This window comes from Salmo salar, chromosome 26, assembly GCF_965601325.2.
Source record: "Salmo salar chromosome 26, fSalSal1, whole genome shotgun sequence".
Lineage (NCBI taxonomy): Eukaryota > Metazoa > Chordata > Actinopteri > Salmoniformes > Salmonidae > Salmo > Salmo salar.
Window position 1 is genome coordinate 27,613,916 of NC_138316.1, and position 135,897 is coordinate 27,749,812.

General features: G+C 42.9%; 2 protein-coding genes and 1 long non-coding RNA gene across 5 annotated transcripts; 1 reads left to right on the forward strand and 2 right to left on the reverse strand.

Annotated features, from left to right (window-relative positions):
• The first annotated feature begins 865 nt into the window (after nucleotides 1–865).
• LOC106587562 (thrombospondin type-1 domain-containing protein 4) lies at nucleotides 866–53,008 on the forward strand. 3 transcript variants are annotated; one of them, XM_082969593.1, is made up of 18 exons: nucleotides 866–1,161; nucleotides 2,198–2,254; nucleotides 2,469–2,538; nucleotides 3,870–4,246; nucleotides 4,796–5,669; nucleotides 5,954–6,056; nucleotides 7,056–7,192; nucleotides 42,660–42,867; nucleotides 45,226–45,401; nucleotides 45,532–45,622; nucleotides 45,785–45,982; nucleotides 46,154–46,283; nucleotides 46,553–46,757; nucleotides 47,170–47,343; nucleotides 47,756–47,929; nucleotides 48,379–48,558; nucleotides 48,720–48,864; nucleotides 49,121–53,008. In XM_082969593.1, the coding sequence occupies exons 2-18, from the start codon at nucleotides 2,226–2,228 to the stop codon at nucleotides 49,261–49,263; spliced, it is 3,414 nt and encodes a 1,137-aa protein (XP_082825719.1). In that variant the 5' UTR covers nucleotides 866–1,161; nucleotides 2,198–2,225; the 3' UTR covers nucleotides 49,264–53,008. The 3 variants fall into 3 exon arrangements, with proteins under 3 accessions (XP_082825719.1, XP_082825718.1, XP_014031543.2); XM_082969592.1 differs by having other exon boundaries at nucleotides 866–2,254; XM_014176068.3 differs by lacking the exons at nucleotides 866–1,161; nucleotides 2,198–2,254; nucleotides 2,469–2,538; ... (2 more) ...; nucleotides 5,954–6,056; nucleotides 7,056–7,192 and adding an exon at nucleotides 33,386–33,633.
• Nucleotides 53,009–53,221: 213 nt separating this feature from the next.
• Nucleotides 53,222–63,716, reverse strand: LOC106587563 (xaa-Pro dipeptidase). Its single transcript, XM_014176069.3, has 15 exons — nucleotides 63,469–63,716; nucleotides 60,707–60,890; nucleotides 60,345–60,472; nucleotides 60,129–60,192; nucleotides 59,916–59,963; nucleotides 59,733–59,794; nucleotides 59,578–59,622; nucleotides 58,401–58,476; nucleotides 57,508–57,554; nucleotides 55,952–56,020; nucleotides 55,696–55,773; nucleotides 54,861–55,009; nucleotides 54,421–54,605; nucleotides 54,085–54,276; nucleotides 53,222–53,827 (listed from the first exon to the last, which is right to left on the reverse strand). The coding sequence occupies exons 1-15, from the start codon at nucleotides 63,507–63,509 to the stop codon at nucleotides 53,711–53,713; spliced, it is 1,485 nt and encodes a 494-aa protein (XP_014031544.2). The 5' UTR covers nucleotides 63,510–63,716; the 3' UTR covers nucleotides 53,222–53,710.
• Nucleotides 63,717–86,144: 22,428 nt separating this feature from the next.
• LOC106587524 (uncharacterized) lies at nucleotides 86,145–103,013 on the reverse strand. The gene is made up of 3 exons (XR_014382835.1): nucleotides 101,396–103,013; nucleotides 99,142–99,217; nucleotides 86,145–86,560 (listed from the first exon to the last, which is right to left on the reverse strand). It is a non-coding gene; the product is annotated as an uncharacterized LOC106587524 (long non-coding RNA).
• Nucleotides 103,014–135,897: the final 32,884 nt, after the last annotated feature.

Below are 135,897 nucleotides of genomic sequence, written 5' to 3' on the forward strand. Positions count from 1 at the left end.
GGCACTTTGTGTTGGCTTAAAGGGTGACAAATTATTATCCTGTGTACCAATGAATTGATTGCGGTTGTCAAGGCTATGGCACTTGCAGTAATGACAGCGATAGCCCTTACCTAGTCTGGTCTCTACACTCTGGGCGCATGTTACAGCATGCTTCCTCTGTAGGAATGGAGAATTGTCATGGTCCATATTTCAGCAGTGAGAGGATGGTTGTGGCCACCCAGTAGAGAAAGACTCCCAGAGACTATACAGGAGGAGGAGAACATATCTTATAGATGATGATGAAAGTCTGACAAACCTTAGGAACTAGGACAGATTTATGAGTTAATAAAGCATTTACAAAAATATATACACTTAGTGTACAAAACATTTAGGGCACCTGCTATTTCCATTACATAAACTGGCCAGGTGAATCCAGGTGATGTCACCTGGATTCACCTGGTCAGTGTAGTCAGTGTAGATGAAGGGGAGGAGACAGGTTAAAGAAGGATTTTTAAGCCTTGAGACAATTGAGACATGGATGATGTATGTGTGCCATTCAAATGGTGAATGGGCAAGACAAAATATTTAAATACCTTTGAATGGGATATGGTAGTAGGTGCCAGGCGCACCGTTTTGTGTCAAGAACTGCAACATGGGCCAACATCCCTGTGGAACGCTTTCAACAGCTTGTAGAGACCATGCCCCAACAAACTGAGGCTGTGGGGTTGTACACTCAGTTTGTCTGTCTGTCTGTCTGTCTGTCTCTCTCTCTCTCTCTCTCTCTCTCTCTCTCTCTCTCTCTCTCTCTCTCTCTCTCTCTCTCTCTCTCTCTCTCTCTCTCTCTCTGAGAGAGGCAGCAGGGGGCGCAACAAGTTGTTTTCTTCTCTCTCTGAGTAGAATTGTGTTTCAGGACGCCAGAGATAGAGAGAGCGTGAGAGAGAAAGTGAACGGAATAAAGTCATGTTGACCAGTGACCAGCACATCTACAGAACGTTTGGCTATTTGGAGCGGTTTTAAAATTGATTAATTGATTCGGTGGTAGTAACTCTTTTACACCTGGATGGAACTCTGGCCATGCTCTTGGATTATGAGGATAACTGGCGCCACAATTTACCATTGAGAAGACGCAATACTGCACTGGAGAAAGCAACAAGGTAGAAAACACAAGCACAGTTATCCAAGGTAGGAATAGACAATTTACGTTTTATGAAAGTGTAATAATATAGGCCTAATAATAATCATAATACCCTAATCATAATCATATAATATATTAGGAAACATTATAATGCAATTGATGAAATGATTGACATGTTAGTAATTTACACATAATTATGCGTATAATGTTTTTGTTTGTCGACTCATTTCTTTCAAAGAAAATTCAAATGGTAGCCTACATGCTATGCCTCTCATAAATCGCTAAGGATTTCAGATTTTGAAAGAGTAATTTCATTTGGCTCGCTACTGCGCGCTCACACTTTAAATCCAAATCCCTCAGCCTGGACGAGAGCCTCCTTTCCCGTCGCTGTCGGGTTTGACAGAATGTCGATCTTTTTGCGCAGGGTGTAGCCAGATTTCTGTTTGTTGATAGCACAGATATATATACATGCCTGCAATTGTGATGTTGTTTACCATAACTAAATCATATTTGTAATAGCCCAGCCTCATAATACGTTTTAAAGAAGTTTGAAGTAATAGGCCTAGCCTACATGTTTTTGGATAAATTACAATTCTAGGCTATTGTGCAAATAAAGTAAATAGATATTGTGAATATTATTTATTTAATGACATTGGAACTTTCCAAACTTCACATGGAGTGGAATTGCACCAGTGTGAGACAAACAAAACAGATAGGTCTATGTTTAAGTTGAAGTGATCTTTATACCCCCACATTCATCATACCAAGTGTGGTTTATTTTGAGAGATGCATCACAGATTCGTTTTTACTATGAGCACAGTGATAAGTGTCACTGCAGTCCAGCCATCTCAAAGTGGAGTTCTGTGCCTGTGGGTGGGCACTCATTAGGACCAGGGTTAGGGTCAAGGGTCAACACACATGGTCAAGTGGGCAGAACCTTCAGACAATCTGAGACACTAAAGAGCAGACCTGACACTGCATGTGGCCTTGAGGAGAAAGCTTTGTGTTAAATAGGATATTACTGCTTTATTGCTGTGTTATTAATGTCATTATGTCTGCAAGTACAACATATCCTTTTTGTAGGTACTGTAGCCCTCAAAATCTAGGAGATATGAGGGAACTTTGTATCTGGATTCTGAGGTGAGATATCACTTGTCACTTATTACAGTCTAATCATGTTGGTGTACTGTACACTGAACAGACTCATCATAAACATGTATCACACTGCAGCTGCTGATCATGCACTATGCATGATAGTTTTGTTTTAATTGTCTCCATTTCAGATAACAATAATTTTTCTCTGTAAAAAAACGTTAAATGTGTTATAGCTCAGTATGCTATCTGTCACACACAGAGTTTCCATGCTTCTGCTGCTGCTCAGGCCAAATCCCCTGGATTGCCAGCTCACTACAGACCACAGGAAGGTCAGTAGAGTGGCTGGGGGTCAGCAGAGGGGAGAAGGAGAGCAGGGAGGGGGTTGTGCTGAGTGGAGAGCACAGAATCTGTTTTAACGTGTGTGTGGTCTGTTTGACATCCCCAAGCCCAGGTTGATAGACCTCCCTCGTGTGTTTGCAGCCTGAGAATCAATTTATCACTCGCCTTTATCATCATCTCACGCCGGTTGGCACAGACTCACGGAATCTGAACTGCCAAAGAAGGCATGATCTTGTCTTCCGATCGTAACCCTAGCCAATTAGCACCCTCCAGTCCCTTTCAACTGTACAGGGGAAGTTTAAAGTGTCTGCTGCCGTGATGCTATTCTTCAACCACAAAGCCATTAAATACAACACTAGTCTATCCCGGCCCATGTTAACATGCAATCAGTCATTGAGGAAGGAAGAGAGAGAGAGAGAGAGAGAGAGAGAGAGAGAGAGAGAGAGAGAGCAAATTAATGATGGACCAATATATTTATAACTGTACTTTGTGGAGAGTGTTGATGGACAGGCTAACTATCCAATCACAGACAACTGTCTGACAGGGCATTCCTCTCTGGGAGAGAGTTTGTCTCTGTTGGCCCTCTGCGTTTCCAGGAGTCCAGCTGTTTGACCCATGGCTGACCCTGGAGATGACAGTGGAGTAGAGTTACAAAGGCTGCAGCGAGGAGGGGGCCATGGTCTGAGTGATCTCTGAATAGCCCCATGTCGGTGACTGACAGAAGGATAGCTATCTGCCTACTATCCCTACCGTTTGGGTATTCTCTTACAGTCTTCTCAACGCCAATGGGAGGCTGAGCCTTTACCATGTGCATGTGTAAGCTCACAGAGGACAGGATGAATGTAGACAAAGTGGCTCTTAAAGAGCAGGATTTCCTTCTTTGCGGCTCCTCGGGCAAAGCTGGCTGGCACAGGGCAGGGTTGGCTGGCGCAGGGTCCTGAGACAGAGAGTGCAGTGATAGCCACTAAGGCGCTAATACGTCTCTGGCAGCGTTACACAGAGGGCTAGAGTCAACAGAGGGATATGCAGGTAGTCAGTAGGGGATGGGAAAGTAACAGACAACCTCTAATCAGACAAATCTGGGCTTTATCTGACATGAACAGAAGCTCATCTCATACAGAGCGAGGTAGAGAGAAAACCGTTGTCTCATTGGTTTCAAGTCTTTCATGAGAATGATTTCTGGGAAGCGCTCTAATGTAATGACGTTATTCTTTTACTTCTCTACTCTACTTTGCTTCTCTACTCTGCTCTGCTCTCATGTCTGTTTCATGTTATCCATGCTGTGGGTGGTGTAGGGCTTTAACTCAGGATGTTCCTGCAGGTCCCTCAAAGGGCAGAGCCCCAGCAGCAGGAGGCTGGAGGAGTGCAGGGTGGTGGCCCAGGCTCCTGGGGCTCCTGGGGGCCTTGGTCCTCCTGCTCCCGCTCCTGTGGGGGAGGGGTTCAGGAACAGAACCGACCCTGCTTACCCTCCTACACCCCCTCCATGGGTGCAGCTGCCTACCCCTCCAGGCCAGGTGGCCACCACCCCCAGCACCCCAACCAGAACCCAGGCCATGTAGTGTCTGCCCTAAGACCCACTGTCCCGCTGCACCGCACCAACCCTGGGAGAACCCCACCCTCCAACAGCAACACCAGCTTGGCCCGCCGAGGTGAGCTGAGGGACCAGCAGAGAGACAGAGTGGCCCATGCTGGACGCAGGTACAGTATCTATCACACCATACAGACAGGGGCCTGTCTCTGTCTTTCAGTCTGGCCTGTGTTTAATGCCCAGTCTAAAAGTGTCTCTGTGGAGCTCCAGCTCACCCCATGGTCCATTGGACTCCCCTCCAGTATAAAGCTATTCTTTTATGGATGGAGTCAATGGCTCGGCTTGTGCTTGGCGGGTTTATGGCCTCCTTCCTGTGAGCTTGAGTTAAAAAGCTTTTAAATAAATAGAGCTGACAGTTGAGTAATGGGGGGTTGTTGACGTAGGAATCCAAGCCTCCAGACAAAAGCGCTCTCCGCTCGGTGCTTGCTTGCTGACACTAATATCCATCCGCTTCTCAGAAGTAATTTGCACTTGTGATGTGTATCTTTTACATTTTGTTTGACAGTCTTTGATAGTCCAGTGAACACATTTTGAACGTAAACAAGTGCCGTAAATGGAGGCTATTTTACACAGACAATTGTCTTTGTGTGTGTGTGTGTGTGTGTGTGTGTGTGTGTGTGTGTGTGTGTGTGGGGGGGGGGGGGGGGGGGTGTTTTCAGGAGGGGCAGTGACAGTCCCATCATTCCAGGGAAGTATGGCTATGGGAGGATGCCTTATGTTGTGTCTCTCCAGACAGACACAGGCCAGACGTCTGGGACAGAGACAGGGGCTGGCCGCTCCCACAGACAGAGACACTCCCCGCTCTCTGACCCCAGCCCGTCAGCCACCAGGCACGGAGGCCACAGGCCAAACCCCTACCGTCCGCCCTACAACAACCCCCATCTCCACAGCTACAGCCCAGTCTATCACCAGCCCCCAGCCCCCCAACCCAGGTCTAACCCTAACCCAGCGTCCCCTCCCAGGGCTAACCCTAACTCTAGCCCTAACCCAGCCTCCCAGCCCAGGTCTAACCCTAACTCTAACCCTAACCCAGCCCCCCAGCCCAGGGCTAACCCTAACCCAGCCCCCCAGCATAGGTCTAACCCTAACCCAGCCTCCCAGCCCAGGTCTAACTCTAACCCAGCCTCCCAGCCCAGGGCTAACCCTAACTCTAACCCAGCCCCCCAGCCCAGGGCTAACCCAGCCCCCCAGCATAGGTCTAACCCTAACCCAGCCTCCCAGCCCAGGGCTAATCCTAACTCCAACCCTAACCCAGCCCCCCAGCATAGGTCTAACCCTAACCTAGCCTCCCAGCCCAGGGCTAACACTAACTCTAACCCTAACCCAGCCCCCCAGCCCAGGTCTAACCCTAATTCTAACCCACCCTGGTCCTCCTCACTCTACCAGCCCAGCCAGGGGCACCAACCTAGGCAGGAGCAGCAGCACTCATCCAGCCAGGCCTCAGCGGCTCAGCAACCCTTTGGACGGCCCTACAACCCCCTGCCCACCTCCTGTGTGGGAGAGCACAACCAGTACAAGATTTGCAACACTGATGTAAGAACGGTTCAGCCATCACTTATGATCCTTTATGAATTAATCCCTCACTGTAACCCACAGCTAAACAGCTAAATCAATCATGAAGGGTAAAACATGGAGGTTATTAAGGAAGATGAGGTCTGATAAGACAGATATAGTGGAGATGTTGCGATGGTTGACTTTGCTAGGCACCGATTGTAAAGACTGGAATTTACCTTGTGGGGGAATGTGGCCATGTCTTGACTTAGTAGGCCGGGGGACACATATTCACTCTCTTTCTATCTGTCTATATGTCTGTCCAGGCCTGTCCTCCAGCCAGTAGACACATCAGAGCGGTGCAGTGTTCTTCCTACAACAGCTATCCCTTCATGGGTCGACTGTACGAGTGGGAGCCTTTCAATGAAGGTATGGGTGGATCTCGTCATGTTTTTCACATTGCCTTGGTGTTGGACAATATTATCCAAGGTTTGAGGTGATGTAAGCACCACAGTATGTCACCTGTCTCGGCCATTTTGATGAATGTCCTGAGCTGTTTGGAGATCTAGGTGTCTTAAGTATCCAAGCAACAGTCAAAACACCTCAAGGATAGACAATTACTTTTAGGATACTGATTAACATGTTATGTTTTGTCTTCTCTCTGTTGGAGTGAATGGCATTTACTGCAGCCGTATAACTAGATTAAAGCTCAAATAACTTCAGTTTAGTTGAAGAGGATAAGTCAAGTACGCTTGATACTTATCTCAAACACATGAACATGCAATTACAACATTTTTAGCAATAGCTGTCCTTGTAACCTCATGAGCTAATACACAAAACATCTGAGTGAAGTCCAAGTGCAGGTGGATTACAAACCTGACGTTACATTCACCCCACTGCCTGCCAACTCCCAGTGGTTTCCAGGCCTGGAGGGCATCTGCCACCCTCCCACACAAGAGACACCACCCAGAGATCTGTGGTTCTAATTAGCACTAATGGATCATCAGAGAGGAGAAAATAACCTGTTAACTTCCCTTGATCCCTTGGATTTATTAGGAATTTGGTTAGCTTTCCTTGAATCCCTCGTTGTTGCTTGGCATTACCTTTCACCACACAGCATTACTGTAGAAGGCACACCGCAAACATTGATTTACTTATCACTTGTAATCACGGGATAATTGTGAGGACGTGCCAGGATTTAGACCTCTCCTCGCATCAGTTGCTAGATGGCAGCATGGCTCAATGGAAGAAAACAACAACTCTTTACTGCACTACATCACAATTCTAATGCAGCAGTCTACCCAGCTTGTCCACCTACATTGAACAATGTACATTTACAGCCCTGCCAGGCACCCTACTAGAGAGAGATAATGTTTTGTACTCATAAATCATATCAAATAATTCGTTTCTGTGTCTCCTCTGTCACAGTTTCAGGGGACCAGCGTTGTGAACTCAACTGTCGTGCGACCGGTTTCCGCTTCTACGTGCGTCAGTCGGATAGGGTCATCGATGGGACGCCGTGCGGCCAGAACGAGACTTCCATCTGTGTGGCAGGGAGGTGTCAGGTAGGACACTTAACTCATTTACCAGTGGCCTGGCCAGGCCTGTGGACTCCTGCCGAACCACTCAGAATAGAACAGAACAGTGACAGGATGGATGGAATCAGAGGAAAGAAAAGCTAAGTTTAATTCATTGAGATGAAATGTTGACATCATTTCACACAAACTTTCAAACATGGAAAAACACAGCCCCAATAGAATTCTCAAGATCAACTGCATCCAAACACAAGATACAGTATTTTTTATTAAAGACATTTAATCAATTATACATAACCAGCAGAGGGCAGCAGAGTATAACACTGTTATCTGTCCATAAGGAGTGAAACAGAGGTCAGGTTGGGGTGACTGGGTTGACTGGGTTCTGAGTCCAGGATCTGGGATCTCAATGGAGGATCATGATGGACATATTTGTTCCTTTAACTTGATTTTTTATATGCATCTCTAAAATACACCTGTGGCCAGAAATTGGAGAGACATAAGTCCCTGTGTAAACCTGTCCTATTGACTGGCTGTGTCCAGTCAGTGTGCAGCTGGATACATTTTACTTCTTATTTCATCAGGATTTAACTCTTAGAAATGTTTTTCCAATATGATTTTAAGCCATAATTCTGAGTGAACCCTTTCCAAGTCGCGCTCTAGGAACTTGTGCTTGCCTCTGAGTCTCCCTTCAACCCAATTTGCTGCGCTCTCAACCACATTTTTCCCCCCATGCACTGTAATCCAGTGGAGATCTTTACTATATTAAGATTTAATCAAGATAAAGAGTCCCTCTGATCTCATATTAGCTTTGACTAATTTCCACTTTTAATACCAGTGAAATTGTGATTTATCACAGGGGCCAGTGTTCTCACCAGACCTCCAGCCCTCCAGCCGATAGATCTCTGGGCAGTGTGGGGACTAGCTGACCCCATGGAGGGAGTGGTCTGCTTTTATGTGGCTGGGGTGGGATCTCACTCACTATTCATGCAGCTGGTCTGTGGTATGCGGGTGTGGTATGGACTGCAGTGTGCACTGTACTGTACTCTACTATACTGTACTGCGCTGTACTGGACTGGACTGTACTGAAGCTTATACTGTTGTGGTATGGACAGTAGTCTGGACTAGATTTTCTGGACTGGACTGCTCTACTGTACTCTACTGTATTGGACTGTACTCTACTGTACTCTACTTTACTGTAGCTTATACTGCTGTGGTCTGTGGGTGTGGTATGAACTGCAGTATGTACTGTACTCTACTCTATGTGTCTGGGTCCTTTTTGTCTCTCTGTCTCTGATACCCTGCAGTGAGTTGCCCAGTGAGTTTACTTCTGTATAACACGGTCCATCTCTGTCCAAGGTGGACCCTGGATTTGAACCGACGCCAACATCAGCACCACTTACCCAGAAAGGCATTTCCGACAGTAACTTCGCCTTCTGCAACACATTGTGAGCTAAACCAACCAGGGACCATTCTGTACTCTCTCTCTCTCTCACTACTAGGGAACATATTGAGGCCTGATTTCTGTGTATACTCACCTAGGGAATATATTCAGCAGGTCAGGGCACATCCCATAGTAGCAGTGAGATGCTGTCATAAATTATATTGAGGAGACCAAAGTAGACTGATGACATAGACACAGAAACATCTGCTTTTCCTGCCTTGGCCCTTTTTGCTTGCGTACAATAAAACCACATCTCCTACTGTAGCTGTAACCCAAGGCTCTGTTTATTCTGCCCTCTGTGTGGAGCTGGAGTCAGTTTGCAGCAGGCATCTCTTTACTTTGTATGGTTAAACTTTGACTCTGTTATTTGGCAAGGTGTCTGCAGAGGCTTATGGCTGCAGTCTCTTTGAGCTCAATCAGATTTAGCCTATAGATATGTTGCATAGAGTAGAGTCCAGGTCTGTTTCTGCCTTGTCTGTTTCCTGTGGTCCTGCTCTACAGAAAGCACTGTGTGCTGAACTCTGTGTTGCTGTTTTTAATAAGCACAGGGTGTGTGTGAGTGTGTGTGTGTGTGTGCGGGTGGGTGGGGGGGATTTCCGAGTGTGATGAGAGGTGGTGCTGGGGCGTATAATGCAGGGGTATGTGTGTTTATTTATATGTACCACACACAACAATAGATAAGTCGATGTTCCCACTGCAGATCCTGGAGAGCTTGGCATCCTGCCCACTCACACCCCTATAGCTCTACAATCCTAAATACACACTGTAGACACAGACAGGTTTGACCTAAATTAGGCTCAGTGACAAACCCTGTATTATTGCAGTAGATAATTAGTTCTCAATGATTTACCTGGCTAAATACAGGTTGAATAAATAAATATTGATCCCCAACTAGTCGGGCTAAACACATGTGTTTTGTGTGGTCCATCCCGGATCAATATGATAAACAACCTAGCTCTCAATCTGACCTCTGACCTAAGGAGACCCTGCATGCTTCTGGCTCATGTTCCTGACCCACTTTGATGATATATCAGTCAGACTTTATATCTCAGTAAACATGGTGACATTTCCTTTAGGTCCATGTCTCAGAGCTCATACTGTTAGTCAGGCAGTGAGTTGAGTATCAGAATATTAGAGAATGTCAGAAAAACTGAACATCTTCTTTCTTCAAAATGGCCCTAGATAGTTGAAAAAAGGATTTGGCAGATATCCAGTAGTCATATGTTAAAAATGTCAGTAAAGCCTGCTTGTATTGGTCCCTATTAAGTCCCTGTGCTTACTGTGAGACAGGCAGGCTGCATGCTGAATGTAGGAGAGCTTAGTTGGCTAAACACTTGGTCTGTTCTGTGGTCTCTTTGTGCGCAGAGTCTTGCTTTGTATTAAGATTGGTCTTCCTACAGCTGTGATGCCTTGGCTTCAATGATTCACCTCAGGGCTGTGGAACTGGGTTATATGCAATGCACTCTTGGTTAAAAAGCTCAACATAACTGTGGAATTGCACTACACACTTGATTAGATAGCTCAACATAAACTGTGAAAGGAATGACGTTGAATGACTCTTGGCATGTGGCCCACTGTGCTCTCTTACGGCTCGTAAGAAAATTAACGGAATGGTGCCAGGTTTCATAGCAGCACTAGAACCATCCGGCATGAAGGTATTCTCAGAGCTAGAGAGACATCTATCTCTGTCAGTGAGAGAGTAGTAAAACCATATTCTACTACTACAGTCCCTTTAGCTCAGTTGGTAGAGCATGGCGATTGCAACGCCAGGACGGTGGGTTTGATTCCCGGGGCCACCCATACGTAACATTGTATGTACGCATGACTGTAAGTCAATTTGGATAAAAGGCTTTGCTAAATGGTATAGATGTATTACATACAGTGGGCTCCAAAATTACTGCCACCTCTGACTGGCAATGCACAAAAAATATAAACAATATGATTATAGAGAGAAACTGAAAATACCAACATGAGAAATACTCTACTTTATTAATGTTTCAATGGAACCCACCAAAATCATGTATTTATTTAATTAAAAATCAATGTCCTCCAAATTAAGGTTTCACCATTAATGGCACCCTTAAAGATTATTGTAAATAACATCTACCAAAATTAAACCAGGAATTAAATTCCACTTATTTAAGTTGATCTAAGTCTTAAAACTTCTTAGAGATCAAATCCCTTTAGCGGGATCGATTTGACAACAGCCAGTGAAAGTGCAGGGTGCCAAATTCAAACAACAGAAATCTCATAATTAAAATTTCTCAAACATGGTATTATACACCATTTTAAAGATACATTTGTTGTTAATCCAACCACACTGTCCGATTTCAAAAAGGCTTTACGGCGAAAGCATACCTTGTGATTATGTTAGGTCAGCGACCTAGTCACAAGAAAACATAGCCATTTTCCAGCCAAAGAGAGGAGTCACAAAAAGCAGAAGTAGCGATAAAAATTAATCACTAACCTTTGATGATCTTCATCAGATGGCAGTCATAGGACTTCATGTTACACAATACATGTATGTTTTGTTCGATAAAGTTCATATTTATATCCAAAAATCTCAGTTTACATTGGTGCGTTATGTTCAGTAATGTTTTGCCTCCAAAATCCGGTGATTTTGCAGAGAGCCACATCAATTTACAGAAATACTCATCATAAACGTTGATATAAGATACAAGTGTTTTACATAGAATTAAAGATACACTTCTCCTTATTAATGTAACCGCTGTGTCAGATTTCAAAAAAGCTTTACTGCAAAAGCACACCATGCTATAATCTGAGTACAGCGCTCAGGCACCAAAACAAACCATACAGATACCCGCCATGTTGTGGAGTCCACAGAAGTCAGAAATTGCATTATAAATATTCACTTACCTTTGATGATCTTCATCGGAATGCACTCCCAGGAATCCCAGTTCCACAATAATTGTTTGTTTTGTTCGATAAAGTCCATATTTATGTCCAAATACCTCCCTTTTGTTCGCGCGTTGTCCAAATGCAAAATGCGTGAGCACTAAGTTGAGACAAAAAGTCAAAAAAGTTAAATTACAGTTCGTAGAAACATGTCAAACGATGTATAGAATCAATCTTTAGGATGTTTTTATCATAACTCTTCAATAATATTCCAACCGGACAATTCCTATGTCTTAAGAAATAAAAAAAATAAAAAAGCCGTAGGAAGTGCAATATGACCCCATTTACACTGTATATTGGATAGGCAATCACTTGAAAAACTACAAACCTCAGATTTCCCACTTCCTGGTTGGATTTTTCTCAGATTTTCGCCTGCCATATGAGTTCTGTTATACTCACAGACATCATTCAAACAGTTTTAGAAACTTCAGAGTGTTTTCTATCCAAATCTACTAATAATATGCATATATTAGCTTCTGGGCCTGAGTAGCAGGCAGTTTACTCTGGGCACGCTTTTCATCCGGACGTCAAAATACTGCCCCCTAGCCCAAAGAGGTTTTAAGAAACTATATTGAGCCATTACATCACTTCCTGTTTCACTAAGGTATAAAAATTAGGCAACACGCATGCAATATCCCTTTGCCATCCAACCATGAAGAAAACAAAATAACTGCCTTCCCTGTGGCTCAGTTGGTAGAGCATGGTGTTTGCAACGCCAGCATGGCGTGTGCAACGCCAGGGATGTGGGTTCGATTCCCACGGGGGGCCAGTACAATTTTATTTTTTTTAAATGCATGAAATGAAAATCAAATGTATGAAATGTATGTATTCACTACTGTAAGTCGCTCTGGATAAGAGTGTCTGCTAAATGACTAAAATGTAACTGGCAGTTTAAAAGAGACAGATGGTCATAGACCTTCATAAATCTGGTAATGGCTACAAGAAGATCCACAAACGATTGAATATACCATTGAGCACTGTCAGGGCAATTATTAAAAAATTCAAAAGATATGGAGCCGTTGAAAACCTCACGGGTTGAGGACGCAAATGCATTTTGCCCCCCAGTATAGGGAGGAGGATGGTGAGAGAATCAACAAAATCCCCAAGAATCACTGTGAAAGAATTGCAGGCCTTGGTGGCGTCTTGGAGTCACCAGGTTCAAACGCCACCTCCACAACCACAGGCTCTTTGGAAGGGTTGCCCGAAGAAAGCCCTTTCTGACCCCAAGACACAGATGCAAGCGCTTGGAGTTTGCCAAACGTAATTTAAATTATGAATGGAAGAAGGTGGTCAGATCAGACCAAAATGTAACGTTTTGGTCAGATACAGCATCGGCATGTTTGGCATCGAAACAGAGATGCATACAAGGAGAGGCACCTCATACCCAGGGTGAAATATGGTGGTGAGTGATGTTTTGGGGCTGTTTTAATTCCAGAGATCCAGGGGCACTGGTTAAGATTTTTTGGCATAATGAATTCCACCAAGTATCAGGCAATTTTGGCTGACAATCTGGTTGCCTCTGCCAGAAGGCTGGGACTTGGCCGTAGGTGGACTTTCCAACAAGACAATGACCCAAAACATACCTCGAGATCCACACAGAAATGGTTCTGTGACAACAAAATCAATGTTCTGCCATGGCCATCTCAGCCGCCGGACCTTAATCCAATAGAAAACCTGTGGCATGGGTTGAAGAGGGCAGTTGATAAGCGCAAACCCAAGAATGTGAAGGATGTTGAAAGGATCTGCATAGAGGAATGCTTCAAAATCCCTCCAAATGTGTTTCTTAACCTTGTCAAACATTACAGGAAAAGACTCCATACTGTTTTCCTTGCCAGAGGTGGATGCTCTATGTACTAAATGAGGAGTGCCAATAATGATGAAACCTTGATTTTGGTGAAATGTGTTTTGTATTAAATAATTGTATGATTTTGTTTGGTTCCATTGAAACATTAATAAAGTACAATATTTCTCACATGTTGTTATTTTGAGTTTATCTCTATAATTATATTGTTTATATTTCCGATTATTTAAAGTATTGTTTGTGCATTGCCAGTCAGGAGTGGCAGTAATTTTGGAGCCCACAGTACATTACTTTAGCAGACTGAGAACACTGCTATGTTCTTCTCTCTACATAGGTGCTTTAGTTGATACTTTCCATGGGTTGCCTTAAATTCCACGGTTCTCACACACATCTCACTCAGATCCATGGGACAAATCCTCAAATCCACCCTTCTTGTCGAATGGCTTTTTTTTACTGGACACGGTACCCATATGCTACTGTCTACTCTGGTTGAGTTGATGTGGTATTTCTACAGTACATACAGTACAGTAGAGGAAAATCTTACATAGGGTGTAGGGATATCTCTATAGGTATTGTAAAGTGACAAATGTGTTATGTGGGGTCTTTGACATAAGGAAGCAAAGAGTAAACAAAGAAAAGAGAGAATGAGCTGGAAGCTGCTCTTTTGATCAATATTACTGCTAAAGATGGCTACTGTATCTTGCCTATGCCGTTCGGCCACCACTCATTTATATATTTTTATGTACATATTTGTACTCATTCCTTTATACTTGTGTGTATAAGGTAGTTGTTGTGAAATTGTTAGATTACTTGTTAGATATTACTGCATGATCGGAACTAGAAGCACAAGCATTTCGCTACACTTGCATTAACACCTGCTAACCATGTGTATGTGACAAATACATTTGATTTGATTTGATTTTTGATTTGAAAAACTTTGTGGCTTCTTCTATGGCTTCCTGTATTTTCCTTGAAACAGAAAAATTTGGTCGGAACTGTTTGAACTTGTCATGATCCTCAGCGCATGTGCTACTGACTCTACCTACCAAGAAATGCATTATTTCAGGTGCTGTTTCTCCCCTCTGTATAACACAAAGAGGAAAAGCCTGTCCTCTGTAGAGGACTGTTACATATTCCTACATATATTATAGTCAGGATATCTCTACTTTTTAACAGATTTATGTCTTCATAAAGAGCCTTCATCATGAGAGTGAGTACAACAGTATTAGTGTAGTGTGCACTGTAAACTGTGTTTGACCGATGCATAGAGGCTAAACGAGGTCTCTTTAGGATACCCCTTTGTCTCTTAACAGTGGAAAGACTGAGCCCTACCTATGAATCATGAGCTTAATGTGAAAGGCTTGGACCTTGTCACTGAATACGGTGCGCCTCATACACGATCCAGGTTTTATGGTGAAAGAAGGAAAACCCAGATTTAAGCCATAGAAAACATTGAATGTGGTTACACATTTCAGATGGATGCCAAAATAAAGCTGCTTTTATGGCTGGAATTCCATTGAGCTGCTCTTTCTCTTTATATGACAAGGATAGGCACTTGAGAAGGGTGTGTGTATTTTTAAATGGCAACTTTTCTGCTGGCGGGTGATGGTGGGGCTGAAGATAGGGTGAAATATATCCGGGCTGGAGAGTTGTATTATTCCACCTCAGTATCTGGAGGGTGTGTTCTGAGTGCTTTGTGGATATTTAGGAGATAAAACTTTTACCACGTCCACCGTAACAGTAACTTAATGACACCCCCCCCCCCCCCCCCCCCCCCAAAATCCTCAACATCCACTGATGGTCATTCTGGTCAATACTTTCGCATGCGTTATACCTCTCTTTTTATTTTACATTTACTGTGTTTTTATTGAACACTGAGGATAGAGTGCTAGCCTAGGCCCTATACCCTTTACATAACAGATGGCCCTTCTGTTCCTTCCTTTAAACTTTCTTCACACCAGTTAAAGAAACATTTCCCTGTGAATGTATTCAATAGTACCGTATGGTTTCAAATGGTTTCAAGCAAGGAGAGTATAAGGGTAAAATTACCTCTTAAAGGCTGAAAATAGTGTAGGCTAACACAGGTCCCTGTTCTGACAGGGTAAAACCATAGACTCCTACTACAGCGGTCTCTTCCCCAGAGCCTTGTCTTGGCTGTCGAAGTCAGCTCTGCTGATCTAGATCCCCCACTGGTGTCTTTGCCAGTGCTCTGTCTCTGTTCCATATCTCATTTTCATTATGTGTGTGATGCCAGGTTTTGTGCCTGTGTGAGTCTATGAGTCCTCCCTGCCCTGGGTCCTGGGTCAGGAGCTTGGCTGCCTGGCTGCCTGGCCGTTGCAGTGGCTCCCTCTCCTCTCCACCCCAGTGCTGCTGTGGCTGGCCTGCATCCCACTGCATCCCTCTCTGCCAGGCTCACCCTAACACAGCCAAGCCTCCCCTCGCTCCCTGCAAAAACTCCTCCACCGACCAACAGACACCTGCATCTGTTTTAGGCATTCCCCGGGCGGGGAGCGACTGACTTGTTAAAATGGGGATGAGAGGTTCTGAAACACGGCCGGCACAGACTGGTGGAGAGATCACAACCCTGTCTCTCTCACGACAGGCCCCAGCTGCAGGCCCCAGCATGTTATCCACCATTTTCTGGGTATGAAGAGGCACTTTAGTCAAAAGAGCCTGGTCTTACATTTACATTGACATTTTAGTAATTTAGCAGATGCTTTAATCCAGTTAGTGCATTCATCTTGAGATAGCTAGGTGGGACAACCACATCTCAGTCATAGTAACTACATATTAACATGGATTAGGACCTGCACCGCTTCCTGTGTGAGGTAGGGTCGTACTCTACGAATGTTTTAGAGCATGAACCTGCAGGTGCTAGTCACTGCTTTGATGTTTGCAGAGAACGACACAGTGTTATCCAGGGTCATGCCAAGGTTCTTTGCACTCTGGGAGGGGGACACCGTGGCATTGCCAACCGTGATGGAGAGGTCTTTGAGTGGGCAGGCCTTCCCCGGGTGGAAGAGCAGCTCTGCCTTGTTGAGGTTGAGCTTGAGGTGGTGGGCTGACATCCAAGCAAAGATATCTGCCAGGCACACAGAGATGCGTGTCTCCACCTGGGTGTCAGAAGTGGGGAAGGTGAAAAGTCGTTGAGTGTCATCCGCATAGCAATGATAGAAGAGACCATGTCAGGATATGACAGAGTCGAGTGACTTGTTGTACAGAGAGAAGAGGAAGGGGTCTAGAACCGAGCCCTGGGGGACACCAGTATTTAAAAAATATATATATATTTCACCTTTATTTAACCAGGTAGGCTAGTTGATAACAAGTTCTCATTTACAACTGCGACCTGGCCAAGAATAAAGCAAAGCAGTTCGACACATACAACAACACAGAGTTACACATGGAATAAACAAACATACAGTCAATAATACAGTAGAAAAAATCTATATACAATGTGTGCAAATTAGGTAAGATAAGGGAGGTAAGGCAATAAATAGGCCATGGTGGCGAAATAATTACAATATACAAATTAAATACTGGAGTGATTGATGTGCAGAAGATTTGGGGGTGACTAGTGAGATATACCTGCTGGAGCGCGTGCTACGGGTGGGTGCTGCTATGGTGACCAGTGAGCTGAGATAAGACGGGGCTTTACCTAGCAGAGACTTGTAGATGACCAGGAGCCAGTGGGTTTGGCGACGAGTATGAAGCGAGGGCCAGCCAACGAAAGCGTACAGGTCGCAATGGTAGGTAGTATATGGGGCTTTGGTGTCAAAACGGATGGCACTGTGATAGACTGCATCCAATTTGTTGAGTTGAGTGTTGGAGGATATTTTGTAAATGACATCACCGAAATCGAGGATCGGTAGGATGGTCAGTTTTACAAGGGTATGTTTGGCAGCATGAGTGAAGGATGCTTTGTTGCGAAATAGGAAGCCGATTCTAGATTTAATTTTGGATTGGAGATGCTTAATGTGAGTCTGGAAGGAGAGTTTACAGTCTAATCAGACACCTATGTATTAGTAGTTGTCCACATATTCTAAGTCAGAACCGTCCAGAGTAGTGATGCTGAACAGGCGGGCAGGTGAGGGCAGCGATCGGTTGAAGAGCATGCATTTAGTTTTACTTGCATTTAAGAGCAGTTGGAGGCAACGGAAGGAGAGTTGTATGGCATTGAAGCTCGTCTGGAGGTTAGTTAACCTCTATGGGCTAGGTGGGACGCTAGCGTGCCACCCGTGGTGCACTCCATCAACAGCAGGTGCATTTCAAGAGCGGCAAATTTGAATCCAAATAAATGTCAAAATTCAAATTTTTCAAAAATACAACTATTTTACACCATTTGAAAGATAAACATCTCCTTAATCTAACCACGTTTTACGATTTCAAAAAGGTTTTACGGCGAAAGCATAAATTTAGAGTATGTTAGGACAGTACATTTACAAGAGTTGTGTGTAATGTTTTGTCAAGTCAAAGACAGGGTCACCAAAACCATAAAACCAGCTAAAATGATGCACTAACCTTTTACAATCTCCATCAGATGACACTCCTAGGACATTATGTTAGACAATGCATGCATTTTTAGTTCTATCAAGTTCATATTTATATCCAAAAACAGCGTTTTACTATGGCATTGATGTTGAGGAAATCGTTTCCCTCCAATAACCGGCAGTCAAGTCAGCGTCACAAATTAAATAATTAAAATTAGAAAACATTGGTAAAATATTATATTGTCATTTAAAGAATTATAGATTTACATCTCTTGAACGCAATCAACTTGCCAGATTTAAAAATAACCTTACTGGGAAATCACACTTTGCAATAATCTGAGCACTGCGCCCAGAAAAATACGCGTTGCGATACAGACTAGACGTCATGTTGGGGAGATCTAAAATCGAAAATACTATGTAAATAATCCATTACCTTTGATTCTCTTCATCAGATGTCACTTCCAGGTATCACAGGTCCATAACGAATGTAGTTTTGTTCAAAAAAGCTCATCATTTATGTCCAAAAATCTCCGTCTTGTTAGCACATGATCTAAGCCAGCCGGACTTCTCGTCATGAACGAGGGGAAAAAATATATTTCCGTTCGTTCAAACATGTCAAACGTTGTATAGCATAAATCATTAGGGCCTTTTTTAACCAGAACATGAATAATATTCAAGGTGGACGAATGCATACTCTTTTATAACGTATTGGAACGAGGGTACCCAACATGAACTCGCGCGCCAGGTGTCTAATGGGACATCATCGTTCCATGGCTCTTGTTCGGTCAGATCTCCCTCCAGAAGACTCAAAACACTTTGTAAAGGCTGGTGACATCTAGTGGAAGCAATAGGAAGTGCCAAAATATTCCTCAGCCCCTGTGTTTTTCAATGGGATAGGTTTAAAGTCAATACAACACATCAGGTATCCACTTCCTGTCAGAAAATGTCTCAGGGTTTTGCCTGCCAAATGAGTTCTGTTATACTCACAGACACCATTCAAACAGTTTTAGAAACTTTAGAGTGTTTTCTATCCATATATAATAAGTATATGCATATTCTAGTTACTGGGTAGGATTAGTAACCAGATTAAATCGGGTACATTTTTTTTATCCAGACGTGCAAATGCTGCCCCCTAGCCCTAACAGGTTAACACAGTGTCCAAAGAAGGGCCAGAAGTATACAGAATGGTGCCGTCTGCGTAGAGGTGGATCAGAGAATCACCAGCAGCAAGAGCGACATCATTGCTGTATACAGAGAAGAGAGTCGGCCAGAGAATTGAACCCTGTGGCACCCCCATAGAGACTGCCAGTGGTCCATACAAGAGGCCCTCCGATTTGACACAATGAACTCTATCAGAGAAGTAGTTGGTGAACCAGGCGAGGCAGCCATTAGAGAAACCAAGGCTGTTTAATCTGCCGATAAGAATACGGGGATTGACAGAGTTGAAAGCCATGACCAGCTCTGAAACCAGATTGCATAGCGGAGAAGGTACTGTGGGATTCGAAATGGTCGGTAATCTGTTTGTTAACTTGGCTTTCGAAGACCTTAGAAAGGAAGGGTAGGATAGATATAGGTCTGTAGCAGTTTGGGTGTAGAGTGTCTCCCCCTTTGAAGAGGGGGATGATCGCGGCAGCTTTCCAATCTTTGGGAATCTCAGACGATAGGAAAGAGAGGTTGAACAGGCTAGTAATAGGGGTTGCAACAATTTCGGCAGATAATTTTATAAAGAGAGGGTCCAGAATGTCTAGCCCAGCTGATTTGTAGGGGTCCAGATTTTGCAGCTCTTTCAGAACATCAGCTATCTGGATTTGGGTGAAGGAGAAATGGGGGAGGCTTGGGCGAGTTGCTGTGGGGGGTGCCGGGCAGTTGACCGGGGTAGGGGTAGCCAGGTGGAAAGCATGGCCAGCCGTAGAAAAATGCTTATTGAAATTCTCAATTATAGTGGATTTATTGGTGGTGACAGTGTTTCCTAGCCTCAGTGCAGTGGGCAGCTGGGAGGAGGTGCTCTTATTCTCCATTGACTTTACAGTGTCCCAGAACATTTTTGAGTATGTGCTACAGGATGCAAATTTCTGTTTGAAAAAGCTAGCCTTAGCTTTCCTAACTGCCTGTGTATATTGGTTCCTGACTTCCCTGAAAAGTTGCATATCACGGGGGCTATTCGATGCTAATGCAGTACGCCACAGGATGTTTTTGTGCTGGTCAAGGGCAGTCAGGTCTGGAGTGAACCAAGGGCTATATCTGTTCCTGGTTCTAAATTCTTTGACTGCAGCATGCTTATTTAAGATGGTGAGAAAGGCATCCTCTACTGACGGGCTGAGGTCAATATCATTCCAGGATACCCCGGCCAGGTCGATTAGAAAGGTCTGCTTGCTGAAGTGTTTTAGGGAGCGTTTGACAGTGATGAGGGGTGGTCGTTTGACCGCAGACCCATTACGGATGCAGGCAATGAGGCATTGATCACTAAGATCTTGGTTGAAAACAGCAGAGGTGTATTTGGAGGGAAGGTTGGTTAGGATGATATCTATGAGGGTGCCCGTGTTTACGGATTTGGGGTTGTACCTGGTAGGTTCATTGATAATTTGTGTGCGATTGAGGGCATCAAGCTTAGATTGTAGGATGGCCAGGGTGTTAAGCATGTCCCAGTTTAGTTCACCTAGCAGCACGAGCAGTGAAGATAGATGGGGGGCAATCAATTCACATATGGTGTCCAGGGCACACACCATGCTGGCGTTGCAAACACCATGCTCTACCATCTGAGCCACAGGGAAGAGACGTTAGCCAGGAGTAGACACTCGGATTGCAGCTAGCTAGGTGCAATGATCCAGGTGAGAAGGTTCAGAGCTTGCAGTAGGAATCTGTGGATATGGAGAGAAAATAGGTCCGTTATGTTCCGGTTTGAATCGCGTTGTACAAACTAGTGAGAGCTCTCCGAGCTAAAGGTAGCTGATGACCGCTAGCAGTGGTTAGCTGACTACTAGCTAGTAGCTAGTTAGCTGGCTAGCTTCTGTTGGGGGATTCCGATTCAGTGGTAAAGAAAAATACTTTAGAAAAAAAGCAGATCCACACCACATTGGGTGAGGCGGGTAGCAGGAGAGTATTTTGAAGTTGAAGTGTAGAAAAATATTTTTAAAAGATATGCGAAGAAAAATATATAAAAAGATATATACATGGGACACGACAAGATGAAGGACAAAGACGTCTGACTGCTACCCCATTTCGGAAGAGGAAGTGAGAATACGTGGTGCAGACACAGATTCTCTCCACCTCACCTGGTAGGAGCGACCTGCCAGGTAGCATGCAATCCAAGACTGTGCAGAGCCTGAGATGCCCAGCCCTGAGAGGGTGGAGAGGAGGATCTGATGGTTCACGGTGTCGAAGGCAGCGGATAGATCTAGGAGAATGTGACACAGAGAAGAGCAGTCTCGGTTGAGTGACCCATCTTGAAGCCTGACTGGTTAGGGTCAAGAAGATCGTTCTGAGAGAGCGAGAGAGATGGTCAGAGACCGCACGCTCAAGTGTTTTGGAAAGAAAAGAAAGAAGGGATACCGGTCTGTAGTTTTTTACGTCAGAGGAGTTGAGTGTTGGTTTCTTTAGGATGGGAGCGACTCCGGCCATTTTGAAGTCAGAGGGGATGCAGCCAGTTGTCAGGGATGAGTTGATGATGGAAGTGAGAAATGGGAGAAGGCCTCCAGAGATGGTCTGGAGAGGGGAGGAGGGGATCGGTTCAACGGGCAGGTTGTCAGGCGGCCAGACCTTACTAGTCGCAGGATTTCATCTGGAGAGAGAGAGTAGAAAGAGGTCAAGGCATAGGGGTAGTTCTGTGTGGGACCAGTGGACTCAATAGGCTAAGAAAATGAGGAGCTGATTTCGTCAACCTGGAGGTGGTGGAGGATTAAGGAGGGAGGAGAAGGTGGAAAAGAGTTTCCTAGGGTTAGAGGCAGAAGCTTGGAATTTAGAATAATAGAAAGTGGCTTTAGCAGTGGATACAGAGGAAGAGAAGGTAGAAAGGAGGGAGTGAAAGGATGATAGCTGCCCGCCGCCCTGTTCTATAAGCTAGCAATGAGTCACGGAGCAGGAGGGTAGGACCGAGCTGGCTGGGAGGAGAGGGGACAGTGCGAGTCATAGGATGTGGAAAGGGAGGAGAGTAGGGTCAAATATGCAGAATCAGGAGACAGGAGGGAGAAGGATTTAGCTGAAGGGAGAGATGATAGAATAGAAGAGGAAAGAATAGTGGGAGAGAGAGAGTGAAGATTGCAAGGGCACATTACCATTTTGGGTAGGGGAGACAGAAAAGGAAACAAAGTAGTGATCAGAGACCTGGAGGGGGGTTGCAGTGAGGTTAGTAGCCGAACAGCCTCTAGTAAAGATGAGGTCAAGCGTATTGCCTGTCTTGTGAGTGGGAGGCGACTGGGAAAAGGTAAGGTCAAAAGAGGCTAGGAGAGGAAAAGAGAGTTGCAAAGAAATTAATTGAAAGGCAGACATTGGGAGGTTGAAGTCACCAGGTACGAAGACCGGTGAACCATCCTCAGAAAATAAGCTTATTCAGGACCTCTCCAAGGGTATCTGGTGGGTGATAGATGACTACAATGTTGAGTTTGAGTGGAGAAGTGACAGTGACAGCATGGAATTCAAATGAGGAGATGAACAGGTGAGAGAGAAAATCTCGACTTAGGAGAAATTAGTAGCCCTGTGCCACCACCGCGATGACCAGATGCTCTATGAGAGAAAACGTAGTCCGATGAAGAGAGAGCAGCTGGAGTGGCAGTGTTCTCTGGTGTGATCCAAGTCTCCGTCAGGGCCAAAAAGTCAAGGGACTGAAGGGCAGCATAGGCTGAGATGAACTTGGCATTCTTGACCACAGATCGGCAGTTCCAAACAGTGCCAGAGACCAGGAATTCCACACGTGTTGTGCGCGCAGGATACACTAAATTAGAAGGGTTGCAGCGAAGGGGTGTGGAGCGTCTGTAAAGCCTACAGGGAGAGGAGCGAACAGGTATGGAAAACACACACATAGTTGCAAGAGCAAAAGGAGATCATCTGAAAATAACTAGGTAAGATACTCAACTGAGCCTAGTGATGTGGAGCCTTCCTCTCTTTCCTTTCTCAAATAACTCGGCAGAACAACTCCGCAAAACCGTCTTTGTTTCGGTGACGGCCTTAGTTTTGCAACGAGACTGCCTCTGACACGCCGCTTAGAGCTGGCGCTGAGAAAACAGGGGAGACTGAAGTACTAATTGCCAATTGCATATTTATTTATTATGGATCCCCATTCTCTTCCTGGGGTGCAGCACAATGAAGGCAGTTTATACCATTTTAAAAACATTACAATACATTCACAGATTTCACAACACACTGTGTGCCTTCAGCCCCCTACTCCACAACTACCACATATCTACAGTGCTAAATCCGTGTGTGTGTGTGTGTGTGTGTGTGTGTATGCATGTTTCTCAGCCAATGATTGTGTTGCTTCACAGTCTCCACTGTTCCATAAGGTTTTTTATATGTTTTTTAAATCTAATTTTACTGCTTGCATCAGTTACTTGATGTGGAATAGAGTTCCATGTAGTCATGGCTCTATGTAGTACTGTGTGCCTCCCATAGTCTTTTCTGGGGGGACTGTGAAGAGACCTCTTGTGGCATGTCTTGTGGGGTATGCATGGGTGTCCGAGCTGTTTGCCAGTAGTTTAGACAGACAGCTCGGTGCATTCAACATGTCAATACCTCTCATAAATAAAAGTACTGATGAAGTCAATCTCTCCTCCACTTTCAGCCAGGAGAGATTGAAATGCATATTATTAATATTAGCTCTCTGTGTACATCCAAGGGCCAGCCGTGCTGCCCTGTTCAGAGCCAATTGCAATTGCAAAGTCCTTTTTTGCGGCACCTGACCATACGACTGAAGAGTAGTCAATGTGCGACAAAAATAGGGCCTGTAGGACCTGCCTTGTTGATAGTGTTGTTAAAAAAGGCAAAGCATCGCTTTATTATAGACAGACTTTTCCCCATCTTAGCTACTACTGCATCAATATGTTTTGACCATGACAGTTTACAATCTAGGGTTACTCCAAGCAGTTTAGTCATCTGAACTTCAATTTCCACATTATTTACTACAAGATTTAGTTGAGGTTTAGGATTTGTTCCTAATACAATGCTTTTAGTTTTAGAAATATTTAGGGCTAACTTATTCCTTGCCACCCACTCTGAAACTAACTGCAGCTCTTTGTTGAGTGTTGCAGTCATTTCAGTCACTGTAGTAGCTGACATGTATACATAGACACTCTGGCTTTACTCAAAGTCAGTGGCATGTCGTTAGTAAAAATTGAAAAAGCAAGGGGCCTAAACAGCTACCCTGGGGAATTCCTGATTCTAACTGGATTATATTTGAGAGGCTTCCATTAAAGAACACCCACTGTGTTCTGTTAGACAAGTAACTCTTTATCCACATTATAGCAGGGGGTGTAAAGCCATAACACATACGTTTTTCCAGCAGCAGACTATGATCGATCATGTCAAAAGCTGCACTGAAGTCTAACAAGACAGCCCCCACAATATTTTTATCATCAATTTCTCTCAGCCAATCATCAGTCATTTGTGTAAGTGCTGTGCTTGTTGAGTGTCCTTCCCCATAAGAGTGCTGAAATTCTGTTGTCAATTTGTTTACTGTGAAATAGCATTGTATCTGGTCAAACACAATTTTTTTCCAGAAGTTTACTAAAGGTTGGTAACAGGCTGATTGGTCGGCTATTTGAGCCAGTACAGGGGCCTTTACTATTCTTGGGTAGCGGAATGACTTTAGCTTCCCTCCAGGCCTGAGGGCACACGCTCTCTAGTAGGCTTAAATTGAAGATGTGGCAAATAGGAGTGCCGATATTGTCTGCTATTATCCTTAGTAATTTTCCATCCAGATTGTTAGACCCCGGTGGCTTGTCATTGTTGATAGACAACAATAATTTTTTCACCTTTTCCACACTGACTTTATGGAATTCAAAAGTACAATTCTTGTCTTTCATAATTTGGTCCGATATACTTGCATGTGTAGTGTCAGCGTTTGTTGCTGGCATGTCATCCCTAACTTTGCTTATCTTGCCAATGAAAAAATCATTCAAGTAGTTTGCAATATCAGTGGGCTTTGTGATGAATGAGCCATCTAATTCAATGAATGAAGGAGCCGAGTTGGTTTTTTTCCCCCAAAATGTCATTTAAGGTGCCCCAAAGCTTTTTATTATCATTCTTTATACAATTGATCTTTGTTTCATAGTGTAGTTTATTTTTTTTTAAATTTAGTTTAGTCACATGATTTCTTAATTTGCAGTACATTTGCCAATCAGTTGGGCTGCCAGAATTAATTGCCATACCTTTTGCCTCATTCCTCTCAACCATACAATTTTTCAATTCCTCATCAATCCAATGGGATTTAACAGTTTTTACAGTAATTTTCTTAATGTGTACGTGCTTATTAGTAACATAAATGCGTCAAGTGCAGCATCTGGTTGCTCCTCATTACACACCACAGACCAGCAAATATTCTTTACATCATCAACATACAGTGGGGCAAAGAAGTATTTAGTCAGCCACCAATTGTGCAAGTTCTCCCACTTAAAAAGATGAGAGAGGCCTGTAATTTTCATCATAGGTACACGTCAACTATGACAGACAAAATGAGAAGAAGAAAAAATCCAGAAAATCACATTGTAGGATTTTTTATGAATTTATTTGCAAATTATGGTGGAAAATAAGTATTTGGTCACCTACAAACAAGCAAGATTTCTGGCTCTCACAGACCTGTAACTTCTTCTTTAAGAGGCTCCTCTGTCCTCCACTCGTTACCTGTATTAATGGCACCTGTTTGAACTTGTTATCAGTATAAAAGACACCTGTCCACAACCTCAAACAGTCACACTCCAAACTCCACTATGGCCAAGACCAAAGAGCTGTCAAAGGACACCAGAAACAAAATTGTAGACCTGCACCAGGCTGGGAAGACTGAATCTGCAATAGGTAAGCAGCTTGGTTTGAAGAAATCAACTGTGGGAGCAATTATTAGGAAATGGAAGACATACAAGACCACTGATAATCTCCCTCGATCTGGGGCTCCATGCAAGATCTCACCCCGTGGGGTCAAAATGATCACAAGAACGGTGAACAAAAATCCCAGAACCACACGGGGGGGACCTAGTGAATGACCTGCAGAGAGCTGGGACCAAAGTAACAAAGCCTACCATCAGCAAGGGCATTGAAGATGAAACGTGGCTGGGTCTTTCAGCATGACAATGATCCCAAACACACCGCCCGGGCAACGAAGGAGTGGCTTCGTAAGAAGCATTTCAAGGTCCTGGAGTGGCCTAGCCAGTCTCCAGATCTCAACCCCATAGAAAATCTTTGGAGGGAGTTGAAAGTCCGTGTTGCACAGCGACAGCCCCAAAACATCACTGCTCTAGAGGAGATCTGCATGGAGGAATGAGCCAAAATACCAGCAACAGTGTGTGAAAACCTTGTGAAGACTTACAGAAAACGTTTGACCTGTGTCATTGCCAACAAAGGGTATATAACAAAGTATTGAGATAAACTTTTGTTATTGACGAAATACTTATTTTCCACCATAATTTGCAAATAAATTCATTAAAAATCCTACAATGTGATTTTCAGGATTTTTTTTTCTCATTTTGTCTGTCATAGTTGAAGTGTACCTATGATGAAAATTACAGGCCTCTCTCATCTTTTTAAGTGGGAGAACTTGCACAATTGGTGGCTGACTAAATACTTTTTTGCCCCACATTATGAATCACAACAAAACTTCTTGTATGACCTCTTATACATTATATTAGGCCCAGCCTTTGGAACTTTGGTTTTCCTAGATATGGCTATTACAGTTGTAACTATTTATCATAATCATGAGAAGAATAATACAAACAGTGATGGGTTATTCAATCTATAATCCCCGTTAGTTTGATATCAGAATCGATCAGTTCAGCAAACAATGACGTTTCATATTTCACCCTTTCAAGTGTCTCATGTGTACATGTAATTTCATGACATATTAACCATATATCGTTGGCCTAATTGGCCTGTGATGATCCATAGGGCCGTGATCATTGACCATTCACATTACACAATAGATTTGAAGGGTGCGCTCCAAGCCGCGCTCCGGGGTAATAACTTTAAACAATAACTGATGGCCCACTCTCCCGATCGCAACAGATAGTTCAGCTGAAATGTAACGGATTCGGTGGATTTACGTGGATTCATTGGATTTACGGATTTATGGATTTACATGGAAACACACACACATACACGCACACACACACGCACGCACACACACCCGTCTTTCCTGAAAGCCTTTTTTTCTTAGACATCCTGGGAGAGAGGGAGCGTGATATTCCAGGCGTTAAAGGTGAGATACAATTTTAAAACCCTTTATTTAATTCTAAATATTTAGTACAGACCTTTTAAAACAGGCTATAATTAGTACATACAATTTTACAGCGCAATATATAACAAAGCCAGAATGTTTTTATACACATACAAAAAAAAAATTGTTATACATCCGGTATATATATATATTATTACAGCGCAGTACTACACTTTAATACCCTTTAAATGCTTATATTTATAACTGTCGGTTATAGGAAAGATTGTATTCATATAAAAAACATTGTTTTAAAACAATTGCAGACACACCCCCTCCGAAAAGCCCAATGTTTTGAAACGCACACACGCGTCTTTCCTGAATCATTTTCTCTGAGAAAAGATAGATTCCTTTCGTTAAAATGTGAGATACAATTTTAAAACCCTTTACTTAATTCTAAATATTTAGTACAGACCTTTTAAAACATGCTATATTTAGTACAAACAATTTTACTATTCCTTTCTTACAGATAAAGGGGCCGGCTATAGGGTTAGCCCTGACATCCATCCGTTTCCAATTCACCGTCGTCAAGACAGGCTCTCTTGCTCGCTAGATATCCCTCACACTCCACGTTCCGTAAGTTTTCATTCCATGGATAGATCAAACGTCGTGCATGTAGACCCCGGGTATGTCTTAAGGATAGAAGCGCCCAGCTGCGTAATTGTTCACGATTTTGGAAAAGATTGTCCAGCTTTTTCATCATGGCCAGCAATATATGATAATCGGCCCACTTAAAGCTAAAGACCGGCATAAAATAGTCCACATCCTTGCAGGCTTTGGAAAATACACATGAACTAATTGATTTTGTAGCATTTGAACTATCATAATGTTCACAGGCTAAAATTGTCACTTTGGAGTCGGGGGTATATGCCATTGAAAAGATTCTTATGGCTTTCAAATCATCGCGCCCGCACACCTCCTCTTCCAACGCATAGCCAGGCAGGGATGTACCACTCAGGGCTTGTTCGATCTGACATAGCGCTAGCTGTATCTTAAGCCATTCTCTCATACGCAGCGCAGGAGAAAAACTCTAGGATTTTGCTTGATAAAGGGGGCTGGGGCCGCTGTCTGTGAAAATCTTCACAGTTGAATCCTCAGGTTGGAATATGTAAGCCATATGTCCATCACTCATATCCAAAACTCCTTTAAAACATTCAGGGGCCTCACACAAAATGTCCTCGATGCTTTTGTCATTGGGTTCTTGACACGAGGCACAAAGTACACCCAGAATTGGCCTTAGGAGACATGTTTAATTTCCCGTTTAATGTTCTGGGTATATTTTTAATTTCTTTAGTGGCTTATCGTGGGCTCTTGTGGTGTTCTGGGGCTTATTTATAATGTGTCTGCCCCCCCAATACCCCCGGACATTCCTGTTTCATAGACAACAGCCCTAAGGTCACTAAAACAGGGTGGGGGCCATACTCTTTGAAATGTTCAAACACATCCCCCAGTTCAACAAGGTCCCTACACATCAATCATCATGACAGCTTCAAAGGAACAGATGAAATATATGCATAAATTAACACTCACTCTAACGCGTGAGAACAGGAACGACAGGATGCCCATATATGGGCACGCCCTAGAGCACGTGATGACTTCCCGCCAGGATGTCCTGACAGGATGCCCATATATGGGCATACACACGTGACCCATGACATAGGGTCATAAATCACACGTTTGACGTGTGCCGTCTACTGTATTCTCTCTGCCCTAGCTAGTAAAAAGACAGTACTAGACAACAGCAGTTAAAGACAAAAATGATACTTATCACTCCTGGAGAGATCAGGAGTCCTCTAGTTATAGAATGATGCGCATTGAGAGGGAGCCTGAGAAGCTGGTTATATACTCAGAAAAGTGGTGAAATCACTCCCCCCTCCAATACAGTCACTGATTACCAAAACAACAACAGTCAGTGATTGGGTGAGTTAGTATACATGCTGTAAATAATTCCCAATAGGACAGACAACATGTGTGAATCAGTGCAATACAGCATGCAGCTTGTTTTTTCACTGTAGAATGCCATGCATGTTAAAGTAGAGGTGTTACTGTACAGTATATGGTTTAGGCCAGCCGGATGAGAAGGAGATGATAGTTGAAGGGGCGAAACCTAACTTCCACTTAAATCACATTTCAGTCATGCATTGATGTCAATGGGAGACTAAGTGAACATTTGATTTAAGCAACAGTTAGGATTCTCAGAAGTTAGTGTGTCCTCTCAGCCTCCCTGGTCGCGTTCAGCCCTGCTCCACCTGTTTCGTTCTGGGTGAGTGGCCTGTAATGTGCCGGCTGGATCTGTGGGTCAGACTTCTGCTGACCAATTCTCAGGGGTTGAGCACAGAGCTCATAAAGGATATGTCTGGAGACAGGGGAGTCTTTGACCCTCTGAGTAGGGGCACGTTAAATCCTTCACGCTGTGAACAGAAAGTGTCTGCTTTCAATAAGACTGAAACTTGATGCATTTCCAACACTCTGTTAGTTCCGGTCTCCACCTCCTGGCTTTTACATTTAGGAAGACTCATTTCCTCTGAATACAATAAATACATTTTTGCTCTGTGTCTCTGAAGTCTGAGATATTTTCCCTGTTTGATGCTTTGTCTGGTAGATAAAGTGAGAGACTATTTACTCTAAATACAGTACACTGTACAAAATTATGTGCATTTAATATTTCCATCCCGATTCAATTTTGAAATAAATAATACGGTAATTTACATGTATCTCCAACAACGGGCCAAACAATTTGGACTCATCCATTTGCTGACTGCTTACTGTCTGTTACAGCTGTTGATGGTCTGGCTTGACTTTCTAAAAGAGATGCAGGCTGCCTGTCCAGGCTTCTCCACTGTGTGAAACATCCCCTGGTCTCTACGGCCTTCACAGCCCCCGGACCTCCATGCTCATTTCCTGCCCCTGGTATTCAGCTGAAATATATGTCTCCTTTGTACTATGGGAGCTATCAGCTCCACTGAGCTTGAACAAGCCGTTCATGAGTGCAAGATAGACCTGAACTATAGTACACAACTCTGGGGACAGGTAGTGGAGCAGAACAGAATCCTGCCACGGTAGTGTTAAAGACTCTCTGACTGCTGTTGCTTCCTCTGCCAGGTTGAAACGAGTGCTAAACTGTCACTTTCGACTGGAACAGTATCTTTAACAGTACAGTACAGGGCAGGTTATATACTACTACTCTCTCATCAGTCTTTCTTATGAGTCAATAGAAAAAAACGAACACTCTTTTTTAGTTTTCTGGGAGACTGACCAAGGATGGTGAACTCCTCTAGTGATTGGTTTTTGGTATTCTGTGGTGATTGTTGTTCACTATACCATAGCCTAAGTAATATTATAGTTTTGGTAGCATGTGGTTATGGGTACCTGAGAGGTGAACAGATTTATGAGGGGACCCTATAGGGTCATACAGTGTTATTCTTTACATTCAGTCAGCAGCCACACACACTGACTGACTGCTGTTGACAGTGATTGGATTGGCTGTTATCTGGGTGGTTGTCAATGTCAATTGAGGAGCTATTTGAATGGATTTGAAGCTTCAATAGTTTGTTTGTTTCATCTGAAGGCCATTCAATGAGTGGTCAAGGTTCGCTGAATGGCAGGAATTATGGTCAATTCAGAGGGAGAATCATTGTGTGTTTGTGTGAGTGTGAGCACACACTAGTGTGAAAGTGCATGTGTGAGCGTGCACGTGTTTGTGTGTGCTGCATGTGTGTGTGAAAAAGGGGGTAAGTGCATTGGTACATACTTGTCGTGTCTAAGTGAATGTGTCATCAGTGCTGCAGGTGGGCTGCCCCCAGAGGTCAACCTGGTCATAAATGATCACCTTATCTGTGTCTCCTAACGACTTCATTACCATCAGGCTATTAGCAGGTGTGTCAAGCAGGAAAATACCACCAGCATACAAACAGGATCAGTTTTCCCACAGAGCTTATATCCTGTCTATCTCTCAGCTACATCCCACATGACACCCTATTTCCTATACAGTACCTTCAGAAAGTATTCACACCCCTTCCCTTTTTCCACATGTTGTTACGTTACAGCCGTATTCTAAAATGGATTAAATCATTTTTCTTTTCATCAATCTACACACAATACCCCATAATGACAAAGCAAAAACATCTTTTTGCAAATGTATAAAAAATACAAAATTAAATATCACATTTACATAAGTATTCAGGCCCTTTACTCAGTACTTTGTTGAAGCACCTTTGGCAGCGATTACAGCCTCGAGTCTTGTTGGGTATGATTATACAAGCTTGGCACACATGTATTTGGGAAGTTTCTCCCATTCTTCTTTGCAGATCCTCTCAAGCTCTGCCAGCTTGAATGGGGAGCGTCGCTGCACAACTATTTTCAGGTCTCTCCAGAAATGTTCGATCGAATTCAAGTCCGGGCTCTAAATGTCAAAAGACTTACAGTAATGGTAAGACCACCTGATGCTGTAGGCTAATGCATGTCTCTGGTGTGTGTGGATGTGTGTTGGGTAGGAGACTTCAGGAATCAGACATTGGGAGCCAAGGCTGCTGACCTGACCCATATGTTGAAGGAAACACGACTCCATCCAGAACCAGGACATGCTTTACGTTTCAGTCTGTCTGATCCAGCAGCCGGCCTCAGGGTGTTAAGCGTACTGTTCAATATCAGTCCAGATTAGTATACAGTATATCAGGAGAGCATTAGTAGCTGATGTGTCTGAGATTATATAGATAGATATGCTGTTGAAAAGCTCTCTTCCCCATACACTACGTTCCCTGTAAACATGTGTGCAGCTGTTGTGTTGATGCAGAGGCTGCTCACTGCTCAGTCACTGGCTGTCAGTCAGTCTGCCTCTGTGAGAGAGAGAGAGTGCGAGCGAGCGGGGAAAGACAAGAGTGCCAGCAGAAGCCAAGCCAAGTCCATATTTTGAGACTCCATTATCTAAACTTTGTCTTTTTGTCTGTCCATAATGCCTTTGCTTGTCGCTGTGAAAGATTTAAATACAATTGGAGATGTAATGGAATTAGATGCATTCAATAAGTGCTGATATGACTTGTTATCCTGTTCAGTGTTCTCAGTACTCTCATTCATATTATGCAGTGACTCACTGCTGGCTTTGCTTAACAGGGACAAGCCATTTTCTGTGCTAAAAAAGCATATTTTCTTTTAATGGTGTGTAAGCACCTGTGGCCCAAAGAAGAGGGTGTGTTCACTAACAGCCTGCTGGAAATCTCTCTCTCTCTTTCTCTCTCGCTCTCTCTCGCTCCTCATAGCCCAGCTGAAATACAAAATTGTAGTGGATACAGTAGTTTGCTGCATGTGCCTGTTGTGGTCTCCCTGTACCGCTTTAAAATCGGAAAATATTGCATTATCTCATGGTTAAGTGAACATGGCTACAAAAATGCTCTTGGTCTACGAATCAAATACAGCCACAATGCCCTGATGCACCCACTATGGTCATATAATCTTATGTGAAAACTAACTGTCATAGTCTGATGAAGAGCGCACTCCTAACTACAGTGTGTCCTGATGAATTAGGGTTTAATGTTGTGGAAACAATGGTGCAGCAATAGGAAAACCATATGATGAGTTCAGTCTTTTTGGCTCCGGCTTCTTTACTTCCAGCCTTCCTTGCGACGTGGCTCGCAATTAAGTGCTTGAGTATGCTTGTATAAGAGAGAGTGCAAAGGGATCGTATTGTTGCAGAGTTTGTGGTTTCTCCATGTTTAAGAATATGAAATGCAGTCCGTAGTCTGTCTATTTCAGTGTTAGAATGTCCACTTGACCACAAAGTGTTTTGGGCTGTTATGTTACTTTTCTTTGGCTGTCTGCTGTATTCCATTGTCAGTGGTCTAGATTACATTGCAATGGTATTCCATCAAGTCCTATTAAATAATGCTCAGCAAAGGTATCCAGTTGAGTTGTCTCACCAACACCTGTCCATTGTTGACTACACAGTAGGAGGCTTCATGTTCCACCATTCATAAACAATAAATACTCTTCCTCTTCCCTTCCCAAATCTCTCTCTCTCTCTCTCTCTCTCTCTCTCTCTCTCTCTCTCTCTCTCTCTCTCTCTCTCTCTCTCTCTCTCTCTCTCTCTCTCTCTCTCTCTCTCTCTCCCTCTCCCTCCCGCCCCTAACTTTTCCTCTTAAATGCCCCAGCCTCCCCAGCTGCGCCTCCTCCAGCTCAGTTTACAAGGCTGTGCATAAAGATCAGCAGAGTAGTGGTTTTGGCGTTCACTGCACTACAGGGGCAAGGCGAAACAGCCAGGAGCAGCTACCGTTTTCTACTGGATCTGTCTGAATGCATGACTGAGGGCTGCTGGTCAATAGTTCTTGGCCACATGAGAGAATGCTATCAGGTCTGGCTCTTCTGCTGCTTGTCTGCCTCCTCCACATGTTTGTGACTGCGCAGGGGAACCCGTGGTCACAGGTAAGACTTAAACCATACCATGGTCTTACTATGGACCCTCTCTCTGCTTTTCCACAGGTTGGGCTGAGACTGACCGTCTGGGACTGGCTACTCATCGCTCCCAGTCCCAGCACCTTTACACGTCCCAAACAGACATAAGAGGGACTCCCTCTAAAACTATGACCGGTATAAATCTGTATTATGAATGTAATTAGCCTGTTTAGCCCGGTGCTCTTCTTAAGTAATTCTCGAGCTGCTGAACTGTAAGTTGATAGTCTGATTCTAATAGATAGGTTAAGTTATAAGTTTGTTCATGTCTTGGCTATGACTGCAGACTATAGATCATGAGGAGGAAGTAGCGATCAGATTAGGTATTTACTGTGTGACTGTTTTCACTGTTAAAGCAGCTTTGGCAGTCTGTGCTGTTGACTCTGTAGCACATATAAGGCAGGCTGTTATATAGCTATAAAGGACAGTTTCCTTCAAAGTTGCACTTAGTATAACTGTGGAAACTCTAAAGGGGGATGTCTGGCTTGTAATAGGGCATAGATTGGCACAGCTCCATGTGTGTGTAGATGATTGACTACATGGCTGTGACATCACTGTGATACTGCTGCAGACAGGTGATGTACAGTCATAGAAATATAATATCTCTTTCTAGTGCTGTGTGTACAGTATCCTGGTTTGATCTGTTCATCAAGGTCATATGCCTTGATGGAAGTAATTGTGAGTCCATGCAACCGGTTTGCTTTGTCTTCTGCTAAACATCTCTGTAAAAATGTGTGACATCAGGCGAAGCTGCAGTTGGTCATTTGGCAGGAGTTGAGATTGGCGTCTTAGAGAATGATTGTATAGGATTACGTGTTCCCTCCATAATACTCTCACTATAGGGCACCTTTCATTTCCACATGTAAACATGTAGGTGTGTCCTTAAGTTGTCCCTTACCCTGTATTTAGGCACTTTTTTAAATATCCATTTATTATGTTCCCAACATAAGATCCTCTACAAACAGATACTGATGACAGAGGAAACCCTCAGTGTTTTAAAGACTGTAGAATCAACACGGTTTGTGCTATTTCAGAGACGTTTACAAGCAGTGGGCATTTATGAGACTGCTGTGCCCTTGACCTGAGGCCTCAGGCTGGGAGAGAGATTTGACAAGTTTGTGGGGTACGTGAGAAAACATCCTCCAGTCATGACCAGTATATATCACTCTACTCTTCACTGTTGAGAAAACATCCCCCAGTCATGACCAGTATATATCACTCTGCTCTTCATTGTTGAGAAAACATCCCCCAGTCATGACCAGTATATATCACTCTACTCTTCACTGTTGAGAAAACATCCCCCAGTCATGACCAGTATATATCACTCTACTCTTCACTGTTGAGAAAACATCCCCCAGTCATGACCAGTATATATCACTCTACTCTTCATTGTTGAGGACCCCACTCCTATCCGGGGCAACAAAAAGTATTGGAGTTACTTTAGCTTGTTGCCATACTATTACCATGTTATTACCACTTTATCCTGTTTTGTATCCTGTGCTGATGTGAAGTGCTATAGTAGAGGGTGTCTTTAAAATGGATGGAGGAGCCCAATAGCCCTACTCCTCTCAGTGGGAAGAGTTATCCCCACAGTTCAGTCATTATTCCTGGTTGTTTTGGATACACACTTGGGGTTTGACACATGATTTATGTTGGGAAACGCCATGTAGTGGGAAAGAACCCATGAGTTATCACTGTCTGGTCCAAGAAAACCAAGAGTTTGTGCTTCTTTTAGTGGTTACAAACTCAGATTATTGCCTTGGCTTGGTTGACTTCCCAACACATCCATGATACAAGTTCCAGAGATGAAATCAGAGGAAAAGTCTGTGATTCTTGAAAGTATGTCTTCCATTCCTCCATTTACAGACAGATTGTGATGGTCCATTTGTCTATTTAATTTTGTGAAGCAAAATGTTTTAAAAAGTGCACACGCATGGAAAGGTTATAGGACATGAATAGATTTTCTAGTTCTTTGTTGAAGGCTGCCAATTTTCCCTCTCTTCTGTCATAGCAGCCAGAATGGCTATATTTCCTAATCTCCTTTTAATGCTGTAATCTCATATGGAAATGCCAATTGGTATTGGAAGTTGTACAGCACCATAACAGGTCAATTGGTATTGGAAGTTGTACAGTACCATAACAGATCTAGCACTATTCATTGGGAGCTGCCCTTGTCTGATGGATGTAGTTTACAAAGTGACTTCATTATACTGTATGCAAGTGAAAATCACCTTTCACCTTGTGATCACTGAGCAGTCCCCAGCACTGCAGTAGCCTACCTCGACCACAGCTGCAGATGTGTTTCCAGGGCTGACTGTGTTGAAGTCAGCGTGTGTTGTTAGCGACCTCACCCTCATTAAACACTGTTCTGATAAAGGAGCCTCTAAAGGGAAGGTAGAAAGGAACACAGCATCTCACCATGTGGGAGACAGATGCTTGTGGCCTACGCCACTGCCAACGGTCGGCCACATGCACTTCACATGGACCGACCAACCGAATGGAGGGGGTGGGTTGTCATGCCATACTATGACGTTATACTGGATTCTGTGAGAAATGAAATAGGAATCAGTGGTAAAACACAAACAGACACTATTATATGGGACATGTTGCTCTGTATTTTCTAATGATGTACAGGATGCCAGTATGGTCCTTTTCTAAAAGCTGGCCAGTGTTTCAACTCAGCAGGTCCAATATTCAGTGTTCACAGGGTTTGCATTAGTCCTAGCCTTGGTAACAATTTAAAAGCTGATGGAATTGGGCATTTTGTTATTTCCTAAATAATCACATTTACTTTATACCTATATTGTGTTGAAGGCAGTGTGTGTTGTTAGCGACCTATACTGGATTCTGTGTGAGAATATACTGGATTCTGTGTCCCTCCGTCCGTCCGTCCGTCCGTCCGTCCGTCCTCTACTATGTTCATTACTGTCTGATGAGCTCAAAACACTGGCCAGTTACATTCCGTCCGTCCGTCCGTCCGTCCTGCCTGCCTACCTGCCTGCAGGCAGAGAGCACCTCCACCTCATTGTGCTGTAGTGTTTAAACAGACAGGAAGGAAAGCGTACATGGACGGAGATTAAATTAAATGAATGGAATGACTGACGCATAGCTGAGGTTTGCTGCCCGCTCCAAAGCCAAGCCACACCGCTTCCTGACATCCTGACACCAACTCCCAGGGCTGCCTGCCTGGGAGACTCAGCGGTAGCTGGCTGGCGTACCATACGTACACCAGCCCCAGATGATACCACTATGGCATGTCTAACTTCAAGTCTACACCAAGCCCTTATGATACTGTACCACTATCGCATGTCTAATATGGGAGACATCACAGTCAAGGAAGGTGAGAGGAAGGTCTCGTTCATTTCCTTGACCACAGTGCCAAAGTGCTCTGTGATTTCAAACCAGGCAGACAGTGAAGGCATCCTCAGTGAGTGGGTAGGTAGATAGAAAACCATAATCAGTCTCAGAGGGGATGTTATTTTGGAATTTCTATCGATCTATACCTTCGTCTTTCCAACCCAGTCAGTAGAAGTTAACTATGTTTATTGAATGTAAGTATTATTTTGTGCATTGGGGAGTTGTAAGATTTGATGTAAGATTATGTAGACATAATATCTTGCATTCTGTTTGATTTTAAACGTTTAGAACCCACATATTTCTAATTGCCAGCACTTCTAATATACAATATGACCCAGTTTACTATTTATGACTACAATTTCTTCTAGAGCAATGAGTCACATTTTAAATAATGATCCCAACTCAATGAGCCCCACTCATCTTTTTTTCATGTTGAAGTTGTGGTCAGTCATTGACTTTTCTATAGATTTCAGCATAATGTAATTTCCATTCGATGGCCATCTTGCTGTAAGGTCACCTCCGCTATGAATTATTATCTGGTATGACATTGCCCCAGAATTCTCAGCTTGGAAGCCCAGTAATGTAAATATTACATTTCCAGATGAGCTGGCGTATGTATCATTGCAAGCCAAGTCTTGATAACAGCAATGGCAACACTCCAGCAGAACTCTCTGCTGGCTGTACAGCAAGTGAAGAGTTGAAAATGTTCTCATAATGTTCACAAAACAACCTCTGTTACTCTTTGGTCGTAAATTTGGTCGACAGGGTGTGTGTTTCTTTTATGTCAAAGTGGAGTGTTATCATTTGAAAATAAAGGGAGAATTCCTTTAATCTGAAGATATTCTCATAAGAATTTAAGTTGAATCAAATGGCATTGGTGAAGCGAGGCCAAACCATTTAGCTGACACTTAATTCTAGAGCCTGTTACTGTTATTAATATGTATTCCATTAATGCAGCATTCATTTAGTTTGTTGTTATTTGATAAACATGTTGAGACAACATGTTAGGTGTTAAAATATTAGATGTTATGTTAAATAATATGCAAGATTTCAACCTTGAAACATATCTAAGTTTGTGCACTCAAAGTTTATGTGCCGTGTAATAGTGTTAAGGGTCCAAGCGTGTTAATATATTAATGTATTCAGTGAGCAGTCTTAGTGCTTTCTCAGGGACTCATTGAGCGATCTACCTTCCTGACCCTTCTGAAGTTAAGCTTCAGTCAGTTATCCCTGGTGGTTACCAGGCTGGTGGGTCTGGCATGGCACCCAGAGTATAATATCATGGGAACCCCTAGTCTAAGCTCTGACAAGAGCCAAGTACGTTCTGACCTCAAGCCATGGACATGGCAGAGATCAGAAGAGTTATGATCTAGGATCAGTTACAGCAATGACTGAATAAAAGTGTCTGGAGTCCCTGATATGCAGAGTGTGTGGTTGATAATGGATCATTTGTGTAGATGGGGCTCCTGAAACAGCTGCATGAATCTGGATGTATTTGTGCACCATAGTGATCCCTGATAGGCCTATACAGTACAGCTGTCTGCACATGTTAATGTCAATCACGTTAGCTTAAATCACGTTGTCATTAGTGGATTTCTCTGTCTAAACATCCACTCACAAACAGTCTCCATTTGAACCCAGAGTCCTAGTCCCACGCCAGTGAGAAACCCTAGCAGTCAGTCCACTGATTACTTTTTCAACCACATCTATAACTTCATTTGGGGTGGTTGAAGGCCACGATTCAGTCAGAAATAGTGTTAACTGGCATTGGCAGACATACGCATAGCAGATGTTTTGGCGGTGTTGGAGGTGTAACTGTGGTGTGAGCTGACAAATAGGTGAGTGGCTGCTCTTGTGTCACAAACCACTGACTTCCTTATTATCCCCACTGCGTTAGAAGTTCAAAACGGCAATAGAAAGTGTAGGCTTCTAATGCATGTTTTCATATTAATTTGGATGGGGGGATTTATAGTCCATCAGTCTAATCAAGGTGTAGACAATAGAACATCACGCATTTGAGTGTTTGAACTTGTAACACGGCTGCATGGGATTTGTCGGATTATAAAATCAGGTGATTTCGTTGCCACGATAAGCTAATGCAAGGAGGCGCTTGTGGATCTGTCAACTCTAACGTAGTTCCACCTCCAATACCGCCAAAACAATCTCTATGCGGGTGTTGGCTAGCGCAGATCTAATAGATTCTAGCCTGAAGTCTTTACAGTCAAAGAAAGATGGGGGCTTGTCGACTTAAGGACTGTAAGATGTTTCCAACATTCCTGTTAACTCCAGCATAAAGTCACTGTGACCACTCATTTTTATATTCATATTCATTCCTTGTGGGAAACCACAAACCAAGGCCCCCCACACAGTTAAAAGAAACATTATTGCAAGGCAAGTGTAACCTGCGCCAAGCCTGTGGGAAAAGGATCAAGTGACATGGAGTGTCTTTGCAACTGTTTATTGACAGTTTGTGCATGTTTGTAATGAAATAAATGTTGTTTTTTCATTCCTTCTTTACCCACTCAATTAAAGTGCATTAGGCACTTATTTTAAAGCTCCCAAACCTTGATTTCTGAGAAGAGGCGCCTCTGTGCACAGCTGAGGACAGGCTTGGAATTGGGATAGCTTTACCATCATAGTGAGATTGTAGTTTAAGGGTATCTAATAACCTTGTAAATGCAAACTCAAACATTTGTTATAAAGTGGTTACTGGTATGATGGAAAGAGACCAATAGTCTGCTGGTTCAGTTGTATAGAATTTCATAAATTAAATTAAACTCAACAAGGGATTATTATCCCTATCATGACAAGCCAATTCCTAAAAGCACAAGACCTTACATCTATTGTATCTGGAAAAGTACTGCTGGGGTTTATTGGAAGGCTAATGTTTTCATCCGACGTTCCTCACTTTGACTGGTAGTTGACTACCATCCTGACACGTCTAACCATTTCCAGATGAGGTGGATTTTAGTGACATTTAAAGACCCATTATAGTTCTCCTGAAAGGGGATGTCGTCCAGCGCCAAGCAGAATTATAAACCACCCACAGAGAGCAGATTAGAAAAAAGCAATGATGTGGTCTCTTAATAAATTGAGCACTTAAATACTGTGGATCCCCTTGAAAGGCAAAAACTAGGATCCCTCCAAACTTGGTTCAGTGAGACACCTCATTTTGATGGATTCGTGATGCAAGACCATTTATATTTGATATATCAAGGACAGCCTGGATGACTGTTTTCAGGTTTGGGAAACAAATGACTGCTGGCTTCACTGTTTAGTATGGGCTATCATCTGTTCTCCAAAGTCTGTTTTGACAGTTTATGATTTGAAAGATGTACTGCACAGTGATATCAAATAATACCCACACACATTCCTTCAATGCTTCCTGTATAGGTCCCATGCCCTAAGCCATTTTACCATATTAAAAGGCTTGGAAAACCTTATTGCACAATTTTTCTAAAAACACAACTGACGCCTCTTAGTCACATGATATTTCATACATTGACGGATTACTCAGATTACTGGTAATAAATTATGTGACTCTCCATTCACACGTTAACACATTGTGATTCAGAGCTTTTCCCAGGCAAACGGCCACAGATAACCATTACTCGCCGAGCTTGTCAAGCTGTAGTTTATGAGGGGAAGGAAGGAACAGTTTTCTTTCTCCTGGGATTAAGGCTAAACATTGAAATGATTTCTGTGATAATGTTGTTGCTTAAAGTTAGCGTATTTTATGGTGAAACTTGAGAAGACAGATACTACTCACTTGGTATCCCAATTGTTTGTGATAGCCTTGCATACTGTACATGTGATGTATGAAAATAGAATAATGTGTAAACTCATGTGGAACAATCTGGTTTTCATCATGTACCAATCTTACATTTGAGTGCCTATAGGCTACTGTAGATCCGTTTTTATCCATAATTCCACATTGGCCAATATAACATTTGCCCTCTTTGGTAATTTCTCAGGGCTATTAGTTTGCTATTCCCTCTCTCATCGCTTATTTCCTGTGTAGAATTTTTTATTTAACCTTTATTTAATTAGGCAAGTCAGTTAAGAACAAATTCTTATTTACAATGATGCCCTACCCAGACGACGCTGGGCCAATTGTGCGTCACCCTATGGGACTCCCAATCACGGCCGGATGTGATGCAGCCTGGATTCAAACCAGGTACTGCAGTGATGCCTCTTGCACTGAGATGCAGTGTCTTAGACCACTGCACCACTCGGGAGCCAGTAGAAGGAGGTGGTGTGTATTTATTTTGGCCTGGGTGGAGTGTTGGCCCGATGCAGACCTCGCTGCTATGGGTGGGCGAGAGCCAGGCTTCTGTCTCCTGAGCCTACCCCAATCCCCTCAGTCCACCCCTAGCCCTGGCCTGGCTACCATCTCCATCTTCCATCCCCATATCCCAGCCTGCATCCAGCCTGCAGCTGACTGTCTTACTGCAGCTCCAGGAAGAACTAAGTCCGCTGAGAGAGCATGAATTTACAGCAAAACCCTTTTTAATTACCACTGTAGTCTGCTCTTCATTTGTTTGTGTGATTATTCTATGTAAGCCTAGTTATGTCCTGTGCTTAAGGACCCCACACAAAATGTTGTGTAATATTTTTTGTTGGGACGTAATATATACAGTTGGTCTGAGAAAATATGCCGGTTTAGCAAGACAAGATCCCCATTAGTCCTGGTTTGGGATTGTGAGGAAATTGTTTGTGACTGGGTTTTGTCTACGAACGGGGAGGATTATTGACTGGACTGCTGAACGTAACATTCCCTGAAAGATACTGACTGACTAAAGACTAACGTTAGCAGCCGTCGAATCACAGAGGAGCTTTGTGTCATTAAAACGAAACAGCTTTTTGTTCCCTGCTGACTCCTCCCTCGGTCGTTCTTTCGGTTCGAAGTTCGAGTGGTGACGGACTGAGGGCGTATCCTGATCCTGGCACACCCGTGTCTACTCTCCACTGCCCAGGGGTCTGGAATTATAGAAGTACGGTGGCCTGCTGGGATCCGTCCCAACCAGGCCCCTGCCTGCAGCACCTGTTGACACAGCAAGCTACTTTTACGTCTGAATTGGCTGGATTTATCGACTTCTGATTTGAGTGTTCTATACTAACCTTATCCAGGCTTCCTGTAATTTAAGAATGCCAATGTGACAGAGAACGCTAACACCTCTGAGGATTTGCTCTGAAACTTTGGGAGCCGTTACTACTCCAGCATCGTGCCAAGAATATGCCTGTTGTTGGAATGAAGCCGGCTCAGGCTAATTGGTTGTTGTGTTATGGTAGTTAATTATGTGCAGCAGTTCAGGGAGTTAGAGAGGTGAAATAACATGGGTTTGTTTATGAATATGCTGGGATAGGCTTTGGTTTATTATCTCTCATTCTCTCCACTTTACTTGATTAATGAGGTTGCTCATGTTATTTACTTTTCCATGCACTTCAGTGGTAAAACAGTTGCCTGTTAAAACAGATGCCTCAGTAGCTCAACAGTTGAAAATTGCTTCACCTCAAAAATCCTACAGTTCCTCTGCTTACAACAAAAAGTGTACTGTACTGTTTGTAATGTACCGGTATTGATTAGTGAGGTGCTATACGTGTCCTCTGTCCCCTCCTTTGACCTCCTCCCTCTCTGACAGAGTCTGGGCTGCGATGAGTACCTGGGCTCAGGCAAGGTGATGGACAAGTGTGGGGTGTGTGGCGGGGATAACACGGCCTGTAAGCTGGTGTCAGGGCTCTTCCAGCAGCACAGCCTGAACAAGGTGGGCTACCACAAGATAGTGGAGATCCCAGAGGGAGCCACCAAGATCAACGTCACCGAGACGGTGAAGAGCAGGAATTACCTGGGTGAGTAGGACTGTGACTAACCAGTGTTTTAACCCGGGTCAGACTGTGTTAGCCCGCTCCAGCTAAAGCCTAGACATTACCCACTGGGCACAGATTCAACGTCTATTCCACGTTGGTTCAATGTAATTTCATTGAAATGATGAAACAACGTTGATTCAACCAGTGTGTGCCCAGTGGGTAGCTTGGGAGGCCAGTCTTCATGTCTGAGGCAAGGTTACTTAACACACAAGCATGGTTCCAAACCACCTCTGTTTAACTACAGAGTTACCAGCTCTTTATCCACTGCCCCTTAAGGCTCCATACATCTCTGCCTGAATCAGGCCCATGAGCTATGACACATGCAATAACAATTTTAGGTTTTCCCTTCAACCGCATGTTAGATTATGTTTCATATTACATTAACGGTACTAATAAAAAGTCACAATTTAAAGATAAGCTTCAGGTTATAAAACATCTGACAGCAGTGGCTATTTTTTCAATATAATTTAGGTCATGTCTTGCTACATCCGTGCTGTGAGCCTGGTATCAGGCAGCAGGGAACAGCTGCTTGTTAAATTGATTTGATTCATTTAATTAAAAGGCAGCTCAAATACAGAGCAGGAGGGATTTTTCCGGAATTTTAGATGTGAGCATTTCTATGTTGTCAGTAGTAAGTAACCACACAGTGCACTTCTGGTTACAATCTTGTATTTTTTTAAAAGCCCTTCGCTGTAATTCATTGAATAAATAAGATCTTGTCTTTATAGGAGCATAACAGTGTGACACAGAAGTGGGTCTATTTTCAGGAATGACTTCTGGAATGTCAGTGTTTTATTGTTGGAGACATTGGTTTAATGAGAGCCATGCCATAGCATAGCAGTGGGTCTGGGAGAAAGAGAGAGAGAGAGAGAGCGAGAGAGAGAGCGAAAGAAAGGTGAGAAAGAGAGAGAGAGAGAGAGAGAGAGAGAGAGAGCGAGAGAGAAAGGGAGAGAGAGGGAGTGCCTGGCCCCCAGTTCCCCTGGCCTGGTTGCTCCCCTCAGGGGAAAGTATATAAACAAGCTTTCATTAGAGGACCTTTTCCTCCAGCCTTCCCATCCTTTTTAATTAAGGTGAGGAATTTCACTGCTGCCTAGAAAACCACCACTACTGACTGAGCCCAGCAATGGAACCTGCTTTGAAACTACCTTTCTAAGTTAAAACTACTAACTGGGGGTGCCAAGTTATGCATTGCTTTTTTAATATGAGTCCCCACTCAACCCCTACACAATACTTACTCAGTGAGTAGCACCTAAGAAGGAAATGTAGAGTATGCGTGAACAATGGCTCCTTTCAGTGACTGCTGTTCCTGCGTCGTTTGGCATTGTTGTTGGAAGAGTTCATATATCAGTGGGTAAAAGCTTGCTGTGATGCAACATCCTGGGGATAAACAGGACCGAGGATTCTTCCATGGACCTACTTATTGTTACCATTATCCCCTGATGTTTTGCCCCACTCTCCTCAACAGACTTCTGTTCTAGTTTATTTCTGCATGCCTAATATGTGCTTTTAGTTGTCCAAACACTCTTATATTTAGTAGTCTTAATGTTACTTGTCTAATGTTTTTCGGACAGCCTGTTGCCCTAACCATGGAATTCTCCAATGTGGCTGTAGAGTTGAGAGATTCAGCTACACAATGAACATAAAGCTTTGCCAGCTCTTTACTAACAGGTTTGCTCATTTACAAAAGACATGGCTTTGAAGATACATGTGACAAAATGTATTCAGTTAGCGATGATTACACAGCTCACTTTTAACGGTTTTGCTCATTATGTTAAAACCACTTCAGATTAAACAACAATTATGGCAGAGTGGTTGTCAGCATTATTTTTTTCTGTCTAAGCACAGTAGAGCTGATGGTGACAGGAAGGGTTGCTGTCTGTCTCATAGAAATATAACTAATAGAATGGACATTCCCATTCAAGTTGTTGTTCTGTGATGGGGACCGGCGGCCATATTGAGTGCCCCCAAACTTCCTGTAAAGCAGGAAGTTCAGCATGTAATATGAAAATAGCTCACTCCTTTCAAAATACAGAAATCCTCAGAAAAAAAATCAGTGTCTTTTGTAAATGAGCGAACCTGTTAGTAAATAGCTGGCAAAGCTTTATGTTAATTGTGTAGCTTAATCTCTCAACTCTACAGCTACATTGGAGAATTCCATGGTTAGGGCAACAGGCCATCTGAAAAACATTACAGAAAAGTTACATATCTTGAAAACTTGAGAGTGCTGACAAGCAAAACATTTTGGGACTACGTCAACAATGGACTAATGAAACAAATAACAAAAGATAGTTTTCCTTCAATGTGTGTTTTATTAACAGTCAACTCATGGTCTGTCTGCAGCTCTGAAAAGCCGCTCAGGTCGCTCCATCATCAATGGGAACTGGGCCATTGACCGGCCGGGGAAGTATGAGGGGGTGGGCACCATGTTCACCTACCGACGACCCAATGAGGTCACCAGCACCGCCGGGGAGTCCTTCCTGGCTGAAGGGCCAACCAATGAGATCCTGGATGTTTATGTATGTAATCAGTCAACTTGTATGTACAGTAAAATGTAGCTCATATTGGCACATATTTCTCTGACCGTTTACACTGGCACATTACGTTGTAATTAACTTGTTTACTGAAGAATTTTTGCTCTGTCCTCAGGTGATCTACCAGCAGCCCAACCCAGGAGTGAGCTATGAATTCATCCTTCCCTCTGACAACCCTCCACAGCACCCCGACCACAGACCTGGAGGTGAGGCTCCCCATAGTTACTGATGCATCTGACTGGGACTGTATGGCCTAAATTAACTATTAGTCCACACAGGGAGGGGGTCAAACCACTGATGGCGCTGCATCTCAATGACTGAGTTTTCCCCTGGTTTTGTTGGCTGAAATACCATGTTCGATCTCCCAGGGAATACTCTGCATGGGCAAAGTGGGAATGACCACCGGGGTAACCCCAACCAGGAGGGGTACGATCTAGCAGGAGGGGGCAAATACCCTCCCCAGGTACCCAACAACCAGGTGCCAGCGGTCCAGCCACCCAAACATCAGAGAGAATATAACTGGAAACTGTCTGGGGCAACAGAGTGTAGTGCCTCCTGTGGCAGAGGTAAGACATGGCATGCATCTTTGTCTGAACTGAAGCCCCAAGAGGTCTCAACCTCTGATGCTCTAATTAATACTAGTTGATCAACTAGGTTTAACAGATTCCCACAGTGAGTAGTGAAGATGCAGTATTGAGGCATGAACATCTAACGCTCTCCTGTGTATTGGTTTTCAGGTAGCAGGTACACCATCTTCCACTGTGTCCACAGACTGAGCCATGAGCATGTACCAGAGAACCAGTGTGACAGCAGCACCAGGCCCAGTTCACAGGAGGAGCCCTGCAACCTTCAGTCCTGCCCTGCCTTGTGAGAGACCCCCCTGTCTCAACCACACTTACATTACATACAGGGCTCTTAGACACTACACACACTGGTTCAATACATACACAGAGCTTTAGCAGAAGTCATAGGACCTAGATTTCCTATCATTTTTATGAAAAGTTTGTGACCTGTCAAATGTATAGTTTAATAATTAGATCATAATTATAAAATTGACCACGTTTTATTAGCTATGTTGGGACCACATAGCTATTGTGTCCCTCTGAAAATGGGGCCTTGTGTGTCCTACTGTGCAGCTGGGACATTGGTGAGTGGTCGGAGTGCAGTAAGACATGTGGCCTGGGTATGCAGCACCGCCAGGTCTTGTGCAGGCAGGTGTATGCCAACCGGACCCTCAACGTCCACACCAGCCGCTGCCGCCACCTGGAGCAGCCTGAGACCACCAGCACCTGCCAGCTGAAAATCTGCAGCGAGTGGCAGATACGAACCGAGTGGAGCGCCGTGAGTGACAGCTGTCAATCAATATGCTTCAAATAGTATTTGTTTCAAATACTTTAGCTTGCTCGGCACATGGAACTATTAGAATAGTCTTAAAAGTGTAAACCTACCCCACCCATCTGAGGCAGGCTCAATCAAAAGTACTCAGACAAGATTTAACATACTCCATACTGTATTAAAATAATGTATCAGAACGTACATGAACCCCAATTAGATAAATGTTATCATTCCTCTAAAGTTTCTAACATTCCTTATCATAAATGAAACCCAAGAAAGTATTCTATGGAGCATTTTCCCAGTTGTTTTCACAGACAACAGGTTACATTCATCAGAGAGAACTGACCCATGTTTACAGTGTGAGATGAACTGAAAACTACCCCTATAGTATTTTACTGTCCCTCCTGTGTTTCTCCAGTGCTCTGTTCCCTGTGGCGTGGGCCAGAGGACCAGGGAGGTGCACTGTGTCAGCAACGTGGGAGACTTTGTGTCGGACGAGGAGTGCAACATGAAGCTGCGACCCAGTGACAATGAGAACTGTGACATGGGGCCCTGTGCTAAAAGTTGGTTCTTCACTGAGTGGGGGAATAAGGTATGTATGTGTAGGACTGAGGACATGGGCTCTCACCATCACTGTCTAACACTTTTCTAACCTAATACTGTAGTAATTGTTGTACTTGATTGGATTGCATCTACTACAGTATTGTAGATGCAAGATTATAATTGAAGACAAATTGACTTGATACTACTGTTAAAAACGAGGGTGATACTAGGGCCGGGATCCAATCATATAGCGCTTTGTTAGCTTTGCACCTTTTAAAGGCAATGTTCCACATTCACAGTAAACGCTGCTTAAATATGCCAGCTCAATTGGAAATTACCTTTGAATTATCTTTGAAATGACCTTTGAAAGTGTGCTATACACGGATCTACCTCTGATCGGATTGAATCACGGCATAGGTCAACTGTTTGTATTGTCACTTACATGTCTTTGCTCTCTGCAGTGTTCTGCTGAGTGTGGGATGGGCATCCGGACCCGCGGCGTTCTGTGCCTGACCAATCACATCAGCAGCTTGCCTCTGGAGGGGTGTGGCCATGAGCGCCCCACTGACTCTCAGGTCTGTAATCACGGCCCCTGTGAGAGTCGCATCGAGTGGTTTACAGCCCCCTGGAGTCAGGTAAGACAGGACAACGCCAGGTCAAACTGGGCTTGTAGGGACACATCTGGGGAAAGATTAGGATGAGGATTTGCTGCTGATTTTACAGATGTCTCCTGCCCATTACTTACATTTTTGCTGATGTCTCATGTCAGTGTTGTATTACCTATCCCCACCCCAAAAAAACTTTTCTTACCCCAGGACAGAAAGAGGAAGTCTCAGATGTTACAAATCCATTGTCAATTATTTCCATTTGAAATAGATATTTAGTTCAGGACAAGGCTTAATCTCTGTCCAGGAAACTGGCCCTCTAAGTAAGGTGTACCTTCTATAACGCAGGTCGGCCAATCAACTGAGCCAGTGATGCCTTTTTATTTTTCTTAAAAAAACAACAACATGTTGAAACAGTTCCGATGTCTCATGTCATGCCCATGTGTAGTATTACCTATGGTCTTTTCTCCTTCCCCCAGTGCTCAACGGAGTGTGGCTCGGGCAGCCAGCAGAGGGCAGTGGTGTGTCTGATGAAGTCTGACGAGGGGTTCAATGTAATGCCGCCCTACGAATGTTCTTCTCTAGACAAGCCTCTTAATCAGCAGAGCTGCCACCTCAAGCCCTGCGGGGCCATGTGGTACCACACAGACTGGAGCGCTGTGAGTAACTGTACACGCACATGCCCACACATGCGCACACTCACACATGAAAAAACACAGACACACGCTTTTATGTGGAGTTGTGAAATACACTCTTGAAAGCGTAATTGAAGAAAGGGAGAATGAGGTTTGAACTGTATTCTCTGTCCCTGTCCCTGCAGTGTTCTAAGACGTGTGAGGGGGGCTTCCGTGTGAGGGAGGTGCGCTGTCTGTCTGATGACATGCTTTCCAGTGAGGGCTGTAAGGAGGAGCTGAAACCAGTGGAGAGAGAGGAGTGCAACCCAGAGCCCTGCATCCCACACATAGGTCAGTTACTACTGTATAGTAAACATGGATCTGTGGCCAAGGCACCAACTCTGGAATGTCATACAGTTGGATTGGTTAATGATGGCTGGTCTGGTCCTAACTACTGTCAGATAGTTTTAATGAGGGTTAGAGGGGATTTTAATCTAAAATGGTTCAACATTTATAAAAATCTTATTCCATACAGAAAACTTGTGAAAATACTTAAAGATGTCTAAAACTTAAAATCACTGATATTATGATTCTGATTGTTTTTCAGACGAGAACTGTCGAGACAAGTATTTCAACTGCAATGTGGTGGTCCAGGCACGTCTCTGTGTGTACGACTACTACAAGACAACCTGCTGTGCCTCCTGCACACGAGTGGCCCACAGACAGTCACAACACAGGGCACTCAGCTAGCCCCCTCTCCCCAGGCCTCAGACCTCTAGGGGGCCTGACACAGCGCCCAGAGCAGGCCCTCAGTCCCTGGGCAAAACACACTGACTCACAGTGGAGAGGACAGCCTAGAACCTGACTCTGGGTGGGCACTGACTGGACACTATAATATGAGTGCTGAAAATACAGACTGAAAAACCACAAAGAAAGGAAGTGAAAGCCTAACTTGTTTTTGGCTTGTGAAGAGATTGCCAATGGGCAATACGGGAAACAGAATGGTTCTTGGAGGATGGTTGTGAAGGACACGTTTAACAGGGCTATGAGTGGAGGAGCTCTGGTGAGGCGAGATGATAGACAGGACACCAAACCGAAGAATATGGAACTTTTTGGTCTGTAACCAGAATCCCCTCCAATAAAAGTTCCTGTCTGGGTTTTTGTTGTGTTTCGTGGGAAGCAGTTTGCCGCTGCCATTCACCTGAATGGGTTAAGGTCTTGAAAAAGGTCTTTGGCTGAAACGTTGACAGAATAAACAAGGTGCAGAGGTAATATTGTGTGTGGGAGTTATCTTTCTTACAACTAAGGACTGCTACCGCATCTGTGATGAGACTCTTGACTACCATGGCTCTCTTGGATTACATTAAAGGAGAGGAAGATACAGTATGAAAGGAAAGCAAGATTGTTTGTTTTGCATAATGTTTAGACTGTACACATTTTAATAAGCTTTAAAATCCACAATATTTATGATCTAATTAACTACTTGTAGTATGAAGTTGCCCAAGCTTGCTCTTAAATCATCCACAATTACGCATCATGAGGGCTCTATTCAATACTCTCCTACACAGCAGTTTAGTTGACCAAAGATTTCAATTTCAAGTGGCAAACAGTAATTGCTCAGTCCAGATCTATGGCTCTATTTAATCTGTACCGGTGAAGCGTTACAGATGGCGTAATATAAATGTTAAGGTAATTTCTGATTGAGCCAACATATGCAGTGTTTACCGTTATACAGTCTCCGCTAATACGGAACATTGCCTTTAAATTTCAATCACGCTGTAACGGTGAACTTCTGTGATACGGATTGAATAGAGCCCCAAGTGACAGCTCACCAGTTTTACACAGCAACCCTCAAACAAATTAAGCTCTAAAATGTTCATGTGTCGTTGTAGTGTATCATATATTTTGCATCACTGCTGTGTGTATGTACTGTGTATATACAGAACCAGTCAAAAGTTTGGACACACCTACTCATTAAAGGGTTTTTCTTTATTTTTTACTATTTTCTACATTATAGAATAATAGTGAAGACATCAAAACTAAGAAATAACACAAGGAATCATGTTGCCAAAAAAGGGTTAAACAAATCAAAATATATTTTATATTCTTCAAAGTAGCCACCCTTTGCCTTGATGACAGCTTTGCACACTCTTGGCATTCTCTCAACTAGCTTCACCTGGAATGCTTTTCCAACAGTCTTGAAGGAGTTCCCACATATGCTGAGCACTTGTTGGCTGCTTTTCCTTCACTCTGCGGTCCAACTCATCCCAAACCATCTCAATTTGGTTGATTGTGGCTAAGTCATCTGATGCAGCCCCCCCATCACTCTCCTTCTTGGTCAAATAGCCCTTACACAGCCTGGAGGTGTGTTGGGTCATTGTCCTGTTGTAAAAAAAAAAGAGAGTTCTACTAAGCGCAAACCCGATGGGATGGCGTATTGCTGCAGAATGCTGTGTTAACCAATGCTGGTTAAGTGTGCCTTGAATTCTAAATAAATCACAGACAGTGTCACCAGCAAAGCACCCCCACAGCATCACACCTCCTGCATGCTTCACGGTGGGAAATACATATGCGGCAATCATCCGATCACCTACTCTGCGTTTCACAAGTACTCATCAGACCAAAGCACAGATTTCCACCGGTCTAATGTCCATTGCTCGTGTTTCTTGGCCCAAGCAAGTCTCTTCTTATTGGTGTGGTTTCTTTGCAGCAATTCAACCATGAAGGCCTGATTCACACGGTCTCCTCTGAACAGTTGATGTTGAAATGTGTCTTTTACTTGAACTCTGTGAAGCATTTATTTGGACTGCAATTTCTGAGGCTGGTAACTCTAATGAACTTATCCTCTGCAGCAGAGGTAACTCTGGGTCTTCCTTTCCTGTGGCGGTCCTCATGACAGCCAGTTTCATCATAGCGCTTGATGGTTTTTGCCACTGCAGTTGAAGAAACTTTCAAAGTTCTTGACATTTTCCAGATTGACAGACCTTTGTGTCTTAAAGTAATGATGGACTGTCATTTCTCTTTGCTTATTTGAGCTGTTCTTGCCATACTATGGACTTGGTCTTTTTCCAAATAGGGCTATCTTCTGTATACCCTCCTACCTTGTCACAAGACAACTGATTGGCTCAAATGCATTAAGGAAAGAAATTCCACAAATTAATTTTTAACAAGGCACACCTGTTAATTGAAATGCAGTGCAGGTGACTACCTCATGAAGCTGGTTGAGAGGATGCCAAGAGTGTGCAAATCTGTCAAGGCAAAGGGTGGCTACTTTGTAGAATCTCAAATATATTTTGATTTGTTAAACACTTTTTTGGTTACTGCATGATTCTATGTGTCATTTCATAGTTATGTCTTCAGTATTATTCTACAAATGTAGAAAACAGTAAAAAAATAATAAAAAACCCTAGAATGAGTAGGTGTGTTCAAACTTTTGACTGGTACTGTGTATAATATATATATATATATATATATATATATATATATAAATAATTGAGTGAGTGAGTGAAGAAGTTGCTGAACTGAAGGCAATTCAGCAGGTCCTCCCAGTGACTGAACAGAGCAGAAAGCCCTCTTTATTTATTTGTTGGGGTCCCCAGGGAGGGCGCTAGTTTATCGGCACCAGTGGTCCCTTTTGGCTGCAGGGTTAAAACGTCTGTTACCTCTCCACCAATCGCTGCCTAGGAAAGGGATGTAGGCATTCCAGAGCCCACTGGATGGTTAAAGCAGATGGTTAGAAGTTCTAGAACACTATACTTCTTAAAGAGAAGGTAAAATAACTACTATATTTGCGTGAGTTAAAAAGATTACACCATTGTACATTTTTATGTTCATGTGGAGATTGAAACATTAATTCACTAAAAGGATACTGGGATATTCATGACACTTTATAACTGGGGTAATGTACCAACATTTTCACAAATATATATATATATATTTTTTTTAAGTACATTTGAGTAAATTGAAACTTTTACTCACGTAGGCCTGGTAAACATCTAAACAAAGGTGATAAATTGACCATGCCAGTAAAGTATTATGCCCCACTATTTTGTCCTTTATCCTGTATTGTACCTCAAGAGCAATGAGTTCCTTTTTGATTGCATCCATTCTATTAACATTCACTGTAAGAAAAGGTTGAGGACGTATTTATCATGGTTGATGTGTTCTCATCCTGTATGTATTGTATGTGTAATGAGATGCTACGTATGGGATGGACTCTCTATAGGTAAAGACATGATAATACAGTGTATTCAATGCAACTTTGAGTTAAAAGGGAATTAACTGATTTTGCCAACTGCCAAGTATTTAAGTTGATGATTAACACCATCTTTCTTTTTTTAAATCAGACATGGTGTATGGCAAATGCTATACTTTAGTATTTGGAATTCAAATGCAAACATCTGCAATGTACTGTACACTACTTCATAATTGAAATGGGCAAGGTTTGATTGGCATGTTTGGAGAGAATAGGTAAATAAATGTCTGTTTATACTTATTTAGTGCATATTTGTAGTCATTCCATTTATCTGAATCAAATAAGGGCATCGATACAAGGCAACTCTTCCCGGAGCTACATGAACTTCAGAATGACTTAAGGACCCCATCTAGTGAAGACTGGCAGTATTACTACAAAGTTGTAGTAAACCAACCCTCTGTTCCATGACACTTTATGTTCCCTGTCATCTACAAATGTCACAGGACGCAAAACTGCAAATTGAGGGGTTTATTTACTTCAATTGCACTGTATTTTATGAGAATTGTATAAACGTCCAAGAAAATAAAGTATCTATTACGCAGTCATAAAGCAATTAACCAGGCACTGAAATATTGTCAACCGTCAACACTGTTTTTACGTGGCAAGATGGCCACAGCAGTTTAATTCTCTGCATTTCTCTTAATTTTCACAATAATCATCTTCATCACTAACAGCTTCAAATAGTATAGGTAGTTTAACCTGCATTTGTGTACTAGTGTGTTATGCTACTGATACTGCATTCACTGAGATTAAACAGACACCTTTCAAGATTGAAAAGTTCTGCATCTAATGCATCCATTATTGATTATATATGGCATAATGTAGACTGGCAAGATATCATTAGAGAAACTGCATCCCTTACATCAGAAAACAGATATTCTCTCCAGATTTAGGAGTGAAAATACCATTTGGTTAGATCAGCTTGGATATGAGCGACGTTATTTAGAAGGATTTTCCACGGTCGGCCATGACATCCTCAATCTCCTCCACTGTACGAGGGACACAGGTGAGCAGCTCCATTCCGCTGGCAGTCACGGCAATGTCGTCCTCAATACGCACCTGGACAGAGGGGGAAACATCCAGTAAGACACATTTGAGGGTCAGAGCCAAGGTTAATAATAAACAGTAGATAATTGTCAGGGGGAGCAGTTATAGCAGAAGACTTAACAGAACAGCATAATGTGTATATTATTTGCTGCCATGGAGTAGATTGAGACAAAGGAGTTTCTATGCGCAAGCTTTGGGTGGTTAACGTTGACAGTAACACCAGCACATAAACTAATAAGTACAAACTGTCTGTGGATAGGTAAACATACCCCTCCAAATCCACGGAAGCGGGTCAGCACTTCATTGTTGATGAAGCAGCTCTGGGCTGGGTTGGCCAAGGCCTGGTCCAGCAGGTGGTTGATGAAGTAGATACCAGGCTCCACAGTCAGGACCATGCGTTCCTGCACCAGACGGCCCATCCTCAAGCTCTTCAGACCGGGCTCGTTGACCCGCTCAATACCCTGTGTAACCAAGAACAAGCGGCATGACACGGACGTTAGCTTTGTCTAGAAGAAAAGAGACATGTCTTTTTGGAAGTGTATTTAGAACTTTATCTAGCACTGATCATTGATGAATAGAATACTATCCATCTCTCTGGTACTGACCTCTGGGTATCCGCCCACGTCGTGCACGTCGATGCCCAGCAGGTGTCCCAGGCCGTGGGGCATGAAGACAGAGCCCATGTGGACCTTCAGCATGTCCTCCACACTCCCCTGCAGGATCCCAATCTTCACCAGCTCCTCTAGGTGAACCTGGTCAGCCAGACGGTGCATCTCTGTCCACTTGACCTCTGAAACACAAGACCACCTTCAGTCAGGTTTTTAAATCGGAGGTTAAAAGTTTCAAAGCAGCCTAATATGCAGGTGATAATGACTGGTGGTGAGGATATGGCATGTTCTGTGGTAGTCTTCAGACTTCAACAACTCACTATTAGTCAAACCATAGAACAAATTAATAAATAATCCTTCCTTGTGCCCAAGCTAAGTATGTACTGTATGTTTAGTGAATGCTTCCTCAATCCTGCCTGTGTACAGTAGGATCATACCTGGTTTAATGGCAGCCATGACAGCCCGTGATGACTTGAGCACAGCCTCATAGATGGCCTTCTGGTCTGGAGTGAACTTTCCATTGGCTGGGAAGGAGCAGGTGATGTCAGAGGAGTAGCAGTAGTATTCTCCACCCATGTCAAACAGACTGCAAGGAAAAACCACACGTCACAGTTAGATCAGTGTTACTGCTCACCCAAAGGGCTCTACAGCCATTCCGGCATCATTATTTCCAAACATAAATCAGAGAAATTGTTCACAGCATGTACATCAGAATGAATACAGGTTTTGCCTTTCAAAGGTGCTCATGTTGTGTCATCATGGGCGCTCCACACAGCCACTTTAAATCTCCATCAGTATCCCTATACACAGCAGCCTGACTCAGGTTCAAACCCAGTCCAAGCTGTGCTCTGGCTATGAGTAAACCCATGGGAGAGCCACTCAGTGGATCCAGCTGACAGGGAGAACAAAACAACACCCTACCAATACTAATGACAGCAGGGGAGGTGTAGGCGCTCTGAGATGTACAGTATTCCATTAAACAAAACAACACCCTACTATACTAATGACAGCAGGGGAGGTGTAGCTCTCTGAGATGTACAGTATTCCATTAAACAAAACAACACCCTACTATACTAATGACAGCAGGGGAGGTGTAGCTCTCTGAGATGTACAGTATTCCATTAAACAAAACAACAGATCACTGCAAGTGTTTTTGATATACAAATCCAAGACAAAATGAACACAGCATTTAATAAAACCAAGCAAACAACCCAAAAAGGACAATTGAGGAGTGGAATAACTTCACATCATGTGAAATGATCGCCAAATTACCACATGTCTCCGTCATCGATGGTCTTGTCATTGGGAGCTCCTGCATGGCCGTAGTGCAGGACTGAGCCGTTGTTTCCACTGTTGAAGATTTAAGCATACGAGTAGGTCATTATAGAGGCACTGAACACACGTCAGATCGAACAATAGCACCTCAATTCTGTACATCAAAACGTACCACTGAGATGATCGTCACGTATTTCAGATATGTTCTCCATTAAATGAACCCATTTCTGTGTAGCAAAGGGAAGTGCCTTACGTTCCACAGATACAGGTGTAGGAGGTGTGACGCATTCCCCCATGAGAGTAGCAGTAGTGCTGGAACAGGCTGCAACAGAAAAGCACTGACATGAGCAACCATACACAAGAAGCTCCACAGCTCTAACAATGACAATATAGGAGGAAGTTTAATCAAGGGTAAACCTCCTTTTTGATATTGGTTAGCCTAGAATACAAGAAGGGAGTCATCTAAACCTCCCACCTTGAAGATCTCCATTGCCTGATACTTAACTGGAGGATAGTATGATAAAAGCATTTGGACTCATCTTCACTTGGTTATTGGTCTATCCACTGGAGACTTGAGTCAGTGATTACATATTCTCTGCTGCACGTTCTTTCTGCAGTCAATTAGTCAGATAGTGGGCTGGTGAGTGGCGCTGCTATAGTAGCTCAGATTATTTACATTCTTCAGCCACCCAGATGAAGGTTTAATTAAAAACACAAAAAGCTGCCAGCTAGAAACAGGAAATTGATTCAGCTCAGTGGGTGGCCGTTGCTACATTGTAAAATACACTCCCCTCATATGTATTTGGACAGTCAAACCATTTTTTCCATTTGGCTCTATACTCCAGCATTTTAGGTTTGAGATCAAATGTTTCACATGAGGTGACAGTAAAGAACGTCACATTTTATTTGAGGGTATTTTCATGCAAAATGTATCCGTCAAAACCATTTAGAAATGAAAGCACTTAATGACTTGTCCCCCCATGTGAAGAAGTCATTAGTATTTGGACAAATGCGCTTATAGTGTATCAAAGTAGTCAGAAGTGTAGTATTTGGTCCCATATTCCTTGCACGCAATGACTACATCAAACTTGTGACTCCACAAATTCATTGGATGCATTTGTAGTTTGTTTTGCCCAATAGTAACAGAAATAAAATGATTAGTCATCATTCACAGTCAGTAGATAAGACATTTCTGAACACTTCTAAATAAATCATGATAATGCCATGATTAAGAAAAATCATGAATAAATCATGAATGAATCAGTGAGATGCCGTTCAGAGGCTACAAAAAAACCATGCTAACCTTTCACCCTTACCAATAACAATAATAGCATTTTTGGGGGGGTGAGTATGATCTTTGTGCCTCTAACCTTTTCATTTTTCGCGATTAATTCATGATGGTCGATTATCATGGTAGCGTAACACATGAATATAGAAGTGTTTAGAAACATCTTCTATTCTTACTTATAATAAATGCATCCAACATGATTTTAGTCACAAGCTTGATGTAGTCATTGCATGCAAGGAATATGAGACCAAATACTACACTTTTGACTACTTGAAAACAGTATAAGTGAATTTGTCCAAATACTTATGACTTCAGTAGTGATCAGATCAGACGTGCTGTGAATGTAGTTTATCCAGAGGAACACACCTTCATAGATAAGGAACATACTGTTTTACCGTCACCTTTATGGTCAGACGGGACATAGTACACCACATAGCCTTTTCCTCATACAATATACCTTTATATGGTACAAACAGTTCAATATAGCTGGCATACCCTTCATGATAAAAAGCTCCACTCACCTCTCCATTTCATATTCTTTCTGTCCAGGTCTCACATGCTTCATGATCTGAGGAGAAAGACAACAGCACTTCAGGTTTGCTATGCCTGTGATATACAAGGTTGCAAGTGGGCAATGATGCCTCTGAGATGTATTCTTTATCTTTGATTATATTCATATATTATTCATGATATAACAACATGGTGAGCTCCAAAAGTATTGGGACATTAACACATGTTTGGTTGTTTTGACTCTGTACTCCAGCACTTTGGTTAAAATGCAGACTCCCAGGTTTAATTTGAGGGCATTTTGATGTGGAAGAAAGCTAGACGCACAAATATCATACCCCCAAGACATGCTAACCTCTAAACATTATAATAACGGAGGTTAGCCTTTTATATCATAGCCCCAAGACATGCTAACCTCTCAACATTACAATAACAGCAGAGGCTAGCATTTTTTGGGAGGTATGATATTTGTGCGTCCAACTTTCTCACTCATCTTTATTTACGATTCATTCAGGACTACTCATAATCATGGTAGCATCCACATTAATGTAGAAGTGTTTAGAAACATATTCTATTCTTATTTACAATAAGTCACTCCAAAATGACACAATACATTATTTACCATGAACTTATGGGCACAAAATAACCTGAAACTCAACCAAAACAAACAGCAAGTGCATCCAACACGTTTGAAGAGTCACAAGCTTGATGTAGTTATTGCGTGCTAGGAATATGGGACCAAATACTCAACTTGACTACTTTAATACACATAAGTGAATTTGTCCCAATACTTTTGGTCCCCTAAAATCCAAAATACACAGATCAAATGAGATGAGCCAGAATCTGGAGCTCCTTCTCCCACTGTGGCAGGTATGTCTGTCTGTCTGTCTGTCCTGCAGGATTTTACCTCTTTATGGGCTTCACTGGAAATCCGGTTAGTGTATCGCAGCACCTCCAGCTCCATGTCAGTCTTAGTCAGCCGGCTGCAAGGAGAGAAGGAACAAGGAGTCAAGGGCCTCTTAGATCAATATGCCAGGTGTATATTTCTATATTATAAACTGGGTGGTTTAAGCCCTGAATGCTGATTGGCTGAAAGCTGTGGTATATCAGACCGTATACCACAGGTATGACAAAACATTACTTTTTACTGCAATAATGTTGGTAACCAGCTTATAATAGCAATAAGGCACCTCAGGGTTTGTGGTATATGGTCAATATACCACGGCTAAGGGCTGTATTCAGGCACTGCACATTGCGTTGTGCATAAGAACAGCCCTTAGCCGTGGTATATTGGTCATATACCGCACCCCCTCTGGCCTTTTTGCTTAATTCTATCATGCACAAACACTGGCTAATAGCACCCAGCCAGAAACAAAAGAATGATGATGAAAGCTAAAGCTCTGTGTGTACATTTGACATTTTAGTCATTTAGCAGACGCTCTTATCCAGAGGGACTTACAGTAGTGAATGCATACATTTCATTTCATGCATTTTTTTGTACTGGCCCCCCGTGGGAATCGAACCCACAACCCTGGTGTTGCACACACCATGCTGGCGTTGCAAACACCATGCTCTACCAACTGAGCCACAGGGAAGACCTGTGTGTATGTGTGTATGTATGTATGTATGTATGTATGCATGTATGTATGTATGTGCTTTATATTTGGTAGCTCATAATGAATGCATAAATAATACCTGTATTACTCATCCATTCCTCACTGCCGGAGGAGCCTTACACTCCTCTTTATCTTTCAGGAAAATCAGCTTCTTACCATATTGTTAGTGAAGTGTTTTTCTGATTCTATTCTTGGTCATGGTTTCTACCACCATTTATGTCTTAATGATTCTGCTAGGTCGCAGTTGTAAATGAGAACTTGTTCTCAACTGGCCTACCTGGTTAAATAAAGGTGAAATAAAAAAATACAATAAAAATTCTCTACACATTAGAGATGCAGTCAACACCTCAGATGACTCAGTGTGAAACAGACACGGACTAATAATGTTTTACAAAAATAGTTCTACATAACAGAAAAGAAGCAGTATCCAATGGTTACGAGCTGGATATTGTATCATACAGTACTTACCATTCCACAATGACTGGATGCAGAAGAGTGTTGTTCACTTGGAATCTGAAATAAAAGACACAAGTTCATATTTATCAAGGCAAAACATTTAACCAAATAAATTAGAAATACCAGTTTGATTCAAATGGATATCAATTGATGCCAATTAAACTTACTGACTGATTCCTTCAAAGGAGGCTTCGCGGCAGATACTCCCACTGTCTGTGTTCTGTCCACGCTGGAAGAAACATAATACAATTACCAGGCCCACTTTCAAGTCTCTTCAAATTATACTTTATCTAATGAATTGCTACTGTAAACCACTATCATAGCATCAACATGATATATTAAGGACATACCAAAGTGAGAAGAGCTCCAAGCTTCATCTTGGAGAAGACATCAGCAATCTGTAAGAGTTCAGACAGAAAGGCAGAATTGTTGAGGGATCAGAGAACTGACACTATCAAATAGAGGGAAACGAGTGAAGCTACAAGATCACAAGCTAAGCTACAACACTACAAAGATGGGTAAGGTGTACAGTATGTGCATGCAAACGTGACACACTAACTTACATCACAGGTATATTGCACCTCATCGACGGCGTATTTCTCCTTGAAGTATTCCCGCGGATGGATCCTGTCAACAGAGAATGACACATTCGGTTTTAATGAGAAGGCCTAAGGAGTATTCTTACAGTGTCTTTATGAGTCCATGATGCTGAAAGTGGTAGGCTGTCTCCCGAGACTGATCACATTCACATATAGTTTGAGTTACAGTCACTGACTCACTCTCCCATCCAGGTTGCATAGCTCTCAGGCAGCTTGGGGACAAAGAGGATGGATTTTCCAGTGTCCACGTCGATGGCTCCGTAGCAGTCGGCTTCAGTCACTCCAAAAGCCCAATGGAAGAAGGACTCCTACAGAACCACGAGTCAAAAGAGTCAGCCAGGGTCCGCTCAGTCACACCTCCATCCATCTCATCAATGTGTGATCCTATGTGGCTCAGTTGGTAAAGCAACGTTAGGATTGTGGATTCAATTCCCGCTGGGGTCATCAATATGAAAATGTATGCACATACTACTGTACGTCACTTTAGGATAAACGAGTCTTCTAAATTGCATATCTGTAATTGACTGTTATTAAACATGTACCTGTCTGAAGAGCATGTCTGTATCGGTGCAGTATCTCTGCTTCTGCTCCCCTCCCTGCAGTACGACCACAGACTTGGGGGCCACCCCATCCTTGGCCTTCAGGCCTTGGCACAGCCGCCGCCGGTTCTCAGCAAACAGGGCTGCTGACACTCTCAGGGTGTCTTTACCCAGCCAATACACAGGTCTACAGAAAGACAGCATTGGGAAATGGGTTAATATGTTGTACATTACTGTCTAGTAGGTTTCCATTTTCAGTTAGCTAACCCAATTGCCTGCCTTCGATTTTTTTCGTTCGGCTGATTCTTTCTAAAACAATAGTCGATAAAAATACTTAAACCTTTTAGTAAATATTAAATGTAAAAAGCAAATCGTTGTTTATCATTATACTGCACACAGTTATGAAAGTTACATTTTTAGTGAAACTAGCAGAAGTGGTGAGGACAAACGTTGACCATTTTTAGAACTCAAGAGTTTTACACGCAACAAAAAAGATGATTTTGCACAAACTCAGATGGATGGAACTGTAGAACAGTATTTCCCTAAATGGATCTGGTTTCAATGATCCACAGTGTATGGTAAAGGAAACACTTCATCTCTGGAGAGTGCTCCCTTCCTAGTGTGATTTAGTAACAACAAAGACAGATTTACATGATCAAAGGTCACTAAACGTAGAGTTGTTGATCACCAACCTGCCTCAGATTTTGTCAACTCAACAATAAGATGTCTAAACACTTCTGTGATCATGTGAGTGGGTTTCAATGTGCACTTCCTGTTTTAGAGATGTAGTATATTTAAACAAGAAACACGAGCTATGATAGGAGGATAGAGTATAATGCATCATATCACCTCAATATCAATTAATAACAATTGGAGCATTGACATATCATAGGGATGGGGGAAATCGATACAGTAGAGCAGTGGTCACCAACCAGTCGATCTTCTAGGCATTCCTAGTTGATCACCAAACATTTCTATAGAAAAGCCAACGATAAAGGCTTGCGATCCTTTATTTATTTGACTTTGCGCTTTTGACGGAAGGTGCACTTGAATCAGAAGCCCTGCATGCCAGGTAGGCAAAGTGTTTTGAACCATTCAAACTCCACCTACCCGGCGGACAATAAGAGCTGTCGTTAAATCAAGTGCGCTGGCCAATTAGGTAGCTAAACATTTGATTACCATGCCTAGTAAGGCGTCCACGACCCCACAGCAAAGTTTGATACTAGCCTACGTGAGATTTCATAACGTTTAAAACCATGACCAGAGAAAAACTGTCAAAGAATACAGAAAAACCCTGTTGTTTTTATGAGTGAGTTTGTTTTACATTTTTTTATTCAGCACTGTCAACACTTTTACAAAACACGCTTCTCCCTACTTCTTCTCGCGCCGCAGCTGCAATTAATTAGTAGCCAAGTGTATCGATAGGCCTGCATTTTTATTATTAGCAGCTCGTAATGTCTATTTTAATTTTGAGGAATATTTCACTTTCTCTAGTCATAGGAACATGAATTGGAAAATGAGGCTAAAGTAATGTGGTGTGACTCGAGTTTCACCATCAGTGGTAGGACGGTGTCCTCTCTCTGGCCAGTTTCACCAGACGAATGGAGAGAGCAGGGACAGTGAGAGATGGACCCTCTGCTGCTCTCTCCCTCCCTTCGCTGAGACTGACCATCAGATGCAGGTACCATCAGTCCAGTAAAATAAAAAGTGAATTACTTCAATTTAAGCTCAGCTGTGCCTCGCAAGTGGTACAACTGATCTATTTTGTTATCAAAGCTTGAGTTTTTAAATATAATATGGTCTTAGAAGAAAAATATTGGCAGGCCAAGCACATACAGCCAATATGCTGTGATAATATTGCTACTGCACAAACTTAATTCCTACAGAACTGTTTTTATTAATGTTGAATAGGCTTACATGTTTTTAAAAGAATCTGAGTGGTAGACCTCAGCTTGTTTTTTGACTGCAAAAGTGATCTTGACTCAGAAAAGGTTGGTGACCACTGCAGTAGAGTATTGCAATACTATTTTTGACAATATATCAATTCTATGACTGCAAGTATCGATTCTCTCTTTTTGCAAGGTAGTTAATGTTAGCTAGTGCTAGTTGGCTGTATCTACGCAAAAACTTCGGTATTTTTTCTATAATGTTAGTTTGTCTTCAATCTTACTTTTAAATGGTGAGCCAACATGTTCTCAGCACTTGACTAATCAAAATTCGTTTTATTATTATGCCTCTTTCCTGTCCCTCTGCCGCAGACATATAGTGAGCAATATTTATTTAACATCGAACTGTGATAAATATAGAATCGTGATACATATAGAATCGCAGTACATATCGTATAGGCAACTAGCTACTGTAAGTATCGTGATAATATCGTATTGTGAGGTCCCTGGCAATTATTTCATAAACAACCCCTCTGTAGAGAGACTAGATAATATTATCCACAAACTGGAGCTGTAACCACCTATTTGTTTTCCCTATTCTGCGAAAACATTTCAAGTTAGACATGCATAGTGAGTTAGTTACCTGGCAAAGTTGCTGATTGATGCCTGACTGCCAGCCTGCAAAAAGTACGCCGCTCTTTTCTTATGTTTGACAGTTAGCCCCGTTAACGAGAGTTAGCTTAGTTGATCAGGTTTATGCAGATAGCTAGCGAGCTAACAATTTATGCATTATAATTTGTTCAATTCAGAATCAGTGGCCAAATACGCTTAACACAAAGATAAACCATATGAATAATACAGAACAGAATATATACTCACTGCTGTCGTGCAGCCATGTTGCTCAAGACTCGAAGTGTCATGTGACACGTGTCTTCGCTTGTGAAGCCGATCAGCTGATTTTGGCTGAAGCGAGTGAGTGCTGATCAAAATGTTTCAAAATGTATGTCGGCATTATGTGATATCAATCGGCGAACCTAAATTATGCTTGAAAGAGTATGGCCATTTATTTGATCCACTAACTTGAAATATATGTTAGGGTTGTATTGCATTGCAATTTGCAAGGTCTTTATAACTGTCTTACAGAAACCCCCCACGGAGTTGTTTCAGTTTCAAATCCATTTTTTTTTTATCTGTAAACATCACACAATATATGTTTGTGTTGGATATATATACGGTTCAGCTTTTAGTTTTTATTATGAACCAACTTTTGAGATGTTATTTCATTCTCAATTTCATTGTCACTCTTCAGTGAATATTCTTGATATATTTTCTCACTGAGAACGTCTACAGAAGTCTGTTCTAGTGCCCATCAAACACAAGTTATGTCACTTATTATGGCCTTTCTTTTATCTGAAGCAGCAATTATTTCAACACTTAGTTCAAGGTTCAAGAAAGCATTTGCAGACACTGTGTGACTCAGCATTTACACAGGCAGCCCAATTCTGATCTCTTGTCAAAAGATCTGATCTGATTGGTCAAAATACCCATTAGTGGCAAAAATATCTGAATTGGGCTGCCTGTCTGTCATAAATTGAAAATGCATCCCAGCCCTAACAATATTGACTATTACTGATATGCCCCACTTGGATTAGGAGGGCAGTGGGGTGAATTTGTCTCAACTGCACAGATGAATGTAACCCATTTGGGACCTTATTACAGTGTAATTATAATGCAATAACCCATGTTAATGTGTACTAGGTAGATAAGTACAGGCAGTAAAGTTGTACTTTCCACCGCTAAATCAATATCAGAAGATACAGATCAGTACTCTACTCGATACAGCATGTACTTCCTAGCCAGTGTAAATGCATAGGTTATTTCCCTGACAAGGACCCCGCTCCACATCCTGACCAACACCAGACATACACCATTAGACAACAACAGACATACACCATTAGACAACAACAGACATACACCATTAGAACTACTGCTATAACTTAGAAATATAATTAACATATCAATGAGTTGCTTGTGCTTGTACTCTGCCTGGATGCTACAGAGTACAGAGAAATGACAGACTGCGCCTTTAATTGAGACTCTAATTAATCAGTGCTTGCGGTCCAAACACTTAAAAGACACACCCTATCCTCTCAGCCCTCAAATTAAGTGGACACTTCTGATGGCGTATCATGACGTCTGACGAGTTTACACTTGCGAGGGAGGAAGGAATGATTTTTAAAAATGGACCACCCTTGGCCGGAAATTCATCACTCGTTCATCCTGTGAGGATTGTGTTTTCAGCCACCGGTAGGTTGTGGGTGCCTTATATGCGCTACAGTCAATTATGAGTGCATGTCTACTTATATTAAATATATAATTTTTAATATACGCCTACTGTATGATAGCTAGCCAATTAATTAGCTAACTAGCGTTAGCCTGCCTGGCTGGAACTTCTGAAGAAGGAAAATGTTTTATTTCTACAATTTCCAAATGATAACCAAACAAAACATATTTACGAGACGTGTTTGTGCCGTCATGTGCATTAGTAGCACAATTTCTAACTTATTTGCATTCGTTTTTACTTACAGTTGTACGTTGACTTCTCCATTGATATTGGTTTTAAGTTTTCACGGGCTTGAATTATGGGGAGTTTCAGGCCCCGGAGTGAAAAGCCTATCTTAAAACGAGGGCTGAGGGGTTTACATTGCAAACTTCCCTTGCTTGGCTAATCATTTGGACCACCCTCCAAAATGGCGACAGGGATTCCCCCAAGGGCATAAGGCAAGGGTAAGTGGACGAGGGTGTGTCTTTTAAGTGTTTGGACCACAGCCAGTGTCTCACCCTGGATTGTTCAGGAAGTACTGACATCTGGGTATCCACCCACGTCGTGCACGTCGATGCCCAGTAGGTGTCCCAGGCCATGGGGCATGAAGACAGAGCCCATGTGGACCTTCAGCATGTCCTCCACACTCCCCTGCAGGATCCCAATCTTCACCAGCTCCTGCAGAACCCGGTCAGCCAGACAGTGCATCTCTGTCCACTTGACCTCTGAAACACAAGACTTGTTTTGTGGACTGGATCTAGTATTCACTATTAAAGGCATAGCCCATTTGATTTGCTCACAAGCATATATGGATGAAGGGAGCTGACACTTGATTTAGACATATTTGTAAGTATGCATGTGTTTAATGAGAGCCATGATGGTCCATGATGACTTCAGCAAAGCCTCAGAGTGCTTTCTCCACCCATGTCAAACAGACAATAAATTGTTCCCAGCATGCACATCAGAATGAATAAAAGTTTTGAGCGGAGGCGGTTTGCCTTTCAAAGGTGCTCATGTTGTGTCACCATGGGCGCTCAAAACAGCCACTTTAAATCTCCATCAGTATCCCTATGCACACAGCAGCCTGCCTCGGGTTCAAATACAGTCAAGCTGTGCTATGTTTATGAATAATCCCATGGGAGAGCCACTCAGGGCTACAAGACTAAAGGATCCATCTTTTGTGTATCAATATTTAAAACCTGCTCAACTTTCAACCTCTAAGACAAACGTTCAAGAAGAATCCAGTGGGTATGTTAAAAAGGCTGTCCAAGAGTTCCCCTTTCAAACACCATCTTTTTAATACCCTCTTAGATGTTTAGTCTTTCAGCGCTTCTGGACCAGTTACGACTGACAAATAATGCCAAAAATCCCTGTCTGTCTGCTCTCCGATTCCACTCTCCAAGCAGAGCTGACTTGAAGTGTCAGGTTTCAGACCTACATTTGCATATGGAGTGACCTGTCACATTTTCTGGCCTATCCAGACAAAGAATTGATTATCTGTTCTTCTGAGTGAGTGAGCCCAGCTTGAGAGATGACAAATGAACGGTGACAGTCTTGCGAGTCCAGCCATTGTGGTTTCATCTTTCTGTGACTTTCTCAGCAATTTAGAGCAATCAACATGAAAAAATATGAAATATTTGAATATAATTTAAACAAGATCCCTTTCTCTTAGTCACAGAAGGACGAAATCACTTTGTGCTTAAAGCTGAAATTGTCATGAGTATGCACACATTTGAATGGTGTTTGAATTTAGGAGGAAATTCTGTCAACAGTTATATGAAATAGTGCCAATATGGTACTGTTACTAAGTATGATCCTATTTATTTTACAGCTATAAGAAATGTGAAATCTTATAGTAAGTAATTTCAGTCATAGGAAATGATGGCACTATTTCATATACAGTGAGGGAAAAAAGTATTTGATCCCCTGCTGATTTTGTACGTTTGCCCACTGACAAAGAAATGATCAGTCTATAATTTTAATGGTAGGTTTATTTGAACAGTGAGAGACAGAATAACAACAAAGAAATCCAGAAAAACGCATGTCAAAAATGTTATAAATTGATTAGCATTTTAATGAGGGAAATAAGTATTTGACCCCCTCTCAATCAGAAAGGATGTGGAGGTCCTGGGCTGGTGTGGTTACACGTGGCCTGCGGTTGTGAGGCAGGTTGGACGTACTGCCAAATTCTCTAAAACTACGTTGGAGGTAGCTTATGATAGAGGAATTAACATTAAATTCTCTGGCAACAGCTCTGGTAGGCATTCCTGTATGTTGTGTGACAGAACTACACATTTTAGAGTGGCCTTTTATTCTCCCAATGCATACGCCACACCTGTCAGGTGGATGGAATATCTTGGCAAAGGAGAAATGCTCACTAACAGGGATGTTAACACATTTGTGCACAATATTTGAGAGAAATAAGCTTTTTGTGCATTTTGAACATTTCTGAGATCTTTTATTTCAGCTCATGAAACATTGGACCAACATTTTACATGTTGTGTTTATATTTTTGTTCAGTATAAAATCACATTTTCATAATATTTGTACTTGAGCTTATGTTCTCAAAAGTGAGTACACCTCAGCCATTTATAACTATTTTACCATAAAGGTGAGTTCCAGACCTTTCTAAAACTGTTTTTTTTTTTTTTTTACGGCCATCTCATGTAAAATAATTATGTTTGGGTATATCTATTTTGGCAAAAATCTAAATGTTACCCTATCATTCAACTGGTATTAAAGCTGCCACTTTGCCACATAAAACCTGTACTGTTTATGTAATAATAGCTCATATTAAATATATAATAAAACATCTTACAGCTTCAATCACTGTAACGAACGTCATAAAGAGGTGACCAAGGTGCAGTGTGGTAAGTGCTCATGTTTACTTTTTATTTAACTCAGAACACTAAACAAAATAACAAACCAAGGAAACCTAACGTCACGTTCTGCAGGCTTTCACTGAGCTGTGAAAAAATAAGATCCCCCAACTGAATGAGGGATAAAGGGCTGCCTAAGTATGATTCCCAATCAGAGACAACAATAGACACCTGCCTCTGATTAGGAACCATACTCGGCCAAACACAAAGAAATACAAAAACTAGATTGCCCACACCACATCACACCCTGACCTAAACAAACTAGAGGAAATAAAACATCTCTCTAAGGTCAGGGCGTGAAAATCACACTCTAGGGCTAGGCTATATGATGACTGAATCCATGGTCAGATCACATCAGGGACAGCACTGCATCCATCATGTTTCCTAAAATAACAGGGGAAAAAACTACAGTAAGACACCACTATAGTATGGACAGCAGGGGGAGGTGTAACTCTTTGGATACAGTACTGTACTGTCAATCTAAAACTGAGAAACAATGGATCTCTAAGAGTAGTTCTTGATACCAAATGTAGCTAAACTACATGAAAACCCCAGAATATTTTGATTGCCTTGTGGTATAAAACATAGAAGGAGAAAATAGGAGCAAAACGTAACAGTAAGGTACAGCAGTGGTTGTCAACCTTTTTCTGTTACTGTACCACCAACTTCATTTTGCTCTGCCAGGAGTACCCTTGATGTACCCCCTCATGTGCATTTTACCATTAGGCCTATGGTCTCATGAGTCTTCTCAAGTACCCCCTGTGGAAAGGCCAAGTACCCCTAGTGGTTCTAGTACCCCTGGTTGGAAGCAACTGAGGTACAGTATATACAGTGATTGCTGATTCACCATGTATCATCCACTATAGACTTGTCATTAGGAGCTCCTAGATGACCATAGTACAGAACTGAGTTGTGTCCTCTGTTGAATATATAAAAACATTTATCATCATCAAGATAGTGGCCATGCGAGTCAAATACAAAAATAGAACCACATTTGTGCAAAATTGCAAAATCACCCTCATACCTTTTTCTTAAATTAAGAAAAAGAGAAGCTCATTATAACAATAGTTCACAGGCCAAACTGTAATCATCATATTTACTTAAAAACATTTCATCCAAAATATACTGATGTTATTCACCACCAGCAGTAGCAGTCCTGGACCAGCAGAGAGGAACTGGATCTGCCAGTGGCACAAACAGTACAGTAAAGCTTGGGCTCCAAAATGTCAAGACTAAATGTTATCTCTACTGCCAGCTGCATGTTCTGATGATACAGTTGAACTGTAGAGCTTTGAACTGAAAACCTGAGGGCTTGGGACTGTTATAGTGGCTTGAAGGATGTCCTAGAAGAAAGCAATGCTGTAACTTGTAGTAAACAAAATGGAGAAAGACATAAAACACACTAGCTGGGATGTCGCTTTGTAAAGATAGCTGAGGCGACTTCAAAACGGAATAGTGGTCATAGCTATTACCATTGCCAATGGCCCATTGAAGTGGTAAAAGAAGATGAATTTCATGAATTATAGATTATGTTCACCATAAATTCAATTCTGTGAAGTGAGGGGGGAAGTGCCTTACGTTCCACAGATACAGGTGTAGGAGGTTTGACGCATTCCCCCACTGGAGTAGCAATAGTACTGGAACAGGCTGCAACAGAAAAGCACTGATGTGAGGATCACACAAAACTACAGATTTAGCAATTAACCTATTTGTAGGACATTATCCTCTTTACCCCTTTACATACAGAACAGAAGAAGATTTTCTCAGAAAGGAGATAAAAACATAAATCTCCCACCTTGAAAATCTCCATCTATATTTATGTTTTTATCTTGTGAGACTGAAAGAGTGATTATTCACCAATCAACTCGCTGAAATTCAAGTTGATGTAAACAGAAGAGTAAACATTTTCACAGCAGGTAATCTGTTGTCTCGGCAGTAACTAAACCTGAGCCAACAACTACAGATAATGTAACTGCCAAAATAAATGAAACACTTCAGTAAATTAGGGATATAAAGTAAATTGAAAGCAGGTTCTTGAGTTGTATTTAATTAAGCATGAACATCCCATCATACTTAGGGTCATGTATAAGTATGCCCAGTATTTTGGCTACCATGGTTAGATCTCAGTGACTTTGAAAAGAGGGGTCTCAAAGGAGCATAGGGGATGTCTCAGTCACCAGATCTCAACCCAATAGAGCGGCGCCTGAGACAGCGTTTTCCAACACCATCAACAAAACACCAAATTATGGAATTTCTCATGGAAGAATGGTGGCACATCTTTCCAATAGAGTTCCAGACACTTGTAGAATCTATGCCAAGCTATTCGGAGGCTCGTGGTGGCCCAACGCCCTATTTGCACACTTTTGTCAGTGTTTCCATTATTTAGGCAGTACAGTACATCCTACTGTAAACCTGAGCTGTTGGATTTCCTCGCTCTCCAGCTTGATAAAAATATCAGCAGAGAGCAGTGTTAGTTTGTTAGACATATAAGAGTAACATGGAGAGTTCTACAGAAATTCAGCAGCCTCCAGCTACAGTAGGAGAGAGGGAGAGGAGAAAGCGAGAGAAAGGGAAAAAAAGAGAGATAAGGCAGAAAGCTCAGTCTCTCCTCCCAAAGCAAACCAGGGGAGGCGTCATTCGTGGAGACGCGGTGCAGTCAATTAGGCAGATAGTGGGGTGGCGAGTGGCGCTGCTATCATAACTCAGATTTTTTACACTCTTCAGCCACCCAGATGAAGGTTTAATTAAAACAGAAAAAGCTGCCAGTGAGAGAGAAACAGGAAATAGATGCTGCTGAGTGGGTGGCGTCTCCAGATGATCACAGCACCAGAAGCTTTCAAGGAGATGCAGTGGAAGAAAGGATAGAAATAAGTGGGTGGTTGGAGAAGAATGATTTGTACCCCAAAATGGAACACAAATGTTATCGTTTTATATTTACTATACTTTAAAACATTCTGACTGTACTACTGTAATATCAGGCCTACACCTGCCTCCTTCAGTGAGATAGCCTGGTTCTTATTTGGCGTCAAACCTCACTAGCGTCAACCAACAGTGTTTTTATCAGAATAAAATGTGTCAAGACTGCTTTTACCACAAACTAAAGTTGGACGGCGTCCGGACATTTCAAACAAAAAGAAATCATCAGAGATCAGTCGAATGCTGGTCAGCTCAAAAGGGTTTTCCAAACAGCAGTTCAATCACTTCTGTCCTCTTCCAGACCTGCTGTTTTAAGAAGTCCTCCTGTGTTCCTCTAATCATCATACCAGGAGACAGATCAAACAGCTCTGCATCTCTAGCTGCTCTATATTAACATCAGAATGAACGGTATTCAAAGCGATGGGGAGAAACTCCATAGCTGTCTTCCCTCACAGTGGCAACAGAGAATCACACAGATGATTCATAATTGATGAGAACCAACAAGTATGTTTGTGAAAGAAACAAACACAATCATAGCTAATAGGGTGGGTACAACAGTCATTAGTGTTGTTTGAGTGATTGCCCATGTTCATGTTTTATCATAAGACTAAAATTCTCTACAAACCCGATCATCTACATCAAAGGGCTGATCCAAAACACTGATCCGAGCCACTCCTCTTGGTTTGAACATATTAACAAAATGCAGTCCCAACCTGCTTGAAAACTTGTCAAAACATTTACTAGCAAACCCAGAGTTTCTTACACTGAAAGGAAAGCTCTGACTGAAGTAACTCAGCACGAGATCTATTTGAGGCGATGTTTGCCTGATTAGTTATGCCTAATGCAGACGAGGAGGCTAATAATTATTACATTATACCTCCCACTGCATTCTTGTAATGAATAAAGCTATTGCTGTTCTGGTGAAGGCAGAGAGAATAATATCACTCTGAATCTATCCTATTGCTGCTGTTTGAATAGTTCCACTGAGACATACATGGGTCAGCCATCCTGTGGTCATATTCACCATAATGCACACCTGTCACATTGTACATGGCACAAAATGTACACATACAGTACATGCATGTTCACAGAGACACGCACGTTCACACACACATGCACACAAAGGAAAAGGCTGAGGTGGAAAATAAAGTCTTGAACTTCACAAAAGTAACTTAACTCAAAGAAGAAGTTCACTTTATTTGAACCAAATCTGTATTTTGGATGTAAATGTTATAGAAGAGTACAGACACTTTTTTTTTACTTACCTCAACCAACAATACACTTCCCCATACTCCTTTTGCAGTGCCAGGGCTTAGATAAAACAATGTTATATTCCATTTTGTGCGACTCGAGCGGTTTCCCCTATCCAGCTGTGATATTTCAATGTGTACATAGAAACGGAAAAGTATGGCCCGCGTCGCACAAAATGGAATATAACATTGCAGATAAAGTTCAGAATGACACAATTTCATGTTTACAACATCTAAAGACCCGCATCACTATACTGAGAGCGTTGCAATTTCTAACAGGATGTATTTTGGTGTTTTATATAGCTTTTGTTCATGTTTTATCTAAGCCCTGGCACTGGAGAAGGATCATGAGGAAGTGTGTCGCTCAAAGTTTCTCAAAACCAAGTAAAATCACAAAAAAAGTGTCTGGACTCTTCTATAACATGCCATTTACATCCAAAATACAGATATGGTTAAAATAAAGTGAACTTCTTCTTTAATGCTGTCGTTGCTTTAAACAACACTTTCATCGTTGAGTTAAACCATGTCGATCCATCCGTCCTCTGGGGTGCCCCCAGGGCACTCTATTGTTGGCACAAACACCATGTGCCAATTCCTCCCTCTTCCACAGATGGTAGGCCAGGAGATGGATTTTCCACCCAGTGCCGGTTCTGCTTGTTTCCATCTTGTTAATATCCCTGTGAGAGGCCGAGGCGAGCCAGGATGCCCACTCTGGGGGCTAGCTCTGGAGACTTGAACAAGATAAACATGGTTTGTGGAAGGCAGGGGGACCTTCGGAGCTAGCGTAAATAACCTTGCATCTTCCTGAGGAGAGTCTGGGGTTGGGCACAGTGGCTGCCTTGGTAACTATCTGCCATCAGACAGACTGCTGCTGATTAATGCCCAGACCAGTACTGTCCTGCTCGGCGGTCTCTACAGCTGCAACGCTACTGGAGGCTACAGTACATAATGTAGCGCACTGAGGGCCAGTTTCCTCGATACGTATTTAGCCTTTGACTAAAAGGCATGTTCATTGTAGATTCTCAGTCCAGGACTAGACTTAAAACCTGTTGGGGATAGGGGGCAGTATTTGCACGGCCGGATAAAAAACGTACCCGATTTAATCTGGTTACTACTCCTGCCCAGTAACTAGAATATGCATATAATTGTTTGATTTGGATAGAAAACACCCTAAAGTTTCTAAAACTGTTTGAATGGTGTCTGTGAGTATAACAGAACTAATTTGGCAGGCCAAAACCTGAGAAGATTCCAAACAGGAAGCGCTCTCTCTGACCATTTCATGGCCTTCTTGATCATCTCTAACCAAAACAGGGGATCTCTGGCATAACGTGACATTTTCTAACGCTCCCATAGGCTCTCAGAAGGCGCCAGAAAGATGAATGGTGGCTTTGCAGGCCATGGCTAAAAAACATTAGCACATTTGGATAATGGTCGATCTGAGGACAATGAGACTGGAGGCGAGCCGACACCATGTTTACTTTCTCTCTCTTTGAACGAAAACAACGACTCCCGGTCGGGAATATTATCGCTTTTTTACGAGAAAAATAGCATAAAAATTGATTTTAAACAGCGGTTGACATGCTTCGAAGTACGGTAATGGAATATTTCGAATTTTTTTGTCACGAAACGCGTCGGGCGCGTCACCCTTCTTTACCCTTCGGATAGTGTCTTGAACGCACGAACAAAACGCCGCTATTTGGATATAACTATGGATTATTTGGAACCAAACCAACATTTGTTATTGAAGTAGAAGTCCTGGGAGTGCATTCTGACGAAGAACAGCAAAGGTAATCAAACTTTTCTAATAGTAAATCGGAGTTTGGTGAGTACCACACTTGGTGGGTGTCAAAATAGCTAGCCTGTGATGGCCGGGCTATCTACTCAGAATATTGCAAAATGTGCTTTCACCGAAAAGCTATTTTAAAATCGGACATAGCGAGTGCATAAAGGAGTTCTGTATCTATAATTCTTAAAATAATTGTTGTTTTTTGTCATTTAGTAAATTCACCGGAAGTGTTCGGTGGGAATGCTAGTAAAAAGCTGGTTTTTGATATAAATATGAACTTGATTGAACAAAACATGCATGTATTGTATAACATAATGTCCTAGGATTGTCATCTGATGAAGATCATCAAAGGTTAGTGCTGCATTTAGCTGTGGTTTGGGTTTATGTGACATTATATGCTAGCTTGAAAAATGGGTGTCTGATTATTTCTGGCTGGGTACTCTGCTGACATAATCTAATGTTTTGCTTTCGTTGTAAAGCCTTTTTGAAATCGGACAGTGTGGTTAGATTAACGAGAGTCTTGTCTTTAAAATGGTGTAAAATAGTCATATGTTTGAGAAATTGAAGTAATAGCATTTCTAAGGTATTTGAATATCGCGCCACGGGATTACTCTGGCTGTTGAGTAGGTGGGACGCAAGCGTCCCACCTAGCCCATAGATGTTTTAATCTGTGTCCGTGAAACCAGCCCTAGGATCGTCGACTGGCTTTGTTTAACCTGGGTCATCATTTGCCTGTGTTGCCTGTGCTCATTCTGGATCAATAATTACCATTCAGTGCAGTTCCTTTTGTAAAACATCAACATCTCCCTACTCAACATTTGATGGATGAGGTGTATAAATGTGAGAATGTTATAAACACTTTATAACGACCGCTGCTTGAACATGATCAATAGTTTTGGCAGCAGTGATTTCCCTTTTTAAGCGACTACTGACAGTGCCATTTCAGTACCATTTCAGAGTGACAATCTTCACTCCAAGCCATTAGCAGGAGAGTGCCAGGATGCTTGGATTTACTTTTCGTAATTCCACTACAGCAAATAGTTACTAGCAGCACCCTGCCCTTACGGGCAGCAAATCATTGTAAATTAATAATTTGATTCAATGCAATTCCCACTTCAGAAATGTGTTTTAAATGTATGATATCTGGCAGTTAATTTGTGGCAAGTAGAAAAATTCCTCGTAAATTACCTGGAAGGTTTCTGGGAAATATGTATTGAAAATTACCTGGAATCTTACCTGGTTCAATCACTGATCATAGTACTTGAACACCCCTAGGTGTTTTTACGGATCCACCCAGAGAGCCAGGCCACCATAGTGTGTAGCAGCCAGCTAAATCCATATTTCCTGTGGGATCATTGCACTTGCATTCTCTTGGAAATTCAATTGTTGAAATCAAATTTCATCCTCTCCAGTCTGGGTTGACTAATCTACCAGCTCACATTTGTTGTCTATGTTTTAGACCTAGTGCATATTTGAGTCATTATGAACCTTGCTTTATTTGAAAGGATTTGAGGGTTAGTTTAAAAGTTGGGGAAAACAGGGCAGCGAGCCATGAGATACAGTTGAAGTCGGAAGTTTACATACACCTTAGCCAAATACATTTAAACTCAGTTTCACAATTCCTGACATTTAATGCTAGTAAAAATTCTCTCTTAGGTCAGTTAGGATCACCACTTTGCACACTCAACTTGTCACGGTTGTCGTAGTAATTGGACCAAGGCGCAGCGGGTTGACTGCTCATCTTTACTTTTATTGTGAACACTTAAATAAACAAAACAATAAACGAACGAACGAACAAACGAACGAAGTCTTGCAGGCTAAACACAGCAGTGCAAAGAACAACCTCCCACAATTCCCATAACAAACACACTCCTAATTATAGGACCTTCAATCAGAGGCAACGATAAACAGCTGCCTCCAATTGAAGGCCCCAATCCCAATACCTAGATCTAAACACCCTAGAACAGACATAGAAATATACAACATAGAACTTAACCAAAAAAACCTAGACTAATAAATAAAACACCCCTCTACATAAACACATACTCTAACACACCCTGAACCACATAAATCAAATACCCCCTGCCACGTCCTGACCAAACTATAATAACAAATAACCCCTTTACTGGTCAGGACGTGACACAACTTACTTTATGTAAACTTCTGACCCACTGGAATTGTGATACAGTGAATTATAAGTGAAATAATCTGTCTGTAAACAGAGGCCATCACAAAGCCCTGACCTCAATCCTATAGAAAATTTGTGGGCAGAACTTAAAAAAGCTTGTGCGAGCAAGGAGGCCTACAAACCTGACTCAGTTGCACCAGCTCTGTCAGGAGGAATGGGCCAAAATTCACCCAACATATTGTGGGAAGCTTGTGGAAGGCTACCTGAAATGTTTGACCCAAGTTAAACAATTTAAAGGCAATGCTACCACATACTAATTGAGTGTATGTAAACTTCTGACCCACTGGGAATGTGATGAAATAAATAAAAGCTGAAATAAATTATTCTCTCTACTATTATTCAGACATTTCACATTCTTAAAATAAAGTGGTGATCTTATCTGACCTAAGACTGGGAAATTTTACGAGGGTAAAATGTCAGGAATTGTGAAAAACTGAGTTTAAATGTATTTGGCTAAGGTGTATATAAACTTCCCACTTCAACTGTATGTGGAGGGTACAGAGAGGAGGTCATGCAACTTATTATGTGATTTGTTAAGCACATTTTTACTCCTGAACTTTTTAGGCATTCCCATAACAAAAGGTGTTAAATATTGATTAACTAAAGACATTTTAGCTTTTCAATTTTGTTAATTTGTAAAAATGTCTAAACACTTTGATTTTATGGGACATTGTGTGTAGGCCAGTGAGCCAGTGTAGGCACATTTTTACCAGCCTGTCACATGTGCAACCAGGTGGAAAAAAAATCTTGGACCACCTTTACTTCACACACAGAGATGCATACAAAGCTCTCCCCTGCCCTCCATTTGGAAAATCTGACTACAATTATATCCTCCTGATTCCTGCTTACAAGCAAAAAGTATAAAGCAAGAAGTACCAGTGACTCGCTCAATACGGAACTGGTCAGATGATGCGGATGCTACACTACAATACTGTTTTGCTAGCACAGACTGGAATATGTTCTGGGATTCATCCAATGGCATTAAGGAATACACCACCTCCATCATTGGCTTCATCAATAAGTGCATCGACGACGTCGTCCCCACAGTGACTGTACGTACATATCCCAATCAGAAGCCATGGATTACAGGCAACATCCGCATTGAGCTAAAGGCTAGAGCTGCCGGTTTTAAGGAGCAGGAGACTAATCCAGATGCTCATAAGAAATCCCGCTATGCCCTCAGATGAACCATCAAACAAGCAAAGCGTCAATACAGGATTAAGATTGAATGCTAGTACACCGGCTCTGATGCTCGTCGGATGTGGCAGGGCTTGAAAACTATTACGAACTACAAAGGGAAACCCAGACACATGCTGCCCAGTGACGCGAGCCAACCAAACAAGCTAAATGCCTTTTATGCTCGCTTCGAGGAAAGCAACACTGAAACATGCACGAGAGCACCAGCTGTTCTGGATGACTGTGATAATGCTCTTGGTAACCGATGTGAACAAAACCTTTAAACAGGTCAACATTCACAAAGCCGCTGGATCAGACGGATTACTAGGACATGTACTCAAAGCATGCGCGGACCAACTGTCAAGTGTCTTCACTGACATTTTCCACCTCTCCCTGACCGAGTCTGTAGTACCTACATGTTTCAAGCAGACCACCATAGTCCCTGTGCCCAAGGAAGCGAAGGTTATCTGCCTAAATGATTACCGTCCCGTGGCACTCACGTCGGTAGCCATGAAGTGCTTTAAAAGGCTGGTCATGGCTCACATCAACAGCATCCTCCCAGACACCCTAGACCCAGTTCAATTCTCATACCGCCCCAACAAATCCACAGATGACGCAATCGCACTCCACACCACCATTCTCACATGGACAAAAAGAACACCTATGTGAGAATGCTGTTCATCGACTACAGCTCAGTGTTCAACACCATAGTGCCCACGAAGCTCATCACTAAGCTAAGGACTCTGGGACTAAACACCTCCCTCTGCAACTGGATCCTGGACTTCCTGATGGGCCACCACCAGATGGTAAGAGCAGGCAACAATAAATCTGCCAAGCTAATCCTTAACACTGGGGCTCCTCAGGGGTGTGTACTTATTCCCTGTTCACCCACAACTGCGTGGCCAAACACGACTCCAACACCAACAATAAGTTTGCTGACGACACAACAGTGGTAGGCCTGATCACTGACAACGATGAGACAGCCTATAGGGAGGAGGTCAGAGAACTGGCAGTATGGTGCCAGGACAACAACCTCTCCCTCAATTTACATTTTAGTCATTTAGCAGACACTCTTATCCAGAGCAACTTACAGTAGTGAATGCATACATTTCATTTCATGCATTTTTGAATGCATACATTTCATTTCATGTACTGGCCCCCCGTGGGAGTCAAACCCACAACCCTGGCGTTGCACACACCATGCTGGCGTTGCAAACACCATGCTCTACCAACTGAGCCACAGGGAAGGCCCAATGCGAGCAAGACAAAGGAGCTGATCATGGACTACATGAAAAGGTGGGCCTAACAGGCACCCTTTAACATCGACGGGGCTGTAGTAGAGCGGGTCGAGAGTTAAGTTCCTTGGTGACCACATCAGCAACAAACTATCATGGTCCAAACATACCAAGACAGTCGTGAAGAGGGCACGACAAAACCTTTTCCCCCTCAGGAGACTGAAAAGATTTGGCATGGGACCCCAGATCCTCAAAAGGTTCTACAGCTGCTCCATCAAGAGCATCCCGACCGGTTGCATCACCGCCTGGTATGGCAACTGCTCGACATCTGACCGTATGGTGCTGCAGAGGGTAGTGCGAACGGCCCAGTACGTCACTGGGGCCAAGCTTCCTGCCATCCAGGACCTATATAATAGGCAGTGTCAGAGGAAAGCCCATAGAATTGTCAGAGACTCCAGTCACCCAAGTTATAGACTGTTTTCTCTGCTACCGCACGGCAAGGAGTACCGGAGCGCCAAGTCTAGGACCAAAAGGCTCCTCAACAGCTTCTACCCCCAAGCCATTAGACTGCTGAACAATTCATAAAAACTGCCACCGTACAATTTACATTGACAAATGTAGACTACATTTGACGGGCAGCAATGAGGAGATTCTTGATCCATACCCCATGAGGGGAGACATGTGTGGCGTTTCCATGGCATTTCCATTGTTTTGGTCAAGTTGGATTCATCTCTTCCGCATGTATAAGAACGCTTCCAATTCTAGAATGTAAATGCTATCCATTCCAAAGCTGTTCTGAAGTCTTTAGTGACAGCTTGACTCATTGGATTGCTACAAAAAGACCTTGACCTTCATCCATTACACTCTGAATCACATACAGTCATTAGTATGCATCACAAGTACCAGGAATATAATACAGGCTAAGTCAATTAATCTACTCATCTGGTGACCAGAATGGGCATAATTTATGCCCTGAAAAGTAACTAAAGGAAACATGTGGGGACCAAATGTTTGTCCATTTTCTAATACCCTGTTTGGACTCACACATGTACTTAAAAAAAATAAAAACCGGCCAAAGTGATGCAAATATGGCAGATGGTTTGGAAAAAGATCAAGATAGTCAGTGCAATCTGGGCAGAGCAGAAATCCTGATCAAAGCCCTCTTTGCAACGTCAGGTTAAGCAACAGTCACATCCATAACCCGGGACAGCTGTTTATTACGGAGGGGATTTGGTTTATGGGACAAGCACTCATATTTCATCTGGATTTATTTCTTGTCAGTTTTTTAAAAAATGGATTGCGCTAAATCCACTCAGTTTAGCTGCTAAATCATTTCAATTATTATGCAACTACTTCTCAGTAGAGGTCGCTTGTGACGGAGGGATTCTGAGTGTTCAGACAGATCTATCATTACAACCAACCATACCTTCAACCGACCTTCAGATTTAATACTTCAGGCAGATAAAGACAATACATTATTACCTTTCATTGCCACTGTGGCAGCCACAATTCTATTGGCATGGAGACATTTTATCTAAATCGATTACAGAGGATTGCTGCTATTTCCTATGTTTTATGACAGTTATAGAAATCACACATTTCGTCGTTAGTCTAAGTAGCTACAGCACTACCAACTCAGGATCCTCTCATCTTCTATCACTTGGTATTTGGCTGCAGGGGGAACATTGTCTTTGTCTGGAAGCAGAAGCATCCAACAGATTACTCTAGTTGACTAGTTTGGCTTTCTCTGTGCATCTCCAGCAGACTGGTCTGGTCTACTGCCTACCCCATGGACCAACCCAAAGGGGGCCAGCCACACAGACAGACTGGACTCCAGGGCCCAGACTCACAAAACCTTCTTGAGAAGAAATTCATTTTAGGTGCCATTTTTTCCTTAACTTTATACTTAAGAAGAAACTTACGAAAAGTTGCTATTCTTCAATACATTCCGCCATGTCCTGGTTGCTAAAATTCTAATAGTTCGCAGAATTTCTATTTATGTGACAAAACAAGGAAATATAGCATAGAGAATCATTGTTTCATCTAAACCGTTGTGAAACATATTTTACATAACCAGAAATATTGTATTTTCAGTTGTTTGAAGCTGGTGTACAAAATCGAAAGCAAAAGACACAAAAACTCAACTTAAATTCTGGAAGCATAGAATTTACGCACATAGGTTACACCTATACGGCTTCTTAGACTTGCGTTCAATGAGAATGACAGATCTATAACTACATTTCTATGTGAATTTTGTCGGGTTGCCCAAAAAGTTACATATTGCAGCTTTAAGTTTCTTCCTATGTTTCTGCCTAAGAAAATAGTTATTGAAAAGAAAGTTCTTGGATTTCTTCTTGGAAATGTTCTTAATTCCAACATAGCTAAACCCTTGTCTTCAACTCATGGAAGTGAGAAAATAAGCTAATGAAAGCTATTGAACATGTTAAATTAGCTTACAAACGTCTGAAAGTTTCAGTATTGATTGTTTTAAATCCCCCAAAAAATGTGCACTGAATCATCACGCACTGATTTTTATCTGTAACACGTCCGCAACAAGTCCGTTTGGTGGAAACACACCACTGGTGGGAAAATGTGCATATTTATGCGGATTCTAGAATAGTTGCCTCTCTTTCTCTCTGTTCTCTCCCTCTCTCTGTTCTCTCCCTCTCTCTCCCTCCATAATTTTCTCATTCCTTCCCCCCCCCCCCCCCCTCCCCTCTCTATCCCACCCACAGTTTTTTTATGAGCATTGCAAATACACAGGGAGATCATTCCAATTAGTGAACCGGAGGCCATCCAGCACCTTCATCTGTATTTCACAGGCCTGCTCCCAACTCTAATTACACACAAATATTCACTCTAAAGGGCCCTTTTACCAGACATCCTCATGTTCACACAAACCACAATTAAACCCAGTAAAGAATAGCAGATTAAAAGAAAGGGAGCTGGTCACCCTCTCCTTTTACTCTAACAACTGAGAGCAATTGGTTGAAAAGTTGAGCTATCAGTATCAGAGGTATTGTTTACAGCCAGAGAAATTGGAACAATTACTCAAGAAGGCTAAGAATAGATTGGCTATTTGCTGTTAACATAACTTACTTCAAGGATGGTAAATTAGTTCAATAGGAAAATATATACAGTACATAGCCAAACATTTAACTTAAAGGGGAACATGGGAAAAATACTAAAGAAGACTGCTCGTTGCAGTTTAATTTAAGTTTCTTTGGACACTAATAAATGGTATTATATGTATTCAAGTCAAATAAAGCAATGATACCCACTGACCTGTTGAGGATAGGTGAACTGTAGTATTATACAATAATGGTGATAAATGCAATGCAGAACATAGCAAATATGATGCAGTATGAATTACTTTCAGTGTTAATCAACAATCCTCCAGTACACAGGCTTCCCAGTCCTCTAGTCCTGTCATAATGGTATAGTTACCGAATGGAACACTGTGTGTAGTGATGTCACACAGAGAGTGGTGCTGGGTCATAAATATCCATAAGGTGAACATGTAGAGAACGAGGTTAGACAGGCAGATTCATGTGAATAAAGAACCCTACGTATCAGCCATAAAAACAAGTTTGGTTTTAATAGAGCCTTTAATGCAGAGAAAGGCCCATCAATAGATATTGGCTGTAAATGCTGTGTGACCAGGTTGTGGAGTTACTGCTGTGCTATGTGGAAGTAAATACCTACAATGTATCTACAATGTGTCTACAATGTGTTCCAATAACACTATGATATTAAAATAATGATCAGTTCATTCTTAGGTCTGTGCATTTCTTAGAATGTACTATATTAAAGCCTCAGAACTAACTGTGCCTTTTATTTCATCTTGGAGGGCATCATTACCAGGTGAGCCTTATTCCCTGATCGATAGCTGCTCCTATGATACTAACAACCCGTTCATAACCCATTAACAGGCTCTGATGTTTGAGACTGTCGCTTTTCTATGGGCCTCTTATTTCTACAGTCAGAATTGTAATTACATCAATGTGACATCACTAGGAAAAGCCACATGGAACACATGTAGCTACCCAGTGGACAAGACTGGTGAAATTATGTAATTACAATCAGATTACAACGGTATTAAACTGGTTGTTATGACATCAGCTTTGCCCACTCGGTAGTACCATGTCATCATCTCATCTATCACAGTGCCATCCGTTTTGTCACCAAAGCCCCATATACTACCCACCACTGCGACCTGTACGCTCTCGTTGGCTGGCCTTCGCTTCATAATCGTCGCCAAACCCACTGGCTCCAGGTCATCTACAAGACCCTGCTAGGTAAAGTCCCCCCTTATCTCCGCTCACTGGTCACCATAGCAGCACCCACCTGTAGCACGCGCTCCAGCAGGTATATCTCTCTGGTCACCCCCAAAGCCAATTCCTCCTTTGGCCGTCTCTCTTTCCATTTCTCTGCTGCCAATGACTGGAAAGAACTACAAAAATCTCTGGAAACACTTATAACTGGAAACACTTATCTCCCTCACTAGCTTTAAGCAGCAGCTGTCAGAGCAGCTCACAGATCACTGCACCTGTACATAGCCCATCTATAATTTAGCCCAAACAACTACCTCTTCCCCTACTGTATTTATTTATTTTATTTTGCTCCTTCGCACCCCATTATCTCTATTTCTACTTTGCACTTTCTTCTACTACAAATCTACCATTTCAGTGTTTTACTTGCTATATTGTATTTACTTTGCCACCATGGACTTTTTTTTGCCTTTACCTCCCTTATCTCACCTCATTTGCTCACATTGTACATAGACTTATTTTTCTACTGTATTATTGACTGTATATTTGTTTTACTCCATGTGTAACTCTGTGTTGTTGTATATTGTCGAACTGCTTTGCTTTATCTTGGCCAGGTCGCAATTGTAAATGAGAACTTGTTCTCAACTTGCCTACCTGGTTAAATAAAGGTGAAAATATATATATATTTTTTTTTAAATCTACTTTTTCTATACAGGATCAGTGGGGTGCTTCGGAATGTCAGGATGGATGAAGGTTTTGTTATTTGACTCACTTAGAAAAGGTCAGAATTGTAACAATACAATAATTACACTACTTCTTTTAGATATAACAAAACCGAAGGAAAATGTATAATGAGGCAAGAGGACAGAACACAGAGAGAGAGAATCCCTCACATCCCTCAACTAATCCTATTAGGAGATATTGCGAGGCCGATTAGGATTTTCAGAATGTATAATCTATTTCACACAACTAAATACTTCAAAGTTTGTGGAAAACACAAAATTGTCATTTTAGTCACCAGTTATAAGGGTATGAGAAAAATAATCACTTGAAACTTGAAAGTGCATCTCCAGGACTCCTTGATCTATACTTCAGAGGAGAATACAAAATTCTGTCATTTCTTTCTGCTTTTCAATTACAGATTAAGAAACAAGGCTTATAATCAGTGTCATAGATCATTTACAGAGAGAGAAAAATAAATAAATAAATATATATATAGTTTAAAAAAATTCAGTTAAAAAAGTATTGTCTTCCGAATCTTGTTTTTTTTAAAATTCAGTTTTATGAGCTCAATATTTCTACATAACCATTTCCATTCTGCAGTATTACATAAAAGTAAAGCCCAAGCATGGATAGATCTTATTATACAACTTATGTAATACAACTAATTATAAATCAGCTAAATACAATTTGAGGGCAACTCAAAGTGAACAGAAGAGAGGGAGAATCTTATCTCAGGGGTAAAGCCAGAGGAATATAGATGTAGTTAATGTGGAATGAGTGTGGGGGCGGAACCCCTTCAGTACTACAGCCTAGCACAGAACAGAACAGAAACCCTCAGACTTTCCCATTAATCATCAAAGCCCAACACACTGCGTTCAGCTCACTATCTAATACAGTATATGGCCCCATACAACAAGTTCTCAAAGGATAACTTCTTAGTAAAGCCCAGCACATCGCTATCTACTGTATGTGACCCCGCATGACAGGCATTCAGTGTATAGGTGTAACGTGATCAGTGTGTTGCTAACAGCTAAGCTTCCTCCACTGTCCGACTGCCCCACACTATAGCTTGCTATCTCAAAGGATCCTATAACCTCTGGGCAAAGCCTGGCACACTGATTTTAGCTCGCTATCTATGTGACCCCACAAGACAAGTACTTCTAAGAACCAACAACTCTAGCGAAGGTCCATACCTGAATGTCTGAAGAACATTGTAACCTACAAAAAAGTAAAATGGGACTTCTATGCATGGGTGCATATGGAGTGCATAACTTATCCTGTAAAGACATGTTTTCAGGTTTACAGCAATCTAATACATTACTTAAAACACTTCTAAAACACTGAAACACACTGATCACAAACGAGCCTGTTTCTGGAAGGCTGAGGTGCAGACTCAAAGCGAGAGAACGGAGGAGGAAGGGGTGAGGGGAGTAGTATGGCTTCTGACTGGAAAATCATGTGGCCCATCTTATCTCACCACCCACTCATCATTACAGAGGCTCCATTTCTGATGACACCCACCGCCCAAGGGCGCAACGCAATGCCACACTGATCAGCCTTTTAAATGCCCTTGCTGGCTGGCATGATTTTACTTTCCTGCAGACCTACAGATGAAGGATCTTAATTTGATCACTTTAGTTGCTTCGTGATTTAAATAAATTCACTGAATACCCACTACTAACACACGGTTAAAAATAACAGTATTGCACTTTTCATGTAGCTAACTTTTGGCTAGCTAATAGCCTAACCACCAATTAAGCTACATTGTAGACTAAATGTTAAAATCCTGTTGCTGCAGGATTTATATATATATATATATATATACATACCTAGGTCAAATTAAGGTCCTACATCTGTATCAATAAGTGCCGTGGCAGGCCACAAATCAAAAGAAAAGCCACGACTTGTTTTCTTGTAGCTTTTCCCGGCCTTTGCTGTTGGAGCCATGTCTCCCTGCGCTTTGAAGTCGGAGCCACTAGCAATGTCTCAAGCGCTGCTGCCATCAAGCGAGCGCCTCTTCATTAAATCCTCGAGATGCTTCTAATTACTCAGTGCGATGGAGGCGCCTGGCTGGGTAGAGAACAATGTGCATGACACAAATGCCAAACACCATGGAGGAAGATGGGCATACCGACCAGTGACCACAGAAGATATAGAATGCTACATTTCAATAAAATTCACCAGATAATCTGTAGTGCATGATCAACATTCATTAGGAAAATTGGCATCTCATAGCTATAGAGCTCATGGAGAGTCTTGAAGGTTGGATTACAGAAATTGCTTTTCAGACCATTCAAGTTAATATTCATGACTGCTGCTAGGTGGGCCACTATACACACAGTAGTCTGTCTAATTAATGCAAGAGAGTGAATTTACTTGCCTGATGTAAGAACCACGGCTGACTGAATGTTTCCCAGTAAGTTTGCTGAGCTACAGCAATGAATTCTGGGATGGATCTGAGCCTTATACCCTGAAACTCTCAGTTCCCCTGTCACCTGCACTGTCTCCCAGCCACTATTGATAACCATAACAACTGCTGTATTCCTTGATTAATCTGACAGAATTCCTGTCACTATGTGTCTTTTGTTCCTGGGAGAACAAGCTCACCTTGTTACATGTTTACAGTGTTCTTCAGTGCTGTCAAAGAGACAACGTGAAGGAAGAAAACATTTTTAAATATAATTATACTTAATACAAGAAAAACTCTTAGCAAGATTCCGCAATATTGTAATATTTGTTTAAGACAAGCATCCTTATCAAGAGGCTTCCATGAAATCACGTGTACAAACCTTCTGTAATGATGGGGTGGTGAGTCGGAAGCAGGTGCAGGTGAACATTTTAATAAAACAACAAAACCAAGAACACGACACGAACACGTACGCCGAGACACAAGAACAATACCAACTGGTAAGTGCACATGGGAGAGTGACATAAAGGGGAGGAAATTATGAAGGTAATGGAGTCCAGGTGTGAGTCATAATGATTCACAGGTGTGTGTGTAATGATGAGTGCCAGGTGTGCGTAATGATGACTGGTTAGTACTCTGGCGACGTTGTACGCCGGAGGGGAGGAGCAGACGCCTCCCATACCCCTCCCAGTCCAGATACTGGAGTTGACCCCCACAACGTCAGGAGTCCAATAAGGATCTGACAGCATACGCTGGGCCTCACTTGATGTCCGGGGGGTGGGGGACAGCATCAGCTAGGGGACCAGGAACCACCAACCTGAGAAGGAGACATGAAAAGAGGGTGAGATACAGGATACAATTACCCAGTCACTACTGTATGTCACCTCATTGACCCTCCGGAGAACCTTGAACGGCCCCACAAACTGGGGGCTCAGTTTCTTGCAGGGCAGATGGAGTGGGATGTTCCCGGTAGAGCCAGACACGATCCCCAGGATGGAACACAGAGGTCTCACTGCAGTGACGGTCTGCCTGTTCCTTCTGATGGAACCACTTATCTACCACAGGATCCGCAGTCTGGCCCAGGGTCTACGGGGCCAGGGCCGGCTGGAAACCCAAAACTCCCTGGAAAGGGATCAACCCAGTGGAGGAGTGAGGTAGAGAGATCTGGGTGTACTCTGCCCAAGGAAGGAAACGTGTCCACTCACCCTGCCGGTCCTGACAGTGACTCCTCAGGAACCTCCCTAGCTCCTGATTCATCCTCTCCACCTGTTCATAGACTGAGGCCGATAACCAGATGGGAGGCTAACCGTGACGCCGAGCTTCTCCAAGGCGGCCCTCCATACTCGGGATGTGAATTGGGGGCCACGGTCTGAGACAATGTCCTCCGGAAGGCCATAATGCCGGAAGACCTGCTGGAAGAGTGCCTCAGTGACCTGGAGCGCAGTGGGAAGAATCGACATGTCTTGGAAAATATATCCACTACCACCAGAATGGTGGTGAAACCATCAGAAGGGGGAAGATCAGTAACAAAGTCAATGAATAGATGGGACCAAGGTTGCTGAGGCACGGGAAGTGGCAGAAGCTTCCCTGCTGGAGCATTCCGGGGGGACTTGATTTAAGGAGACACAGAACAGGAGTTGACATTCCGCATCAAGGTGGGTATGTCACCAGTATTTCTCAGTGAGGGAATGGATGGTGCGAGAAATACCTGGATGTCCAGTGACAACACCTGTGTGTGCCCAGGTCAGCAGCCAATCCCTTATCCCTGTGGGAACGTAGATGTGCATTGGAGGTCAATTCCAGGGTGCAGGCTCCCTCTCTAGAGCATGGCGGATGTCCACATCTACATCCCAAACCACTGGACCCACAACTCGGGAGGATGGGATTATGGGTGCCCTCTGGATAGGAACCTCTCCCGAATCATAGATACGGGACAGGGCATCGGCCTTCATGTTCTTAGAACCTGGGCGATAGGTCAGTGTGAAGTCGAACCTGGTGAAGAAGAGCCCACCTGGCTTGGAGCGGATTCAGTCTCCTCGCTGTCTGTATGTACTCAAGGTTCTGATGGTCGATGAGGATGACAAATGGTTCCTTGGCACCCTCCAGCCAGTGTCTCCAATCCTTTAATGCCAACTTCACCGCCAAGAGCTCCCCAATGTCCTAATTCCTCTCTGCAGGGGACAGTTTATTCGAGAAGAAAGCACAAGGATACAATTTTAGTGGGTCCCCCTGCCTTTGTGACAAAACTGCCCCCACACCCACCTCCAATGCGTCTACCTCAACCACAAAAGGTATAATGGAATCTGTGTTTTAGCAAGGGGGCAGAGATGAAATGCCCCTTGAGGAGACAAAAGGCCTCGTCGGCTGCTGGAGACCAAACCAACCTACGAGGCCCACCGGTAAGCAGGGAAGTGAGAGGGGCGGCGGCGAAAGCACTGAAGTTCCTGATGAAGCAGCTGTAAAAGTTGGCAAACCCCAAAAACCTTTGATCGAAAATACATTTTAACAGAGCCATGAACCCCACACAGACTCGAGCTCCTCCTAACCTCTCTCCCAGATGGCCGTAGCCCATTCCAATGCCCACCCAGTCAACAGAGAAATAACTGTGGCAACCTTAGACCTCTCGGTGTTGAGAGCTCCCATCTGATGTGCGAAATAGAGGGAGCACTGAAGGAGGAAGTCACGGCATTTAGATGGTGTCCCGTCATATTTCTCCAGGAGGGATAGATGGGCATCGCTGACCTGAGCGGGTTGCTGAATGGGCTGGTGTGCTGACTCGTTGGGTAGACTGGCTCTAGAATATCCTCCCCTGTTGAGATGTTGTAGACTGCGGAGAATTTCTTCCATGGCCGTCCCCAGTTGAGCCAGCTGATCATGGTGTTGACAAAGAAGGTCACCTTGTTCATTGATCATCTGGGAGATCATCAGTTGTCCTGCTGCTTCCATATTTTGAGTTGGTATTCTGTAATGATGGAGCAGTGAGTCGGAAGCAGGTGAAACATTTGAATAAAACAACAAAACCAAGAACAAGACACGAACATAAGGCAGTATGCCGATACACAAGAACAATACAAACTGGTGAGTGAACATGGGAGAGTGACATATAAAGGGGTGGAAATTTTGAAGGTAATGGAGTCCAGGTGTGAATCATAATTATTCACAGGTGCGCGTAATGATGAGTGCCAGGTGTGCGTAATGATGACTCCAGGAATGGTGGCTACTATTCTGGCGATGTCGTACTCCGGAGGGAAGGAGCAGGCGTTACACCTTCAGTAGAAAGGTTTTTATTCTGCGCGATGAATCAAACAACTTGGCTATGGATGGGAAGGTAATAGTAGAATGCACAATTTTCCATTTTGAAATTTGTAGTACATGTGCAGTTTTCCTCTGTCACTGAAATACCTTAGTTAGTTTAACCTGTCATACATTTCCTGTAGATCAACTATCCTATGTCAGCTAACGTTTTTTAGCTAGGTAAGTACAGATGTAGGATATTAATTTGTTCATCCTGTTGCAGGATGCAGGAAATGTAAAACTTGTAGTGTTTAAAAAGGCTTCTGAAGTTTGTAATTTACACTTTGAAATTTCAGACTTGAATGTATCAATGCCTACAAAAATGTAAATGAATTATTATCCACATTTCCTGCTACACCAGGATTATTTTCCTGCTGTAGCAAACTGGCTCAAATTAAGATCCTACACGTGTAAATTAACTAGCTATCTAAACCTTGTAGTTCGCATGGACAGATTTGTTTTTATTTTTTTTAACTAGGCAAGTCAAATAAATTCTTATTTACAATGATGGTCTAAGAACAGTGGGTTAACTGCCTTGTTCAGGTGCAGAACGACAGATTTTTACCTTGTCAGCTCGGGGATTCGATCTAGCAACCTTTCCGGTTACGGGCCCAACGCTCTAACCACTAGGCTACCTGTCACCCCAATTATGTGACCAGGTGTTTTTTATTTTGTTGTAATGTTCAAGAGCATGTTGTGTCTCAAACGATGGCGGGCAAAACACATAAACCTCAGAAGAACAGGGTCTAAGCTATAACATAAGGGAATATGCAAAAGATCTGAGTATGCGTTTTTAGATAATTGACATTTGAGTATTACTAAAAAACATTTCAAGAAATTATTAAATAGTTTGACAACTGTGTTTGTAAGCTTTAAATTATATATTTCCATTATTGAAGACATGGATGTCTCATGGTATGGTGGTATGCAAAATAGGTCAAAATTGAGCACCTTTATCTCTTGAATGTTTTGGCATTCAGGTCCAAAACGTCCCTTTCTGAGCACTTGTTCAAATTGAACGGGGTGCTGTCAAAAAGTGGTTGAATTCAAATGGATTTACTCTCCTATCTGGAGTAGGGCCAATAGGCTTACAGCTGACAAGGGGTTACGGCATTGTTTGACACCTTCCAGACTATCTCCCATCCCAACTTTCTTTAGTGAGGCCTACAGTAATTGCTCCCTGAGGAACCAATCCTCTGGTCACACTTCCCTGAACTTGACCTAAAGCATACTGGGGTAAAGATCCTACACTTCCTTGTCCAATCACACAGCCTCATTCCAACTTGGTTCTGATCTGATATTTGCACAACGCAGAAGGAGTGTTAATCCTTCTGTGGGGAGTTTAGGGATCAAAACAATTTATTCTCCAGCCAATGAGATTGATCAAATCTAAATTAACAAATACAATATTTATTTGTGTTACAACAGAGCGGGATTAAAAATGATTATCAAAATCCTATTATTTATATATTTTCTCTTGACCTTGTTAAAATGCAATTTGGAGCACCTTAAAAGATTGACGAGATGAGTCACATACGAGTGCTTAGTAGAAAGACATGGTAGAGCATAATGATCCATTGAGAGTGAAGGACATGAGGATGATGTCCTGAAAATAACTTTCCAATCCATTTCAATGGCTTTCCAAGGTTGTGTGACTATTTCAAAAGTACTCTTACAGAGTCTTGTGTCCAAACATCCTGTTTTCCTCCTTAATAATGAACTAGCATGCAATGTCAAATGGATATTTATTTGTATTGTGCATTTCCAAAAGCTATTGCCTGGGAAGGAGGGACCAATGTGAGTTATTCATTAACGTACACACGCTTTGTCCTTCCATCTCCCTGGTGATCTAAACAGCAGTGGACAACTTTCACTAAATTCACAAGGCCTTTATTTAATAAGAGCAAAAATCCCGCCAAGGCCACCTGGGCTGTCCAGCCGAGGGGAAGAGGAGAGAGGATAGCTCTATGGTGGGTTAGCCTCTCTACCTTTAGGCATGGAGAAAGGAGAGAGGATAGCTCTATGGTGGGTTAGCCTCTCTCTCTCTCTACCTCCAGGCTCATGGCTGCCTCCCTAACTGGAGATCTGACACCTGTCCTATCTTTGAGACAGAAGTGGTCTAACAGCAGTAGTATGAGAAAGAGACCTATTCTACTTTAAAACAAGCTCTGCCTCTTTCTCCCCTTTTTCTTTCATTCTAGAAGTATTTATCACTGGTATGAATAAGCACAGGGGTACTTATGCCGCAGTTTAGCTTCTCAGTGAAAGCAAGACCAAAATCTATTAAGTGTAGCTTTTAGTAATAAAAGACCAGAATAGCAGGGTTGTTTCCCCTCAGAGAGAATCAATATAACTATTTTAATCCTGAAATATTCGTTTTTTCAACTCTAAGCTTAAAACCCAGATATTTGTCTGTATACCAGTATTTAGGTTAGTATAGTTCTATGATACAAAACATATAACTGAAACTTTTTCCAGTTTGAAAAGATTCTGATGGACACTAAGTCCCAACATTGAGTAAATCAAGTCATCTTATTTGCATCTTATCTGCTAGCACTGTGAGTACCTGAGGAAAAGTGAATGATACAATTAATTAAATGTAAAAAGTATATAAAGTAATTGTAAAAGTTAATCAACCTCACAATTAAAAAGTTTCAGACATCACTAACTAATCCTTTGTAAAAAAAAAATTTACTAAAATGCTTAGCTAGCAGAGAAAAAGCAACAGAATCTTCCCCCGTAGTTTGTACTGCAATGAGAGTGCTCAACTCTAATCCTATCTTCATTGTCTTTCAGCTCCAGCTCTTCTGCCCTTCACCTCCCATCATGCATCTCTTCCTAAGCCCCCGGGCTGCTTCCTGACCGTGATCACCAACCTCACGACATCCCTCCCTGAGCCAGACCCTGACACGCATCATCACCCTACTGCCACATGTTTCCACAGAGGAAACCACAGAGGAGCTGTGCTCTATTACTGTGTCCCCTACACGCCATTCACCTCTTCCTAAATCACTGTTCTGTGGAGAGATAAATACACCAGAGGAGGCTGGTGGGAGGAGCTATAGGAGTACAAACTCATTGTAATGGATAGAATAAACGGAACAGAGTCAAACATGTGGTTTCCATATGTTTGATGTGTTTTATACCGTTCCATTTATTCCATTCCAGCCATTACAATGCCACTGCATAGATACTGCAAGGCGGGTTTGATTTGAAGATGGATAACATGTCACTAATCAAACTCAAACTTCAGGCAAGGACACCAGCACTGTCTGCACGGGGGGAAAATCCAATTTAGGGGTAATAATTATTCAAACCCATCCTTCATAACAGTACCAAAATAAATAATTACTTTCAAAATAAATTGCAGCATTGTTGGCTGTTAAGAGCCTCTGGCTCACAGCAACAAAACTCAATTAATAAAATTGCTCACTAATCCTGACAGATTGAATCCCAATGGATAATACACCTCCCGCCACTCCCCACCATGCAAAAACTATGTTAAAACATATTAATTCATTACTTACAATGAATACTTTATTATCTTGTTAATTCATTAATTACAGTATCTAGGCCTCTATAAAAAGGTTTTCAAAATTGCAGAGAGTGCTCTTTGTTTGTCGATGATGCAGAAATATTGCATCATTATCCTTGTGGAGGATTCTAGAGGCTACGTCTGTCACAGTAGCCTGTGAATGCAGCGGTGGACTCTGCAACAACTCCAGAGGTTTTTGTGTAGTAGGTGGAGGCCATGTGGGGTGGGGGAGGAGGTATGTGAGAGTGGATGATGGTGTGTGGACACTGTGAGTGTTGGGTCACTGGCTCTTTCCCTCTGTCACTGAGCATTCCTCAGTGATAGAGCCTTGCGTGACCTCTCTGCCAGCCCTGCAGCCAAAGCAGCCTTGCCTTGATGTGTTCAGACACAATACCTCCTCCTTCTCCACTACCTGCACCTGTTCTGTCAGATCCTCTCTCCGTACTGATTAGTGCACAGACATTAGAGAAGCATCCCCCATCTAAAGCTAATATGATGATGTCATGGAGGCTGAGAGTGAGACTGATGAGAGGACTAGGATGCTAGGAGTACGGTCAGCAGAGCCAGTGTCTCATATAAACATCACAGACCCTCAAGCTAAAGTACTCAGGAGAAGCTGTCGCTGTCCCCAGCCAGACCAAACAGTGGACAGGTAGATGGGCATAGTGCTAGGAAAGGGATTTGGTCACAGGAACAATCATATTTTTACATACTCCAGCACACACACCCACACACACAGCCCAAGCTTTCCTTTCCCCAGACTGACTGGAATCTCCAAGAATAATGTCAGAAAGAAAAGCAGGTCAGTCTCACAGCAGTGAGATGAGACTGAGTGGTCTGGTCAGCAGTGCAGTCAGACAGGATACCTATACAACTACGTACTATAAACTCCCATTTGTGTTTTGCAGCAGCTCAAACTCAGTCCAGGGTTGCGTCCAAAATGGTACATTGTTCCTTATATAGTGTACTACTTTTGAGAAGGGTCCATAGCACTATATAGGGAATAGGGTGCCATTTCGGACACAGACCTGGCATTTCTATCTCTTTTCCGTTGACAGCGTCCAGAGTCTGAAGAATCCCATCAAGATGGAACACAAAGCACCACAGCTTATCTCAGTTTGTTTTTAGGGGCCAAATAGATTTCAGTGAACTGGTGTTGTGATGGGCAGTAGGGAGGGAAGTAGGATGTCTTATCAGCAGTGCTGTGAATGTAATTCAGCCAGAGGAACACCCCTTGATAGATCAGGAACATACTGGTTTACCATCACCTTTAAGGGCAGACAGTGCAGTACAGTGCAAAGGCCTAACCCTCTGGCCAAACAATAGATTTTCTTAACAGTGTATTGTCACACTAAGATGTGTTTAAAGTATTGTATTTCACAGTATATGGTACTGTACACACAGTGACATATATAGACAACATGTATTCTCACCTCTCCATTTCATATTCTTTCTGTCTGTGTCTCACATGCTTCATTATCTGAAGAGAAACGACAACAACACTTTATTTTGTCTGTTTGTGAAAAATTGTAGAGAACTACTTGTTGTTCTCTTTAAAGTAATTGTTGTGGCTAAAGGCTAATCGTGCATATTTTCTATTCACTGTTGTAATTCATCCATCCTACACTGTGAGAGGTGAGGGCGGTTGTGGGAGTGTTTCATTCTGGATTGGAAAATGAGGTGCAATAGCCTGCAAATGATATGCTATTAACTCCATGTGATAAGATAAGTGTTATCATCTACTCAAGTCCCAAAAAACTCACTGTCTGACAGAAAGGAAAATTATGCTTCAGGGACAAGGGGGATTATTCACAATTGCAGGCGATTTGAACAGTTAAGAGCCACTTATTCAAACTCATGGATTAAGCGTCTTAGCCAAGATAATAGCAAGTTATAATAGGAACTGTGGATCAAGATAACACTTGGTATGATGTGGCTGTCACGACGTCCGCCGAAGTTGGTGCCTCTCCTTGTTCGGGTGGCGTTCGGCGGTCAAAGTCACCAGCTTTCAAGCCACCACCAATCTACGTTTCTTTTTCTATGTGTTTTGTCTTGATTGTACACACCTGGTTTCCATTATGTTATAATTTATTCCCTATTTAACCCTCTGGTACCCACATGGTTTTGTGCGTGTTTGTTCTTTGTTATGTGGTCGCTCTTTTGTGTTGAGCTGGATTATTATTCCTTGTTTGGAATTAGTTTGTGATTTTGCGAGTAAAGTACGTTTTTACTCAGTTCTGTGTCCTGCGCCTGACTCCGTCCTACCCGCTGCACACTGATACATGACAGTGCAATGTGTACTGCTGTACAACTGGTATAGATAGTTCTCAGGCGTTTTACCTTCCAAATGGGAGAAATAAATGAGACTCCATATACTCTATTTGTCAGGGACTAGACAAAATGCTACAGGCCTACACCGTAGAGACTGTCAAGACTATGTATGCCATTCTAACTCAAGGCCTCAAGACATCATGAGGAACGAAGACAAACACAAATTACCGATGTGTATTTGTAGTCTCAGTAGACTAGTAGTAAATTCAATATCAGCTCAATTGTTTTGTTTCATTTGAAAGTTGGAAATGTTGTGTTGTCCCCTCTGATATAGTCTGCAGTGTAACACAGCTAAAAGGTTACAGTGTTTCAGTTCAATAGAAACACGTTTCACTAAATGCTTCAGAAAGAAACACTAGCCATGGACATGCACAGAACAAGAGAACAAATCTGCAGTCCACGTACTCAGGGTTATGCTTTGGAAAACTAAAACACATTGTAGCGACCTGCACAGACAGCTGTGTGTTATGCTGTTTGTTGGTTGTGTTGTACTTACCAGTAACCAGAGTTTGCGGGGTCCGACATGCCAGTCAACCTGCTATCTGCCAACCACAGGAATGCCATGTTTAGCCATTGTTCTCGCTCTTACGTCTGGTCTTCAAAAGAGAATGTCACGGTTGTTTTATAGGGGTATCCTTCATTTATTTGGCATGGGCTACGGCCAAACAGTAGCCTGTGTGAAGTTGGGTTAATAAACCGTCAATTCGTAAACTAAATCCTCTGTCTGGACAATTGTTCCTTTACGATCTAGCCAGGTCATTACAATATGTTTCTTACAGGACATTTTCAGATAGTACCTCCCTGATCCACTCTGTTTTCTTCCATTTCGTGCCTACTGAACACAACCTATCTGTGATATGGTACTATAATAATCTAGGGCAAGCGTTGCAATGATCTGGAAAAGGCCTGTTTTATTTGGCCGTCTGACACAGCCAGCAAGCACCCCCCCCTAGACTCCACAACACTGAAGGACCAGCCTCTGGAGAAACTCTTGATTTCAATTTGAGCCGGGGCCACGGAACGAGGACATCACATCATAGAGCAGGGAGTCAGGGAGGGACGTGACCAGAGGCGTCAAAGAGGCTCAGGTGCTGGAAACAGAAATTTAATGACGTCCCAGGAGGAAGACAGTGCTCAGGAAGGCTGACCCTGTCAAGTCCAACTGAAGCCAGTCACCTTGGCAGAGCAGGCAGAGCAGAGAAGCATACTAGTACATGTAAATGTATTTTCTTCCACCCTACTCACACTTTGACATTTTCATCCCAGGAAATAATTTGCCTCATTAAACAGTTATGCCAGTGAAGGAAGGAAGTTTATTGCTTAGTTATACACAAAAAAGTTTGGCTGCCTTCAGATGTCCAAAAGGATAAAAAACCAGGGAAGATTATACAAAGAAAACTATAACATTATAAAAAAAAATATGTTAACATGCGGCAGTGCTCTTATCATTGAGCTGTAGTAGCTTCTTCTATGATGACAAATTACATCATCAGAGCGAGCAGTGGAATGGGAAAACAACAGTGAAGGACACTGCAGCCAAACGTGTCACTGAATCCTCCTAGCTCCATCCATATTGACTTAGTGCAAGAGCTCCAAGTGGAAGTGGGACAACGTCACATCTGGATCCTGTTATAATACACTACATCAAGTTAATACAGTGTCAGTATTCCCCAGCCCAGAGCCTTTAACATCTTTCTGCACACCGCCTTCTCATCAAGCAGGACCAAGGATCAAACGTCTGCACAGCCCTCCTCTAGTCAGATTGATAAGACTGGGGAGGCCTTGGGACAGGGCGCACATCTTCATCCCTCAGCTGGAGACAGAATATAGGGGCTCCAGAATAAAACATCCTCCCTGTTGGCCAATAGATGGGACATCAGTGTATTTTGTTACACTGTTCAATTAGCTCAGTTAAAATCAATTTCAACAGTGGTATCTTGGTTTCACCTGCATAACCTGCATGGTAGACACACTGAATGTCCAAATGCTAAATCTCATGTGAATAGTAAAAGAAGACTTGTGCCTTTCCTTCTTTAAAATAATCATATTGTTCTGTTACACATTGTTTTAACATTCATGACTAGAAGAGTAATATACAATAATTCACATCGCATTCCAAGACTATAACAGTATAATTAATATTACAGTATAGGGGCAAGGGAGCTGATTAACTGCTTCCGGTTAGTTATATTTAGATGTTTACCCAGAATGCCCAATAGCGTTTGTTCTCTGTGAAACTTAATGTTCAATTAAACTTTATTGAAACCATAACACTATTGGATTTTGAAATTAATTTCTGCATTCAGGATCCATTTGTTTTAACTTCATTGTCGCCTCCAGAGTCCTGTACCTCTCTCAGAGGGTATGCAGCAATAAAGGAGAGAACATCGGCCAGCAGAAAAGCAGAGGTATTTGTCTTTATAAGTCCTTCGTGATACTGGCACTTATGAAGACCAATGTCAGTGAATATACATCAACGGCTATATTGCAGAAAATGGGACCACAAAGCAGATTCAGCGCCTCAGGCTGCTCAAGGTCGGGCAAACCTGGAGCAACGATTGGCCTTGTCTGTCAAGGACAACCCTACACGTGATGGGGCAGTGGAAACATTTCCTGCAGTGCAGGGGAATATATTTGGGGTATATCCAGCACGTATTAGGACGTGGAGACTGGAAGAACATTTAACTTTAACTGTCTAAATATGGAATCTTTTCCCCTTGTTATTATTTTTAGAATATTCTATGGATATTGTATTCTGATAGAATTGAGATAATTAATTAAATATTCTTCAAGTATTTCATCCATTGTGGGAAATACTACCTAGTGTGACGAGCTTGTGTTTATAGGTAGGTGAAGGAGTGAAGCGCAGGAGAGCAGAGATGTCCGAGATGCGTTATTTAATAGGCAAGTTCACAAACATACAGGTCAGGTACAATACCAAAATAAACGCCCTAGACAACAGAGGAACCAGTACTCACGGAAGGAAGGGGGAAAAAAAACAACGCTCCTAAACTTATACACACTTGGTATAATACGTGAAAACAAATAAGGCACAACCTTAACGAGCAACATCACATGAATAATCCCACACAAACCTAGGCAGGCAACAGGGGTACTTATACACACAGAAATTAAGGCAAATGAAACCAGGTGTGAAAGAACCACAAACAAAACAAACAGAAAAGGAAAAAAGGAACGGTGATGGCTAGTAGGCCGGCGATGCCGACCGCCGAGCACCGCCCGAACAGGGAGAGGAACCACCTTCTGTGGAAGTCGTGACACCTAGAGATTTCAACATCAAATTGTTTTCCATTGATCAAGAGGAGTCGTCAGGCTCAATTTGTATTTGTTATTTTGGAGCCAAGATGACAACCCAACTCAATATCTATTTATCATCACATTCTTAATTTATTTTGCCAAAAGCCAGCAAGTGCATTAATATTGCATTTCCTAGAATAAACCCCTTTCATATTTTAATTCACTGCTAGCAATTATTTTATTTCCATTACAGTATGTGACCATCAATCTGGATGAATCAATTACTCTAAAGCTTCCAAAGGCACATTTCACTTCTGCTCCTTGACTGCCCTGCATTTCTCTGAGAAACTGAGAATACACTCTCTCCTGGATAACACGAGAGAGTGTATGGAGGGTAGAGCTTTGAACCCCAACCATTCTAGGCACCTTTTTCTTAATGGGACCAGGGTTGGCCCAGCTTGACTGTTAGGAGGGACTGTATGAATCGTCCTCATTGTAGTGTTTGCTTTTATTACTACGAGCCTGTGTAGAATGGGATTTAATACCATGATCCTGCCATGTTGCATGGATATGGGATGGCTATGCCTTTTAGGTTCACACTATAGTGCCTGGTGGTTGATGTTCCCAGTAGTTGCAAGGTGGGAATTGGTGCCTAAGATACTGTATGTAGCTATGTAGGCTATCTTTGTAGTTTACAGTACTTTATGTTTACAGTCCTAGTACATACAACCAATGTAATCTGTATAGAGTAGCATCAAGACGCTATAGTGGGTTCACGTCTGTTACATTGCTAGCAGGCTGTAAACTTTCTTCTACATTTAGAACATATTCATTGGCTGAATGCTGCACCTCAGAAGATCCTGACATCCCATTTCCAAAATGCACAGATACCTCCCTTTAAAAAGAAGATGAGCCAGAATCTGGCGCTCCTTCTCCCACTGTGGCAGGTATGTCTATCTGTCTGTCCTGCAGGATTTTACCTCTTTATGGGATTCACTGGAAATCCGGTTAGTGTATCGCAGCACCTCCAGCTCCATGTCAGTCTTAGTCAGCCGGCTGCAAGGAGAGAAGGAACAAGGAGTCAAGGGCCTCTTCTCTATGTTCATTAGATTAGATCAACTGCTTAACGTTAGCATGCCAGGTGTAGATTACTATATTTTATCATGCACAAACACACATTATCTAGGTCTACAGTATAGCACCCAGCCAGAGGCAGCAGTACCACCAAGAAAGCCAAAGCTGTGTGTGTGTGTGTGTGTGTGTGTGTGTGTGTGTGTGTGTGTGTGTGTGTGTGTGTGTGTGTGTGTGTGTGTGTGTGTGTGTGTGTGTGTGTGTGTGTGTGTGTGTGTGTGTGGTGTATGTGTTAGAGTGGGGGCTGTGATAGAACAAGTGATACGAAAGCTCATCTGTTCACAGCATTGGAAGTAAATCTATGTCGATGTTGAGGTGAAAGTTCAATAAACAGGTGTATAAGGAATTCAGCTAACACTCACATTACTCATCCTTTCCTCACTGCTGACACACACACACACACACACACACACACACACACACACACACACACACACACACACACACGCTCACAGGGAAATCAGCTTCTGAGGTGTTTTTCTGATTCTATTCTTGGTCATGGTTCCTACCACCATTTATGTCTTAATGATTCTCTTCATATTAGAGATGCAGTCACCACCTCAGATGACTCAAGAGTGAAACAGCCAAAGTAGACTACTAAGACTTTACAAAAATAGTTCCACATAAGAAAATAAGCAGTAACCAATGGTTACGGGTGGATATTCTACAGAGCACTGTGACATAACTATTCTAATGGGTGTTACATTTCATGTCCCTAATCAACCCCTCAAACTAACACACATCATACTGGTAAATATGCATTACATCAAAAAGGCCTGGTTACACAAAAACTCTCATGCCTAAAAATATGATTTCTATCATTCCCCCCTAGGAGACGTGACTGAATGGTGATTTAGCTCATTTGAGAAAATGGCAGTTCATCAGGACGGTAAGGCCCTTGAACTCTCTTTGGTAATAAGCAAGGAGAGAAAGAAATGGAAAGTTTGCAGCAGAGAGGAGTGTAGCCATAATGAACCCTCTTCCTATAGAGGTAAAGGTCTGAGCCTAATGCCAGGGGCAGACAGACAAGCACGAAGACCATTACAGCTGAGAAGACTGGCTTAGGGCTCTGCCTGGGAGGCCAAAAACAGCCCAGGGAAAAGCACTGCTTCTGACAGCATAAACACAATTACCTCAGGAGGCTGATGCTGCAATGGCTGCTGTCTCACTGGTGGGTCTGAGAGTAAAGATGCTCTAGAACTAACACTATGTTTTTATTGACTTAAACTATAGTGGTTATAAAAAAGGTGACATTTAAATGTAATTTTGGTTAATTACCTGTACAACAGAGAGACGTTTTGGTAAAACTGCAGAATCAAATCAAATGTTATTTGTCACATGCTTACTTACAAGCTCTTAACCAAAGAAGCAGTTCAAGAAATAGAGTTAAGAAAATATTTACTAAATAAACTAAAGTAAAAAATAAAATAAAAAGTTACACAATACAATTACATAACAATAACGAGGCTATATACAGGAGTTACCGGTACCGAGTCAATGTACAGGGGTACAGGTTTTTCCCAAGATGGCGTAGCAGTTCAGACGTCCTCTACGCTCCTCTTGTCGTGTCCCGTGTATATATATATATTTACATATTTTTTTCTTCACTTATCTTTTTATATATATATATATATATATTTTTTTTTATTCTAAAAACTCAACCTCAAAGCACTCTCCTGCAACCCGCCTCACCAATTTAAAAAAGAAAGTATTATTTACCTCATCTGAATTCCACAACAGAAGCTAGCAAGAGGTTAGCCATTTTCACTGGCTAACGTTGAAGTTCAGCTAGCCACGCTTAGCTGTCCTCAGCTATCCATTAGCTCGAAAAGCTATCGCCAGTTTTTGTACAGCGCGACTCAGACCAGAGCATACCGGACCTATTCTCTCTCCTTTCCCCGATTTCTACCGCAGGCTCTGGACATTTACACCTGGATCTTGCAGCTAACTAGCTGCTACCTGAGTGACTATTGGCAACGTCGGTCACGGAATTAACACACATTATTACGGAGCTAGCCAGCTAGCCAGCTGAAGAGTTCCGTCAGCCACTCCTGGGCTATTCCTGAGCTAGCCAGCTGAAGTGTCTCCTGGGCTACAACTCACCTATCCTGACCCGTTTTACTGCCGATGCGGAGCCCCATCGGGTCTTCACGACTGGACCACCGACGTTATCTGCCCGAGGGAGTTATCCAACTGGCCCCTCCGTCGCGACGTAACCTGATCGCCCATCTGCGGCCCGCTAATCGTTAGCTGTCTTTTCGGCTGCGATCTGAATAGGTCTATCGGACACTTTTCTTGGGCCACTATAACTAACTATTTTGCCAACTTGGACTGGTCCCCCCTTCCACACGGAACCCCACTAACCCACAGACGGAAACGCACGAGGTGGCTAAAAACAGACCTCCCTCCCATCTTCCACCAGCTTGCTACCTATGGCCCGGCTAGCTGTCTGAATCTCACTGGACCCTTTGATCACTCGGCTAAGCATGCCTCTCCTTAATGTCAATATGCCTTCTCCATTGCTGTTCTGGTTAGTGTTTATTGGCTTATTTCACTGTAGAGCCTCTAGCCCTGCTCATTATACCTTATCCAACCTCTCAGTTCCTCCACCCACACATGCTATGACATCTTCTGGTTTCAATTATGTTTCTAGAGACAATATCTCTCTCATAATCACTAAATGCCTAGGTTTACCTCCTCTGTACTCACATCCCACCATACCTTTGTCTGTACATTATACCTTGAAGCTATTTTATCGCCCCCAGAAACCTGCTCCTTTTTCTCTCTATTCTGGACGTCACAGACGACCAATTCTTATAGCTTTTAGCCGTACCCTCATACTTATTCTTCTCTGCTCCTCTGGGGATGTAGAGGTGAATCCAGGCCCTGCAGTGCCTGGCTCCACTCCTACTCCCCAGGCGCTCTCTTTTGATGACTTCTGTAACCGTAATAACTTTGGTTTCATGCATGTTAACATTAGAAGCCTCCTCCCTAAGTTTGTTTTATTCACTGCTTTAGCACACTCTGCCAACCCGGATGTCCTAGCTGTGTCTGAATCTTGGCTGAGGAAGTCCACCAAAAACTCTGAAATCTTCATCCCTAACTACAACGTTTTCAGACAAGATAGAACGACCAAAGGGGGCGGTGTTGCAATCTACTGCAGAGATAGCCTGCAGAGTTCTGTCCTGCTATCCAGGTCTGTACCCAAACAATTTGAACTTCTACTTTTAAAAATCCACCTCTCCAAAAACAAGTCTCTCACCGTTGCCGCCTGCTATAGACCCCCCTCGGCCCCTAGTTGTGCTCTGGACACCATATGTGAACTGATTGCCCCCCATCTATCTTCAGAGCTCGTGCTACTAGGTGACCTAAACTGGGACATGCTTAACACCCCAGCCATCCTACAATCCAAGCTTGATGCCCTCAATCTCACACAAATTATTAATGAACCCACCAGGTACAACCCCAAAGCCGCAAACACTGGCACCCTCATAGATATCATCCTAACCAACGTGCCCTCTAAATACACCTCTGCTGTTTTCAACCAAGATCTCAGCGATCACTGCCTCATTGCCTGCACCCGTAATGGGTCAGCGATCAAACGACCTCCACTCATCACTGTCAAACGCTCCCTGAAACATTTCAACGAGCAAGCCTTTCTAATCGACCTGGCCCTGGTATCCTGGAAGGATATTGACCTCATCCCGTCAGTAGAGGATGCCTGGTTATTTTTTTTAAATGCCTTCCTCTCCATCTTAAATAAGCATGCCCCTTTCAAGAAATTTAGAACCAGGAACAGATATAGCCCTTGGTTCTCCCCAGACCTGACTGCCCTTAACCAACACAAAAATATCCTGTGGCGTTCTGCATTAGCATCGAACTGCCCCCGCGATATGCAACTTTTTAGGGAAGTTAGAAACCAATACACACAGGCAGTTAGAAACGCCAAGGCTAGCTTTTTCAAACAGAAATTCGGTTCGTGCAACTCCAACTCTAAAAAGTTTTGGGACATTGTAAAGTCCATGGAGAATAAGAACACCTCCTCCCAACTGCCCACTGCACTGAGGATAGGAAACTCTGTCACCACCGATAAGCCCACTATAATTGAGAATTTCAACAAGCATTTTTCTACGGCTGGCCATGCTTTCCACCCTACTGCATTCAACAGCACTGCACCCCCCACAGCTACTCGCCCAAGCCTCCCCCATTTCTCCTTCTCCCAAATCCATTCAGCTGATGTTCTGAAAGAGCTGCAAAATCTGGACCCCTACAAATCAGCTGGGCTTGACAATCTGGACCCTTTCTTTCTAAAATTATCTGCCGAAATTATTGCAACCCCTATTACTAGCCTGTTCAACCTCTCTTTCGTGTCGTCTGAGATTCCCATAGATTGGAAAGCAGCTGCTGTCATCCCCCTCTTCAAAGGAGGTGACACTCTTGACCCAAATTGCTACAGACCTATATCCATCCTACCCTGCCTTTCTAAGGTCTTCGAAAGCCAAGTTAACAAACAGATTACCGACCATTTCGAATCCCACCGCACCCTCTCCGCTATGCAATCTGGTTTCAGAGCTGGTCATGGGTGCACCTCAGCCACGCTCAAGGTCCTAAACGACATCGTAACCGCCATCGATAAGAAACAATACTGTGCTGCCGTATTCATTGACCTGGCCAAAGCTTTTGACTCTGTTAATCACCACATCCTCATCGGCAGACTCAGTAGCCTTGGTTTCTCAAACGATTGCGTCGCCTGGTTCACCAACTACTTCTCTGACAGAGTTCAGTGTGTCAAATCGCAGGGCCTACTGTCGGGACCTCTGGCAGTCTCTATGGGGGTACCACAGGGTTCAATTCTTGGGCCAACTCTTTTCTCTGTATACATAAATGATGTCGCTCTTGCTGCTGGTGAATCTCTGATCCACCTCTACGCAGACGACACTATTCTGTACACTTCTGGCCCTTCTTTGGACACTGTGTTAACAACCCTCCAGACGAGCTTCAATGCCATTCAACTCTCCTTCCGTGGTCTCCAACTGCTCCTAAACACAAGTAAAACTAAATGCATGCTCTTCAACCGATCGCTGCCTGCACCTGCCCGCCTGTCCAGCATCACTTCTCTGGACGGTTCTAACTTAGAATTTGTGGACAACTACAAATACCTAGGTGTCTGGTTAGACTGTAAACTCTCCTTCCAGACTCACATCAATCATCTCCAATCCAAAGTGAAATCTCGAATTGGCTTCCTATTTCGCAACAAAGCATCCTTCACTCATGCTGCCAAACATACCCTCGTAAAACTGACCATCCTACCAATCCTCGACTTCGGCGATGTCATTTACAAAATAGCTTCCAATACCCTACTCAACAAGCTGGATGCAGTCTATCACAGTGCCATCCGTTTTGTCACCAAAGCCCCATATACTACCCACCACTGCGACCTGTACGCTCTCGTTGGCTGGCCTTCGCTTCATAATCGTCGCCAAACACATTGGCTCCAGGTCATCTACAAGACCCTGCTAGGTAAAGTCCCCCCTTATCTCCGCTCACTGGTCACCATAGCAGCACCCACCTGTAGCACGCGCTCCAGCAGGTATATCTCTCTGGTCACCCCTAAAGCCAACTCCTCCTTTGGTCGTCTCTCCTTCCAGTTCTCTGCTGCCAATGACTGGAACGAACTACAAAAATCTCTGAAACTGGAAACACTTATCTCCCTCACTAGCTTTAAGCACCAGTTGTCAGAGCAGCTCACAGATCACTGCACCTGTACATAGCCCATCTATAATTTAGCCCAAACTACTACCTCTTCCCCTACTGTATTTATTTATTTTATTTATTTTGCTCCTTTGCACCATATTATTTATATTTTATCTCTGAACTTTCTTCAAACTACAAATCTACCATTCCAGATTTTTTCTTGCTATACTTTATTTACTTTGCCACCATGGCATTTTTTTGCCTTTACCTCCCTTATCTCACATCATTTGCTCACATTGTATATAATCTTATTTGTTTTATTTTATTTTTTTTAATTTTTTTCTACTGCATCATTGATTGTATGTTGTTTTACTCCATGTGTAACTCTGTGTTTTTGTATGTTGTCGAACTGCTTTGCTTTATCTTGGCCAGGTCGCAATTGTAAATGAGAACTTGTTCTCAACTTGCCTACCTGGTTAAATAAAGGTGAAATAAAAAAAAAAAAATAAGAAGGTTAGTCAAGGTAATTTGTACATGTAGGTAGGGGTAAAGTGACTATGCATAGATATCAAAGCATTGGTTACAAAATAACATGTTTAAGAGGGACTGGGGAGAAAGTCTGACACCTTAAAATCAGAGCTTCAGGTTTGGGCCATCTAGGTTCATAGAAGGAGCACTAACACAAATAACCGGAACCCGTTTTTACAGTTCAAGGGGTGCAATCATGAGGCGTATGGACTGAGATCTTTCAACAGTATATGGAATACAAAAATATGCACCAAATGAGATGTAGAAAGCCATTTGAAATGGCAGTGAGGCTTAAAGAGGAAAATTGAGGATGGAGATTTTTCATAGCTTGACCATTAACTCTTGCTTATAATTTGCCTGGCCTTTGACCACACACAACCTACTGTATCTAACACGCCACGAACATAATCATAAAAGGGTGCTGGGCACCTGCAGATTCAAACTAAATTACTGATCAAATTTAGCAACAAAAAAAAACATCTCCAAAATGCAGCTGCTCCTCCTGATTGTCTGGAATCTGGAAGTCTGAGAGATGAAAGCTTTTCAATTGACCCCGAACGGTTCAGAAATAGGTCTTGAATGTCTTTCACAAATACTTTTTTCAAAGAAAACTTCTTAAATAGTGGTAGCCAATATAAAAAATGATCTATAACAGGATGGATGTGTTCTGATGGAAAACGACCTCCTGCAAAACATTATTATGTCAAATCAGTGAGAAAGGTAACATGTAATCTGAAAGAGAGTTGAATGATGCAGTTACTCTGTTATACTTTATTACATCAGACTACAGAACCTCCCACTCTTTCCAGAATTACAGAGGGTCCAAAGAGATTACATTTCTCTATGAAGTTTCAATTAACAATGATTCATTACTGTTCATTTAATCTTTCATCAAAGCAGCATTTCAGTATTTTATCAAAGCAATATTTGGATTTTTCTCAGTTTCGAGTTTTATGCACCATTTTTTTATTCAATTTCTGTCAAACAATCAGACCTTAATTTATTAATCAGAGATAATGAGCATGTCTGTCATTTCAGAAGTGTTTCAATCTCCAATTTGACAAAAAAATCATATAGTTAACACTGCAGAATCTCAGGGAGTGAAAATGCAGCAAACAGAAACAAGTTGCAACTTACCATTCCACAATGACTGGATGCAGAAGAATGTTGTTCACTTGGAGTCTGAAATATCAGACGCAAGGTTGTGTTGTTGATCAAGGTACACAACCAAGATACTACAATTACAAATACCACAGAAATGCTTTTGAAGTATTTAAGACAAATTTCGAGATGTCCCGGAATGTGCTTCCAAGCTCACTGTGCATTATATAGATTATCCTAAAAACGTATAGCTTAAGGGTAAAAGTTTGACTATTTAAAATTCTCTTGGATGTAGACATTAACACCAAAGGCATCTTAAATTAAAATGAGGCTTCTATCCAAACGTGCAGATATTATCACAACTGTGCTGACAGCATTAACAGTTGACTCAAGCGCCACACTTCTATTTGGCTTCCATTAATGAAGATGTCAAGAGTGTATTGGTTATGTTGTGGATAAAAGTGTGTGTGCATATACAGACAGGACATTTTGCAAATATGAAAAGAACCGAAGAAAAAAATGAAGGCCAACAGAACAGAAAATAATGTTGCTGCCATGAATTAATAACTCACAAGCAAGGAGCAAGATCTCAGTGTCAACCGAATTAGTTCCAGAATTAAATTAATCACCAACCAATCTGTATGCAGGAGCATTCACTGCATGCCGGTAATAAAACTCTGTCGACCTCGCTGAACAATGTACAATTACACTAATGAATAATTGATGCCAATTAAACAAACTGGCTGATTCTTTCAAAGGAGGCTTCGCGGCAGGTACTCCTACTATCTGTGTTCTGTCCATGATATACTTTAAACATGATATACTTATCAGGCCCACTTTCACGTCTCAGTCTGTTGCAGGAGTAGAACACTGTGTAATCGATTACTGTCTGTCTGGGTCTAAAAGTAAAATGAACTCATCCCAAATTATGACAACAAGCTTAGAGAGAAACGCCAATAGAATAACATTGATGCAGATTGTAGAGAACGAGTGTTTAAACAACAAAATATGGGTCTTACGTGCTGGACCTGCAGTTCATTAAAACAAAGCAATTTGTATGTTAATACTGAATGACACACCCAGTATATTGAAAAGTGAACGTGTGCAGCATGTTGGTAAGAGATACAGCATGTTGACAGTTAACTCTGTGGCCATTTCTGATCTAACTGACCCACATTGATTGAATCAACAGCATCTACATGTTACAATAAAAAGGGATTAGTTGATGGTAGAGGCATACCAAGGCATGCCATTATGTTGTGAAGTATCAAGTGTTGCATTGAGTGTTACCAAAGTTAGTAGAACTCCAAGATTTATGTTTGAAACGGCATCAAAGGTCCTCTGTAGCTCTACTCCTCTTCTGTTCCTCTGGTGATGTAGAGGTTAACCCAGGCCCTGTAGGCCCCAGTTCTACTCCTATTCCCCAGGCGCGATCATTTGTTGACTTCTGTAACTGTAAAAGCCTTGGTTTCATGCATGTTAACATCAGAAGCCTCCTCCCTAAGTTTGTTTTTTTCACTGCTTTAGCACACTCCGCCAATCCTGCAGTCCTAGCCGTGTCTGAATCCTGGCTTAGGAAGGCCACCAAAAATGCTGAAATTTCCATCCCCAACTACAACATTTTCCACCAAGATAGAACTGCCAAAGGGGGTGGAGTTGCAATCTACTGCAGAGACAGCCTGCAGAGTTCTGTCATGCTATCCAGGTCTGTGCCCAAACAGTTTGAGCTTCTACTTTTAAAAATCCACCTTTCCAGAAGTAAGTCTCTCACTATTGCCGCTTGTTATAGACCCCCCTCAGCCCCCAGCTGTGCCCTGGACACCATATGTGAATTGATCGACCCCATCTATCTTCAGAGTTTGTACTGCTAGGCGACCTAAACTGGGATATGGTTAACACCCCGGCCGTCCTACAATCTATGCTAGATGCCCTCAATCTCACACAAATTATTATGGAACCTACCAGGTACAACCCTAAATCTGTAAACACGGGCACCCTCATAGATATCATCCTGACCAACCTGCCCTCTAAATACACCTCTGCTGTCTTCAACCAGGATCTCAGAGATCACGGCCTCATTGCCTGCGTCCGTAATGGTCCCGCGATAAAATGACCACCCCCTCATCACTGTCAAACGCTCCCTAAAACACTTCAGAGAGCAGGCCTTTCTAACCGACCTGGCCCGGGTATCCTGGAAGGATATTGACCTCATTCCATCAGTAGAGGATGCCTGATTATTTTTTTTTAAGTGCGTTCCTCACCATCTTAAATAAGCATGCACCATTCAAAAAATGTAGAACTAAGAATAGACAGAGCCCTTGGTTCACTCCAGACCTGACTGCCCTTGACCAGCACAAAAACATCCTGTGTCGTACTGCATTAGCATCGATTAGCCCCCGCGATATGCAACTTTTCAGGGAAGTTAGGAACCAATATACACAGGCAGTTAGGAAAGCTAAGGTTAGCTTTTTCAAACAGAAATTGCATCCTGTAGTACACACTCCAAAAGGTTCTAGGACACTGTAAAGTCAATGGAGAATAAGAGCACCTCCTCCCAGCTGCACACTGCACTGAGACTAGGAAACACTGTCACCACCGATAAATCCACAATAATCGAGAATTTCAATAAGCATTTTTCTACGGTTGGCCATGCTTTCCACCTGGCAACCCCTACCCCGGTCAACAGCTCTGCACCTCCCACAGCAACGTTCCCAAGCCTCACCCATTTCTCCTTCACCCAAATCTAGATAGCTGATGTTCTGAAAGAGCTGCAAAATCTGGACCCTTACAAATCAGCTGGGCTAGACAACCTGGACCCTCTCTTTCTAAAATTATCCGCCGCAATTGTTGCAACCCCTATTACTAGCCTGTTCAAACTCGCTTTCATATTGTCTGAGATCCCCAAAGATTGGAAGGCTGCCACGGTCATCCCCCTCTTCAAAGGGGGAGACACTCTAGACCCAAACTCTTACAGACCTATATATATCCTACCCTGTCTTTCCAAGGTCTTCGAAAGCCAAGTGAACAAACAGATCACCGACCATTTCGAATCCCACCGTACCTTCTCCACTATGCAATCTGGTTTCCGAGCTGGTCATGGGTGCACCTCAGCCACGCTCAAGGTCCAAAACGATATCATAACCGCCATCAATAAAAGACAGTACTGTGCAGCCATATTCATCGCCCTGACCTGATTCATCAACTACTTCTCAGACAGAGTTCAGTGTGTCAAATCGGAGGGCTTGCTGTCCAGACCTCTGGCAGTCTCTATGGGGGTGCCACAGGGTTCAATTCTCGGGCCGACTCTCTTCTCTGTATACATCAATGATGTCGCTCTTGCTGCGGGTGATTCTCTGATCCACCTCTATGCAGACGACACCATTCTGTATACTTCTGTCCCTTCTTTGGACACTGTGTTAACAAACCTCCAGACAAGCTTCAATGCCATACAACTCTCTTTCCGTGGCCTCCAACTGCTCTTAAATGCAAGTAAAACTAAATGCATGTTCTTCAACCGATCGCTGCCCGCACCCGCCCGCCCGACTAGCATCACTACTCTGGACGGTTCTGACTTAGAATATGTGTGTAATGGTCTGGGTGTAGCTGGTGCAGAGGAGTCAGGCGCAGGACAGCAGAGATGAGTAATAAAAGTAACTTTACTCAAAAATCACCAAATACATGTAGATATACCAAGCCCACACAAATGGACCGAAATACAAAAAACAAACACGCACAAAAACCATGGGGAAAACAGAGGGTTAAATAAAGAACGTGTAATTGGGGAATTGAAACCAGGTGTGTAAAACAAAGACAAAACAAATGGAAAATGAAAAGTGGATCGGCGATGGCTAGAAGGCCGGTGACGTTGACCGCCGAACACCGCCCAAACAAGGAGAGGGACCGACTTCGGCGGAAGTCGTGACAATGTGGACAACTACAAATACCTAGGTGTCTGGTTAGACTGTAAACTCTCCTTTCAGACTCACATTAAGCATCTCCAATCCAAAATTAAATCTAGAATCAGCTTCCTATTTCACAACAAAGCATCCTTCACTCACGCTGCCAAACATACCCTTATAAAACTGACTATCCTACCGATCCTTGACTTTGGCGATAAAATTCAGTTTTGTCACCAAAGCCCCATATACTACCCACTACTGCAACCTGGATGCTCTTGTCGGCTGGCCCTGGCTTCATATTCGTCGCCAAACCCACTGGCTCCAGGTCATCTATACGTTTTTGCTAGGTAAAGCCCCGCCTTATCTCAGCTCACTGGTCACCATAGCAGCACCCACCCACAGCACGCGCTCCAGCAGTTATATTTGACTGGTCACCCCCATAGCAGCCAACTCCTCCTTTGGCCGCCTTTTCTTCCAGTTCTCTGTTGCCAATGACTGGAACGAATTGCAAAAATCACTGAAGCTGGAGACTCATATCTCCCTCACTAACTTTAAGCTTCAGCTGTCAGAGCAGCTTACAGATCATTGCACCTGTACATGGCTCATCTGTAAATAGCCCACCCAACTACCTCAACCCCATATTGTTATTTTTTTTTGCTCCTTTGCACCCCAGTATCTCTACTTGCGCATTCATCTTCTGCACATCAATCACTCCTGTGTTTAATTGCTAAATTGTAATTATTTTGCCACTATGGCCTATTTATTGCCTTACCTCACTAATCTTACCTCATTTGCACACACTGTATATAGACATTTCTATTGTGTTATTGACTGTACGTTTGTTTATTCCATGTGTAACTGTACGTTTTACTGTACGTTTGTTTATTCTGTGTTGTTTGCGTCACACTGCTTTGCTTTATCTTGGCCAGGTCGCAGTTGTAAATGAGAACTTGTTCTCAACTGGCCTACCTGGTTAAATAAAGAGGGTTTGTATAAAGGGTTTGATTCCTGGTACCACCCATATGTAAAAAAAATATATATATAAGCGTGCATTATTGTAAGTCACTTTGGATAAAATCATCTTAATGGCATATATTATCAGCAATCTATATGAGAGCAGAAAGGATGAGGAGCATTGATGAAGAATCACCGTGATGATCAACCATCTAATTGGGAGAAACAAAAGCTTGTGTTTTCTTATTATCCTGAACTGCTGACAGGAAGGTCTCTCTCATAAGCGGTAATGTGATACTATGGCTCCCCTGGTACTAAACACATTAAATGGCAAAGCTCAAACGAGCTTAACACAGTTTATTACTCCTCTGCAAACAGCTTAAATGTCAGGCAACATGGCCCTGACTTGATAATGTTTATAGAGAACATTGATCAATGTGGAGAACTCTCATTGATTTTCACAGAGGATACACAACAGCATAAGAAAACATAACAAGCAGCCAATGAGTTGGAGAACTATTAGTTTTAACATCAGTAATGTCTTTGACACAATACTGTGATACAGTAAAGCGATAAAGTAAAACATTTAACAAAGCTACCAGCTAGTTAAGTGAGTATTTTTATCTATCACCCTACACTATATTAAAAAAGCTTGTTTAGGAAATATCCAAAAATGCATACTGTATATATATATATTTTTTTATTTCACCTTTATTTAACCCGGTAGGCAAGTTGATTACATGTTCTCATTTACAACTGCGACCTGAGTGATGTGACAGCTGAAATCAAGCAGTAAGGGAAGTGTTTATTGAGTTTAGTTGAAGGATCTACTTTATCATGCTTCACACACCCGTAGCAAATACAGCAGAAAACATGTAGTGTGACTTTATATTTGGAATTAATGAGCCCAGAAAGAAGACTGATTAATGACACAAAATCAGAGGATGATGTTCCGTATCCAACAAATTATAAACATGCTGTGAGCAATATAAAAACTATACAACTTTAACCCTAATTTTAGGGGATGATGGATTAGAGGGAACTACTTTAATGTTTGCAAGGCTCACGATGGTAAAACATCTCACCCTGACCCCAACTCAAACAGCATTTTGATCAAGTCTAATGAGACCATGTTGACTCAAACTCCCTGAGGGCACTGTTATTCCAAACAGCAATGATTCCCTGGGTACCAAGACAGCATTCACACCATGTTGAAGCCATACTAAAGCACTGTCCTTGTTTGCCAGTAAACATAGCAGAAGCCTGGCATGACCAACAGTGTACCAACGTCATACTTCATTACGAGTCAGAGAAGACCAGAGACCCAAGAAGACTGTTGAAACACCCCTGCTGTGCTGGAAAAAACAGTAAAAAGCTACAACCCACTCGGCACACACTGGTTGAATCTGCGTTGTTTGCACATAATTTCTCAACGTATTGTTACATGGAATCAACGTGGAAAATACATTGGATTTCAAAAAGGTTATCAACCAGTACTGTTTTCATCTCATTTCAACCAGCGTTGCTGTAAACATTGAAATTAGGGTAAAACTTCAACTTACATACATTGACTTAAACTGACTAACAGGTTGTTACATCAGTCTAATTTCAACCTAATCATGAGAACAATATATACATTGAGATGTTTCTATAACTTGATTGGAGTCCACCTGTGGTAAATTCAATTGATTGGACATGATTTGGAAAGGCACATGCCTGTCTATATAAGGTCCCACAGTTGACAGTGCATGTCAGAGAAAAAACCAAACCACGAGGTCAAAGGAATTGTCCGTAGAGCTCCGTAGAGTTGTCAAGGCACAGATCTGGGGAAGGTTACCAAAAATGTCTGAAGTATTGAAGGTCCTCAAGAACACAGTGGCCTCCATCATTCTTAAATGGAAGAATTTTGGAACCACCAAGACTCTTTCTAGAGCTGGCTGCCCAGCCAAACTGAGCAATCCGGGGAGAAGGACCTTGGTCAGGGAGGTGACCAAGGTCCTTCTCCCTCTGTGGAGATGGGAGAACCTTCCAGAAGGACAACCATCTCTGCAGCACTCCACCAATCAGGCCTCTATGGTAGAGTGGCCAGTCGGAAGCCACTCCTCAGTAAAAGGCACAGCCTGCTTGGAGATTGCCAAAAAGGCAACTAAGATTCTCAGAACAAGAGAAACACGATTCTCTGGTCTGATGAAACCAATATTGAACTCTTTGGCCTGAATGCCAAGGGTCACGTCTGGAGGAAACCTGGCACCATCCCTACAGTGAAGCACGGTGGTGGTAGCAACATGCTGTGTGGATGTTTTTCAGTGGCAAGGACTGAGAGACTAGTCAGGATGAGGGAAAGATGAACTGGAGCGAAGGTTCACCTTCCAACAAGACAATGACCCTAAGCACACACCCAAGACAATGCAGGAGAGACTTTGGGACAAGTCTCTGAATGTCCTTGAGTGGCCCAGCCAGGGCCCAGACTTGCACCTGATCGAACTTCTCTGGAGAGACCTGAAAAAAATGCTCCCCATCCAACAGAGAAGAATGGAAGAAACTCCCGTACAAATCAGCTGGGCTAGACAATCTGGACCCTCTCTTTCTAAAATTATCCGCCGCCATTGTTGCAACCCCTATTACCAGTCTGTTCAACCTCTCTTTCATATTGTCCGAGATCCCTAAAGATTGGAAAGCTGCCGTGGTCCTCCCCCTCTTCAAAGGGGGTGACACTCTAGACCCAAACAGTTACAGACCTATATCCATCCTGCCCTGCTTTTCTAAAGTCTTTGAAAGCCAAGTTAATAAACAGATCACTGACAATTTCGAATCCCACCGTACCTTCTCAGCTGTGCAATCCGGTTTCCGAGCTGGTCACGGGTGCACCTCAGCCACGCTCAAGGTACTAAACGATATCATAACCGCCATCGATAAAAGACAGTACTGTGCAGCCGTCTTCATCGACCTGGCCAAGGCTTTCGTCTCTGTCAATCACCGTATTCTTATTGGCAGACTCAATAGCCTTGGTCTCTCAAAAGACTGCCTCGCCTTGTTCACCAACTACTTCGCAGATAGAGTTCAGTGTGTAAAATCGGAGGGCCTGTTGTCCGGACCTCTGGCAGTCTCTATGGGGGTACCACAGGGTTCAATTCTCGGACCAACTCTTTTCTCTGTATATATCAACGATGTCGCTCTTGCTGCGGGTGATTCCCTGATCCACCTCTACGCAGACGACACCATTCTGTACACATCTGGCCCTTCTTTGGACACTGTGTTAACAAACCTCCAGACGAGCTTAAATGCCATACAACATTCCTTCCATGGCCTCCAACTGCTCTTAAACGCTAGCAAAACCAAATGCATGCTTTTCAACCGTTCGCTGCCCGCACCCGCCCGCCCGACTAGCATCACTACCTGGACGGTTCTGACCTAGAATACGTGGACAACTAAAAATACCTAGGTGTCTGGCTAGACTGTAAACTCTCCTTCCAGACTCATATCAAACATCTCCAATCCAAAATCAAATCTAGAATCGGCTTTCTATTTCGCAACAAAGCCTCCTTCACTCACGCCGCCAAACTTTCCCTAGTAAAACTGACTATCCTACCAATCCTCGACTTCGGCGATGTCATCTACAAAATAGCTTCCAATACTCTACTCAGCAAATTGGATGCAGTCTATCACAGTGCCATCCGTTTTGTTACCAAAGCGCCTTACACCACCCACCACTGCAACCTGTATGCTCTAGTCGGCTGGCCCTCGCTACATATTCGTCGCCAGACCCACTGGCTCCAGGTCATCTACAAGTCTATGCTTGGTAAAGCTCTGCCTTATCTCAGCTCACTGGTCACGATAACAACACCCACCCATAGCACGCGCTCCAGCAGGTATATCTCACTGGTCATCCCCAAAGCCAACACCTCCTTTGGCCGCCTTTCCTTCCAGTTCTCTGCTGCCAGTGACTGGAACGAATTGCAAAAATCGCTGAAGCTGGAGACTTACATTTCCCTCACTAACTTTAAACATCAGCTATCTGAGCAGCTAACCGATCGCTGCAGCTGTACATAGTCCATCTGTAAATAGCCCACCAAATCTACCTACCTCATCCCCATGTTGTTTTTTTACTTTGCTGCTCTTTTGCACACCAGTATCACTACTTACACACCATCATCTGCTCATCATCATCTGCTCATCTATCACTCCAGTGTTAATCTGCTAAATTGTGATTACTTTGCTACTATGGCCTATTTATTGCCATACCTCCTCATGCCATTTGCACACACTGTATATATATATTTTTTTTATTGTGTTGACTGTACGCTTGTTTATTCCATGTACCTCTGTGTTGTTGTTTTTGTCGCACTGCTTTGCTTTATCTTGGCCAGGTTGCAGTTGTAAATGAGAACTTGTTCTCAACTAGCTTACCTGGTTAAATAAAGGTGAAATAAAAAAAGAAACTCCCCAAATACAGGTGTGCCAAGCTTCTAGCCTCACAACCAAGAAGGCTCAAGGCTGTACAGTGCCTTGCAAAAGTATTCATCCCCTTTAGCATTTTTCCTATTTTGTTGCATTACAACCTGTAATTTAAATGGATTGAAGTGAAATGAAAAAAATTACTTGTTTCCAAAAATAAAGAAAATTAAAACCTGGAAAGTGGTGCGTGCATATGTATTCACCCCCTTTGCTATGAAGCCCCTAAATAAGATATGGTGCAACCAATTACCTTCAGAAGTCACATTATTAGTTAAATAAAGTCCACCTGTGTGCAATTGAAGTGTCACATTATCTGTCACATGATCTCAGTTTATATACACCTGTTCTGACAGGGCCCAGAGTCTGCAACAACACTAAGCAAAGGGCCCAACCAAGCAAGTCGCACCATGACAACCAAGGTGCTCTCCAAACAGGTTAGGGACAAAGTTGTGATGAGGTACAGATCAGGGTTGGGTTATAAAAAAATATCAGAAACTTTGAACATCCCACAGAGCACCATTAAATCCATAATAAAAATATGGAAAGAATATGGCACCAGAACAATCCTGCCAAGAGAGGGCTGCCCACCAAAACTCACGGACCAGGCAAGGAGGGCATTAATCAGAGAGGCAACAAAGAGACCAAAGATAACCCTGAAGGAGCTGCAAAGCTCCACAGCCGGAGACTGGAGTATCTGTCCATAGGACCACTTTAAGCCATACACTCCACAGAGCTGGGCTTTACGGAAGAGTGGCCAGAAAAAAGCCATTGCACGTCTGGTGTTCGCCAAAATGCATGTGGGAGACTCCCCAAACATATGGAAGAAGGTACTCTGGTCAGATAAGACTAAAATGTAGCTTTTTGGCCATCAAGGAAAATGCTATGTCTGGCGCAAACCCAACACCTCTCATCACCCTGGGAATACCATGTTGGTGGCAGCATCATGCTGTGGGGATGTTTTTCATCGGCAGGGACTGGGAAACTGGTCAGAATTGAAGGAATGATGGATGGCGCTAAATACAGGGGAATTCATGAGAGAAACCTGTTTCAGTCTTCCAGAGATTTGAGACGGGGACGGAGGTTCACCTTCCAGCAGGACAATGACACTAAGCATACTGCTAAAGCAACACTCAAGTGGTTTAAGGGGAAACATTTAAATGTCTTGGAATGGCCTAGTCAAAGCCCAGACCTCAATCCAATTGAGAATCTGTCGTAGATTGCTGTACACCAGCGGAACCTATCCAACTTGAAGGAGCTGGAGCAGTTTTGCCTTGAAGAATGGGCAAAAATTCCAGTGGCTAGATGTGCTAAGCTTATAGAGACATACCCCAAGAGACTTGCAGCTGTAATTGCTGCGAAAGGTGGATCTACAAAGTATTGACTTTGGGGGGTGAATAGTTATGCACGGTCATGTTTTCTGTTTTTTTGTCTTATTTCTTGTTTGTTTCACAATAAAAATGGTGACTTTAAAACATTAAAACAGTTATAGAGTTGGCTGTGATAGGAGAAAACTAAGGATGGATCAACAACATTGTAGTTACTCCACAATAAGATTCTAAAGGAAGCCTGTACAGAAGAAAAATGCATTCTGTGTGCATTAAGGCACTAATGTAAAACTGCAAAAGAAATGGCAGAGAAATTAACTTTACGTCCTGAATACAAAACATTATGTTTGGGGTAAATCCAACACAAAACATCACTATGTACCACACTTCATATTTTCAAGCATGGGGGTGACTGCATCATGTTATGGGTATGCTTGACATCAACTAGGGAGTTTTTTTTAATCCAATTGGTTGTTACAGTCTTGTCCCATCGCTGCAACTCCTGTATGGACTTGGGAGAGGCAAAGGTCAAGAGCCATGCGTCCTCTGAAACACAACACAACCCTACTCAACCCTGGTGCGCCTGGCACCTATTCAAAGGCATTTACATTTTTTCTTGCCCATTCGGCTTCTGAATGGCACACTTACACAATCCATGTCTCAATTGTCTCAAGGCTTCTTTAACCTGTCTCCTCCCCTTCATCTACACTGATTGAAGTGGATTTAACAATTGATATCAATAAGGGATCATAGCTTTCATCTGGATTCACCTGGTCAGTTTATGTCATGGAAAGATTGTGTACATTTCTATGTGGAATATTCTACGCAATTTCAATGTACACATTGTTTACATTTACATTTACATTTAAGTCATTTAGCAGACGCTCTTAACCAGAGCGACTTACAAATTGGTGCATTCACCTTATGATATCCAGTGGAACAACCACTTTACAATAGTGCATCTAAATCTTTTAAGGGGGGGGGGGGTTTAGAAGGATTACTTTATCCTATCCTAGGTATTCCTTAAAGAGGTGGGGTTTCAGGTGTCTCCGGAAGGTGGTGATTGACTCCGCTGTCCTGGCGTCGTGAGGGAGCATGTTCCACCATTGGGGTGCCAGAGCAGCGAACAGTTTTGACTGGGCTGAGCGGGAACTGTGCTTCCTCAGAGGTAGGGGGGCCAGCAGGCCAGAGGTGGATGAACGCAGTGCCCTTGTTTGGGTGTAGGGCCTGATCAGAGCCTGAAGGTATGGAGGTGCCGTTCCCTTCACAGCTCCATAGGCAATCACCATGGTCTTGTAGCGGATGCGAGCTTCAACTGGAAGCCAGTGGAGAGAGCGGAGGAGCGGGGTGACGTGAGAGAACTTGGGAAGGTTGAACACCAGACGGGCTGCGGCGTTCTGGATAAGTTGTAGGGGTTTAATGGCACAGGCAGGGAGCCCAGCCAACAGCGAGTTGCAGTAATCCAGACGGGAGATGACAAGTGCCTGGATTAGGACCTGCGCCGCTTCCTGTGTGAGGCAGGGTCGTACTCTGCGAATGTTGTAGAGCATGAACCTACAGGATCGGGTCACCGCCTTGATGTTAGTGGAGAACGACAGGGTGTTGTCCAGGATCACGCCAAGGTTCTTAGCACTCTGGGAGGAGGGGACAAGGGAGTTGTCAACCGTGATGGCGAGATCATGGAACGGGCAGTCCTTCCCGGGAGGAAGAGCAGCTCCGTCTTGCCGAGGTTCAGCTTGAGCTGGTGATCCGTCATCCACACTGATATGTCTGACAGACATGCAGAGATGCGATTCGCCGCCTGGTTATCAGAAGGGGGAAAGGAGAAGATTAATTGTGTGTCGTCTGCATAGCAATGATAGGAGAGACCATGTGAGGATATGACAGAGCCAAGTGACTTGGTGTATAGCGAGAATAGGAGAGGGCCTAGAACAGAGCCCTGGGGGACACCAGTGGTGAGAGCGCATGGTGCGGAGACAGATTCTCGCCACGCCACCTGGTAGGAGCGACCTGTCAGGTAGGACGCAATCCAAGCGTGGGCCGCGCCGGAGATGCCCAACTCGGAGAGGGTGGAGAGGAGGATCTGATGGTTCACAGTATCAAAGGCAGCAGAAAGGTCTAGAAGGATGAGAGCAGAGGAGAGAGAGTTAGCTTTAGCAGTGCGGAGAGCCTCCGTGACACAGAGAAGAGCAGTCTCAGTTGAATGCCCAGTCTTGAAACCTGACTGATTAGGATCAAGAAGGTCATTCTGAGAGAGATAGCAGGAGAGCTGGCCAAGGACGGCACGTTCAAGAGTTTTGGAGAGAAAAGAAAGAAGGCATACTGGTCTGTAGTTGTTGACATCGGAGGGATCGAGTGTAGGTTTTTTCAGAAGGGGTGCAACTCTCGCTCTCTTGAAGACGGAAGGGACGTAGCCAGCGGTCAAGGATGAGTTGATGAGCGAGGTGAGGAAGGGGAGAAGGTCTCCGGAAATGGTCTGGAGAAGAGAGGAGGGGATAGGGTCAAGTGGGCAGGTTGTTGGGCGGCCGGCCGTCACAAGACGCGAGATTTCATCTGGAGAGAGAGGGGAGAAAGAGGTCAAAGCACAGGGTAGGGCAGTGTGAGCAGGACCAGCGATGTCGTTTGACTTAGCAAACGAGGATCGGATATCGTCAACCTTCTTTTCAAAATGGTTGACGAAGTCATCTGCAGAGAGGGAGGAGGGGGGGGGAGGGGGAGGAGGATTCAGGAGGGAGGAGAAGGTAGCAAAGAGCTTCCTAGGGTTAGAGGCAGATGCTTGGAATTTAGAGTGGTAGAAAGTGGCTTTAGCAGCAGAGACAGAAGAGGAGAATGTAGAGAGGAGGGAGTGAAAGGATGCCAGGTCCGCAGGGAGGCGAGTTTTCCTCCATTTCCGCTCGGCTGCCCGGAGCCCTGTTCTGTGAGCTCGTAGTGAGTCGTCGAGCTACGGAGCAGGAGGGGAGGACCGAGCCGGCCTGGAGGATAGGGGACAGAGAAAATCAAAGGATGCAGAAAGGGAGGAGAGGAGGGTTGAGGAGGCAGAATCAGGAGATAGGTTGGAGAAGGTTTGAGCAGAGGGAAGAGATGATAGGATGGAAGAGGAGAGAGTAGCGGGAGAGAGAGAGCGAAGGTTGGGACGGCGCAATACCATCCGAGTAGGGGCAGAGTGAGAAGTGTTGGATGAGAGCGAGAGGGAAAAGGATACAAGGTAGTGGTCGGAGATTTGGAGGGGAGTTGCAATGAGATTAGTGGAAGAACAGCATCTAGTAAAAATGAGGTCAAGCGTATTGCCTGCCTTGTGAGTAGGGGGGGAGGTGAGAGGGTGAGGTCAAAAGAGGAGAGGAGTGGAAAGAAGGAGGCAGAGAGGAATGAGTCAAAGGTAGACGTGGGGAGGTTAAAGTCACACAGAACTGTGAGAGGTGAGCCATCCTCAGGAAAGGAACTTATCAAGGCGTCAAGCTCATTGATGAACTCTCCAAGGGAACCTGGAGGGCGATAAATGATAAGGATGTTAAGCTTGAAAGGGCTGGTAACTGTGACAGCATGGAATTCAAATGAGGAGATAGACAGATGGGTCAGGGGAGAAAGAGAGAATGTCCACTTGGCAGAGATGAGGATTCCAGTGCCACCACCCCGTTGGCTCGATGCTCTAGGGGTATGCGAGAACACGTGGGCAGACGAAGAGAGAGCAGTAGGAGTAGCAGTGTTATCTGTGGTAATCCATGTTTCCGTCAGCGCCAGGAAGTCTAGGGACTGGAGGGTAGCATAGGCTGAGATGAACTCAGCCTTGTTGGCTGCAGACCGGCAGTTCCAGAGGCTGCCGGAGACCTGGAACTCCACGTGGGTCGTGCGCGCTGGGACCACCAGGTTAGAGTGGCAGCGGCCACGCGGTGTGAAGCGTTTGTATGGCCCGTGCAGAGAGGAGAGAACAGGGATAGACAGACACATAGTTGACAAGCTACAGAAGTGTTGTTTCTTGTATTATTGTCTCTTGTGTCTTTAGAGAACTGTTTCACTTTGATATCCTTTTTCTTCTGTCCTGATTTTCTCTTTCTTTTCTTCTGTTAACTAGATATTCTTTGTTGTTCTTCGTTAGCTAGCTAGCTTCTTCCAAAAGAGTCCCTAGCAACTGCTTAGCAACTGGTAAACAATTCAGCTAGCTAAGATAACTACAATTTTATGAAAAATAGTTATTTTTCAAAAGCCTATCTTCTTTGTTTGTTGCTTGTTTTTTCTCCTATTCAGTCTTGCAGTTTTCTTTTGCTTCTTTCCGATGTACTTCACTCTAAAAACCATGTAAATTTCAATATTTGTAGGAGCTCATTTTTCAGCTGCTGCTGCTCAAATTGGAGTTCCGGAAATCAATTGTTCTTATGATTATGTTGAAACTATATTGATGCAACAACCTGTTGACAAAATACGTTTGAAATAATATTGATTCAATCAGTGTGTGCCCAGTGGCAAACCACTAGAGAGTAAAGTCAGGTTTTGAGTAAAAACGGGTCTTGGATGTGATACATGCTGCAGCATGGCTATGGAACAGGCTGAGGAATGGGAAGCTCTCTGAGGTTACATATACAGTACAACCAAAAGGTTGAGCAGAATGCACACTGGATCAAGATCAATCACTGTTATCAGGCAATCTGACAAGATATAGGAGATGAAAACAAGTAAACATCTCTCCCAATTTACAGAGAGGGACAGTGTCATGGCGAGCCTAAGAGGTCAAGATAGAAAGGATCTTGTTAAAAACAGCCCCATTAGGAGAGTGGAGACTGAGACTGAGGACCGAGGGCAGAAACAGAATGTGTCAGAGCAGTATGTTGCTGCTAATTTTCACATGATGAGTAGTTGGGAAAGCTCCCACATATTATGGTCATGCATGGTTTAATGTGAACAACAACTGCGATACTATAATGAATACAGACACTGACAAGACCATTGCACCTCAGTGCAAGTTTGTTGAGACAAAAGTCGTCTGTGTAATATTTCACTGGCAATGATAAAGGTGCAAACATGACAATTGAGCAAATACGAAGCTGAGAGGCTATGTTGAGTGAATATGTTGAGCAACTAGCTGAAAAATTCTGTTATTAAGCTGATGTATGAGGGCACTAATGGTAATTTAATTAATCTTAAGCAACCCAGAGGGAACTCAGCATAACCCATCATCTCATTATGACCACGCTCATATCCAGCACAAAAGTAGCGCTGTGCAGCTGGAATGGGACTTTTGAAATTGTACATTTTGTTCAATTGTTTAATGTGAGAATACAACCCAGTGTTTTTCCTAACTGTATAATTCTCCGAACAAGATATGTTTACTGCAGAGTTGAAGCAGAGTTTACTATGTCAAACATCCCAGATGAATATGGCTTTGTCTTGTCTTATTTTTTCCTGGCTCAATTTACAGTAAGTAGATTTTCAATGACAAGAACACACTATTTAGCGACTAGTCTGTAATCTATAATTTGTGATTGGATCCAGAACATTGAGAAGCAAATGACCATTTTAGGTAAGTGGGGAATTATGATCATTATGGTGATCAAGATTGGCTTGTTTGCATATTGCGGGGAAGTCAAGCAGCTTTAATTACAAGCATTTCACTACACCGGCAATAACATCTGCAAAAGATTTGTATGTGACCAATACAATTTGATTTGATTTGATTAACGAGTTGTGCACAGGGGCCTTTCCAGAGTGATTTATCTGCTCTCCAAATTTACATTTACATTTACGTAATTTAGCAGACGCTCTTATCCAGAGCGACTTACAAATTGGTGCATTCACCTTTTGATATGGCATCCTATTCCCTATATAGTGCACTACTTTTGACGAGCCCATATGGTGGTGTACTATATAGGAAATAGGGTGCCATTTAGGGTGCACTATATATGTAATGGATGTGAAGGAACTCAAACAAGGCCCCTTAATGACAGACCTAGGGGATGGGATGTAAGGGGCTGCCTGAGGAATACACACTGTGGCATTACATTGGGATAGAGGGGCAACAAACAGTCAGGGATCCCTCTCTCCAGGTCTCAGTCACATCCAATCTGCACTGCAGTCCACCAACAAACTGTTCCACCAGACTATTCTGTGTTTCTGTTTGTTGTGGTTGTTGCTGTTAATGTAATGACAGCTATTCCCTTTGCACCGCAGCACTACCCTGTGACTACTGGCAAATGCTTTCTAAAAGCAGAGAGAGCGAGAGAGAGAGAGCGAGAGAGAGAGAGAGAGAGAGAGAGAGAGAGAGAGAGAGAGAGACAAAGACAAAGACAAAGACAAAGACAAAGAGAGGGAGACAAAGACAAATACAAAGACAAAGAGAGAGAGAGAGATTGGTTGGGGGGGTTGGACGACAGGCTGAGAAAATCTGTGTTATTAAGCAGATGTGTGGGGGCACTGATGGTAATTTAATTAATATTAAACAACCCAGAGGGAACTCAGCATAACCCATCATCTCATTATGACCACGCTCATATCCAGCACGAAAGCAGCGCTGTGCAGCTGGAATGGGACTTTTGAAATTGTACATTTCGTTCAATTGTTTAATGTGTGAATACTTCCCCAGTGTTTTTCCTAACAGTATAATTCTCCAAACAAGATATTTTGTTTACTGCAGAGTTGAATGCAGAGTTTACTATTTCAAACATCCCAGATGAATATGACTTTGTCTTGTTTTATTTTTTCCTGGCTCAATTTACAGTAAGTAGATTTTCAATGACAAGAACACACCACATACTGTTCATATGTGCGAATGCAAAATTCAGAACCATTTAGTGACGAGTCTGTAATCTGTAATTACAAAGCATTGAGCACGCTTTACAGTGCAGTTGGAAAGTATTCAGACCCCTTGACCTTTTCCACATTTTGTTACGTTTACAGCCTTATTCTAAAATGGATTAAATCGTTTTTTTCCTTCTCAATCCTCCTACACACAATAACCCATAATGACAAAGCAAAAACTGTTTAATTTTAGCAAATTTCGAACAAATAAAAAAACGGACATATCACATTTATCAAGTATTCACACCCTTTACTCAGTACTTTGTTGAAGCACCTTTGACAGAAATTACAGCGTCGAGTCTTCTTGGGTATGACACTACAAGCTTGGCACACCTGTATTTTGGGATTTTCTCACATTCTTCTCTGCAGATCCCCTCAAGCTCTGTCAGGTTGGATGGGGAGCGTCGCTGCACAGCTATTTTCAGGTCTCTCCAGAGATGTTCGATTGGGTTCAAGCCGGGCTCTGGCTGGGCCACTCAAGGACATTCAGAGACTTGTCCCGAAGCCACTTCTGTGTTGCCTTGGCTGTGTGCTTAGGGTTGCTGTCCTGTTTGAAGGTGAACCTTCGCCCCTGTCTGAGGTCCTGAGCGCTCTGGAGCAGGTTTTCATCAAGGATCTCTCAGTACTTTGCTCCGATCATCTTTCCCTCGATCCTGACTAGTCTCCCAGTCCCTGCAGCTGAAGAAAATCCACACAGAATGATGCTGCCACCACCATGCTTCACCGTAGGGATGGTGCCAGATGTGACACTTTCCTCCAGACGTGACACTTGGCATTCCAGAGAATCTTGTTTCTCATCGTCTGAGAGTCCTTTAGGTGCCTTTTGGCAAACTCCAAGCGGGCTGTCATGTACCTTTTACTGAGGAATGGCTTCCGTCTGGCCCCTCTACCATAAAGGCCTGATTGGTGGAATGCTGCACAGATGGTTGTCCTTCTGGAAGGTTCTCCCATCTCCTCAGAGGAACTCTGGAGCTCTGTCAGAGTGACCATCGGATTCTTGGTCACCTCCCTGACTAAAGCCCTTCCCCCCGATTGCTCAGTTTTGCCGGGCGGCCAGCTCTAGGAAGAGACTTGATGGTGTCGTGTCTTTACTATGGATTAAATGTTATATGACATTCTATTTTATCAAATCAATTCTCTGTAATTAGTATTACCCGATTAAACTAATCATGTAAATGTAATTAACTAGGAAGCACCACGGAACCACAGAAGAAGTTTTATAGAGCTGTTGTCTTCCGAATAAACTCTCAAAGATCTGGTAATCTTTTATATCAATATCAGTCAATTATTAATCATCATCTTATTCAGTCTCATCTGAACGTTGTAAAATTCTTGGTTATCTTCACAAACCCTGGCTAACAAGTTTAATCAGCAATACAAAATTTGGTTTAATTATTTATTTACTAAATACCTAAATAATCACACAGAATTACATATACACAGGATGGATCATACATTGATTACTAATTATGTCATAAAAGAAAACGTCCCTAGCGGACGAAACCAATATGACGGCTGGTTGCACAAAGAAAGGGGGTTGGGTTTGAATGAAAGAGCGGGAGGACTGAGGAACAAAAGGATTGGGTCTCTATCGGACCTTATGAAGCTATGCTATTGTAAATACAGAATCTTATGCATTCTAAATAACCGCCCATTCGGAAAAGGAAAATGCAAGAAATATATTTACTCTGAGCTGCGCTTCGATAGATTGGTCGAAGATGGAAGGCTGGGTTTCCCAGCAGAGATCTCCCTTGTCCTTTGAAGAATATTTCTGGGCAGATATGTTGTAGTCTGTCATCGTGTGGTAGAACGGACACGTTGTAGTACACTGTCGTTCTGAAGAGATTGTCTGTCCTTTCCTAGGCCACGCACGTTTACAGCTTCTGCTGATAACTCAATGTCTAGGATGTATCACTTCTTTAGTGAATAAGATTTCAAAGTTCATACCAAGTTGCCATACTCAGCTCGTGCTGTATTCTGGCTGGTGTAGTCAAAATTCATACTTCCAGTGTGGCGATCGTCACCTCCACGTTGATATTGGCCCTTTTAAACGTATGGGCATCAGTCCTCACGTCATCGGGAACATAACATTTACATTTACGTCATTTAGCAGATGCTCTTATCTAGAGTGACTTACAAATTGGTGCATTCACCTTATGATATCCAGTGGAACAACCACTTTACAATAGTGCATCTATATCTTTTTCTTTTTGGGGGGGGGGAGGGGTAAGAAGGATAACTTTATCCTATCCCAGGTATTCCTTAAAGAGGTGGGGTTTCAGGTGTCTCCAGAAGGTGGTGATTGACTCCGCTGTCCTGGCGTCGTGAGGGAGCTTGTTCCACCATTGGGGTGCCAGAGCAGCGAACAGTTTTGACTGGGCTGAGCAGGAACTGTGCTTCCGCAGAGGTAGGGGGGCCAGCAGGCCAGAGGTGGATGAACGCAGTGCCCTTGTTTGGGTGTAGGAACTGATCAGAGAATGAAGGTACGGAGGTGCCGTTCCCCTCACAGCTCCGTAGGCAAGCACCATGGTCTTGTAGCAGATGCGAGCTTCAACTGGAAGCCAGTGGAGTGTGCGGAGGAGCAAGGTGACGTGAGAGAACTTGGGAAGGTTGAACACCAGACGGACTGCGGTGTTCTGGATGAGTTGTAGGGGTTTAATGGCCCAGGCAGGGAGCCCAGCCAACAGCGAGTTGCAGTAATCCAGACGGGAGAGGACAAGTGCCTGGATTAGGACCTGCGCCGCTTCCTGTGTAAGGCAGGGTCGTACTCTGCGAATGTTGTAGAGCATGAACCTACAGGATCGGGTCACCCCCTTGATGTTAGCGGAGAACGACAGGGTGTTGTCCAGGGTCACGCCAAGGCTCTTAGCACTCTGGGAGGAGGACACAATGGAGTTGTCAACCGTGATGGCGAGATCATGGAACGGGCAGTCCTTCCCCAGGAGGAAGAGCAGCTCTGTCTTGCCGAGGTTCAGCTTGAGGTGGTGATCCGTCATCCACACTGATATGTCTGCCAGACATGCAGAGATGCGATTCGCCACCTGGTTATCAGAAGGGGGAAAGGAGAAGTTTAATTGTGTGTCGTCTGCGTAGCAATGATAGGAGAGACCATGTGAGGATATGACAGAGCCAAGTGACTTGGTGTATAGCGAGAATATGAGAGGGCCTAGAACGGAGCCCTGGGGGACACCAGTGGTGAGAGCACGTGGTGCGGAGACAGATTCTCGCCACGCCACCTGGTAGGAGCGACCTATCAGGTAGGACGCAATCCAAGAGTGAGCCGCGCCGGAGATGTCCAACTCGCAGAGGGTGGAGAGGAGGATCTGATGGTTCACAGTATCAAAGGCAGCAGATAGGTCTAGAAGGATGAGAGCAGAGGAGAGAGAGTTAGCTTTAGCAGTGCGGAGAGCCTCCGTGACACAGAGAAGAGCAGTCTCAGTTGAATGACCAGTCTTGAAACCTGACTAATTTGGATCAAGAAGGTAATTCTGAGAGAGATAGCAAGAGAGCTGGCCAAGGACGGCACGCTCAAGAGTTTTGGAGAGAAAAGAAAGAAGGGATACTGGTCTGTAGTTTTTGACATCGGAGGGATCGAGTGTAGGTTTTTTGAGAAGGGTACAACTCTCGCTCTCTTGAAGACGGAAGGGACGTAGCCAGCGGTCAAGGATGAGTTGATGAGCGAGGTGAGGTAAGGGAGAAGGTCTCCGGAAATGGTCTGGAGAAGAGAGGAGGGGATAGGGTCAAGCAGGCAGGTTGTTGGGCGGCCGGCCGTCACAAGTCGCAAGATTTCATCTGGAGAGAGAGGGGAGAAAGAGGTCAAAGCATAGGGTAGGGCAATGTGAGCAGGACCAGCGGTGTCATTTGACTTAACAAAGGAGGATCGGATGTTGTCAACCTAGTTTTCAAAATGGTTGACGAAGTCATTCGCAGAGAGGGAGGAGGGGGGGAGGAGGATTCAGGAGGGAGGAGAAGGTGGCAAAGAGCTTCCTAGGGTTAAAGGCAGATGCTTGGAATTTAGAGTGGTAGAAAGTGGCTTTAGCAGCAGAAACATAGGAAGAAAATGTAGAGAGGAGGGAGTGAAAATATGCCAGGTCCGCAGGGAGGCTAGTTTTCCTCCATTTCCGCTCGGCTGCCCGGAGCCCTGTTCTGTGAGCTCGCAATGAGTCGCCAAGCCACGGAGCAGGAGGGGAGGACCGAGCCGGCCGGGAGGATAGGGGACATAGAGAGTCAAAGGATGCAGAAAGGGAGGAGAGGAGGGTTGAGGAGGCAGAATCAGGAGATTGGTTGGAGAAGGATTGAGCAGAGGGAAGTGATGATAGGATGGAAGAGGAGAGAGTAGCAGGAGAGAGAGAGCGAAGGTTGTGACAGCGCAATACCATCTGAGTAGGGGCAGAGTGAGTAGTGTTGGAGGAGAGCGAGAGGGAAAAGGATACAAGGTAGTGGTCGGAGACTTGGAGGGGAGTTGCAGTGAGATTAGTAGAAGAACAGCATCTAGTGAAGATGAGGTCAAGCGTATTGCCTGCCTTGTGAATAGGGGGGGACGGTGAGAGGGTGAGGTCAAAAGAGGAGAGGAGTGGAAAGAAGGAGGCAGAGAGAAATGAGTCAAAGGAGGGAGGGAGGTTAACCTCTCTAGGGTATGTGGGATGAAATCGTCCCACCTAGTCAACAGCCAGTGGAATCGAGTGGCGCGATATTCAAATACCTTAGAAATGCTATTACTTCAATTTCTCAAACATATTACTATTTTACACCATTTTAAAGACAAGACTCTCTTTAATCTAACCACATTGTCCGATTTCAAAAAGGCTTTACAACGAAAGCAAAAGAGAGTACCCAGCCAGAAATAATCACACACCCATTTTTCAAGCTAGCATATAATGTCACAAGAAACAAAACCACAGCTAAATGCAGCACTAACCTTTGATGATCTTCATCAGATGACACTCCTAGGACATTATGTTATACAATACATGCATGTTTTGTTCAATCAAGTTCATATTTATATCAAAAACCAGCTTTTTACATTAGCATGTGAGGTTCAGAACTAGCAAACATACCGAAAACTTCCGGTGAATTTACTAAATTACTCATGATAAACGTTCACAAAAAACATAACAATTATTTTAAGAATTATAGATACAGAACTCCTTTATGCAATCGTGGTGTCAGATTTTAAAATAGCTTTTCGGGGAAAGCACATTTTGCAATATTCTGAGTAGATAGCTCGCCATCACGGGCTAGCTAATTTGACACCCACCAAGTTTGGCACTCACCAAACTCAGATTTACTATAAGAAAAATTGGATTACCTTTGCTGTTCTTCGTCAGAATGCACTCCCAGGACTTCTACTTCATCCACAAATGTTGTTTTGGTTCAAAATAATCCATAGTTATTTTCAAATATCCTCTGTTTTGTTCTTGCATTCAAGACACTATCCGAACGGTGACGCGCGGACGCGTATCGTGACAAAAGATTTCAAAATATTCCATTACCGTACTTCGAAGCATGTCAAACGCTGTTTAAAATACATTTTTATGCGATTTTTCTCATAAAATAGCGATAATATTCCGACCGGGAGACGTCTTTTTCGTTCAAAGACTGAAAATGTAAAATGGCCTCTTCACATGCACGCGCGCACCCGTCTCATTGTTCTCAGATCGACCACTATCCAAAAGCGCTACTGTTTTTCAGGCAGGGGCTGCAAAGTCATCATTCAACGTTCTGGCGCCTTCTGAGAGCCTATGGGAGCCTTAGGTAAGTACAGCAGAGATCCTCTGTTTTCGATAAAGAGAGTATAGAAGGCCAAGAAATGGTCAGAGAGGGCACTTCCTGTACAGAATCTTCTCAGGTTTTGGCCTGCCTTATGAGTTCTGTTATACTCACAGACACCATTCAAACAGTTTTAGAAACTTTAGGGTGTTTTCTATCCAAATCAAACAATTATATGCATATTCTAGTTTCTGGGCAGTAGTAATAACCAGATTAAATCGGGTACGTTTTTTTATCCGGATGTGAAAATACTGCCCCCTACCCTAGAGAGGTTAAAGTCACCCAGAACTGTGAGGGGTGAGCCATCCTCAGGAAAGGAACTTATCAAGGCATCAAGCTCATTGATGAACTCTCCAAGGGAACCTGGAGGGCGATAAATGATAAGGATGTTAAGCTTGAATGGGCTAGTGACTGTGACAGCATGGAATTCAAAGGAGGAGATAGATAGATGGGTCAGGGGAGAAAGAGAGAATGTCCACTTGAGAGAGATGAGGATTCCAGTGCCACCACCCCGCTGACCAGATGCTCTCGGGGTATGCGAGAACACGTGGTCAGACGAGGAGAGAGCAGTAGGAGTAGCAGTGTTTTCTGTGGTAATCCATGTTTCCGTCAGCGCCAAGAAGTCGAGGGACTGGAGGGTAGCATAGGCTGAGATGAACTCTGCCTTGTTGGCAGTTCCAGAGGCTGCCGGAGACCTGGAACTCCACGTGGGTCGTGTGCTCTGGGACCACCAGGTTAGAGTGGCAGCAGCCACGCGGTGTGAAGCGTTTGTATGGCCTGTGCAGAGAGGAGAGAACAATGATAGACAGACACATAGTTGACAGGCTACAGAAGAGCCTACGCTAATGCAAAGGAGATTGGAATGAAAATTAACTAAACAACTGGGGAAGCGAGAGAGCAGGGCCTCCCTCACTAACCTTTCACTGAAACACTCAAACATAACTCTTCCAACTTCCACTTTAGAAATTATAATTGATGTAAACTACAATGGTTCAATGTTTCCAGGAATAGGCTCAAACTTAGTTTATTCAGCTAGATAACTTGGTACAGTATTCTTCCGTGAAACACACCCAGTGCACCGTATCCTATGACGCCGTAGCTAACTAGCATGCTAGCATCCAATAACACACGGTTAGCACCAATACTTGGTTACAACGAACTACCAAAGGATCATTCGTGTCCGTGTCTAGTTCCTTTCATAACGCAGAAGAAATTAAACGTTGGCTAGCTAACACAAAGTCAGTCCTGCTAGCTACACAAGTGGACTACACATCTCGAATGTTCAGAAAGTTAAGCTTACGTTGCAAAATTCTTATTGACTAAAATTATACAGTACTGCTAGCTGGTAAAGTTGGCTAGCTAGTAGTGGCTGCGTTGTTGACTTTGTTTGAAAATGTAGCTGGCTAGCTAACCTCGATAGTTTCTCTGTACTACACCTTTATCTTTGATACAAAGACAACTATGTAGCTAGCTAACATAACACTAATCAAATCGTTCCGTTGTAATGTATTTAGTTTCTACAGCACTGCTAGTTGGTAAAGTTGGCTAGCTAGCAGTGGCTGTGGTGTTGACATAAGGTTGACTTTCATCAACGGGCTTTAGTAGTGGGGGAGAGGAAGGCGTGTTTCATATTTCTCAACCAATGTCTGTTCACTTGGGCGTGGCCACTGAGTGATCATAGTTTACTTCATGAAAGCAATTCTCTTATTTAGATGCTAAAATTACATTTAATCTTTTCACAAATAGTTTCATATTTAAACATTTCAATTGCACAACAATTCCATGTGAATCTGATAACTAGAATGTGTAGACTTTCCAAGATACAATTTATGTCGTCTTGTCATCAGTAATAATGTCTCAGACGACAACTGACATCATATTCTTTAAGTACCAACGGATACTTTCAACTGGTTGGATTACCGAAATATTGTTCCGTTCCCAACCTTTTGATGTTACCATACTCTCTCTATGTTAACAAAGGGCTTTCCAAGAGTCCATTCTGTAGAGTAGAGAGAGAAAAGGGGGAAAGGTATTTATGAGGGGTCATAAACCTCACCAACAGGGCAACGTCATGACAATGGTTCCAAACATCTTCCATTGAAGAATGATGGAGGCCCCTGTGTTCTTGGGGACCTTCAATCAAATTCTATCAAATGTTTTTATAAAGCCCTTTTTACATCAGCCGATGTCACATAGTGCTAGTATTCAGACCCCTTGACTTCAATGCTACAAACATTTTTTGGTACCCTTGTCCAGATCTGTGCCTCGACACAATACTGTCATGGAGCTCTATGGACAATTCCTTCAACCTCATAGCTTGGTTTTTGCTCTGACATGCACCGTTAACTGTGGAACCTTATATAGACAGGTGTGTGCCTTTCCAAATCATGTCCAATCAATTGAATTTACCACAGGTGGACTCCAATCAAATTTTCGAAACATCAAGGATGAACAATGGAAACCGGATGCACCTGAGCTCAGTTTTGAGTCTCATAGCAAAGGGTCTGAATACTTACGTAAACAAGGTATTTCTGTTTTTTATTGTTAATAAATTAGCAAACAATTTCTAAAAAACTGTTTTAGCTTTGTCTTTATGGGGTATTGTGTGTGGATTGTTCAGAAAATGTTTTTATTTAATCAATTTTAGAATAAGGCTGTAACGTAACAAAATGTGGAAAAAGTCTGAATGCACTGTATTTGAAATGGATGTGGAGAAAGTCAAACAAGGACAGATCAAGGGGATGGGATGTAAGGGGCTGCCTGAGGAATACACACTGTGGCATTACATTGGGATAGAGGGGAACCAAACAGTCAGGGATCCCTCTCTCCAAATAAGGTCTCAGTCACATCCAATCTGCCCTGCAGTCCACCAACAAACTGTTCCACCAGACTGTTCAGTGTTTCTGTTTGTTGTGGTTGTTGCTGTTAATGTAATGACAGCTATTCCCTTTGCACCGCAGCACTACCCTGTGACTACTGGCAAATGCTTTCTAAAAGCAGAGAGAGCGAGAGAGAGAGAGCGAGAGAGAGAGAGAGAGAGAGAGAGAGAGAGAGAGAGAGAGAGAGAGAGAGAGAGAGAGAGAGAGAGAGAGAGAGAGAGAGAGGTGCCGGAGATTGGAACATACAATTATCAGGGCTTTTATTGACATTGGAGGGCAGGGGGAAAATCCACATCACAGCAACTTGTTGGCCAAATGAATTAAATTCACTGTTTACTCTCCACTTTCTGTTGTTTCTTAAGATTACCCATCTCAAGCTTGTTGATGTTTTTCTTCACTATTTGCTCTTTCAAATGATTTGTTTGAGTAGTGCTAAAAGCTGCTTCCAGAGACATGGGTTTGCACTTCCTGGAAGCTTGAATTGAGGCAAGTGATCCTCCCTCACCTCAATCTCTTTTAAACGTTGTTATTGGTGCCTAGACGTGATGGGCCGCCCACAAATGTTTTGATTATTGGACTTTGCACCTTAGGGACGACAGTACCCACTGGGCACAGACATCAGTTCAACGTCTAGTTTTCATTTCATTTGGTTGAGTTGTCAACTAACGTGAATTCAATGTGACATCAACAAAACATTTCAGTTAGGTGAAAAAAATACTAAATGCCCTTTTCAAGTTGATTCAACAGCATCACATAGATTTTTTGGGGGTTTAAATGATGTCGAAACAACGTTGATTCAACCAGTTTTCGCCCAGTGGGTAGCCATGAAGCACTGAGTCTACATACTTAGAAACATGATGTCAAACAGCATCTATGGTGAAGGACCTTTGGAAAAAGAATCATGATTGAGAATAAAATTCAAATGACATGCATTTTAAATACGATTTCTAATTTAAATGTAGATTTTAAAAGACATCAAAACAGCATATTAACAAACTAAGGCTACCTCAAGGTTCTATGTTCTCAACCAGCCTACTCTGTATTCAAATTTCCAATAACCCTTACTCAACTCTACTGTACGTCAGATGTCCAAGGGTACAGTACACAGTGATATGGGTTTACACTTGGGCAGGGCTGGTCAGTCACCTTCCCTGCCAGCAGCACTCTCATCCATAATCCTGACACTCAGTCTGACAGTATGTCACCCTCACACATGATGAACCGCACAGGATCAGCATGCATTTGCCTCAATCCTCCAAACAAGAGAAGAGCCATTTTTCACCTACAAGGAATAATGGTTTCAAAATAAAATAATTTGTACAATGTTGTGAGGTGATTAACATGGTAGTAGTCTATGGAACACATTCAAGTGACGTCTTCAAATATGTGTACGGGAGTACACCATGACATATGGGATTCATTCTTCAAAGATGTGTACGGGAGTACACCATGACATATGGGATTCATTCTTCAAAGTACTGTAGATGGGGCTTATTCTGGCTGAATGTCAAGAGATGTGCATGAGCTCCATGCATCATTCAAGGTCCTGCACGTTTTCTGTCATTAACACAGAGGCACCAGGGAGAATAAGCCTGGCAGTGGCACCCAGACTGACTCTCACTAACACCACTGGTCTACTCTACTCTGTGTTTCTGCATTCAGAGCAGGCCCTCATCCGCCTTACTTACCTGCTTACCTGGCAGGATCAAAAGCTGTGGAGGGGGAGATATTAGACCCTGCCAGGATCTGTGTGGAGGGAAGGGAACCGGTGCAGAGCACACTGTGCACTCTCCATCCCCCAAGGAACACCACATAAAAGCAAACATAATCAAATAAAATTATAGAACTGCAGAGCAGTGCTAAATTCTCCTTAAAATGTCAAATGTTTATCTCACAATCTCAAGTGAAAAGGAAAGGCACAGTATTTTGGTTCAAGGTTGATAAATTATTGCCAACTAAATATAGATTAACTCACAACTTGTTTTAGGGCTCCCGAGTGGCGCAGCAGTCTAAGGCACTGTATCTCAGTGTTAGAGGTGTCACTACAGACCTGGTTTGATTCCAGGCTGTATCACAACTGGCCGTGATTGGGAGTCCCATAGGGCAGCGCACAATTGGCCAAGCGTTGTTAGGTCTTGGCCATCATTGTAAATAATAATGTGTTCTTAACTTACTTACCTAGTTAAATAAAATAAGTATCCCAAGGTTGAAAGGGTAGATTGAAACTTAAACACTCCTATTTCTTACCCCGTCCCTCTGTCCTCATTTGCTTATACCTGCTAAACAAACAGGTGTGTGCATCTTAAAAGACCATTGGGTAAACGTCAGAATCACTGCATGCATACTTAATCTTAATGTGCCATATGCCTCAGTGACAGATAGCATCATGCTAATGACCATGCTGGTCTGCAGGAATAAAGAGTGTTTCCACAGTGTGAGCTCAAATCATTCTGAGCTTTACCATCTCCTCATATAGGCTAGCTGTTTTGTATGACGAGAGAGACAATAGTGTGTAACGCTTTGAAGAATGATCCCTTGTGGGAGACATTACAGTTACTTATCATAACAAAAATCATGGCCCCTACATGCAAAGGACATTTGCTCCATTAGGACCTAAAGGAAATAAGTCAAGTTAAGTCAAGTCGTGCAAAGGGCATGGCAGTTAATGACAGGGCACACATAGAAGGTTCCAATGGCCTGCTATAGCATGGGTTATTAGTAGCCAGGCAGTTAGCGTGTGGGGAAGTAACCGAAAGGTTGCCAGTTTGAATCCCCAAGCCGACAAGGTAAGAAATCTGTTGATATGACCTTGAGTGAGGCAATTAATCCTAATTGCTCCAGGGTCACTGTTGATAATGGCAGACCCTGGCCATGACCCCACTCCCAGAGGATGTCTCAGGGAGAGAAGGATATGCAAAAAACACATTTCCAATTCACACAATTGAAATAAGACAAATATGAGCACCCACAAATTATTATGTTTTATACACACTATGAATGAATGAAACCATCATTGTTTTTTCTTTACCTCTGCCCACTGGTTCAGTTTCCAGCATAAAGCTCTGCACCCTGACCAGGCTTTCAACCTAAATACCGTAAGGCGCATCTTCTGCATTGTTACTCAAAAAAACGCAGACTTAAAAAGAACATGTGCACGTACACACTAACTTGCATCACAGGTGTATTGCACCTCACCGACAACGTATTTCTCCTTG

Bases quoted from the DNA above. Each gene is read 5' to 3' on its own strand.
- LOC106587562 (XM_082969592.1), top strand. From the start codon at position 2,166: ATGTCTGCAAGTACAACATATCCTTTTTGTAGGTACTGTAGCCCTCAA. The intron at 2,255-2,468 runs GTGAGATATCAC...TGTCACACACAG, and splicing joins CTTTGTATCTGGATTCTGAG to AGTTTCCATGCTTCTGCTGC. The intron at 47,930-48,378 runs GTAAGACAGGAC...TCCTTCCCCCAG, and splicing joins TTACAGCCCCCTGGAGTCAG to TGCTCAACGGAGTGTGGCTC.
- LOC106587563 (XM_014176069.3), bottom strand. From the start codon at position 63,509: ATGACACTTCGAGTCTTGAGCAACATGGCTGCACGACAGCA. The intron at 59,623-59,732 runs GTAAGTTTAATT...CTTTTATTTCAG, and splicing joins TCCTTTGAAGGAATCAGTCA to ATTCCAAGTGAACAACACTC. The intron at 55,774-55,951 runs GTAAGGCACTTC...AATCTTCAACAG, and splicing joins TACACCTGTATCTGTGGAAC to TGGAAACAACGGCTCAGTCC.